This window comes from Colias eurytheme, chromosome 21, assembly GCF_061535395.1.
Source record: "Colias eurytheme isolate Ceu_HAF_F1 chromosome 21, ilColEury1 Martin Lab GWU primary, whole genome shotgun sequence".
Classification (NCBI taxonomy): Eukaryota; Metazoa; Arthropoda; class Insecta; order Lepidoptera; family Pieridae; genus Colias; species Colias eurytheme.
The window spans coordinates 5,135,507-5,251,114 of NC_143000.1; the positions used below are offsets into that span (position 1 = coordinate 5,135,507).

The 115,608-nt window shown below is 33.3% G+C and overlaps 16 protein-coding genes across 19 annotated transcripts; 9 read left to right on the plus strand and 7 right to left on the minus strand.

The window, feature by feature from the left end:
• Positions 1-16,779: 16,779 nt before the first annotated feature.
• On the plus strand, positions 16,780-22,386 carry LOC149899102 (pupal cuticle protein-like). The gene is made up of 2 exons (XM_090114296.1): positions 16,780-16,924; positions 21,353-22,386. The coding sequence occupies exons 1-2, from the start codon at positions 16,913-16,915 to the stop codon at positions 22,085-22,087; spliced, it is 747 nt and encodes a 248-aa protein (XP_089970422.1). The 5' UTR covers positions 16,780-16,912; the 3' UTR covers positions 22,088-22,386.
• A 1,053-nt stretch (positions 22,387-23,439) lies between these two features.
• LOC149899103 (pickpocket protein 28-like) lies at positions 23,440-27,444 on the plus strand. Its single transcript, XM_090114176.1, has 14 exons — positions 23,440-23,496; positions 23,564-23,644; positions 23,767-23,900; positions 24,113-24,319; positions 24,393-24,513; positions 24,588-24,736; positions 24,829-24,941; positions 25,123-25,211; positions 25,333-25,517; positions 25,605-25,690; positions 25,767-25,841; positions 26,054-26,204; positions 26,810-26,901; positions 27,190-27,444. The coding sequence occupies exons 1-14, from the start codon at positions 23,440-23,442 to the stop codon at positions 27,321-27,323; spliced, it is 1,674 nt and encodes a 557-aa protein (XP_089970302.1). The 3' UTR covers positions 27,324-27,444.
• Positions 27,347-29,541, minus strand: MED31 (mediator complex subunit 31). Its single transcript, XM_090114179.1, has 4 exons — positions 29,372-29,541; positions 29,192-29,281; positions 28,507-28,676; positions 27,347-27,782 (listed from the first exon to the last, which is right to left on the minus strand). The coding sequence occupies exons 1-4, from the start codon at positions 29,385-29,387 to the stop codon at positions 27,636-27,638; spliced, it is 423 nt and encodes a 140-aa protein (XP_089970305.1). The 5' UTR covers positions 29,388-29,541; the 3' UTR covers positions 27,347-27,635.
• A 441-nt stretch (positions 29,542-29,982) lies between these two features.
• On the plus strand, positions 29,983-31,423 carry Snap29 (Synaptosomal-associated protein 29kDa). Its single transcript, XM_090114178.1, has one exon. It carries the CDS (start codon positions 30,273-30,275, stop codon positions 31,074-31,076), a length of 804 nt encoding a protein of 267 aa, XP_089970304.1. The 5' UTR covers positions 29,983-30,272; the 3' UTR covers positions 31,077-31,423.
• A 78-nt stretch (positions 31,424-31,501) lies between these two features.
• Positions 31,502-33,040, minus strand: LOC149899106 (uncharacterized). Its single transcript, XM_090114177.1, has 2 exons — positions 32,724-33,040; positions 31,502-32,645 (listed from the first exon to the last, which is right to left on the minus strand). Exons 1-2 carry the CDS (start codon positions 32,892-32,894, stop codon positions 31,614-31,616), a joined length of 1,203 nt encoding a protein of 400 aa, XP_089970303.1. The 5' UTR covers positions 32,895-33,040; the 3' UTR covers positions 31,502-31,613.
• Positions 33,041-33,491: 451 nt separating this feature from the next.
• Positions 33,492-38,580, plus strand: eIF3c (eukaryotic translation initiation factor 3 subunit c). The gene is made up of 7 exons (XM_090114139.1): positions 33,492-33,649; positions 33,816-33,933; positions 34,026-34,443; positions 35,215-35,594; positions 35,801-37,084; positions 37,390-37,683; positions 37,879-38,580. Exons 2-7 carry the CDS (start codon positions 33,841-33,843, stop codon positions 38,050-38,052), a joined length of 2,643 nt encoding a protein of 880 aa, XP_089970265.1. The 5' UTR covers positions 33,492-33,649; positions 33,816-33,840; the 3' UTR covers positions 38,053-38,580.
• Positions 38,581-39,673: 1,093 nt separating this feature from the next.
• Ubc10 (ubiquitin conjugating enzyme 10) lies at positions 39,674-41,611 on the plus strand. Its single transcript, XM_090114587.1, has 4 exons — positions 39,674-39,883; positions 40,087-40,182; positions 40,307-40,493; positions 40,581-41,611. The coding sequence occupies exons 1-4, from the start codon at positions 39,857-39,859 to the stop codon at positions 40,733-40,735; spliced, it is 465 nt and encodes a 154-aa protein (XP_089970713.1). The 5' UTR covers positions 39,674-39,856; the 3' UTR covers positions 40,736-41,611.
• Positions 41,612-42,760: 1,149 nt separating this feature from the next.
• Positions 42,761-45,507, minus strand: LOC149899109 (histone deacetylase 8-like). 2 transcript variants are annotated; one of them, XM_090114374.1, is made up of 8 exons: positions 45,256-45,507; positions 44,823-45,012; positions 44,603-44,744; positions 44,411-44,517; positions 44,058-44,250; positions 43,786-43,958; positions 43,245-43,445; positions 42,761-43,139 (listed from the first exon to the last, which is right to left on the minus strand). In XM_090114374.1, the coding sequence occupies exons 1-8, from the start codon at positions 45,331-45,333 to the stop codon at positions 42,943-42,945; spliced, it is 1,281 nt and encodes a 426-aa protein (XP_089970500.1). In that variant the 5' UTR covers positions 45,334-45,507; the 3' UTR covers positions 42,761-42,942. The 2 variants fall into 2 exon arrangements, with proteins under 2 accessions (XP_089970500.1, XP_089970499.1); XM_090114373.1 differs by having other exon boundaries at positions 42,761-43,151.
• Positions 45,508-47,580: 2,073 nt separating this feature from the next.
• On the plus strand, positions 47,581-54,883 carry Set8 (SET domain containing 8). Its single transcript, XM_090114330.1, has 6 exons — positions 47,581-47,898; positions 48,197-48,299; positions 48,630-49,047; positions 49,949-50,139; positions 51,254-51,466; positions 51,702-54,883. The coding sequence occupies exons 1-5, from the start codon at positions 47,889-47,891 to the stop codon at positions 51,459-51,461; spliced, it is 930 nt and encodes a 309-aa protein (XP_089970456.1). The 5' UTR covers positions 47,581-47,888; the 3' UTR covers positions 51,462-51,466; positions 51,702-54,883.
• Positions 54,884-55,947: 1,064 nt separating this feature from the next.
• Positions 55,948-73,539, minus strand: Ddx1 (ATP-dependent RNA helicase Ddx1). Its single transcript, XM_090114746.1, has 14 exons — positions 73,419-73,539; positions 65,933-66,400; positions 65,119-65,236; positions 64,879-65,045; positions 64,418-64,552; positions 63,996-64,185; positions 61,750-61,937; positions 60,247-60,371; positions 59,849-59,986; positions 59,534-59,748; positions 59,127-59,242; positions 57,816-57,923; positions 57,240-57,374; positions 55,948-56,171 (listed from the first exon to the last, which is right to left on the minus strand). Exons 2-14 carry the CDS (start codon positions 66,380-66,382, stop codon positions 56,067-56,069), a joined length of 2,190 nt encoding a protein of 729 aa, XP_089970872.1. The 5' UTR covers positions 66,383-66,400; positions 73,419-73,539; the 3' UTR covers positions 55,948-56,066.
• On the plus strand, positions 68,531-69,226 carry LOC149899112 (ATP synthase subunit C lysine N-methyltransferase). Its single transcript, XM_090114749.1, has one exon. The coding sequence runs from the start codon at positions 68,583-68,585 to the stop codon at positions 69,174-69,176; it is 594 nt and encodes a 197-aa protein (XP_089970875.1). The 5' UTR covers positions 68,531-68,582; the 3' UTR covers positions 69,177-69,226.
• LOC149899113 (18S rRNA (guanine-N(7))-methyltransferase) lies at positions 69,185-78,587 on the minus strand. Of its 2 annotated transcripts, none has more exons than XM_090114748.1 (6): positions 78,436-78,587; positions 70,726-70,763; positions 70,367-70,545; positions 69,980-70,173; positions 69,569-69,758; positions 69,185-69,429 (listed from the first exon to the last, which is right to left on the minus strand). In XM_090114748.1, the coding sequence occupies exons 1-6, from the start codon at positions 78,457-78,459 to the stop codon at positions 69,236-69,238; spliced, it is 819 nt and encodes a 272-aa protein (XP_089970874.1). In that variant the 5' UTR covers positions 78,460-78,587; the 3' UTR covers positions 69,185-69,235. The 2 variants fall into 2 exon arrangements, with proteins under 2 accessions (XP_089970874.1, XP_089970873.1); XM_090114747.1 differs by lacking the exon at positions 78,436-78,587 and adding an exon at positions 70,860-71,003.
• Dna2 (DNA replication helicase/nuclease 2) lies at positions 74,566-87,469 on the plus strand. The gene is made up of 23 exons (XM_090114745.1): positions 74,566-74,929; positions 75,496-76,039; positions 76,395-76,555; positions 76,855-76,991; positions 77,429-77,639; positions 77,956-78,180; positions 78,274-78,406; positions 79,234-79,393; positions 79,660-79,775; positions 80,045-80,165; positions 80,585-80,773; positions 81,030-81,121; positions 81,266-81,407; positions 81,797-81,931; positions 82,120-82,286; positions 82,503-82,608; positions 82,845-82,980; positions 83,148-83,237; positions 85,010-85,113; positions 85,605-85,788; positions 86,076-86,243; positions 86,418-86,600; positions 86,862-87,469. Exons 1-23 carry the CDS (start codon positions 74,903-74,905, stop codon positions 87,060-87,062), a joined length of 3,732 nt encoding a protein of 1,243 aa, XP_089970871.1. The 5' UTR covers positions 74,566-74,902; the 3' UTR covers positions 87,063-87,469.
• Positions 87,470-87,679: 210 nt separating this feature from the next.
• cin (Molybdenum cofactor synthesis protein cinnamon) lies at positions 87,680-97,827 on the plus strand. The gene is made up of 10 exons (XM_090114190.1): positions 87,680-87,758; positions 88,145-88,906; positions 92,771-92,925; positions 93,593-93,734; positions 93,902-93,981; positions 94,230-94,336; positions 95,590-95,749; positions 96,020-96,131; positions 96,531-96,736; positions 97,101-97,827. The coding sequence occupies exons 1-10, from the start codon at positions 87,722-87,724 to the stop codon at positions 97,239-97,241; spliced, it is 1,902 nt and encodes a 633-aa protein (XP_089970316.1). The 5' UTR covers positions 87,680-87,721; the 3' UTR covers positions 97,242-97,827.
• A 297-nt stretch (positions 97,828-98,124) lies between these two features.
• CHOp24 (transmembrane p24 trafficking protein CHOp24) lies at positions 98,125-99,923 on the minus strand. Its single transcript, XM_090114191.1, has 4 exons — positions 99,668-99,923; positions 99,242-99,423; positions 98,975-99,124; positions 98,125-98,326 (listed from the first exon to the last, which is right to left on the minus strand). The coding sequence occupies exons 1-4, from the start codon at positions 99,804-99,806 to the stop codon at positions 98,177-98,179; spliced, it is 621 nt and encodes a 206-aa protein (XP_089970317.1). The 5' UTR covers positions 99,807-99,923; the 3' UTR covers positions 98,125-98,176.
• A 4,021-nt stretch (positions 99,924-103,944) lies between these two features.
• On the minus strand, positions 103,945-112,678 carry LOC149899117 (alpha-tocopherol transfer protein-like). 2 transcript variants are annotated; one of them, XM_090114334.1, is made up of 5 exons: positions 112,430-112,678; positions 107,304-107,463; positions 105,953-106,133; positions 105,204-105,395; positions 103,945-104,582 (listed from the first exon to the last, which is right to left on the minus strand). In XM_090114334.1, exons 1-5 carry the CDS (start codon positions 112,575-112,577, stop codon positions 104,340-104,342), a joined length of 924 nt encoding a protein of 307 aa, XP_089970460.1. In that variant the 5' UTR covers positions 112,578-112,678; the 3' UTR covers positions 103,945-104,339. The 2 variants fall into 2 exon arrangements, with proteins under 2 accessions (XP_089970460.1, XP_089970461.1); XM_090114335.1 differs by lacking the exon at positions 112,430-112,678 and adding an exon at positions 108,469-108,645.
• Between the last annotated feature and the right edge of the window lie 2,930 nt (positions 112,679-115,608).

Consider the following 115,608-nt stretch of genomic DNA (forward strand, 5'->3'; position numbering starts at 1 on the left):
ATATATTCATACCAAAAACTCAAATCTAAAATACCTTTACGCTATAATAAAATCAAACGTCTATGTCAACGAATCAGAAGATACAGCCGTAAATGCCGAAAAATTTCGCAAATTTCGACATTCGCAAGGGAATCAAAACTCAAAACCTACAGGGTACTTTCCGTAAACTCAGAATCTTGAAATTAGGTACAAAGCAACATCTTATAGTACAGATACAGGAATAATTGCAAAAAATATATATTTTTCAAGTTTGTCTGCCTGTGAAGACCCTTTATCTCAGGAACGCGTGGAGGTATCAATCTGAAATTTATACCGAATACTCAAATCTACGGTTCCTTATAGCTGTGAAAAAATCAAACTTATAAGCCAACGCAATCAAAAGATACAGCCATTTATGCCGTAAATTATCGCAAATTTCGACATTATCGCAAGGGAATCAAAATCTATAGGTATTGTACTACTTCCTGTGAACACATAGTTCTGAAATTTGGTTAAAAGCAATGTCAGCACAGATGGAGGAAAAATTACTAAAACATACATTTCATGCCTAATATCAACATTCGCAAGTGTTGCCACTTGCCAGGAATCAAAACCTACAGGGTACTTCCCGTGAACACAGAATCTTGATATTTAATCTTTATTTAATAGACACTTACGTATAGCACAGATAAAAGAAAAATCGCAAAAAGCATAAAATTAAAATTAAAACTCTTGGTTCGCCAATCCGACTCGCACTTGACCATTTTTTTTAAATCTACGTATCAATTAAATTACCAAAATATAGCTTTTGAAAATTGACCACGTCTAGCTATGTGACCCCCCCCTGGCACTAAAGCTGGATCCGCCCTTGGTAGGTACCCCAGTTAAGACTATTTTAACAGTACCTATTTCGCCACCGAAAACATAATAGTATAATGAATGGATATTAATAACTATGTATATCTGAGAAATATTGTGGGTCTAAAAGTACTCGCAGAACTTACAATGTCAACAAGTGCACTTAAAACATACGTCTGTAGGTTGTTTATATAATCATCCTTTAATAATCGTTTGCTATCAAGAATGTTAATATACCTAGCTACGAAGTGAGTTTTCAAGCAAACGTCCAGAAATATATTAATTAGTTTATCTTAATCTTAATACTATATTAATACCTTAACTAATATTATAAAGGCGAAAGTTTGTATGGATGTATGGATGTATGGATGTTTGTTAATCTTTCACGTAAAAACTACTGAACCGATTACAATGAAATTTAGCACACATATAGAGGGTAACTTGGATTAACACATAGGATAGGTTTTATCCCGGAAATCCCACGAGAACGGGAACTATGCGGGTTTTCCTTTGCAAACGCGGGCGAAGCCGCGGGCGGAAATCTAGTAGATAATACGTATGTACCTATATATAATTCAAAAAATTGTCTAGAGATAATGCTGAATAATAATAAAATTTATAACTAAGTACATATTGTAATTAAATTGATTATTTTAATCATTCAAAAACTTGTATTAACCTTCATTGAAAATGTCAAATAGCCTAAAATTTATGAAGATAATTTTAAATTTTGCTCCCATTCACGATGCCTGGAGCGATGCTCAATAAATAACCAAATCTCATTAATCATTCCAAACGATCAGAATCATAAACAATCCGGACATGATGAGCCTATTTTAATCGCTACTCTGTTACACATATAATTTCAAAGTATATATTTATCTAACTTGATTTATTTGAATATTAGAAGGTCAATGCGCCGCACACACCTTCATGTGCGGAACTACTTTCGAATATTTGTTTGTTAAATTATAGGTTTGACTTCTATAAATGTGTAACGATTATTCGAAAAAAATAAAAAAGGTACATTTGTATCCTTGCTTGTTCAAATTGAGTTCATTATATTTCCCACACACTGGCAACTCACGTGTTATAAGTTCTTTAAATGCATTAATTAATTTAACAAAATATGTACTTAATGTTAACATTTTATTTAGTGAAAATTTTCCACAAAATTAATATTTCAAGTGCAATAACCTTGTTACTTTAATTTATAATTTCAACTTTTCAATTTCAAGCTAGAAGTAGGAAACTTTTTTGAAATTAATACTCACGATTTATTTCATTTAAATCCAATGCTTTACAAAAATAAATCGGAAACAAGTAAAAATATATGTTAAGGTCAATGGTGAAATGGTTGACCTTAAATATCACTGTTACCGTGAAAGTGGTTGGTTTCATTGCTTACCTACCTATCATGTACAATACAGCTGATTGTTCCTGATACGTAGGGTTTTAACTACTCATATCAAGCCTTTACAAAAATATTACAAATGTTATAAAATTATTAATGCACATACATATTATGAAATAGTCACTTACAATAGTTTTTTTTTATAAAATTTTAATAATTTCAACAAAATAGCGTTTTGTAGATAATATTATCTACATTAGATAGATGTGTATAACAAAAGGTTGACGATGTATTTGATTTTATCTTCATAAATTAACAACTGTTAGTGTCCCATCCAGGTATTTCGTAAACGCCATACGAATGGATGATATTAATCGATTCTTGATGAAATATTACCACAGTGTTTATTCTTCCAATTCCTATCTACTAGGGCAAAATCTAAAATATCTAAGCTTTATTAAAACGTTTTAAATATTCAATTATTGATCATAAATCATAATACATATAGGTAAACGACACTCCATCTACTTAGGTAGGTACATTTTTTCTACGCACTACTATATAAATCACAAATGGATAACGGAGGCCTTATCGTTTTTATTGAATAGGTAATTTCAACATATAATTTATAAATCATTATAATTGCCAATATACAATTTTCTTCATACATGTATCGATTATTATTAAACAACAGTATGCGATATATTAGTCAAAATCAATCGAACAAAGTACCTACGTCATTATTCAATATATAGGCAGAGCACGGTTACCAAATCAAGTTTGACCTTACTGAAGCATTTTTATTATACTACAATTGCGTAGATAAGAAGATATATTAATGTTTCGTATTAAGTTGTATATTGAGTTATAGAATGCATGGCCTCTAATGAGCAAATTGCCCTGTCCGATTCAGCGCATTCCGCCACGCGCCACACGATTTTTCCATTCTGAATGTTCTCTAATATTGCTGTTATTAAAATATTTATTTAATAATAGATTATTTATATTTTTTTAAACATATAAAACATAGATGAATATGGTGATGACACACGTCCATCTAAATACCTCATGTACCTGGACTTGGATATAAAGATTCTAACTTAGGCTTTTTATGAGACGTTTCAGGTTTCTTCGCTTTCACACAGAGCGTTTTTAGGGTTCCGTAGCCAAAATGGCAAAAACGGAACCCTTATAGTTTCGTCATGTCCGTCTGTCCGTCTGTCCGTCTGTCCGTCTGTCACAGCCGATTTACTCGGAAACTATAAGTACTACAGTGATGAAATTTGATGGGAATATGTGTTGTATGAACCGCTACAAAAATATGACACTAAATAGTAAAAAAAAGAATTGGGGGTGGGGCCCCCCATACATGTAACTGAGGGATGAAATTTTTTTTTTCGATGTACATACCCGTGTGGGGTATCAATGGAAAGGTCTTTTAAAATGATATAAAGTTTTCTAAAAAACATTTTTCTTAAAGTGAACGGTTTTTGAGATATCAGCTCTCAAAGTCGTAAAAAGTATGTCCCCCCCCCTCTATTTTTATAACTACGGGGTATAAAATTCTAAAAAAAATAGAGGTGATGCATGCTAATTAACTCTTTCAACGATTTTTGGTTTGATCAAAGTATCTCTTATAGTTTTTGAGATAGGTTGATTTAACTGTAATTTATTATATTTGCTGCTACGGAACCCTTTGTGCGCGAGCCCGACTCGCACTTGGCCGGTTTTATTTAAAACCTTTTCTTATTTCTTGAGATTGAAAAGTTTAGTTGGAAATATGTACTGCCATTAATCATTACCATCTAGCCAAGGTTAATAAATAATAAAATAGAATAATTTTATCCAACGAAAACTCTATAGATGACTTTTTAAATTTTAAATTACATAATTGAAAAAAATCCCCTATATACTGCCTGTTCTTCATTGTTATTGTTTACATTTAATTGTAATATATTAATAAGTACCTATAAAATATAAGACTAAAGCTTACTCGAATAAAATATGAACCCTTATTTTACATAAGTACCTATATTGCAGCAACATTAAAGTTAAATACGTAATTAAATTATACAGTTATAGGTATCAATAGTAATTGAGTTTCGCAAACATTTATTAACAACATTTATTGCTCTTTAAGCTTTTAATAAACTTGCTTAAAAATTATTGTTCTCTTTTTTATACAATTTCAATAAAAATGTATTAGGTATGTTGTTTTGGTAAATAAAATAGGTTAATTTATACCTACGTAAACTCGTCCTGCATATAAACCAAGTAGGTACCATCTTTTATGGAAATTATAAAACAAGAGACAGTGTAGGTAGTTTTTTTTATAATTAGCTTAACCTATAGCACTCAGAAATCACATACTAATATCCAACAATGAATTAATTTTTTAAATCAGTCCAGTAGTTCCTGAGATTATCTTGTACGTTCAAATTAACTCTCTTCAGGTTTGCATTCTCATTTATTAGTACTTAGTAGGTATAAATAATAAATACGCTATACGATTCCCCAATGGTCCCTTCACGCAGTAGATATCTACAGTTACGTACATGTTAAAAATGAATAATGATTTAAAAAATTTCTCCAATGCCGAGTGCCGACACTGTCGTGAACAGGAAATATGGTAACTTACTTCCCTTAATTAAAAATAATTTTCACGTAAAAATCTTTATGCAATTTACATTGTACGCTTATAAGAACGTAATAATTTGATTTATTACGAATACGAATTACCGCTCACACTCAATTCTTTAGAAGGCAATTTACATTCCACAGGTCGCAGAGACCAAGTTCAAGTCACAATCACCGACATGCAACTAATTAATTATAAAGTAAAAGTAATATCTCATTGATTGACAATATTACAATAATTAAAGTGAAACTTTTATTACATCGTCTCAAACTTTTTGGTCTGTGTAGCGCATGTCGCGTGACGGTCGGCTGCCGAGTAGGTATAAAGCAGTGTTCGGAAAGTTTCACTTTTACCGTGGTTTCATAAAACCACACAACATTTTTTTGTCGTTTTTGTTTTATTCCAACATTCTCTTCCTGCCTGATTCACCTCACTTACAAAATCGTAATGACATAAGCCGGAAAAGCCGTTTTTCAACATAATTATTCGTGATTTATTTAGGGTTGTCACAAAACTGATTTAATTTTAACTTGCTTGTAAAAAATATATATATTTGTTACAAAGGATATTCTTCTATGACTTGAAAATTGTATCGTCATACAGGACCAATTTTGGTGAAAACCTAAATACAAGCTCAGAGATGGTTTGATCTTATACCTAATTAATGTCTCCATTTAAATACAGTGTGTCGCCAAATTAACAAGTCTAATAACCTACGCTTAACTAAGATTTTACCAGATAACTGTGTGCGATGTGCCGAAATAAACTCCTAATATGGTAGAAGTTTTCTGTATTGCTTATATTTAACTATCTTGTCGTGTTTAATGTGAAAGCTGTCATAAATATTTTGAAACACACATATTACCTATATCAGTAGATAATATTACTTCTACCATAAGAGTTGTCGCTAAATTCATGTATGTGCAAAAAGCTTAGAGCATGCAAAAAGTATAAAAACCGCACTTGATCTATACTTATGAATGAATAGAATAAGTTAAAAGGTCGACATTGATTCGCGCGTGGCTTGATGGCTTCCCGTGTCGCGGTGACGGCTAACTGCTGACCCGACAGCCTTGGACTCTAATTACTAACAACTATACTCACTTTCGACCATTGTTCTATATCGGATTGACCTAATGTATATTTTATCTTTGGATCTAATCACAATTTGTTAAACCAAAACAAATGACAAGAAAATTGCAGTTTACATTCTTACTGATTTACTTTCTTTATAGAAAAATTAGTGAGTCTCGGGGTTTAGCACTCATTCGTAAATCAATGTATGAAGAGTTAAAACAGTTAATTAAGAATATTTGAATTCACTCTTTTAAATAAATATTAGACCTCCTGTAATTAAAATGACGAACGGTCCTTACCTTATCCCTGGAGGATAGCACAGCCCTTGACTGATATCATCCATATATGAATAAAGATTATCCAAACCTTGCTTCTCCGAGAACGGCAATTCTTATAAATAGGAAATACTGTCCGCCTAGAGATATTCATTAATACTTGAATAATAACATTGATATCACCTTTTCATGCATACGATATTCAGTTACAGCATACTTGTAAGTATGCTGATTATACTACATTTTTATACTTACCTACTTAATTGATATGACAATAACTAGTAATATCTGCGTCTAAATATAAATCTTATTAAACTGTATATTAATTATTGGGCCGAAGGTACATGGACCGCTCGATATTGGCTTTTGTCTAAACTAGTTGTTACTTACTTTATAATTATTTTTAATCAAATTGCGTCATCGATTGCTAAAAAGTCGTGGAACCAGCTCGGGTTTGTATCCTAAGGACACGCAGCTTAACCGTGCTTTAATTAACAATTCGACTTTTATTTTATTCCATGTTAAAAATATTAATATGCGTCGAATAAATAGTTTATATAACATGCCTGTACATAAAAGTGTAGACCGGTATTGCCTAATAATGGCGTGAAGAGAACGTATTTCTGCGTATTCGTCCATTTACTGGTTTTGATAAATCATATTGCTGCTGTAGAGCACAAAGCAAACTTGGTTCAATCACATGTCGATAAAAAGTACTTGAATGGTATTAATGATTATTATAGAACGAGTATGAGTAGGTACCTATTGATATCCTGCATGAATGTCGGGATTAATAAGATTGTCTTTTGTTAGATGTTCTTGGAACCTATGACAGAAACTGTGAAGTGTTCTGATATTATTAATAATAAGGCAGAGTATCCTTATTTTATATGGACACAGATTCCATTTAACTTTATGCACACCGTTGGGTAGAAAATTTTCTATTAGACATACGGAACCATAAAGTGCATAACCCTTTTATAACACAGTATTTCACACGTTGTAAGGTAGACATCATTCACGATGCAACGGATACCAAATGACAAGTCTACACGTTAAATTCTTTTTATAGACATATAGCATTAGTTGAGTGAAATATTTTCATCGCTTGAGTGCCTTATTAAGGTTTATTGGAAGACATAAAAATACCTTTCAACGCACTTACTAAAAAATTACTTTATTATCATAAAACTACAATAAAATAAATATAATCAGGGCTGGAATACAACCAGAGGTAGGTATTTAATTAAATAAATAATTGTATTATTTTAAATTGTAAAAATAAGTAAGTACTAACGACGAAAAAAAACAAACTATAGTAAAATATTCATATACCTACCTAGTTACATCTTCTTTTAAGTATATTGTGTATTTGTATATGTATTGTGATTTTTAAAAAGGCAAGCAGTAGCATGGACACATTACAAATAAGAAAATTTAATTGCTCATCCTCATTTTAAGCTCTATCTTAATCAAATAGAAGGCAAAATATCTCTAAATACATATGGTTAATTAAAATTCTACTTTATTATTATTATTAGCAGATTTTTTTTATAAATTTCACACAACCATAACTAAAAGTATACAATACAATAATGTTAACTTATTTGTGTTGCTCTAGATACATAGCTGACCTATGAAGTAATCGTGTTGTTCGCGCGAAGCAATTTTGTTTTATAAATTCTAACACCGTCGCATGCCTTTTTCATGTCTAACATGTTTAGATAACATGTCATACACGAGATACGTCCTTAACATTTATTGCTACTTAACTATAATACACTTGAAAATTAAGTTTATTTTGACCTTTTTTCACAGACAGTAGCTTTTCTTATTATATTTAATAAGAAAAAAGAAGCCTTTTTCTAGACTTCACGGCGCTCAAACTTTCACTTTATAAAAGTTACTTATAACAATGTACACTGATCTAAACATGATTGGGATATGAATAAAAAAAATTGACAAATTAAACCTCTATCTCCTCTCTTGCGTCAAAAGCTGAACTTGATCTTCTGTGAGCGTGTATAGATGCGGAACAGTTACTTTGGGAGCTAGTAAAGAAAGGCCCATTAAGAGTCAATAAATACAAAATAAAAAAATACTAAGTCGTTAATAGACTCAATTTCTTTATGAACCTTAAACAATTTTTTACATTTAGCGAGACTTCCTTTGTGAATCTCATTGAGTACGTCGAAAAAGTAGTTTGTATGGTGAAAGACGGAGAATGCTGGATTTTTTTTTTGTTTAAGCTTAGCAGCATTGGGTCCAGAGTTCGTATCAATAAAAAAAAATTGGTTTGTAACAGCACAGACGCATACAAAAGGCTGATTACCTCACCATATAATATAATATTTGATAAATCCTATAAATAATATCGCTAATAGGTAAGAATATTTAATATTCTTCTATTTTATATAAATTATTCGCTGTACATGTCACATATAATTTTAAATACGCGCTGACAAGTGCCCTTGCTACAGTTTCAGTGATCTAGTTTATTGGAAACGTCACAGATTACCGCATACTTGTGTAATTAAGACCACTGTGTCAGTTTTAAGACGTGCAGTGTGTAATTATAATATGAACATGATTATTATATGTGGTCGGTATGAGTACTCGGGGTCCATAACATTTTTGTACCTATATAAAGTTTAAAAGTTCAGTTTGATCTATTATTAAATAAAGTAAATAATAGTACATAATATATTCTCTTAAGAATTTTGTATGAGACAGTAATATATATACCTACATATTTAGATATTAGATGGTATCTATATAATTAACTAACTTATACATATAATTAATTTTTGACGTCTAACATTTACAAAATCTAGGTTATTTTTTCGAAACATCTTTGTACAAAAAAACTCTATATTTAGCTCTATAGACTATAGTTTATCGATTTCCATCTTTGAGACTCGCATCCGCGTCATCTGAAAGCAAACTATCTGAAAAGACATATAAGATTTGTATATCCTGCAACAATGCCTGAAAAAGATAAAGTATTTAAGTACTTATATTTAAAAAATATGTTTATAAAAGTCTAATGGAGATAATACTCAGGGAGAAAGGAGTTGAAGTCCAAACATAGGCGCGAATTACTAAGGTGTAGTACCTAATGTATAATAGTGATATCTATCATATTATTATATAACACAAGCCTTAATTGAGCTTACTGTGGGACTAGGTTGATTTGTGTAATAATGTCCTATAATATTTATTTATTATTTATTTATATACATTTGTATACAATGTATTGCTATTTGCTAACGACCTTGCATGCATTTTTCACGTGCACTATAATTCTTATTTCCGCCACTAGTTATTTGGACTTATTTTATAAACAAATATGCAATCAAGCAAGTTCTGACTGGAATGTAGGTAAAAAACAACTGAAACAATAAAAACAAACAGCAACACTTTTTATTGTTTCACACAGTTAGTATGTAGAATGCCATATAAGATGAAAACTATAGATGAAATAATTACCTAAAAGCTTTGATTTTGTTTTTTTGTTTGTTATTGTAACTCCAAAAACTATTATGTAGGTAAATCAATTTTGCATATTCATTTGTGATTTTGTGATAAGTAGGTAGAAAATTTATTTTTCTTTATACGGACAGGTTAATTTATACATATAACTACAGAACAACATATATTTATAGTACTTTACAATTTTCCCTACTACCATATGTTTGATATTTGAAATTTGATTGATAAAGCTCGAAACTTCGTTTACTGATTTTGATTTTTGATACTGATATTTTATATTTTGCGCGATAATTGCCTTTGCGTTTGTGAAGAGAGTATACTGGATTACAACACAGATAGTGTTTTTCTGAAATAGCTTGGCTTAAAATCGAATCTAATCACTAATGTAGTTTAATAATGTAGGTTTAAGATTTAAAGATTAAATATATTTTCTCTCAAAGTTAATCTCTTTAAAACGTTGAATAATGGTTATATGTATTCAATGAAAACAGGCTATTATACGAAATGCGTGGACAATAAATCTTCTTATATATAAAAATGATTCGCAAAATGTGTTGGTAAGCGCATAACTCGAGAACGGCTGAACCGATTTCGATAATTCTTTTTTTATTATATTCCTTGAAGTACGAGGATGGTTTTTATGTAGAGAAAACGTAAATAAGTACCACGGGCGAAGCCGGGGCGGACCGCTAGTATGTTATAAATCATCTTACTTACCTTTATCAGTAAGTTTTAAATATATGAGATGACTACAACGCAACAGGGTACTTTTATTTATGAAAAATTTAGCTGCGAACTTAATTTATAACTACGTTTATGATAGGTAATACATATGGGAAAGCTCTTCGAGCCATTATTGTGCACATAATGATTACATTTTTTACATAAAACTCTTCGAACCAGTTCATATAGATATAAAAATATATTTGGTATTTTGTAATCCTTCTTTATGTCAGTTGTAACTTGTAAGTTTCAAGCAAAAATTAATTAGAAGGTAAAAAGTTTAATGAATTTTTATACCTACATATAATTGAGACTGGGTTGCAATTAACAACCGAAATTATATTTATTGTGTATTGTTATATTTTAGTACACGTATTCTGTTAATTTATTGAGGTATATCTACGATTTTTAACAACTACCTACCTATAAAAATGCAAATTTTCATATTATGATATTTTCATTCGTGAAGATCCAACCCACCACTTTCGCCAATACTGAAGTCTGAACGTCACTCGAGTACTTACCGTATACTTAACAACCGGACCATTGCATTGTGAAAATAATTGTCACTAAATAATGATAAATTAATAAAAATAAACCGTGTTAAGTTTACCATAACGTTAACGCGTGAACCATTTATATCGTGTATACCAACAAAGTACATTTTAAATAACACAAGCAACATTGCTTTGACAATATTGATTCGAACATGCTCTTAAAATGCTGCGTCATCGTGTTTCGTTTGAACAATTCCGCCCCTACACGGGCGTCACCATGACACCAATGTCGGTGGGCGCCACTTCTCAAATAATAATTTATACAGATTATAATAAAATATATATTCTTTGAACTCTTTCCTTATTGCTACAATTGGACAGTAATCCGATAATCTTATTTTAATGGGTAGGTATTCGTATTTCGTTGTAGATGGAGTATGTAATATGTTAGTGTTTTTGTTAAGAAAAGAGTCTTGTAGAGTAGAATTGGAAAAGATACATGTCATGATGCCCATTTCAGACTCAACCTCACTATTACAGTTTAATGTATAATTACAAATAGTACGTGTGTAACCCGGTAAATTGCATACTGTATATTTCTTTCATATTTTGTTATTATTTTAGGTATTGAACTAGCTTTGGACTAAATAGAGATGAGCTGGCGATGCGTAAAATTTGTACGACTCGACAGTCGACGACCGATGCCGATGGAAGAACGTAGATGACCGCCGCAAATCCTGTAATTCCGCAGCTCACTCTCCAAATTGTTGCTTTTTACAACCAAAAATACAATTTCTATAAACAACCTATAAAAGTTATAGTACCGATAAAAGCTCTTTAACACAAGATTTATGGTCATGTAATATGCATAGAATGTTTCAACGTGCATACGATGAAGTTAAATCGTACAATTACGCTCTATGAAAAATCCTCAATAATGTGACTATTTTATTAATATTGCTCCCTATATGGCCTCAGATATCTGTTTATGTAAAATATAGCATTGATCGGGTAACATGCGCCGTAAACATTGAAATGATAAATGTTATGCTTTCGGCCGTACGTGCAACAGTTAAGGTGATGAATTAATTTTTCTAACATTTACGGCCCTTTTTAAACCTTCGTAATTTTTATATTATTAAAGTTGTCGTGATGAAAATTCTTGACAAGAAAGTTCAATAGTAACACAATACGTGTACCGTTTTAGAAACATGATTCCATGATATTTTCTCGATAGAAAAAAAATACAAAGTTCTCATTGTTATTTTTTTTTTATCTCTGGCATCTTCAAAATAACAAACGTAAAGTTACGACTTTTTGGATATTAACTATAAAATATACAACCTATACGTCTACCGATTTAGAATTTTGAAATATGCGATGGTTTTGAAATAAACAAGAAATACTTGAAATTAGCGCGCGACCAGCCAATATAGCGAGAGCCGCCCTGTACCTTCCTACCCCGATCGCTGCACGAGTCATTCCCGCTACGGCCGTCACACGGGGAACTTGTGTCGCTCGCGCAATCGTAAAAAAGGGTGACAACACGATAAGACAAAATGAGACAAATGGGGACAATAAAGAAAATAAGAAGAAGAAACATAAAGGTTGGAGGAAAAAGAATGCTTACAATTGGAACAAATTAATGAAGTAAGTTGGTTTTATTTTAAATTTGATGATAATTGTATTATAGACGATGTTTGATATGTACCCCTGTTTTAAGTACATAACGAATGTGTAAGGTTTTTTCATTTATAGCATAGATAATCTTTTCAGAAATCCGGAATCCAGAAGGAAAATAAACCCACTGATTGTTCACAATGTGAACCCACTCCTTCGTTAGTACCTTTATTCAGTCAAAAATGTATGTTATCAACGCTCTACTGGTTTTATCGCATGATTCCATTTTTAGCAAAAAGCAACAAAGTGCAAAGAAATAAAAAATCATGGTGAACTTAGTGGAAGTATGGTGGACATAATATGGAACAGGAGCTTATTGGAGTAGTATTATATTTAAAAAAAAATACGAAAAAATTTCAAGAATTACATTTCTTAGTAGGTGGTAGATAAGTATGTTGTATAAAGAATTTGATGTTGATATTTATTTCATTTATACTTACTACACCTGTGCGGGAAATTGCTTAGTACTAAAACAGGTTTATATTCATATTTACATAGTAATGTGAGTTTTCATTTCGAAAAATTTTGTGTAAGTATATTAAATTGAGTTCCTGGGTGATCACTGATCTGGAAACACAATTGGGCCCGGAAGATGGCACTGCAGTCACTCCTCCTAATCACATGAACCGATTTGGATGAATATTTGTGTGCACATTTCATTGTTGTGGGATGATTGGTTGATTCGTTTTCACATTAGCTAATATTATGTATTTTTGTTGTTAACTTAATTTAATGTTTATAATACATTATTATTGGTATAAATAAGCCAGTGTTCGTCTCACATTGCTGTACCTGCCTACCTACCCTACCAGGGCCTAACTTTGTTCTGGCTATTTTATTTTGATTATTTGTAATGAATAATTACAATTATAATAGAGTGCAAAAAATAAATACATACATGCGTCAATATATTTTGTGTTTTTTTTAAAACAATTTTTTTATTTAAAAAAATATCATTCCGACCGCGGCTTTGCCCGCGTGTAATTAGGTTATATCGTGAATCCTGTTTTATCCCACAGAAGTGTTCAGTTCGGATAAAAAGTATCCTATGTGTAAATCCAGGCAATTAGCTATATTTTATCAAAATTGGTAATGTAGTCTTGACGTGATTAAGTAACAACTAACAAAAAAATATACAAATTAACATCCAAAGTTTCGCATCAGTTTTACTGTATTAGTGACTTAGTATTCTTGACTTTGACTGAGAAGAATTAGGGTTTATAAGTTCTTTCAGAAATAGTACCTTTCATTTCTGGGCATGATGTAATATCTACGTCAGCATCAAATTCTATCTAAATCAATTCAGTAGTCCGCGTTATTGAGTACCATTTCATTTTTTCAGAGTAACAATATTTTTTGTTATTTTAAAGATTATTTATAACCTGTACTATTTTGTAATAAAGTAAACATTACGAAATATGTAATAATAATTATTAATAATGTCTAAGTAGTTGTTAAAAAGAAGATTATTTGTTTATAAGCAAGAAAATAAAACCAATAAATCAACAATTAAATAAATGTATAACAATATTATAACTGTATGACGACTCCATACATGTTTGTCCCGAGTCGGCCAGCGGCAGCGCGGCGAGTTTGCAAGAATGACTTCGCGCACACCCGCGTTCGCGATAGCGCGCTATTAGACTCCGCCCGCCAAGCAGTGGATTTTTTTTTGTGTATCGTCTTAAGAGCTTATGCATTGTGAAATTATTCAAGACCATTGTTTACTTGTGCTCTATATAATACACATTTTATGTCTAACCTTCATTGTATGAAAACAAATTTTAATTAATTTTATTATTTGTAACCGAAGAAAATCTATTTTTATTTTAACGGCATTATTGCAACTACGGACCCGTTTATTAACAGATTGATCAGTATGACGTCTTCATGTTCGGAATTTATCAAACATAAAAATTTCCCCGCAAATCTCACACGCTATGCGTGATAACTCTTCACTTTCATAAGTTGGCAGTTGAGTTGCACATATTTTTTATACCTATGATATATAATAGGTAAAAGCATGAAAGTACAATATTCAACAAGAAAAATATTCCTTAAAATGACGGATAATCTTTTTTATAGAGCGCTTTTTTGTTTGCAATATTAAATACCTACATTGAAATACTATTTATAAATTATAGCATTTATTTTCCACTATAATAGTCACGAGATGTAGACAATCTGGCAGACAAATAAATCGCGTTCTAATTTCTAACGGTTTACTTTATTTATGACTTTTGAATTACTAGCTTTAGTTTAAACTTTAAACTACAAAGTAAACTGTAGCCGCCGTGTCTGTTTTTAAAAAATCCTATTAACATAATTAATTAGTGTTAACTGCGGCATTCAAATATGATCCTTGCATAACGGACCATTCTTAAACAAATAAATTAATTAAACTTACAAATAAATCATATCTCAACTATGTTACGAAACATCAAAAACTAAACAAATCAAACTTGCTCTACAAGATCTAGGTAGTGAGATTAGACTGAGAACAAGAAATGAGAAAAAATATTTCACCTGATAACCGATGTAAGTGTTATCTAGTATTTAAATGCATACTGATAGAAAAATAAGAAATATTGTTTTTCGTTTTATATTATATACACATCAAAATGTATGAAAGGGTAGGTACATTGCTCTATGCGTACTTTAACTTTAAAATAAAAAATCTATTCTTTACTTTTATGATTAATTTTTAGAAGAAATTTAGGTAGATACTAGATAGTTTAATAATAACGCTCATGAGATGTAGGCTCGAGATACATGTTGCAGAAATTGCTTATTCCGATGCATAGATAACAGAACCCTTTTATTGCGTAGGTCAAAACGCACGAGTCGTTAGTCGCATAGTTTTTTCTTTTTCAATAAGTGCAATGAATATAGATATTGATCACTTTATCGACCATGACAAAAATTGGACAGTCATTTCTCTCAGTACGCTAACGTAGAGCTTAAGAAGTTCAAGATGATTATGAATATATTAATAAAAAAATTTCAAACACTTGTTGTATAAATTATATTTTGTGATAAGGTTCATTTTATAATGTTTTATTTCATTTTAGTTAAAATACGCTTAAGTTCGTTTCGTCGTTTCGTCATTAATAAAAAAATGTGTAACACTTCTAATTTAACATGTTTTATTAACAATTTAATTAAGTAAGTAACAGCACTTAGACTGATGTGCCAAGAGCAAAAATCATATGAAGCGTGAATCACCTGATACATGATTATCAATACGTAGCACCTTGGCTGTAGAGGTCGTAACGTGAGTCTTCATTAACGCGACGAAATTTATATTCTCAAGTATCACAATCCACTTCAAGAATTTCATATTAAACCGAAAAGGGCACTAGAACGATTTATCGAAATAAAACCATCTTCGGCAACCTTATGTTTATCTGATCACAATTAATCCGTAATTTTAAAGTTTATCTCCTTTTTGAGTTCACTGAAGTTACAGAATTTTATTCATAACTGATTTACAATATTTATTAGGTATATCAGAACGTTGGTCAAATCTCAAAAACAAAAGGAAGTGGGTACTTTAGCGAAATATGCGTAATGAAGGTTTATTTCGCATAGTAACAAGATATTAGACAGAAAGTAAAACGTAACCACACGTAACCCTATAAAAAGTTGTACACTATTAGTTTCCCCCCTTGATCAATATCATTTTTAACCGACTTCACAAAAAGGACATATTTTTTGATTCGATATTTGTTTTGAACACAAATATCCATTTGATGGTAAATTTTTTTTAAGTTCTTTATAATTGTTATGTAGGTGATTGATATGTTGTGATTGAAAGTTCTTATGTCGGGCCTTATTTAAATTTGACGTAAATCGGACCTATATTAAAAGTTATAATTACCTACACTTTATCAAAATATTCAGAACGTTCCTATTTCGCAGTTTCCGTTAGTGATTTACATGCGAATTTGATTCACTTACGAAAATTGTAATTAATTGAAAAAGCGAACTTCTCAAGATCACAAAATTCATCTTTTTTTGGATAATGATACACATAAGAAAAATATGAATATCAAAATCAGCCCAAACATTGCCATTGAAATGTATACCTATGATATTCGCCTATTATCAATGGCATGTCCCAAGACTTTCACGCGCGAGCGCTACGCCACCCCCTCTGCGCACACGCCGAACTATAAAAGCCAGCTCCCGCCCTCATTTCATACAGACGCAAGTTGCACTTCAACATAGCGATTCCTGGAAGACCCTAGTCTTCCATCAGCGCTATACATACACTAAATAACAATTTAACTTCTTTCCTTTTTTCTTTCACTTCTGTGCTTTACTTCTTTACACAAAAATGAAATCCATGGTAAGTACTTTTCGTAAAAGCTTTCTTTTCCTTTGCTTTTCTGTTTATTAAGTAAAAAGTAAAGTTAGTCCTATTATCTGCTATTGGTACTATAAATTGTAATAAATTTTGGTATAAATGAAATTGATCAAATACGATAACTTAATCGCGATATTAACAATAGTCTAAAACTTCAAATGTATCATTAATCACAATAACAAATGTAATGTTCAATTGATAAATGGCCCAGTAATACAAGGTATTGGCTTACGATAATTTTAATAATAGAGCATTGTATCTGATCTTAAACAAGTTATTGAACTGTTTTCAAACAACCAACCCAATCCTGCACAAAAGCTGGATTTAACCTTCATTCAAGAAACTAATCTAATTTTGTGTCAGTCCGACAAGTTGTTTTCACAAATAAATCTGGTCTTTATCTTCTTGCATTCCATATAATTTAACTTTTTTTTCAGTCGTCTTAATTATAACAAAGTTCATTAAAATATAGAGCATGCGAAAATGTATTTTCACAATCATATAATTGCGCTCGGTCATCCTCTCAAGTAAAAACGCGAGACGGTTTTATTACTTCATTCAATTGTTTAATGATCCGTGAAACGATTAAATAATCTTAAACCTAGACTTTTTCATTATTAAAAGTTTCATTAAAATAATTAGCGAGTTGAACTAGCAGTAAGTAGGCCTGTGTCGAAAATTAAAAAGTTACCGGAGCGTTACAAGCACGCGACTTCATTAGGTCATTGTCATTGCAAACATTTTTTCGATCCATTTTAAGATTTCATCCAATATATTTAACGACTTTATCTACTTATCGCAATGTAACGTTTCATTAAAAAATACATGTGTCAATAATGTGGAATAAAAATATGTATGGACTAATCAATGAGATATTAATAATATCATCATAGGTTCAAAAATGTTATATTATGTAAAAAATCTTTTTTCTGGTAAGAATAAAGTATCCAGGAAAAATGAATATATTTTACTAGTACGTAACTGGTAACTCGATAATTTAATAACAAATAATAAATTTACAAGATCACTTATTGTCGGAAGAACATCAAAAAAAGATTTCCCAATAATAATAAAAAAGAATATAAATAAATGATTATTGAGTCAAAATTGCATTTAACCAAGTATTAAAATTGCATTTATGTGTAGTAATTTAAATATCGTTATCATACGATTTAAATCAATTATTGTCAATAGTCTGAGCGATAATTACACAATCTTAGCGAACATCAACTTCCTTAAAATATGTTAATTTTGTACGGACCTAAACGTTACTTGCAAATCTTAAACCGATTAGGGCTATATAAACGCTTAATCTTATTTCGTTATAACGATAAAATCAAGAAACGATAATTGTTATTGACAGTTTATAAAAATGATATTTCAAGCACAACACCTACGTGCAACTATACTCAGTAAGGCGATCTCGGTCGGCTTCACCCATAAAGTCATCTCACCCGATCATGAGCCATTTACGCACGCAATGTCAACTGGACCAGTGTTAAAGTCAATTAACAATCACCTCATTCGATTATTATTTCTGCCGCACAAAGACAGCCGCCGACACTAGCGCCGGCGTGATTTTATCGAATTGATGTGAATCGAATGCTTAACGAGGCATTGTGTACAATTTGTAGCCGAAAATTTGTCTTCATCATGATTCAATATGGACATTGACGTATATTTGATTGGTCATCTAAAATGAATTTAAGCTCCAAATACGCATTATTGCCTTGTTTATTTATATGATAGTTGGGTAATTCGGGTTGCATGGTATGTCTGCAAATTATATAGGAAGTTTGTAAAATTTGCGACATTTTATAGCCTTATCGGTTCACATGACTTTTAAGGAAGTATATACCATCGCTACGGTTATGATTTTTATCTCCTAGATTTCACTAGACTTATCTTGAGACCTCATAACTTTGCAAAATATCGTGATTAAGACTTTCATGACATGCGATTCCTCATACTACTAGCAAAGTTTAGTGTATTGCTAGTAAGACCCACGTTTAGATACTAAATCCTACATGTCACATCAGAGAGCTTTTCTTACAAATAATTTTCTCTAACGATACCACCTCATGTAGCGATTATAACTGTCTGCAAGATGCGCAAATAGAAACATTCCAAAAAAAATCCATAAGGCAAAGTGGTAAATAAAATTAGGGCAAGACAGGCACCTGTAGCGTAGTGATTCCAGCAACCGTTTCCGCGGCACCTAGAAGTCCAAGCCAGATCACGCTCGCCTCGCCACTCACTAAGGGTTTTTGTCTGCATTCCATCGCAAGCTTGTTTAGAAGGGCATGCCCACGCACACCGCGACACTAATCAATACCACAATTATACCTAATTACGGACCGCCCACCGATATTAAGAGATTAGTGGTTAAAAGTTTATCGGTCTAATGATAAGATAGATTGAAAAACGGCATATCCTGTCCGTGTAGCGCATTAATATTTTCCTTTGTGTGCAAATTAGTTCTTGAAAGATTTCGGAAATCACGACATGCCTAAAAGTTAGATCCTTACGAAGAAGCTACGTTCTTTTTACAAATAAGATCCGTCGAAATGTAGGTATGTGTACCTATAATAAATAGGGCAAATGAAAATAAGAACGCAAATGTCAATTTGATATGCGAGGGTAACCAGTTGCTGAATGTGACGGTGGGCTGGTCCGGAAGGCTGGCTTCCTGCTTCTTGACCTTCAACTAGCCTTCAGACCTTGACGCCATTCACTTAGTGCGTTACTTTTATTTGTCATGAATAACAAATGAAAGCGTAGGTTCTTGTAAATCAAAGCCTTTGTCCGAGGGACAACAATGTAGGATCACATAGGTATTAAAGACCATTTCGAGTTTCTTCATCGTGTTTTTTTTTTTATATTCATCAGTAAATAATTCTACAGACTCCTTAAAATATTAAATGCAAAACTTAAATTATTATATTTTTCCACTAATACAATAATTCTTGCACATTGCAATAATTTCGCCACACGAACATAAAAGTCGCAAATCAAGGGCGAATCATTACTAAATAATTTAAACCACGATTTTATCAAATATTTTGTAACGTCACGTGCTTTTAGAAATAATAAAATTTACCCACAATAAAACATTTTCATAACACGTGAGTAGGTTTGCAATATCATTGTATATTTGGGCAATTTTGAAACGGATTAAGTGGAATGTGAAATAATGTTATCTATTGCTTATTCATTCAATGTTCTATGATAGAACTATAATAAATTGTAAATGCACTTAGTTATTCTAAATTTTTTATCGTATATCGAAATAATTTTTGCAAAACGTAATCAGAGCGCATACAAAATTCAGTAGCGCACCAACAATATATTCACAGGCTTATGAATGTTCAATAGGGCGCACAAATTAGAAACGTCTAAATCAGCACGGTTATTACGTCGTCAATATAAACGGCAGGCGGACAGATCCGATCTGACCACTGCCCTGAGCCCTGACATCATTACGTGATACTGAACTTACGCTCGCCGCAAATTCCATCATAATCTCATCTTATTTCCATCAATTCTATCATGCTCTATTTATTACTAACACGTAAAAGGGTGATAATGACATTGCTCATAAGTACGTGTTTGTACGGTTCATTTACTCTTTTAAATTTTTGAGAATCTCTCTCTCTTCTCTCTTTTATTCTCATTCATGGCACACGTCATTTCATGTGAATTTACATAGAAATTGCAGTTATAATACGTTCGTCTTACTCTAATAGTTGCATATTTCCAAGCCTCCGGTTAACATTGATATACCCGTCGCTAACGTATCAAGGGCTTTCAATTATTATTTATCAATGCAAAAAATATATTAGCACGCTGTTATTCCTGATTCTTTATTCATATTGTTCACGTCATGATATTAAAACATGTTACTGAATAAACCATTACCATATTTAGCGTCTTGATGTGTTATTTATGCAATAATAACACTTTTATTCGCACTCTCCGGATTAAACTGTTGCCGTAACTATTAAATTATTATAAATAACATAAAATTACGCAGCAACTTACATAAACTAGGGCACAAATAAAATTTAAACTAGCACTTAGAATATTTTAACGACCGGATTTATCAATTAAATATTTAACTATCAAGTTTAACAGAAGTAATGCTTGTAATTAAGACTTATTGAGAGATAAATGAAGGAATACCACATATCTTAGTACTCTAGATTCTGAATAATTATTATTACAATCTTTTACGGATTATTATAAATTATAATCCAATAAGCACTGGCACTTGTCAATCTCACTATAGTATTGCACATATTTGTTACAATTATTATTTTTCTATTGAGATATAACTGTCCGTCAATATTGCAATACCCATATAATGTTAGTTTCGCGTCATTTATTGGAAATATTTCTCTTTGTTCTCAGATTGTAGTAGCTTGCTTGGCGTTGGCGTGCGGTGCCCACGCATCCGGCTGGGCCGGCCCACCCGCCAACATCGCCCTGTCACAGGACGGACGCAACATCCTCGACACACCCGAGGTAGCGCAAGCCCGGGCGGCCCACCTCTCAGCGTTACAACAGGCCTCACAGAACAACCCCAACCCCCAGGACGATGGCTCATACGACCCTCGGTGGGACAACGAAGAGTACTGGCAACAGGCTGACCAGAAATGGAACGGTGCCCAGGCCAACCAATGGAACGGTGCCCAGGCCAACCAATGGAACGCTGCCCCCGCCAACCAATGGAACGGTGCTCCCGCTCACCAATGGAACGCCGCCCCCGCTGCCCCATCATGGAACGCCGCTCCTTCCTGGAACGCTGCCGGTGCCGCCCCCGCTCCCGTCGCTGAGACCCCCGAAGTAGCGCAAGCCCGCGCCGCTCACCTCGCCGCCCTCTCCGCCGCCAACGCCGCTCCCGCTCAACCTCAGTGGAACGCCGCAGCCCAAAACCAATGGAATGCCCCCGCCCACAACCAGTGGAACAACAACAACAACGGTGGACACTGGCAAGGACCTCCCGCTCAGATCAGACTGGCCCAGAACGGAGCTGGTATCTTGGAAACACCTGAAGTTGCTGCCGCGCGCGCCGCCCACTTAGCAGCTCACTCGCAAGTGGCGCACAACGCCCCCGCCCACGCGCCCCAGCAACACTGGAACTGAAGCCCTTCCTCCTTCTTTCCTGGGTACCTGGACACCTCTAGCACGTCACCCGCGTTCCCGGTGACCGCGAGCATATGACGTCCTAGAGAGACGTCGAGATGCCATTCCTTTCCCTTCGATCTCCTCTTCGTTTAGGAAATCTTCAAAGTGCAAGTGCGTCAGCCTATCCCTTCTTATGGCTTTTTGTTACTTTTTTTAGAAATTCTCTCTTAAACGGACTATTATTTGTACATAATACCTAAATAATAAATGTATGTATGCGTAATAAACGAAATATATTAAACGGTAAATTATACAACTCTTTTTTTATTTAAAACCTTAACGAACAATATTAAGCTGAATGAGCATCTACAATATTGCGACAAAAAATGTGTACATTCATTTATACAGAAATACGAATAGCGACAAATGCTATATGATGAACCGAACATCAGTGTTTAGGCTGTTGGTAATTAAAAGACAATAAAAACTACAAATTAGAATTTCCTAGAACTATATTCCCTACATACATTAGCAGTGTAAATCAATTCATTAAAAACATGTGTTTTAGATAGAAATGTAATTGTAATCCTTTCCTATAAATAGTACTAGCAACGACGCAACTGCGAATAAATAACTCTACACAAAAAAATACACAGGAAATATGTATTTTAAGCATATATAGGTATCCCTTCGAATGCTTAAAAATTAAAAGTAACAAGTTAGTGGTAGATAATTTACTACCATGCACGTCATAATTATTATGTTCGCGTGTTTTTCCTGATGAAAATGATAAAAAACATAAAATTAGACATTTACGGACATGAAATCTTTATGGACATCTGTCTGTATAATAATTTCTAAATATTTAATGGTAATATACCTATAGAGCATGTTCGATTTTAGTCAATGAATCAAAATAATATAAGAACACGTAAATAAATTAGTTTAAAAAAATAATTACAAACGAATAAGAATTTAAATAAACAAAATTACATTTACACTAAGGTAAATAGCAGTAAGACTGCAAATAATCCTCGAACAATATATCCTTACTCTATCCCTATCATTTTCCACGCACAGAAATTATAGGCTTTAAAGTAACTTGATTTACGATTAGAAGTTGTAAAAGCAATTGCATGATAAGGTTACAGGGACAAGCAGATAATTCGGTGTTAAAATATATAATTTAACCATCAAAGCTAGCATTGGAGGCGTTGCAAGGACGATGTATCATTCGATCGCTGCAATCAACCGATTAAACCGCAAATATTGGCTATGGGAAATTAACTCGGAATGCCGACTAGTTGTTGGCGACCACGCCGGTGCTTTGTGCTCTGTTATCATTTTATGATCAATATTGTACGCCAAACATGGTTTATAAAAGTCGCGGAAAACGGAGTTCCAAACTTTCGAATTCAACGAAAAAGGTAAAACCGAAAAAAGTTGTAGAAGATTCACAATATAATTTAATAACAATACGCATTTTAATTTCAGGAAAATGAGTGGGTCCACCATCCTTATGCCTCTACTTGGTACAGTTGGAACACAAATAAATCTAACACGAGCAATTTAAAAGTAAGCAAAACCGCGTGATGGTATTATCTTAATTAATACCTAAACTAGAAATGTTATGCCACAGTTAAACTATTTAACTGGAGAATGCGACATATCAACTTATTTCCTGAAAATATTTTCAGAATTTGAACAATAATAATATAAAGAAACCAAACAATTACGAAGATCTTACAAATGATCTTCGGGAATATTTAATGACATCTACCTTACACGGCCTACGATATATTGGAGAGAAGAAATTAACGTGGCTTGAAAGGTACGCACGGAATTTAACGAGTGTTTAATTGCACATTTATTTTAAAAACACTGTAAGAAATTAATTAAAATATTCGGCCATTACTTTTAACGTTCTCTTAATTAATATGTTAATGGTGGTGGTAATTTTGGTTAATATTTGTAGAACAATTAATAAAAAATGTTGTACTATAGTATAACCAAATAATAAGTAGCTTATTAACTCTATTTCAGGTTTTTCTGGTTAACCGCTTTCGTATGTTCCCTAATATGCGCAGGATTCTTTATTTTGAATGTATATGCAAAATGGAGCAAATCACCCATGATTGTGAGCATAAACCCTGAGGACATGCCCTTGAATAAATTGCCGTTTCCAGCATTAACTATCTGTAACGTCAACCAAGCTAAAAAATCTGTAGCTGAACGTTACGTGGCTTATGGGTATGCAACCAGGTTTAAATAAAGAATACATTTTAATATATTTCTTAAATAAAATATTGAATGCATATTTTAGCTCTTCGGTTGACCAGAAGCTTTTGGAAAGCCTATGTTCGTCCCAAAAAGACGCCGATCTTTTCGAAGATATCATCGCAGAAAGCGCGGATTGGGATCACACACGATCATTTCTTATTAATGTGAGTAACGTATTATAACCGTTAGAATATATTAATATATAAATATATCTGTTTAAAATAATAATCTCTAACAGGTTACGCAACCGTGTGAAGAAATGTTAGCAATATGCACCTGGGACTCCAAACCCATGAATTGCCAAGACCTCTTCAATGCGCAACTTACTGATGAAGGATTGTGCTGTACTTTTAATGTAGTTCATAGGGAGATGATGTTTCGCAATCCGTAAGATTATGATCTTTATAGTGTAGAACTACTTGATTATTCTTAGTTCGTATATAGGTATAAGAAATTGTCATATGTGAAATATCTTGCAGAAGAGATCTCAATGATTTGAATATAACATTTCCATTACCTGCAGTCGACTGGACGCCTGAAAATGGCTATCCTGATAATGCACCACAAGATGGATTTCCTTGGAAACCAAAAGGTAGAAGAAAGGTAGAACGTAGAACTTAACGTAGAAAAAATCTCACATGAATGGTATCATGCATTTACCTCTATTTTATGGTATAGGACAAGTATTTCTAAGAGAAGAATCTTTTAACGATATCTTTAGTCTGTATGTTTTTGTGAAAGTATTAATTCTATACCAACTTGATTTATTTTAGGAATTGGTACAGACCACGGATTGACTTTAATACTTGATGCAAACGTGCCCGAATATTATTGCGCGTCTACAAAAAGCACTGGATTTAAAGTATGTTTATGTGTTTTGATAATTTTGTATTTATATTTAATATTTTTTATCGATATGTACCTATAGTTATGCCTTATCAAAAAAAAATTCTATGACTTATTTGACAATATCCTTATTGAAGATTCTTCTACACAATCCAACTGAAACTCCGAAAATTGCAAAATTAGGAGAAATATACGGACCTGGAATAGAAGCCAGAGTTGCTATCAAACCAAGAATATTGGATGCCCAAGCTGCTCTCAAAGACATCGATGTAAATAAAAGGTTTTGCTTATTTTCTAGCGAGAAAGATTTAGTTTTCTACAGGTACCTACAATTAAAAAAATCTATTGTTTTAAATACATGCCTCATTTGTTTTTCTTACCTAATATCTTCTTCTTTTCTTCTTTCAAGAACCTATACTTTCAAAAATTGTCAAATGGAATGTGAAGCACGACGAATGCTTGAAATATGCAAATGTGTTCTATATTTTATGCCAAGTAAGATAAATAATTCGTATTTTATGTTAAACATATTTCATTTATTCGCTTATTGGAAAATAAATTCATCTTCTAGAAAATAAAACAACGAGAATATGCGGTAAAGCTGACGCTAAATGCTACAATAATATGAGAAACTACATTCCTGCTGGTAAGCCATTATTTATTGTATCGTTAACTTACTTATACGACAGACTTTACACTTTAGCTAAGATCCATATTAACACTTTTATAATGTAAGTATACCTCAATCAAAACTTAACTTAAAAAAAACTATTGTAACGAAAGGTTCTACTGATAATGATGATTTGAAAACGAGTATATTATTATAATAAATTTTATTTCGTCTATTAAAATTAACAGATCAAACTACATCTTGCGACGAGTGCCTTCCCGCATGCACCGAATTATCTTACTTGGAACGCTTGAGCACCGCACCACTCGACAAGAACCTTATAATGAACTACGCAACCAGCCTGCAGATGTCGCACAATATTACTGCTGAATATTTTACGTACGTAAATAATAATATTGTAGAATCATAATAATTGTGTTATAATAAGATTTGGTTCATCTAACAAATTGCCCATTCCAAATTGTGTTTGACCATCCCCGGTATTCACCGCGCGGCCTTTTTTTTCGCAAATCTGTCACATCGAATATAAAGGACGTATCCGCACTGCGAAAAAAATTCGCGCGTTTCACTCAGTCGTGCAAACGGCGCTATTGAGAAGATCCATGCATTTAACACGTGTTTTTCAGTTGAAAACTGAATTCAACAGCCAAAACTCGCCCGAAATTATTTCTCAGGGCGTAGATACTAGGTTCAATTCTGATTGCGGAATTTAATACGCGAGAAAAAAGCGGAAGGGTGACATATCGCTATGCGGACACAGCCTAAATAGTTAATTTTGGATCTACCTTCATATCAGCAGATTTCTAAATCAAATCATTGTATCAACTTCTGGATGATAAAGGCACATGAGTAGAATTCAATTCTTGCAATGCAATTCTTCAGTGCAATTCTTCTTCTCATAATCGCAACGCAGTTTTCATAATGAATAGACATTTTAATAATGAACTGTAAAATGTAATAAACGTTAAGTATATCAATTTCAGAAAGAATATGCTGGTTATACACTTCTACTTTGAAGATAAGACATTCCTAAGATTTACGAAGGGAGAAATATTTGGACTCACTGAATTTTTATGTGAGTACAAAATATTATATATAATTTCTTCTTCTCATAAATTCTTTATTCATTTTATAGATTGGTAGATCATGTTTTGCTTTTATTTTTACGGACTTCAGTCCGTAAAAATAAAAGCAAAACATGATCTATACATATTTGATCTATACATATACATATATGATCTATACATATTTGATTTCAATAACTAGTCATTACATAGACAGTGCCAAAAATATACCGAAAAGAATTTATATATTACAATTTGATTTTCATGTTGCTTGTTTTAATATATTATTTGTATTTCAGCAAATACAGGAGGACTACTGGGCCTCTGCATGGGATTCAGTATGATGAGTGCAGTAGAACTGCTATATTATGTCACATTACGCGCCCTTTGCGTAGCGAGACAGAGAAACCGAGTTAAACCATTTGTGAAATAAACACAGGATTTCTCATTACCTATTTTATTTAATTAATTTAAGCTTAAACTTATTTTTACAATTATTGGAGTGTATACCAAGTTTTCTTAGAACATAATTTATTTTAGAACCAGATGTAACATAATATCGTCTAACAGTTTTGAAAACAAAAGTGGGAATAGAGCTTACTGCAGATATTATAAACAAAATCTAACTTACCTCATCATAAAAAGTTGATATTAACACATTCACCTCTTTCAAATACACTGTCTTACTCAGATTCTTTTTAAAGTTCTCAACATTGAATATCATTAGTTACAATTTATGGCCACTTCAGGATTGTTGTCTTGGTGGACCGTGCTGGTTGGAATTTGGTGCTGTTGGAGGCGCTGGAGCATCAGGTGGTTGTAATGTCCTGGTTCGTCTCCTTGTATAGTGTTGCCACAACAATATTGCCTGGTCATCCATGAATTTGCACACCTAAATTGAATCAAAATGAATTGATGTACATTATTATCAAATAAATCATTAGTAGTTTAAAAAGTTTGGAGAATCCAAAAGTGCACGCCTCATAATGCTCATTACTTTGCCGAAAAGAATATAATTTTAGTGTTGCGTTGATAACTATTAAACGATGCTAAATAATACAACCATTTTCAATATCAATCTACACATAGTAGATCTACAGCTAATAAAAAACAATATGATTAAATAAAGTAAGTTTAACACAAGCTATCATGTCTCAACTGAAAAAAAGTGTTAATTGATGGGAAATTTATTTTTTCTAATTCTACATTAATTCTTTCTGGTTTAAAATTATTTTTATCAATTTTTACCAGTATTAATCTCCATTAATAATCTATAAAATTATGTGCAGATTTAGGCGAGGATTAAGCATTATGAGTCGTTTAATATCCTTGTCAATTCAGAGATCTTTATTTTCCATTCAAAATCTTTGATATTATTTAGTTTACATTCCAAATTAATTACTTTGTATTTTTTGTGTCAAATGACTTGTAATTACTAATTTGTATTACGCGCAAAGGTCGTAAGTAAAACCACATAACTCCGAATTCGCATTAAACAGGAAGCGTAAGTTGGTGTATTACTGTATAATAAAATTCCTTCTGTACTTTTCCACTGCATGTTTTTAACAAAATTAATAAAGTGTTGAGCTCACATACACACAAAATCGTGTAATTACCTGAGCAGAGACACACTCCCGTCTAAATGCTTCATGCTGTAGGAGTTCTAGGAAATGCAAACACATTGGATATTTGAGATATCTTGCATATTCTGGCTCTCTCCAATACTGTAAGTACTTCAGGTAGTTTACAAATGTTTGCTCCTTCATATATCCTCTTTGAGCTAGAACTAATACACATACTAAATTTAATTTTTATACTTTTAAAAAATAATATAAATAAGCCTTTTCTTACTTATTATTCAGGTAATTAAAATAAAATGGGTCTTTCCATTATAAGCTTTAAAGCAATAACCACAAAGAAATTCACATTCACACCCAAGTGAGACGAATGTAACTTTTTCATTTTCACAGCGGTTTTATTGTTAATTTAATATTTAGTTTACAGTTGTTACAGCTTATTTTAATGTGAAACCGTTTATGAACGGTATAACGGTAAACGGTATATACATAAGCTTAACCATATGAGTTTATGAGAATATAAATGGCTAAAGTCGAAGTTTAAATTTTTTGGTTCACCTTACAAAAATTTTTATACTGTGCAGGATCGTATGTGTGTGTGTAAATAATGTAAACCACAGTAATAAGGCTTTATATATAATACATAAGTATTTCTTCAAACAATTAATTACCTACAAGGCATCTTCATAAAATTAAAGGATAAACTACAAACTTCACTACTTACAATGAATATAATTGGGATTAGCTAAACATTGAACAAACTCCAGCTCCACTTGAAATCTTATCCTATTCTGTTCTTCTGTCTCAGTATTTACTGCAACCGAATTAAATAAATAAGCAAAACTAACACAGCTACATCATACATTGTAAATAAAGTACGTTAAATTATATTCTTAAAATATACCTTTCGCTGCTAACATTTTTTAATAATCTATATCACATACTATTATTTGTAAAGAAATAACTTTTTGTTAATGATAATAAGATGATATTATGTTGTTAAATAAAAGAGTTAAGTTTATATTAAAAATACATCAAATTATCTAATGACATTGGACAATGCACAAAAGTGACAGCTGCCAACTGCTGCCAAACTCCAAAGCCCAAAAGCGAGCCCAAAAGTCAACTCCTTGGAACCTACAGATTAGAAATACGATATCAGCCACCATAGACAAAAAGAAAAGGAAGTCATCAATCTGTGCATCAATCAGTGTAATGAATTACCTGTGGAACAACTGTGGAATTACCGGGAATTACGGATTACCCAAATTACCTGATCAATCCTTTTTGAAGTGAAACTTCTTTAGGCGCGTTGAGAGTAAAATTTCAAGATAACGTAGTAGCAATACCGTCACGTCAAGGATTAAAGGTGACGATTTTGGTATCATTGAATCTTGCCAAAGAAGTTTCACTTCTGACACGTACTTGACTGTGCTTTACGCTCTTTTTTTGTTAAATAACCGTTTTTTCCAATTACCTTCCATTCGACATATGAAAGAAAAAAAGTAGGTGTCAGTAGTGCATACGTCAATAGTAATCAATTTACTTTTTTGCTTTTTACGAATTACACCCCAGATTACACATTCTAAGATCTTCTAGTTATATCGTTTATTTTCCAAAAACAAAATATTATTAATATTAATATAAAACAAACTTTACACGTGTATTTTCCAAAAAGACAGTATCGATTTTAAGAAAGGTACCGATAATTTTTATTGAGTGAGTAAATTAAGTCTTTGTCCTTTAATTGTGTTAGGTATTGCGTTTGATTATTACATATATTTTTAAAGTGAAGAACTTGCGGAATGTCCGGACATAGATACATAAGCAACACTAGTAATCTATTTGAAGATGAAGATGTCGACGATGATACTTTCGTTAATAGCTACGCATCCAGGAGGCCGCCCCCCCAGCCTAAATCCCAAACATCTTCGTATATCTCCGATTTGGAACGACAAAGACAAACGATGCTCCAAAAACAGAAGGAAATTGAGCAAAGGACTCTAGATTCATCTTCGAGAAGCATAGGTTTATTGCGAGAATCTGAACAAATTGGAATTGCTACTGCTGAAGAACTTGCCCGTCAGAGAGAACAACTACAAAACACCAGCAGAAGACTGGACGATATAAACACAAATTTAACATACAGTCAGAAACACCTGAATGGTATTAAATCAGTGTTTTATGGTTTTAAAAACTATCTTTCTGGAAAATCAGATCAGACACCACCAAAAAGCCAGGCATCACCTAGCTCCACTAGCAGTAAGCCCGGTCCAAGTGCAAGATTGGACGAGACCCTGGATGGTTGGAGTGGAACCACTCCAACGGAACGCTTCAGTAGCCACCCTACTACTCGTCTACGTGGCTTGGATCAAGAGCAGGCAACTTTAGAACCAATTTCTGACTCACAGAGAATTAATAAAATGTTGGATGCAAACTTAGATGAAATGGTACATCACATTTCAAGGTTAAAAGGCTTAGGTGTTGCTCTCGGTGAAGAAATTGAAACTCAGAACAATTTGATAGATGAAATTCATGATAAAGTTGATACAGCTGATATTAAAATTGGTCACCAAAGTAAACAAATGAATAAGCTACTTGGCAAATAATAAATAACATTCCTTTGCCATACATTGATAAAATTTGAGATTTATTCCAAGACATAGTATGCAAAATTACTTCCTAAACTTTTAAAAGAAACTGTACCTTTGTTTTATTTTAGATTTATTTTATAATGCATGTATTGTTATTAAAATTAGTTAGTTTAAATGAATAGATGGATAAATGTCAATGGTACAGGGAAGTATTTTTATCTTTTAGTTCATTATGTTCACTATAACATGCACCTTATCAATTATTTCAATGCTAACGCTGTAATTAATGTACATATTGTTTCACCTTTTTTGTATTCTAAAAAAATGTACATTCTACAAATATATTATACTTGTTTATCTTATTGACTTGTTTTATTCTAAATGTTAAAATATAACTCATGATAAAAAAAAAATAAGGGGGTCACATTGAATACTAGCTGTTGAATTTGATATACTTTATTGATTTAAACAATTAGCAGTCATAAGTATTTTTGACACTGAATCAATATTCAAATTTAAAGCCTACATCTACAAAACAAAATACCAAAGTTTTCACTCATTCACTCCATGTACCTTCATATGCTTTTGTAATACTCTCTTATTTGATAATGTCTTATTACAAGTCTCACAAGTTACCTCTTTATTAGCAGTGTGAGAATTTTTATGTATTTTTAAACCTGACATAGTAGCAAAACCCTTCATACAAATATCACATTTATGGGGTCTTTCAGTTCTGTGTGTGTGAGCTATATGGACTAACAGTGAATGCTTGGTTGCAAAACTCCTATTGCAATTACTGTAAGGACATTGAAATTTTCTGGGTCTTTCACTTCCACTATGTATATGTGCATGTGCTCTTAAGTAGGAAGCCCTTGTATATGTTTTAGGACACAATGAACAGGCAAATTCTTTTTGCCCGGTATGAGTCTTTGTATGCATCACTAGTGTTGACTTTGCTGTGAATCTTTTTCCACAAGTAACACAAACAAATAACTTGCGGTTACTTGAGTGTGCTACACGAAAGTGTTCTTTAAGGGACTGTCTCGATTTGTATGTTTTATTGCAGAAGCCACATTTGAACTGGGCTGTCTCCCTATGTGATCGCAGATGTTGACTTAGTCCATTATAAGTAAAGAAAGCTTTCCCACATTTAGGGCACAAATGCTTGCGAAAGTCACTGTGTGTGGCCATATGGTATCTCAGACTATATATGCGAGTAAATGATTTACTACACAAGCTACAAGAATATTTTTTCTCTCCTTCTTTTCGTGGTGGATGTTCAGTAGATGTTATCTCAGTGACTGGAGGCAATGGAGTTAGTTCCTTATTAGAAGGCAGATTAGATTCAAAATCTAGAACAGACTGACTGCTAAATAAGGGGACTTCATATTCATGATCTTGATAAACAACATTTATATCAATATTGTCTATATCAGATTGATGAGAAGTCTGTTGTTGCAGAGTTAATATTTGTGATAGAGTGGCATTAGCTTTCAAACAATTCAGTTTAAAGCTATAAGCCATTAAAGCTGTCGATACACAAGATGCACACATTCCTTGAGGCCAGTTTTCTTCATCATTATGCTGAAAGTAAAATAAATAATTAGTTTACAAAATAAGTTGATGAAAATCACTTTACGTGTAATATTTCATTAAACATACCTCCAAGCAATTTAGGAAAACTAAGATATCTATTAATTTTATTTTATTAATTTCATGTTCAATGAGATCCTGTATATTCATAAACATGGCGGCGTCATTGGAATCAAATTCTACTAAACAAGTTCGACACATATTATTAGTTAAAGGAACTATCAAAGTTGAAAATTCCATTCTCGTTTACTCCTGTAATATATACATTTTTCGTATAACTAGGACATCTTTTTTGTATATTTAATTATAAATGATTCAACATTTTCTCATATTTCGTCATAACCTTTCCAGTTTCCCATTTTGTTCTCGATCTCGAATCTCGACCAAATGTCATTAACTCATGAATAGATATGTCAAAAATCGTACAGATTACATATAATTTGGAATGGAATAATTGAAATAATAGAAAATAAAGTTCATATATATTTACCTCTATTATATAAAAAATCTAAACCAGCCGGCCACCAATCGCGTTAAATTTAAATATTTATTGCAAATGATTTGCTAGCTTCCTTTAAAACGTTTAACACAAATTTTATTGTATCATTTCATGTTATGTTATGTGATCACGGCCTATTATATAACAATTAAGAAACATTTTCAAAAATTTATATCATTATCAGTACCTACCTACCAAATCGTATATAATAGATAAATTAATATACATAAAAAATAATACAATAATAATCATAATATCATAATATAACCGATAAATACCTAGCAGTTAGACATCACTCGACACTCGTCGGTCTTCGACATTATCCGATACCGATAAATGATAACATCACTATCAGGCGGTGTTTCTTTTGACGTGTGGAGTGTTTCGTGGGCGCATAATTTTTCTTGTAGATTAATGATTTTAAAGTCGTTTTCATGAAATTATCAACTTCTGCAAGTGCTTTAAGTGGATCTTGTGTTTTTTGTTATATTCGAAGGTATAATTTACTGTTTTCATTAAGTTATAATTATAACCTCTAGTTTAAATATCTTAACACATTTTGTCGTCTGTAATCGTGTATTAACGTTGAATTTATTGTATATGTGCATATTATAACATAAAATTTTGCAAGGAGTAACTTTAATTGCAATCATTGAAAGCAGGTAATCGTAGTGCCCTGGAGTAATCATGAGTCGATTCTTCGCAACTGGGACCGACTCTGATTCAGAGACTTCTTCTGAAGAGGAGCAGGTAGTACGCGCCCCAGCACCCGTATACACGGTAAGCTAGTAAATTATGATGTATATTTCGTATTAAATAAAATAAATTGTAAATCAGATATGCATTTAAAGCTTTTACCATTTCATTTATAGTTTAGTGATGATGAAGAGGAAACCAAACGCGTTGTGCGTTCTATGAAAGAGAAGAGGTATGAGGAATTGGAAGGAATTATTCACTCAATTAGAAATCATCGTAAGATCAAAGATTTCTCCTCTGCCTTGGCATCATTTGAAGAGCTGCAGAGAGCTTACACTCGAGCTTCCTCTGTTATTCAAAAGGAAGAAAATGGAATTGCTCCTAGGTTTTTCATCCGAGCCCTTACGGAATTGGAAGATTGGGTAACGGGTGCATGGAATGACCGTGACAGCAGGAAGGCTATGTCTAAGGGCAATAGTAAAGCATTAACATCTCTGAGGCAGAAACTTAGGAAGTATGCAAAGGAGTTTGATACTGAAATTGTGAAGTTCCGTGAGAATCCTGACCTGCCTGATGATGATGATGAACGTAAAGGTTTGTTGTCAAGTTTTTTAACTTTGTATTGTATTTTGAGCATGTACTAAGTTGTAATTTATCATGATCCTACTGATCATATTCAGAACAGATAATATTGCAAAATTTCAAGATTTTATAAGTTTTCATTATGAAATATGGTGAAATTAACTTAGAAGTATTTATGATGAAAATAGTGGCAAGAAGATAATTTTTTGTGATGCAACAAAAGCATTATTTATAAACATTTGTACCTATAAGTAAATCACATAAGTGTGATCAAAGGATTTTCAATTAAATTTGTTTTTGAAGTGAAACTTCATTAGGCGCATTGAGTGGAAAATTTCAAGGTCGCGTCATGGTAATACGAGGAAGGGTGACGATTTTGGTATCCTTAAATGGTCTGCCAGTGAAAATATTATCAAAAAGTTTCACTGTTCCGGATATTATCTGTAAAAAGCAGGCAGACAGACAAGACAAAAATTGTTAACAATAAATTAATATTTGAAATATTTATGTTGGATTTACTATTTTATGGGCCCTCAACACAATGGGCAACATTCCAAGGACCTCTATCATGATTGCATCTATTCACCCAAGCTGCCCATTGTATAGAGGGCCCATGAATGTAATCAAGACTGCTGTAATTCTTTGGTTTCTTCAATATTAAAAGTCTATTAAGTAATTAAATGTGCTCATTTGGGTCTCACATAGCATTCTATGTTTCATAAATTAAAATAATTGACAAATTAATTCATTGATGTGACTAATTCCAATTTTTATTTGCTATAGATACTTCCTCATCTGACGATTCTGATGAAGAAGAAAAAGTTAAAGAGAAACCTAAAGCTCGCCGTTCACCTGAGCCACCTCGTAGGCCACCACCTCAAGATGACGAGTCCTCCGATTCAATGGACTGGGGTAGCAGCTCTTCGGAATCCAGTTCCAGCTCTGATGATGAAACTCGAGGTGCAACCACTCTCCGTGAAAGATTCTTGAAGCGTACCACTGAAAGAGATGATGATGAAGAGAGGGACAGGCGTAGGGCCAGGAGGGAGAGACGTGAACGAGCTGGCAAAGTTAGCAAGAAAGATCCAGCTGACGATGGCGGAGAGTGGGAAACTGTACGCAAAGGTGCAGCAACCTCCGATAAACCCAAGATGTTTGCTAAGGTATTTTTTTGAATAGTACTTGATGTATATCATAATTTTATCCGATTATGCAACTCACTTTAACTGGGTTGAACTTACTGTAACTGGGTTGTTTCTTGAGTTCGCTGTCATCGATAATCGCCGTCTTCTGTATATTGTTTACATGTAGCTAAGTTTTTTAAATTGCATTAATATGGTGTATATTAAAGCTTTCATTGTTCTAACAGGATAGTGACATAGATGCTGCTTTAGTTGTGAAGAAACTTGGTGAGATTAGCGCCGCTCGTGGTCGTAAGCGTACCGATCGCCGTGCTCAACTTGAACTTTTGCATGAACTTAGGACTGTTGCTCAACAGCACAATCTTGGGGATGCTCTTCAACTTAAATTACGTGCTGCAACTGTCGCTGCACTCTTCGACTATAACCCTAAAGTGTCTGATGCTATGAAACCAGAATACTGGTCTAGGCTCGTTGAAAACGTCGACCATATGGTTACTATTTTGCTAGCTCATGAAGATATGGTACTGAGTGAAATGATTACTGAAGAAAATGAGCAATTAGTAACTCCTCCATTCCAAGTTCGTGGATGTTTGCTCACTGCACTTGAGCGCTTGGATGATGAATTTACTAAACTTCTTAAAGAATGTGACCCCCATTCTAATGAATATGTTGAGAGATTGAAGGATGAAGTTAGGGTATCAGCATTGATTGATCGCGTATGTCAAGTTGTAGAACGAGATGGTTCTCCCCAAGAAATCTGTCGTGCGTATCTTCGTAAAATCGACCATCTTTACTACAAGTTCGATCCACGTGCCGTTAAGAAGGATCTGCCTCCTGGTGAGGAGACGTCGACTAAGAAGATGGAACGCTTCTGTAAATACATCTATGCAAATGATGAATCGGACCGTCTGCGAACGCGCGCAATCCTGTCTCATATCTACCACCATGCTTTGCACGATAATTGGTTCCAAGCACGCGATCTTCTGCTTATGTCTCATTTGCAAGAAAATGTTCAACATTCTGATCCTAGCACCCAGATTTTGTACAACCGTACAATGGCCAATTTGGGTTTATGCGCATTCCGCCGCGGGAATGTGAAGGAAGCTCACGGCTGTCTCGCCGAACTGATGATGACTGGAAAACCCAAGGAGTTACTGGCTCAAGGTCTGCTGCCCCAACGTCAACACGAGCGCTCTAAAGAACAGGAGAAAATTGAAAAGCAGCGTCAAATGCCCTTCCACATGCATATTAATTTGGAATTGCTGGAATGCGTATATTTGGTGTCCGCTATGTTGATTGAAATACCTTACATGGCAGCTCACGAATTCGATGCCCGCCGTCGTATGATAAGTAAGACATTCTACCAGAACTTACGTGCTAGTGAGCGTCAAGCGCTCGTGGGACCGCCGGAGTCGATGCGAGAGCACGCTGTAGCCGCCGCTCGGGCCATGCGTCGCGGTGACTGGCGCGCATGTCTCAACTTCATCGTCAACGAAAAGATGAACGCTAAGGTATGTTGTTATGTTTTAACTTATTTATTTAACAATTAAATGTACCACACCAAGTTATTTTATTTAAATAATTATACAAGTAAACAAATTAATATTAATACATTTTTATGTATTTAAATAAAACTATACTGGTTTCAGTCTTATTTAAATAAGGTATTGAAAAATCTTTATATAAAAATAGTAATTAATTTGTCATGCATACTATTAAAATTATGTTACATTATTTTCACACACCTGCGTCTGATAAGCACCTGCATATCAATTTGCCAATCAAAGTTCCTTTTCAATACTCATGTTTTTTTCAGGTTTGGGATCTTATGGTAGGTGCTGACAACGTTCGCGCGATGCTTGGTCGTTTGATACGCGAAGAGTCCCTACGCACGTACCTGTTTACGTACGCGCACGTATACGCATCTCTATCTCTCCGCTCATTGGCCGATATGTTTGAACTGCCTCGCCAACGCGTGCACTCTCTCGTCTCCAAGATGATTATTAATGAAGAACTGCTTGCATCATTGGATGATCCTAGCGAATGTGCGATACTTCACCGCTCTGAACCAACTAGGATGCAAGCGCTGGCGCTACAACTTGCTGACAAGGTAATTTATACTTTTTTATAATCATTAAATTTTTAATTGTTTAATAGCTAAACTACATTTATTTAATATATTATGGCTATCTAATTGTAAACATAACCTCCCCGATTTCAATTTTTAGGACATAATTTTTTGCACTATTTTGATTTTCAGTTTCACTTAACATTATAATAAAACTAATCCCTCTATCTTCCTTAGGTTGGCAACTTGGTGGATTCAAACGAGCGTATTTTCGAGAAGCAAGGGTCGTTCTTCCAGCGGGGCGGCGCGCCGAGGGGCGAAGGCCGGCAGCGCGACCGCCCGCGCGAGGGCTGGGGGGGGCGCCGCCAACGCAACCGCCGCCGCGACGACGAGCGCGGACACGAAGATTGAAGCACAACTACATACTGAGCTATACAGTGAACACCAACACATTCTTACCGTTCATCAACTCCGAGGAAAAGTGCTCACTGCAAAGCTCCGCCAATAGCGACTCGAATGATTGTATGAAAGATACGTGTAATAACAACGCACCTGTCACAAATTCTAATGAACAACACGGTAAATATTACCAAGTCGGTAAAATTACGTTTCAGCGGCGATTACGTTTTTACCAGCCTAAATTTTCATGTTGTTGTTATTGTAAAGTAAGTGTCTTTTATGCAAATATTTGGGTCGCTAATTTAAATCGTTTCATGTTCTTGGCTTAAAGCGCCCTTCCACATGACAGCGGCGGATTCCACATGGGTATGTTTATATCCATCGTTTTCGTCGTTTAATGTGGAAGGGCGCAAAATGTTGTAATCCATCGAGCTATTTTCTTTTTTACTCGCCATACGAAACTGTAACTAAAGGGTTTTCGTAAGTAGAAAATAGCTCCTGTTTTGTAAATGAACATTTGAATAAATATATATTCTGTCATGTGTAATTTTTTGTTGTTCCCATTTTTGTGGTACTTAAATCCAAAGTCTTTTCATATTACGTGTGAGAGATTATTATGCTCCTCATGCAGTCAAACGCAGTTAATGCGAGTCGATAAAATTAAAATCAGAAAATATAATTTAATTCAAGATCACACGATACTACAACTTCGTTAAGAATTTTCACAAATTGCAGATAAAAATCATCTCGATCATGGCAATAATCGAACAGAAACAAACTACTCTTCAGGTTCCCATTTTAGGTAACTCGTGATTGAAAACCAACTAAAAACATTATGAATAACTAGCTGTTGCTCGCAGCTTCACCCGCGAGGTCAAAATGAATTTCCATAGTACCAATTTTCATCCTCTATCTAGCGTATAATCTGTGTCTAAGGTGTCCCCGTATGTCCATTGTCCTCTATTTTAGCAACGATGGGGGTAGAAATTTAACAAAACCATTCACAGCGATGACTGATCAGTCATTAGTCACCTTTGCTCAAAGAATACGTCTTAGGCCCTTCGCTCATGGAGCTACTCAAAAAGAACTAGTCACAAACTCAAATTACTAACGAATTGCCTGAGCGTCACAGCCCATACATGTTCTATGGAGATTCGCACACGACGCGACTAGTTACTAACTGGTGAGTAACGCGTTAGCAACCAATCACGCGCGACGCGTCGTGCCGGTCTCCAAGCTACTGGTTTCCCGAGTTTCTTTGTTTTTTATGATAAAAATGAACGAGCAAACATTGACAAGTGACTAAAACCTTATAACTTGAGTAGCGTTGTATGCGAGATACAATTTGTAACTGGTTTGTAATCGTAATTACTGATTAGTTCAGTCATTTTTGAGTAGCTCCATGAGCGAAGGGCCTTATACTCTAAAAAAGAGCCTTTGCTTTTTAAATAATATCTGTATTGAAATATTCTAGAAATACTGATGGTTGTTTGGCAGAGCTTGAATTTAATATATAATATAATTGTGTTATATATAGCTGTTATCAACTTCTTAATTGAAATAATTAATAAAATTGAGATGACTTTCAGCATAAAATTGATACACCGTATAACGGAACTGAACAACAATGGCCGCCTTCAATTCTGCCGATAGACATCTCATTGACATTTCATTCACTACTGAAACTGAACTGACTCATATTTTCGGCAATATTAATTACGAATTATGTTGTTAAAGTGGACAGCTATTTAATAAGATAATAGTACGAGTGTATTCTGAATTTTAAAGTAATTATAATTCTATAAATTAGATTACGATGGCAGCGACTAGAAGACTTCAAAAGGTAAGGTCTACGATCGCAATTTTTTTGTGAAACCTCTCATGACAATATTTCCTAAGAAAATTTAAAATAAAAAAAAATCGATTTAAATGTGAAAGCGGTGTCACATATTATATATGTAATAAGATTAGATATTAAATTTTGTTTTAAATCCTATCGGTATCTATAAAGTACAAAGTTAGAAGAACTACATCTTCATTTTTCAGGAGCTCAATGACATCAGACAGTCTGGGCTGAAATCTTTTAGGGACATTCAGGTTGATGAATCAAATATATTAACTTGGCAAGGATTGATTGTTCCTGTAAGTATGTCCTAGTTTGAAAATTATATTTTACATCTAATATGCCACAATGTAATTTACGTCATATTATATTGTTTTTAAAATAATACATTTTTCTAACATAAAATTTTTTTGACTGGTACAGGACAATCCTCCCTACAACAAAGGTGCATTCCGTATTGAGATTAACTTCCCTGCAGAGTATCCTTTCAAGCCACCAAAAATAAGTTTTAAAACTAAAATCTATCACCCAAACATTGATGAGAAAGGCCAAGTTTGTTTACCAATCATTAGTGCTGAAAATTGGAAACCAGCAACTAAGACTGATCAAGGTATGTATCCTAAATGTATTCCTATGAAACAAATTGACCTAAAGCATTCAGTGGCAATGAAAATTCAACAAAATTTGTAATTTACAGTTATCCAAGCTCTTGTTGCGCTTGTCAATGATCCAGAACCTGAACATCCCTTACGTGCAGAGTTAGCTGAAGAATTCCTTAAAGACAGGAAAAAGTTCACAAAGAATGCAGAGGAATTTACCAAAAAACATAGTGAAAAGAGACCAACAGATTAAACTATGGATTGAGTTATTTTTACAGCAAAGTTAGTCTAATGTGATTAGATCGCTTGTGTGAAGTTATTATGATAGCCTCAGCTAGATAAAAATAGATACTTATTTTATTATTTCTTATGTTACACATAATATAACAGTATAGTCATTCAAATAAGAACTGCATTTACATTGTTGTTTGAGTAATTCATACAAGATTCTAATCATCTTAGACCATACAAAGCTAAAGCTGTTTATGTATTTTTATGCCTAAAGGGATAAAAATAATAATCATATTAAATGTCCACATTGCTTGCAATACTCTATGCACTGTATGTAAAATCAGTTTAGATGTAATAGATAATGATCGGCTTGAATTAATCGCTTCATCTTTTATTTTCGACTAGATGACTTTTAAATTTGATTGGGACGTGGTTTATGGATGCTTTACTTAAATTATTAGTTTCATATGAAGATATGTTTCATATTTTCATGTCTCTTTTTATTTCCTGTTGATGAGAAGTCAAAAAAAATTAATTATTGTAATTTCTTAAATTGTCAATGAACATCAGGTAATGTGTGGCTTTGGCCTAAACTGTATTGATATGTAAATACATAATAATATATAAATGATTACTGAATCAACAGTTTATAAATTAAAGAACAAAAGTTTATTCTATGCGCCTATTGTTAGAATGTGTGAATGTCAACCAATAATATATAATATAAATTGAAATATATTTTATATTATTGGTAGAGATATTTTTGTCACATTTTCAACTTCACTTTACAGATTACTACATTATTTAATTTTCTTATAAGTTTATGCATTAATATTATATATCTTGCTGTGTGTTGAACTGTTCAGTGAAAGAACCTTAAATAAATATTTTTTTTCAAGTTGCTTTTTTATTTTGTAGAATAATTATTAATTAGTTGTTAAATTACTTATATATAATCATCGCTTTGCCATAAGCAAGGACATCCAGTATGTTAAATAATACAAATATAAAACTGGATATTTGATTCACACTTCATGGGCTATCTTGCTCAGAAAAATAAACCGAAAAATTGAATTTTAACTGCTTCCATTGGTTGTTCATTCAAAAAATAGTGAACAGATTTAACTACTTTTCATACCGTCATATCCTCCAACATTGCCCGCTTTTCACAGTGTTTTGATCATATACAAGAAAAAACAAAATATGGACAGAATTGATGCTGTTATTTGAGTAGGGAATTGAATTTAGAATGAATAGATATACTTGAAATAATCATATTCTTAATAGTTTCTCTAAAAATAAGGAAGAAAGAGGTGGGCGAAATAAGGTGGAAAAGTATACAACTTTGCCCACCTTTAATATTTCAGCCATTTTAAGACTTACGTAGCTGTTTTTAAGAGACAAAGTAGAAGACAAAGCAAAGATGCTGAATCTCTTACAAAAAATGATCCAAAATAAGTAGATCTTTATTAAATTGTATGGGCAAAGTTAGGTGTAATTTTCTCACAATCTTCATACAATATATTATAATTTATACCTAAAAAAATTACCTTGCTACCTATTTGAGAAGTCTGTTAAAAAATGTGTCAGCCCTAGCACCTCAAAACGGTTGGGCAATGTTGGGATAGGTCACACTTCGTTTATTAACCTAACATTGCCCAGCTACAAAACTCCTATAATACTACGTATTTTTGCTTGGAAATAACAAATAACCTCCTTTTTTATATTCTAGTTTAAAAAATAATAAGAAATATTCACGTATTTTAATTGATTCCCAGTGATCAGAGACAAGTTTTTTTAGAAAAATTTGGCACCACCAAAACACCTCCTACTTTGTCAACATGTAGCAGCAGACTGATTCACGTTATACATGTGCCATCTAATCAGTGTTGCGAGAAAGACTTTAATTTTCTACCAAAAAACAAAACAAGTCTTAAATGTCATGCTACTCCACATAAACACTCGGGAAAGTTAAAATTTATATTTGGGCAAAGATAGGCTGGAAAGGCAATGTTGGAGGATATGACGGTACTCATGTTAACATATTTTGTTAATTGCCTCATTATTATTCACTACAAGTTTAGTTTTCCTCAATTACCAGATTGATAAAAACAGTTTTGACTACACTGCGAATAAACATTATTATATTATTATGGCAAAAAATCAATCTACAACTGTGTCATTAAAAAAACAAGGAAATAAAATGAATATAAGATTTACATATAACATTTATTCAATAAAATTATATACATCAGTCTTGGAGGTATCACTTTCTGTATTAGTCATATTATTATGGTAAAGTGTCATCTTGTATTTCTTGAATTGATTACTCATAAGTACAATTTCACTATTATCCTCTTCTATTGCATCATGATTGCATTTCTTATGTTTTTGGCGCGTATTTGAGCCCAGATGTTTTAAGTTATCTGTGAAAATATCTTAATATGTTATTATTTACTGTTTAATGTTAATATAAGTTAAATTTTCAACATTCACAGCAAAATTTTTGACTTTTTTTATCTTATATGTACCTGTAATTCTTGCTATACAATGATCTAGATATTTCCTAGAGTTTTCATCTTTGGTCAGCAATGGATGAATATTGAGCATAAAATCAGGTCCATACTGTGGCCAGTAATCATGTTCAGGTATATTTTCATCTAAATCAACTCCAACAACTAATGCTGTGATAGAAGCCCAAAGTCTTGCTGCATTGCTATGATTATATCCTCCTATAAAATAGAAAATTAAAAATAGAAAATTTTCATTTGTATTCTAAAAATTGGTTGTCTGTAAAGTCGGTTTACTGACGATAGTTGAACGTGACAACATCCGATTGTGCTTCTTTGTCTTACATGCCTTACATGGAACGCCTCAGAGCGAGGTTACGCCGCATGAGTCATGTTTTTTCGTGCGTTCGGTTCTATCGAATTATAAGACATTGTCACATCAAAAATTATTATCATAATTATTGTTAAATCAGTTAAGTAAATTTATGTTATAGGAGTTGAGCTTTGCAATTAAGGTGTCAAATACTAAAATTACCCAAAAATTACTAGGCAGAAAACATACCTCCACCTAAAAGAACTGTAGGTTTATTCTTATTCAATACATCCCTAATACATTTACAGTAACTCTTGGTTGTCAACCCAGCACCACCATTTGGATCTCTTGCAAGTGCATCGGCCCCACATTGTACAACTACTGCTTCTGGCTCAAACTTTTCATATACTTTCTCAAATATTCTGAAAACAAAAATTGCTTTCTTAATACTTCACTTATGAACAGGATTCTATCAACTTGAAAGCAGTTTTTTTGCACCTGTCAACTAGAACACTACCCACTTTTCAAACACATATTCAAATGTATCATCACAGTATGCTGCATACAGTGGGACATTGCACATGAACCCTTTGCCAGTTAGATTGCCTATGTCATCTATACAGCCGGTTCCTGGATAAAATCCAGCCTCATATTTGTGCAATGACAGTGTGAACACTGATTTACTTAAGTTGTATGCATCTTGGACACCATTACCTGTGAAAAAATGATTTATTATTTTGGTTGTGTGTTAAAAGATAATCCTATCTTATTTGAATTGTCCTCATTAATAGGACAAAGCAAAATTTCAAAAAATGAATTGAGGAGTTATAAAAAATGATCACCTAGTAACTGAATAAATGTAATATTACCATACCATGATGAACATCTAAGTCAATATAGAGAACTCTTTGAAATTTTTGTTTCAACTTCTCTATACATAGTACTATATCATTAACATAACAAAAACCTTCTGCACCAGACCTAAAATAATTCAAAGACAATGATATTTTTTTTAATATAATGCTGTTTCAATACAAAGCTATTTAGAACAACATATTCTTCAAACCTCTGTGCGTGGTGCCATCCACCACACCAATTGATCGCTACATCAGCAATGCCTAGAAGCAGACATTTTGCGGCAGTTATGGAGCCTCCAGCTATAACAGATACAAGCTTGTACATCTCGCATACCGGCGGACAATCATATCCTGTAAATATTAATAATTTTAATAATAACTAACAACATGTCTAACTATATCTACATTGGGTTTCATTGTTGTTATTACCAATTCCGAACTCTTCATCTTGCGTATGAGACATGTAATCTTCATCAATAACTTCCAGGATTTTTATATGATCAAGGTACCTTTCTGTATGAAATAATTTTAAATCTTCAACTGTTGCTGGAACTGAATTTACAATTTGCATCTTTTCCGTAAGCTTGTATGCTGTAATAAGACTATGTATCATAGAAGCCTGTAAATAACGAATTGTTTAAAGAGAGTTGTCTAGATTTTTTTAATTCATTAATAAAAATATTTTTTTTTTTTTTTTTTTTTTTTTTTTATATTATAGGGAGGCAAACGAGCGGACGCACTGCCTGGTGGTAAGCAGGTTGCGTCGCCCATAGACCATAGCGGAGGTTATGGTTGTTGCCTACCAGAGTAGGATAAAGGGGAAGACGGAATTAAAATGAAAATATTAATTAACTCGACTTACTCTGTTAGTAACAGCAGGCAAACGATCACATTGTTCTAATAAATTTTGATCCCATACATAACAAGTTCTTTTTTCCATATCGTGCCTATTAAATCTAAGAAATAAGAATTGATGAAATAATACCTAATTTAATAAATAATAATACTGTTGTGTTGTTGCTATTTTTTTGTTGATGCAAACAAAATTAAATTCAAATTGCCTCGTATTTTACAAAAATGACACTGACATAATATAATAAACCCAGATTATTAATTGATATTTTTTTATTGTTAATCTGTAAGCCATATTTTCGATAAACTACACGTGGCAGTTTGTCTTGTAAATAACACGTAAATAATATTGAAACCCACAACCACATTGAAACATTGTAATTTTCTTCATAAAATTCCCATTTAATGCTCAATGTATAGAATATGTCTTGTTCTGTCTCGTATAAATTTATTTTGATCCCCAGAAAAACAATATAATTTATATTAATTAAATTATTATTATTATTATGTTTCTCTTCTCCATAATACACGGGTACCACCAGAAGGACGGTACCCGGATCTTTGGAAGGCTTACGTGGGGACACGGATCCAACACGCAGAGGCCCTTTCGAGACTTTTAATGTGTTGTGGGACACCAGCCGCAGCCTGCCCATGACTGCACTATAGAGATACAGCCCTAGGCAGTCCGCGGCCGATGTAGGACTATTGCAGGGTATGGAAATTTAATAATTGGGCTATGGATTGGGATGCTAAATGGACTGGTACTGGGGACTATGGGAAACTATGGCACCTGCCTTTCTACTAAAAGAAAGTAAAAATATGTTGGCAGGTGGTGACTCGCCCTCTCACTGTATGGGCCCCCGAAATAAGTCGCTGCAATAGTGCGACAAGGGGGCAACATATTGTGAGCAGCTAAGGGTGGAGAGGCGTCCCTGGACTTTAAACTACGATCACGCGCTCCCTGAGGGTCCAGCATCACGTGCCCACTCGCCACTTACGCTTCGCATCCACCCTTCGAGCTAAAAGCTCTCGCGACTCCACTCTGGCCGGCCGGTTAAGGCAAGCCAGAGGTGGGGGTCCTGTCCTCGTCAGGCTTCACTCCGACCGGCCGGTGAAGGCAAGCCGGAGATGAAGACAGGGGTCTCCCCTGGGAGCACTCGGTTCCCGCGGGGTCGCTACTCCCCGACACCCCGCCACAAGGTGTCCTGCGGGTTGACTGATTGCACGGGTGGAATATCTGTTGTCACGTAGACAATAGACATTCCAACCGCGGGCGATGGGGTCGTCACATCCCTACGCCCTTATTATTATTATTATTATGTTTCTCTTCTCCATAATACTCGGGTACCACCAGAAGGACGGTACCCGGATCTTTGGAAGGCTTACGTGGGGACACGGATCCAACACGCAGAGGCCCTTTCGAGACTTTTAATGTGTTGTGGGACACCAGCCGCAGCCTGCCCATGACTGCACTATAGAGATACAGTCCTAGGCAGTCCGCGGCCGATGTAGGACTATTGCAGGGTATGGAAATTTAATAATTGGGCTATGGATTGGGATGCTAAATGGACTGGTACTGGGGACTATGTGAAACTATGGCACCTGCCTTTCTACTAAAAGAAAGTAAAAATATTTTGGCAGGTGGTGACTCGCCCTCTCACTGTATGGGCCCCCGAAATAAGTCGCTGCAATAGTGCGACAAGGGGGCAACATATTGTGAGCAGCTAAGGGTGGAGAGGCGTCCCTGGACTTTAAACTACGATCACGCGCTCCCTGAGGGTCCAGCATCACGTGCCCACTCGCCACTTACGCTTCGCATCCACCCTTCGAGCTAAAAGCTCTCGCGACTCCACTCTGGCCGGCCGGTTAAGGCAAGCCAGAGGTGGGGGTCCTGTCCTCGTCAGGCTTCACTCCGACCGGCCGGTGAAGGCAAGCCGGAGATGAAGACAGGGGCCTCCCCCGGGAGCACTCGGTTCCCGCGGGGTCGCTACTCCCCGACACCCCGCCACAAGGTGTCCTGCGGGTTGACTAATTGCACGGGTGGAATATCTATTGTCAAGTAAACAATAGATATTCCAACCGTGGGCGATGGGGTCGTCACATCCCTACGCCCTTTTATTATTATTATTATTATTATTTATATTTATTATTATTATTGTTAAAAATTATTTATTATTTGTAATAGACATACTTATCACGCAAGCAAATTTATTACAATAATAAAATTATTTACCTGTCACGGATCTTCACGAGAATCCCGTTAATTTACTTTCATAAACTATAGAAAGTAAGCGTCCATTTCTAAAAAAAAAAGCGTTTAATCTATTGTCTATTGTCGCTTCTCGTCCAACAGTTGACATTTCAAGTGATGCTTTGGGAATAAATTTTGTCGATTTTATATGTATTTATAACAAAACTAATATAGTTTCATAGTTTTTATATATTTTGCTTAAAATGTGACGTTAGAGTTTTTAATCTTAGAAATATGCACACAAGTTGTTTAATAATTACCAGTTGAATTTGACAAGGTCTATTACAAAACACTTGTAATTTGTGTCTACCTATTTGTTTTTATCCGAAAGGTCTATTTTTTTCGATGCATTTCCGTGGCTTTTATTCAGTGTTAATCAAGTTCAAGTTGAAATGGTTCGAGGTGAGTGAATCTTTTTCGTTTAATTAACGCTATTCCAGTAATTTATTTCAAGTAGCTATTATTCCTTTGTTCCTGGGGGTAGTAGAAAAGTTAGGTTATGTCAAAAAAATCCTTCCTTTGATAATTTATTAAAATATGCAATTGCAATGCGTGTGGGTTCAGATAACGTTTTTATTTTTTTTAACAGTATCTCTTGTGTTCTTTATTTAAAATAATATAGAATTACATATATGTTTTAGCAGTAATAATTTTCTGTAAATTGATGTACCTACAACTTATTTATTAAAAAATATTTCAGTCAATAGTCTGATGGCATCCCAGGAGGGTGTTAAAACTCCTCATCGCATTGAGCTATTTGAAGAAAAGAACGTAAAGCCCAAAAGAAATTATAGAAAGCGCAGGTACTTAAAATATATTTTAACATTAAAATATAACTCCAAAATAGCCATATTCAATTTATTTTATACTAGATTTCCGCCTGCGGCTTCGCCCGCGTTTTCAAAGGAAAATTCGCATAGTTCCCATTCCCGTGAGATTTCCGGGATAAAACCTATCCTATGTGTTAATCCAAGTTACCCTCTATATGTGTCCTAAATTTCATTGTAATCGGTTCAGTAGTTTATGCGTGAAAACCATACATACATACATACATATAAACCTTTCCTCTTTATAATATTAGTATAGATGAAATAGTTGTGAAATTAGATAATAAATCAATAATTTTCCTCCAGATTAGTGGTTGCAACACCAACAAAAACTGAAAATGAAGAAGTAACATCAGAACCACCAATTAAGAAAGAAATTAAATCAAAACCTCTTAAAACCAACAACGGTATCAGCATAATGACGAACGGTATCAATGTGAGATCTCGCGCAACCCGCGCAGCTGCCCGAACAGCTGAAAGTCACAAACTCACTGAATATTTTAAGGAGGAGTTAAAAAGTCCCAAAATAGAGAACCCTCCTTCTCCCCTGCCAATAGAAAAGACTGCTAAAGTTGAATCTAAGGCTGTGAATGGCAGCAATCATAAATTAACTGAATACTTCCCTGTGAGACGCAGTGTAAGGAAGACTTCAAAATGTGTCATGGCTGAAAAGATGAGGGACTTGGAGAGAGCAATCAGGGAACAAAAAGAGGATGGATTACAGGTGATTTTTACATTTTGGCACCTATATAAATCTGCTATGTTTGCTTGCTCTGCTATCAATTATAGGAGTATGCAAAGCTAAGTTAAAGGAGAATGGGCAAATTGGGCCTGAAACTTGGGCTAATACCAATACACACGAAATATTGTTTTTGTGATAGAACATTACACATACCTTACGAAAAAAATAAAATAAAAAAATAAATCAACCGGGTTCTTGTACAGTCAAGGCAAAAAGTTTTATTTATTGGGCTATTATTTTGCGCACAATAACGGTGTTTTTAATTCGAGTGAAGTAAATATAAATCTAAATGTCACTGGAGTGACTGAGTTTAACCACAAAAAACGTCTAACTACGTTGAACAATAAACGCGGTATAGGTACCTGTTACAAAACATAATATTAGTGTATTTCGGTTATTAGAAGGCTTAAGATTAGTACGTATTTGTAAGTGAAAGTGAATTGGAGTAACATTAAGATATTGTCATTGTCTTATAACAGTTATTTATTGCAAAAAATATTATACACAAAGAAATAAAACTTGATGTGACTGTACAAAAACCCGGTTGATTATTTTTTTATATATATTTTTCCCGTTATGTATGTGTTATGATCTATTATAAAAACAATATCTCATGTGTATTGGTCCAACTCAAGGGTTCAGGCCCAACTTCCATAGTAAAATGCCCATTCTCCTTTAATTAACTAAAATTCTTGTTTAAAAACAGAACTTTTTTCCAATAAAAATTAAAAACACAATCAGTGTGTACTTCTATGGAAATTTATGGGAATGTTATGTCTTCTAAATACACTTGCAACTCTTGTGGGTCTAGCTTAACATAAATGCATTATCCAAAAATAAAAGATAATTTATTAGAAGAATAAAAATATCAATTCCTTTGCAGGTTGCTTATTTCGATGGCAAAGGTCGCGGAGTTATAGCCACGCGTCCTTTCCACCGCGGCCAGTATGTAGTGGAGTATGTCGGCGAGCTTGTAGGTGTCGCGGAGGCTCGAGAGCGGGAGCGCAAGTACGCGCAGGACCCCAACGCTGGCTGCTATATGTATTACTTTAGACTGCAAGATCAACAGTATTGGTGAGATGATTTTTATGAGCAAAATGGTAACTCCGTATCTTAAATTTATGTATGTTTTTGTTTTGTTTGTTTTTTATGATATCCATAAGGTATATAATTAAGATGAAAAGCATAAGCTATACTATTTCAAGCAAAAGAATGAAAAAAAGAAAGAGAAACCATGTATTTAAACAGCAACAAGTAGTTACTGTTGACCATTCATTGCATGAAAATTAGATAAAGAAATACGTGTAGTAGCTATAACTTAAACTTCCCTACAAGGCTTTTACTATTTATGCCACATTCAATTTTGTGACAGACAGTTGTATGAAAAAAATTAGGGATGTAACGATATATGATTTTGCCGATACGATACCGATATTTTAGGCAAATAATCGGCGATACCGAATCCGACACCGATTTTGATGGTTTGGTAGATAAATAGATAATGAATTATGCACTTAATATGCATTAAAGTTACATTTAACAAATACTCGACTGTAACCGACCTATTTTTTAAATAAAAATGCCAAATCAATAAACAAAAAGCATTTATTTTAGTATTATCATTTTACAAAGTCAGTTAAAGTATTACATAAAGTCAGTAATCAAAGTTTACTATAGGAAGATTTTTGTTCAGAAAATAAAGTATCCGCGCGTAGGCGGCCTCCCGCCTCGTTCATTCGGCGCGCTTTTTGAATTGTTTGATTTCGATATCGGCTTTTTTATAATCAGCGATACCAATATATCGGCCTGCCGATTATATCTGCCGATATATCGGTATCGTTACATCCTAAAAAAATTATATTACATACTAGCGGTCCGCCCCGGCTTCGCCCGTGGTACATATTTACGTTTTCTCTACATAAGAACCATCCTCGTACTTCAAGGAATATAATAAAAAAATAATTATCGAAATTGGTTCAGCCATTCTCAAGTTAATGCGCTTACCAACACATTTTGGGATTCATTTTTATATTATAGATTTTATTTAATAATGTATGAAAATCAAATATGCTCGTAGGAATATTTCCATTTTCCAATAAGCAGTGAAACACATCCTTAATCTTAAGTAGATGGTTTCAAAGCTATGTTCTATCAGTGAAAAGTGTTAAAATGTATAATCATGTTACAGTATCGACGCGACATCGGAATCGGGTCGGCTCGGTCGCTTAGTGAACCACTCTCGCAATGGGAACTTGTCCACCAAAGCAGTGTGGGTGGACGGGCCCAGGCTGGTGTTGCTGGCCGCACAGGACATATCCCCTGGCGAGGAGCTTACATACGACTATGGGGATCGGTCCAAGGAGTCCCTGCGTCATCACCCCTGGCTTGCGCTTTGACCTGGGTGGGTATTGTGAATTATGAGTTCGAATTTTCTGTTGTGCCTCCTTCTAAGTGAAGTATAACACCTAAAAGACTGATTGTACTGTTTATGTGTGGTTTTACTTATAGTAGACAAATAAAAATTGCAAACAGAGCTTATTAATATTTAAAAAGTTAATCTTATCATTTGTAACATCAATTTTTTTTTAATAATTTTGTTTAGTATCTAATTCTTATATAATTTTCTTTATTTACAGATTGCCTTCAGAAATCTCAATTTGACTACTAAGGATTATTTATTAATTTAAACTTAGCTGTTAAGTTTGATTGTTATAATTATGTAAGGTTTGATATTTAATATAATGTTATGTAGTGACACAAGTGGCCTAGGAATAGTTTTGATACTTGAACAGGGTGGTTCTTGTATTGCCTTATGCCACGAGGATTAAACTTGTGAATAAGGTGAAAAATTAAGCTTGAAATCATACTATCCCATTTTTGTAACTAGCCAAAGAAGTAGTAGAAAATAAAAGATTTTCTAAAAGTTTCACAGAGTAATATAAACTTGTCTCTGTCTAGCTTATGTTACAGTGATGAGAGTGAATGGGATAGCATGCAGTTTCGCTTTAATCCTCTAATGACGAGTATTTGCTATACATTTACGTCATTGCGCTGATATTGAGCAAATGACCTATTTGTATTCCTAGACGAAGGTATACGGAAATGTTTATGATCAGACAAACTTACAAAATAAGTATTTCCATAGTATCAGTATTTACGGATATATCTACTTAAAGAGAAGATTACAATTGATTGTAGGCTAGTGATACGTTACTCGGAGTGTTGAAGAAACAGTACATGTTATGAACATAATAATAGTATGGATGCCTCTGAAAGAGATTTAAATATTCATCTGTAATCTGTAATAATTTATCCAAACGAGAAGCTATTTTTATTGCACTTTTAGCCAATAAAGATTACAAAATAAACAACATTTAGTTGTAGAGAATGCTCGGTTTAACTGCGAATCTGTTTACGTAATATCATACAATAGCGGTTAGACCCAGAGAATTTCCAGTGGAAGCTAGGGTATTGGTACGTTTATTAGAAGGCTGAATGCTTCGATGGTAGATAAGAAAATCATTAAAACCGAAATGAGAATCATCTACCAATGTCCTTATTAGGCTCAGCCTTAACAAAAAACGTGAAGAGTGAATTTTGCGTGAGTTGCAATTTCTATTTTAGTGACAAGTTCTACGACGTGTAGACATAGTTACATAAATAACGTATGAAACATGTCACATGAAGTAATTTAGAAATTTTACACCGGTTCAAAAATTCTGGATACAATCGAATCGCCAAAAAGAGACTCGGATCCCTGATTCGAAGTCTGCCTTATTTAACTAAGAACGCGAATGGACAAAACCAATGAAGTCTAGGATATTTTTTGTACAAAATAAGTATAAACGTACTGAATATAATATATTGTATATTACGGATAATATGCTTCATCATATATTGAAGTATTATGTTTTAAATTAAGTTAACGATTTAATCATTTGTTTCTCAAGTTAAGTTCAACACACAAACTCGAATAGTTTATGTACTTTTCTTAAGATTAAGCGGTTGAGTTTTGCGAGAGCGTTGTACGTATTGCTCATGGAATGTGTTAAGATCCACCGATTTGTGGTTTGGGTTATCATAAGAAAATAATAACTATATCGTAAATCGTTAAAAGATGTACAAAAAATTTGTTACGAGGCTCTATGACGCAGATCTTGTAAACTAATGGTCTGAGTAATGAAAAATATAAAATATTTCCCATTGTCCCTCGTCTGACATCGTACAAATGCATTTGAATTATCATAACAATAGATAATTTGAGAAATTTATATTTGTCCATCACAAGTCAGCTGAAAGATTAAAAACCAACTTATTTTGAGGGAAACTGTTATTGAGTTCAACGGGGACATCTAAAAGAAAGACAGTGTTAAATTGCAATAATCTAGGACTAAAATATTGATGTTTTTCTCTCTAATATAAGTACATTCAACACAAATGATTTTATAAGCGTTTGTGATATAGACTCATTCATAAGAACGAATATGTTATACATCGACGTGTTCCCGATTGCACCATTTTCCTGTATTAAGATTAAAATAGCCGTCCACAAGCAATAATTTCGGTATTCCTTAAATAGATTGTGCACATTTGTTTAAAAATTCGCTAATGACTAATTGGTATAATATGGGACTTATGACGTGTTTTCTATAATAATAATAGTATTTCGATATTATGTAAATTAGGGTCTTGATGGACATATTTTCATATTAAGTTAAGTATGGCATTATCGATTAATTCAGTTAAATCTGAAGTTAAATTGTATGCAAATCGTTGAATTCGTTTATTTAACACAGCAACATTTATCTCTTATATTAATATAATATGTTCTTTATGAATATTTTTAACTTTCATGGATTTTAACGGTTTGCATAGTTTAATACAATCACATGTTGATGAGAATGCCGATTCTCTTAATTTATTGAATTGCATAGAAGTCCTAAATAAGGTCACTTTTCAACTAAAGGAAGACTCGGTATGTTGAATATTATAATATTGCTTTTGTAGTTCCTACTCCCCGAATAATTCTAGACTAACGCCTTATATGGATTCCTAACTACAAGTTATTTAATAACTACCCACAAAGGCTTAGATTTTTTGAGTCTGTAAGTAAAATATCTAGTTTAAATTCTTGTTAGTATTCTCATATTTAACGTAATTCTTTTATATGTTAATTAAATAGTAATATATTTTCGAACACCTTTTATTGCATTTTATTTAATAAAATTAAGTAGGGCGTTTGAGTAGCGATAGAATTAGTTCATGTTTATATTTATATTTGATTGAATAGCTTAGTGCATACATACTCGTAAACGCGACGTGGATTAATTATTATTTTCTTTTGCTGTCATTTGAATCTTCTAATTTTCATCTGATTTGGATTTGCATGCAACTTTATGAAAATCATTGGAATGTTATATTTCTTTTCTTGTTAGCTAATTTTATCTTAGTGAAATAATTCCACGTCGCGTATCTTTTTTTTTAAATTATGGCCATCAATAATATAACTGCAATAAAACACACGTCCTACTCGTGTACACCAAATATACAAATGAAATATTTTTATAGGTAAAATGAAAATTTAATTTTAAGTAACTTTAATACATCATTGTTTTACATGTTATTGTTTGTATGTGAATTATTATACATATAGGAAGTACGAACAATAGTTAATGTAATGTGAAAAGCTATTTTCATAAGTAGCGATTTTGTAAGACTTAATTATTATTAATACGCGGGCCGCCACGCACTGCCCTAATGATAATATATTAATCAATCAGTAGTGATCGAAAATTGAATGAAATAAATAAATTATGAAAAATAAGTTCTTTTATTTTATGAACATCCTTACTCTAATAAGAAAAGATAAACATATAGGTACAACGACAACGAGCAAACGACCGTGCTCAGTGGCGTGTCATGACAGCCCTATGTCCAGCAGTGGACAAGAGTAGGCTGACAATGATAATGATGATGATACATATAGGTTACCAATCCAATATTTCATCATCGAAAATGGCAACGCACACACGATTAAGACTTCAAAGTGTGATGATATGTCATATGATGCAACTATAGTGAGCGAAAAAGAGATAATAAAAGTACCTATTAACGGAGCGCTAATAACCTATCTACACTTTTTTACATAGAATATAGGTAATATTAGCTTAGAGCTCTTTATAGATTCTTATTCTAGTCAAGATGAATCTGTCTGTACTCTCAGGCAAATAATATTAATTTTTATTTTTATCAGGACACATAATTTATTACTCAGTATCTATATATATAAAAGAAAGTCATGTTAGTTACTCCACTTATAACTCAAGAACGGCTGAACCGATTTAGCTGAAAATTGGCAGGGAGGTAGTTTAGAGCCAGGAGAAGGACATAGGATACTAAATATGTACCACGGGCGAAGCCGGGGCGGACCACTAGTATACTCATAAAGCAAAATGCGGATATTTTTTTATTAAAATTAGTCTTTATAATTGGCGGTGAATAGATATGTCCTGCATATTATATGCATTTTAGAGATAATACTGGATGAAACTACACTGCACTCTAAAAGCTGCTGCTGCTGCTGTGAGGCTCATCTACTGTCTGTATATTTGGAATAATCGCATTGTTATCTTTTGTTAGGACTTTGTCAATCTTCTAAAGTATACTTTTCGTTAAATTAATTTTGTCTCGAACAACCATTTGTATCTATTTCTCCCTTGAAACACCAATCATAGAAATAGATGGGAAAACGAGAAAAGTACATTATACAGCGATTGTGATGTTTTAACCATTAAAAATTAAATGTAACTGGGTATGTATTATTATAAAAGATTAATACAAATACAAGGCAGGGGTGAAGGAGATAGAAATGAGTCACATAAGTATGGTATAAATGCATTTTATTAATAAATTAAAACATATTACATCAGTCACTTGCTGTTAGCTGTTATACATTTTTAACGCAATATTGGCAAAACGAGGTTTATCTATACAATAAGTTTTTAAGCAACTGCTACATTATGGTGTAGTTTTAAATAATACATCTGAGCTTGCGACTCCAAATCTTGTAAGGATCTCACAACGGGCGCCATTTGACTAACGTGATCCTGTAAACATAAAAAAATATAGATGCAATTGATATGAAACTTATCCGTAATATTAGTCACAAATTAATCTAATTAATATTATACTGGACAGTGTTCATGAAACGAGTAGCAAATTTACTAGGCTGACTAAGATATTGCGATAAGACGTAAAAATTTGTCAGTCAGTAATTTTCCAAAATAAATTCCGCAGGTAAAGGCTTATTGTTTACATGTTTTCCTTATCACTTTATTTTATGTAATAAAAATGAATCGCTAAATGTGTAGGTAAGCGCAAAACTCGAGAATAGCTGTACCGATTTCGTTAATTATTTTTATTAATATTCCATGAAGTACGAGGATGGTTCTTATGGAGATAAAACGTATAAAAATGATAACATTCTTATTATATTAATTAATTATTCTGCTGCAAATTATCTTATACTAAAGATATTTCGGAGTTAAATTAAAGGTTTATTATTTACTAACTTTGCGCCCGTGACTTCGCCAACAGCGCATGCATTTTACGGGACACTTCATGGAAATATTCATCTCTTATTTCCTCCTACCAATTATACACGTTAAAAACTATCCTAAATACTTTCCAAAGGCCCACTTTATCTGCGTACCAAATTTGATAAATTGGTTTAGTAGTTTAGGCGTGCAAACCTATCATACACATTGTTACTTTTGCATGTACATATAATATTATGAATAAGATCAATATGAATAGTGATTAAGTATCTTAGTATTTTCGTTTCATTTTACGAGAGTACTCATAGTACGGATTTTAAACGATTTATCTATACTAATATTATAAAGCTGAAGTTTGTTTGTTTGTTTGAACGCGCTAATCTCAGGAACTACTGGTCCGATTTGAAAAATTCTTTTGGTGTTAGATAGTCCATTTATCGAGGAAGGCTATAGGCTATATAATATCTGATAGGCTATATATAGAGCTGAGCAATGCGGGTGAAACCACGCGGAACAGCTAGTTAATTATATTATTAGTCCACATGACCATGCAAAGTGAATAAATAAATCGCGTTTAAAATCAGTTTAGTTCTTTAATTTTCTTAGTGATTATCTTACCACGTATCCAGTGCCGACTTGTTGCCTCTTCTGACCGTAGACAACTTTACCGTCAAACTCGTTGCACGGCACCTTCATGTCCGGTTCTATCTGTTGTATCGTGATGGTCAAGTGATCCTCAATATCGGCCAAGTACTGAAATATAATAATGCGAATGCGAATTATTGTAGTATCTTTTAGTAAAAAATATTATGCTTAAGCGCTTAAAAAGAATATAAGTTTAATTCAGAATTTATCTGCGCACCATCCTTAATCTTTGGTAACTTTAACAAAGTTTATAATAAACAGCATTTATATCTGTAGTCAGATAGGTACGAAGAAGTGATCCGAAAATAACAAAAAAAAAAATGTTGTGTGGTTTGGTTTGCTGCTTTGTGTAGCGCATGTCGCGTGTCGGTCGGCTGCCGAGTAGGTATACCTACTCGGCAGCCGCGATATACGCGACATGCGCTACACAGACCAAAAAGTTTGAGACGATGTAATAAAAGTTTCACTTTAAAAACCTTTGAAATTATTTGTTACGATACAACAAGCTATACTATATAAATTTGATATTTATTTAAATGAAATTCTCACCTGCGGTTCATTATACCACATGCAACAGCCCTTAGGACGGTCGTCGATCAGGCTCGTGTTGTAGCAGTTGCGGCCGCGGGACGAACACCACTCGCCGTGATACCAAACCTTGTAATTTTTTTTTATATTATTATAGGACATTATTACACAAATCGACCTATTCCCACAGTAAGCTCAATTAAGGCTTGTATTGTGGGTACTAGGCGACGATAAATATAATATTTAATAAATACATATATGTATAGATAATAACACCCAGACCCAAGAACAAATAATTGAGTTCGTCACACAAATATTTGCCCTGACCGGGAATCGAACCCGGGACCGTTGGCTTAGTAGGCAGTTACTTTACCACTGCGCCAACCGCGTCGTCAAATTCATTATTAGATGAGAAATCCTTCCTACTATATATAATAGAAAGTTTGTGAGGATGGTTGTATCATGTATGTGTAGGTATGTATGTTTGTTACTCTTTCACGCAAATACTACTGAACCGATTACTAGAAATTTAGCACACATATACTTAGAGGGTAACTTGGATTAACAGATAGGATAGGTTTTATCGCGGAAATCCCACGGGAACGGGAACTATGCTGGTTTTTCTTTGAAATCGCAGGCGAAGCCGTGGGCGGAAAACTAGTCAACAATAACAAACTAAGTATAAGAATTTCAATCAAATCTTCTCTTTTAATGTATATGCATTTATGATACGAACACCATCTGCGATACGACTCTCAAAATGAATCCAATAAGGAATTATGTGAGTTAAATGTAAATAGAGGCTCAGAAGTCAGAACCAAAAAATCGAACTTTTGATTCTTCGACATGTCGGTTTCCATGCGATGTTTTCTTTCTCTGTTGAAGCCATGGTGATGTTATCAACATGCGCAGATAAATTGAAAAATCAATTTATTTCCTGAGCCCTCGCGACATATTAGACTAGCTGTGTCCCGCGGTTTTGCTCACATTGCTCCACGACTATTGGTCTTAGCGTGATGATAAATGCCCTATAGCCTTCCTCGATAAATGGGCTATCTAACACGGAAAGAATTTTTCAAATCGGATCAGTAGTTCCTGAGATTAGCGCGCTCAAACAAACTCTTCAGCTTTATAATCTTAATATAATATATAAATCTCGTGTCACAATGTTTGTCCTCAATGGAACCCTAACCCACTTAACCGATTATAATAAAATTCGCACACCATGCACCGTGCAGTTCGATCCAATTTGAGAGATAGGATAGTTTAAACATGTAGGTACCACGGGCGAAGCCGGGGCGGACAGCTAGTATTATTATAGATTTACAATACCTTCTCGGGCACAGTGGACACGAGGCTGATAGCGAGCCCCATTCTCTCCGCACGTCCGACTCGACCGATTCTGTGCACGTAGTTGGACTTCTCGTCCGGTAGTGTTACGTTAATCACTGAAATTAATTTAATTGTAAAAAAAGATATTTTTTTAAAGAAATTAATATTAAAATCCTATTTAAAGATTGGAAATGCAAAAGTTTTTACGTGTTTGTTTGTTGTCTTTCACGCGAAAATCACTAAACGGATTTTGATGATATTTTGCTTAGTGATGTAAGTGTACCAGAATAATACAAAATAAATTAGCTACATTTGAAATGTAGCAAATACATTCATTGTTTTTGAATGGAGATTTTATAGTTACAATAAGTTCAATATTTTTTTTTCATAAAAATTCAAATACTCACTGAACGGCAATCCTGAAATATCAATACCCCTGGCGGCAACATCAGTACAAATAAGGAATTTCACTTGTCCCTTCTTGAATAACTCCAAGTTTGATTTCCTCTCTGCGGGTTTTCGATCTCCGTGCAGACAGACACACAAAAACTCATTACCAAATGATTTGAGATATTTCTCTAAGTTGTCACAATCCAATTTTGTACGACAGAAAAGTAGGGCTCTGTGAATTGAAAAAAAAAATACAGATAAATATGTATTAGCTAGTCGGTAAGCTAGTCGTATATAAATATTAACCATATACAAAATAATATACCATATACCTGTCCATTTTATGTTCCCGGATAGCTCTAACACAGTATTCCCCTTTAAGGATCTTCACAGCTTCCGACAGTGTTTCCGGCGTCGTGTTTCCACTGTGAATGTTGTCTTTCGCGTGAACACCATCCGTCATTATTTGTCTGTAAAATGATAAATGTAAAGGATTATTAGTTCAATGGGAAAAATTTGTAAATATGTAGTTTCAATAACATAAATTAGTTTTAAAACTAAAAACACGCTCTAATAAGTTATACATGAAATTATTGTATAATCAAACTTTATGCACTTATTCAGAATCAATGACAATGTAATAATATCATGTGGTTAAGCGTGTTTATTTTTTATATTTTTTCAAACTATATTAATTTTTATACATGTTCATATAAATATTCAAGCTCACTTTCTAAGATTTTGCCAAGCGCGATCCTTCTGAGGGTCGACATTAACGACCACGTGATGAACTGTCTCCGGCACTGAATCTTCGCCTTTCAAATCGACCCAAGTGGGGAAGTGCATCAATTTTTCCTGTATAAAAGTATATCATTTTAACTTTTGACAGATATGATGTGAACATATTATTATAACAACGAAATTTTGATGGAGTGTATCTAATTATATTATAACTGTAATGTAACATTATGTTCTGCATAATAACTATGTAGAGATAAACTACGATAACATGGCGCGCCCCTCCAAATTACTGTTTCAATGTGTGTAGTGACATCCTTACGAAGGAGTTTGTATGTAGTTGTACGTATTCGTCTTTAGTACTTTACGTCCAGATTTGTTGGTTAACTAATCATAAGTTGCCGAGCGCCCAAGACAACGCACGTGTCGTTTTCATAGAATACGTCAGTGCAGCGCCATTACTAATAATAATGAGCGATTAGAGCGTGACTAGTCGAGCAACAAATCCGTGGATTTGTTTTTGTTTGACGGCCGTCTCATTACGCACACATGCGTTGTGAATCTTGGTGGTGCATTGTAAATACTTTCAGAAATACTTTCAAACGTTTTGAATTTTGGAGGGGCGCGCCATGTTATCGTAGTTTATCTCTACATGTATTTTCTGGATAGTAATAAATATTTTTTAACTATTTTATTAAAATTATTATTTAATTTAAGTTCTGAATATGAAAGAAATAAAATTAAACAATAACAAAAAATCTTCTGACATCACTACATAGTATAAAACAAAGTCGATTTCCCTGTCCCTATGTCCTTATGTCCCTATGTCCCTTTGTACGCTTAAATCTTTGAAACTACGCAACGGATTTTGATGCGGTTTTTTTTAATAGATAGAGTGATTCAAGAGGAAGGTTTATATGTATAATAACATCCATTAAATAGTGGAGAAGTACTGTTATTTTTGAGGTTTCTAAAGTGATGTCGTAAAAAATTACATTTTTTCCGCTTACATTGCAAACGCAGGCTGAACCCTACGAGTTTTATCAAAATAATGTACTAAGTATTATACACATTGAAAAGGTCTATAGAAAAGTCCGCGATGGTATATGTCTATCTCTTATGGATAACCCACAATAACATTTTTTTGTCATTTACTTTTTACGAAAAATAATGGCTAATTTTCGATGCGATTTTAACCAATACAGCATTAATCCTTAACCAATTAAATACCTTGAATACATTGTTCGTTTAATATAGATCTATATGGCCCTTTATACCGTATGATTTAAGTGAATATTTTCGAAGATATTACAGATTTAAAAATTGCGGGACGTAGCGTTTGCGGCGGTACCGGCCGGCCGCCAGGCTATCTATACGAAGTCGGAGCGGGCCGCTATGTTTTTATATACAACGTTCACAGTTTTTCTGTAGTGTATTTAGTATCAGCATTGCACCCGTGCGAAGCCGGGGCGGGTCGCTAGTCTTATATACATACCGCCATTTTCTTAACTTCAAACGCATGCAGAGTAGCCGAACACACAACCATCTGTAACCGTCGACCATCTGACGTGATCTTCGGTATTTGTCTGTGGAGTCTTTCAATGAGTTCCCCACATCCTGCCTTGAGCAAACCATCAGCTTCATCCAGGACGAAGAAACGACAATGAGTAAGCGCTAGATAGCCTAGAAATATGAAGTAAATTATTATTATTCAAATACTATTTAAAATAAATAAGAAAGTCCATCTATTGTAATATGTTCTAAATAATAGTTATTATTTAGGACAAAATGCTTCATAGTGCAAAATTTTCAAGGATTTTTTGTCTATATTGGTTATGGGCAATAAAATATAGTATGAGAAAAGCGGATGTAATGAGAAAAGCTGTTATAACATCTCTATAATGTCTATATAACGTCTTATTCATTTTGATTACAACATGCCCTATCTTCTCTTATATATAAAAATGAATCGCAAAATGTGTTGGTAAGCGCATAACTCGAGAACGGCTGAACCGATTTCGATAATTCTTTTTTTATTATATTCCTTGAAGTACGAGGATGGTTCTTATGTAGAGAAAACGTAAACATGTACCACGGGCGAAGCCGGGGCGGACCGCTAGTAGGCTATAATTATACTATAATCAATGATATTTTATGTATAGATACGTTATATACTCACAATATATCCAAAAAAAATGCTTCATATGCAGTGTCAGGCACACACAAATACAAGTATCATTTTACTTAATTTATTACATTCACAGACTGTATAAGAGAGATGGCTCTAATAAAATGATATAAACAAAAAAGACAAAGATAGTTTGTCACTTCCGCGCAGGTGTAAGCAAAAGTCATAAGAATTCACCAATTAAATATAAATAAACAAATAGTTGCCATGGTAATTGGCATAGACTAACGACACAGAAGGTTCAATGTTCAATGTTATAGATGTTACAGTTCCTGCACAAGTAAACAAATGTGACAATTTCATTTACTATTTAATTATTATTATGATGTTGTATTAAAATGAAAAAACTTTTTTGGAGATATAATTGTATTAAGTATTTATTACTAGCTGTGGTGTTCGTTTTCGGTCATCATCATTTCACCCGATAAACACCCACTGCTGAGCATAGTCCTCCTTATAGAATTCCATAAGGACCGATCTTACGCTATTCGTTTCAAGGCAGTTCCCGAAACCCGTACAAGGTCATCACTCCAACTTGTAGGATATAATAACAGTGGTGCCTAGATGAAATAAAAGAAAGGATGAATATAAGCCTTTTTTATCTAAAACACAAATAAAATTTATGTTCAATAGCTATTTACAGAAAAGCAAATAGCATTTTTCGTCAGTAGCGATAATCTTTTCTTTAATGTATACGTATATTCAACATCATTTACGCAAAAAAAACATTTTTGCCATCACGATTTCTTTGTATATAATAAATAGGTATATTTGTTAATTACATGCACTGTGTGGATTTAAATATAAAAATAATCAAGTATTTACCCAAATCGAAATTAATAAAATAACCGTTCTATTTTCAATAATCGTATCTACATGATAATCTTTGAACACAGTGTACGCTAGCTTTGTCACACTAGTGATTGAAGCAATGTTTTATCCCTTTCATTATTACAATACAAGTGTCAAGCATGTGTCATTCATAAAGAATTGTAAATTGTTATTTTTACTCATAAACTGTAATAATTTAATATATTTTCCTGTGATATGATATTCCTTTATCTTTCTTTACTTTTTTGCACGAATACGTGCACTTTCTGAACACACAGGAAGGCATTTTCGACAACTTTAATGTACCTATCGGCACATACGCTCACTGGGACCGGTGACAATCTGACTGATTGCATTGGTCCCAAATAGGACCAATTCACGGAAGCAATTTTGGTGCGTTGATGACGTATCTACCTCTTGTTTCTATATATAATATCATTGACTATAATGCTACTGCTTGTTGAAATCTTAACATACATATATATATATAGCTGATACTTACAAATATGTAGTTGCTACACCACATTTTCATTCAGTTACAAAAATATCATGCTACTATGATAAAAAAAAATTACCCATTTTTTGTTAATTTAATTTATGGCCCATATTCAATAACATAATTTTGTAACAAAGTTCCTCTCAAGTGAGTCTCTCATATTACCATACCATTTTTCCTAATTATTTTAGTCATTATGTTAACAGTAATTGTAAAATTCACATACCTCCTTGTATAAGATCCTCAAGTCTCCCAGGTGTTCCCACCACAATGTCCACACCAGAATTCAATTGATTTATTTGATCTTTAACATTTATGCCACCAACAACTAGAAGTTCCCTGATTTTAGGATTGTCTAGATGCTTTTTGAATAAAGTAATTTGAGAGCAAGTTTGTTCTGCTAACTCTCTTGAAGGCTGCAAGAATTATGAATTTGTATTAACAAACAGTTATGTGAATAGATCATTAAACATTTCTTTGGTTTGTTTTACGAATGAACAGTTCTTTTTTGTGATAGACGGACAATAGTCTTATAAGCTTAAAGAATGATATACTAAATTATAAAATAACTTAAGCCACTTTAATATAGACCTTGAACAAAACACAAATAAAGTCTAATTTAGTTTTATTAGTTACACTATTAAATACCTCAATAATAATTGCTTGTGGTGCATTATTCACTGGTTTTGTAGCTCCAGTTGCTGCACCAGCAGACACAATATTAACTTTCACAAAATCCTTTGGTGCTTGGCAAATAGCTATGTATTCTTTTGGTGGTGGGTACTGCAAGAAAAATTAATAGTTTTAACTATTATTATTCTATAATAATAAATTAATCCATCAGGCCCCGGAATCACAGACACAATAGAAAATCTATTGTGTCGTGGCCCGATCGGGGCGCTCGGTGGTCAATGGGTTAACAAAAAAAAAGCTATAGACTATAGAGGAAGCTTAATACTATGATAAAAATAATTAAAAACCTTCTTTGTAATTATTTTATTATTTATTTACAATATTTTATTATTTTATTTTATTTATTAATATAGTTGTATGGTATGACAAATAGCAAATTCATTTATACAGAAGATGATGAACCATAGATTGATTACCTTAAATGGTGTTGCACCAAAATTGAAGCTCATCTCAGCATTCTTTAATACAACAGCAGGAAAGTAACAATCTGACCTGCGAGACTGGTCCAGCTTAAACGCTACCCCCAAAGATTCTCCATTTTTAGTGTATTGTATTTCACCATTATTCAAATTTAACATACAACCTATGACAAGAATACATGATATTATTACCATTATAATTCATGTTTCATGAGCATTTAAAAACTTATTTCTTACCAATTACATCGTTTTTTCCAAAGGCACTACCATAATCATCAAATTGTTTTGCATTTGACTTTTTGCCTGTGCCACCAAATCCAAATCCAAGTCTATCAGTACCTAAATCTAGTCTTGCCTGGAAAAAATAATAAATGGATAAATATTAGGACAACATATTAACTCGAATTGTTAAATATTACAGATCTAGATCATTTGCCATGCAGCTTCGTTTCATGGCTGAATATGAATAGGCACAGTTAAATAGAGGCTAAGATATCAATTTAACAGCTGTTTAATATACAGTAAAAGTTCCTTATTCGCGCTTCCTTCATTCGCGGTTTCACTATTCGCGGATGGAAAAAATGCGACCTAAATCCTGTATTCGCGGCCTAAAATTCGTTATTCGCGGATCGAATCGGTACATCGGTACATACATATATGTATTTACCTAAATAAAAACCATTCGTTATCCTTAGTAAACGCTTGAACTACAACTACGAATTTATAATGTCGACTAAAAAAAATGAAAAACGAGTAAAAAGTGACAAGCCATTGCCTAAACCTGAAGATAATACCTAATTAAATGGTAATTAATAAATATGTTTGGTCAAAAACTTAAATTAAACTGGTTTCTTTATGTATTTGCTTTTTTATTTCGTCACCTAAGAACGTATTCCCTATAACCCCATACAAATTACCATTCCTTATTCACGGTTTCTCTATTCGCGGCACATTTACGGAACCTATTACCCGCGAATAAGGAACTTTTACTGTATTTTGTTTTGTTGGAAAGCTGTGACATTTCATGTTATAGGTTACAATTTTAACTCACCGCTTGAGTTGACCAGCCTACGCGACATAGACCTTCATCGGTAACAGTAGTTTCATAATAATAAGCGCCTTTTGTGTGAACACCTTTCGTAGCTCTGCAGCCATGCCAGCCATTTTGATCTCTCGACTGGCACCGCAAGCCATCTGGAGTAACCGCTAAAGCTTCGGTTCGATCAAAAAATGACATTGTCCATTCTGTGGACGTTTGCGTTATAATTTTACTCGTTTTCCCTTCTTGAATATCTTTCAGTGTTTCCCACACTATTTGTATTATAGGCAAACAAAATGCACCAGTTTTTCCGCTACCGGTCTCTGCAGCCATTAAAACATCTCCTCCACCCAATATGAGAGGAATTGCTTCTGCTTGAACATCTGTCGGTAACGTCCAATCCATTTCCTCTATTGCCTTCCCTATTTCAGGGAGGACACCGAACTCCTCGAATGCAGTCATTTTAAAGAATTGTCTTGACTGAAAAATAATATAATCAGCACAATCTGTAATCAATTATTTATTAGATCCACATTAAATCCAGAAGCCGACCCGGAATAATTGACAAATGATTGACAATGACAATTCTCATTTCTCAATGCTCGAAACTCGAATGCCAAATGACATTGGCAAGTAATAGCGTCGCGTTCATAAATAGATAGACTGATTGGATATTCGGAAAATTCTCCGCTTATAAAACTGCTCGCAATACATACGATAAGTTAATATTAAAGATAAATGTATTAGCTAATTAAACTTACATGTTCAAATAGTCTAATTTGAAAAACCTTTTAATGCTAGGCGTCCATTAGAGACGGATCGGGGCGGGTCGCATCGCAACGGTCCGTCTCTAATGGACGCGCTGTTTGCTTCTGCGTCCACCTGTACGGGGCGCGGCGGACCGCCTAGGCGGATTTTATCTAACAGACGCTCGCCGCTCACATCCACTAGACGGGTCGGGGCAAGGGCGTAGCCAGGATTTTGTACAGGGGGGGGCAGGTTGAGAAAATCATAGAGAAACTGAATTTATGTTTTCATACATCTATACTAATATTATAAAGAGGAAAAGTTTGTAAGTATGTATGTATGTATGTATGTATGGTTTTCACGCAAAAACTACTGGACCGATTTCAAAACTTCTTTCACCATTAGAAAGCTGCATCTTTACTGAGCAACATAGGCTATATTGCATTTTCAAAAAAATTAGAGATCCTTACCAAAAATGCAATAATGTAACCCAAGGTGTAAAAAAATCCTCAATAAAAAATCTGTCATCGCGTGCGCTGCGGAATCTATTGAAGATAGAACAAAAAAATGTTCTACGGTATTATAGAATGGATCAATATCTACAAGAAAGTCCGCGATACCATATGTCCATCTTCAGTAGTTATGTTACTACAACAACTTTTTTACGTTTTCAAAGTAAATAGAAGTGCCGACAGTAATCAAACCATGTTATCGATACACATATATTAATCCTTATCCCATTAAATGATGTTTTATTATAGACTGTTTCAATACCAGCAAAATACTTTTTAAATGAAAAGAATTGGATATTCCATTCAAAAGATATAACGAATTTTTAAAAGTGTCAATCTACAGAAAATAGTAGGTATACTGTTCGAGCAAGCCGTAGTGCAGGGGTCATGGAGGAATTCTACCAATATGCGTCTTGACGGAACACAGTGGGGTTTTGGTCGGTAGGAATCCGACATAACCCACGGCCCCTCCCCCGGAGGCCGTGGGTATCTATGAAAGATTTCCCCACTAAAACAAAAAAAAAAGGCCGTAGTGCGGGACGGGGTAAAGGTGATTATCATGTGATTAAAAATTAAACCTATAGTCCGACCTATAGTAGACTTTTCACTGTAACGATATCGCTATTTATGCGGATGAAACCGCAGGGCATTGCTAGTTAGGTATAAAGGTGAAAGTTTGTGAGTGTGTGTGGACGGATGCATGTTTGTTACCTCTTTCAAGCAAAAGCTACTGAACACATTACGATGAAATTTGGTATGTAGGTAGCTGAAGACTCAGAATAACACATACATAGATAGGGGTAGGGTAGGTGTAGGGTAGGTTTAGTTTATTTAGGGTAGGTGTAAGATTGATTACTGGGCAGGAACAAACGTCTGTCTACCGAGCTACTAAACTCAACTAAACTATAGAATAACACTAAACTGTGCTAGCGAGGCGAAAGATAACAATATTACCATAATTATGAGTATGACATAGCTTAGCTCAGTAAATTTCTATAAAGAGGTGAAATAAAATTCGCTCAGTTCGCCAGCCCGCCCGCCTGCTAGGGGGGGGCAGCTGCTCCCCCCTGCCTCCCCCTCGCTACGCCCATGGGTCGGGGCGGGCCGGGCCGCAGCGCACCGCCGGCAGAAATCCGCCTGCGAAGCGATATCCGCCAATGCGTTGCGGCCCGCCCCGACCCGATCCATCGCTAATGGACGATGTTTCATACAAAACATAGGCCGGCGTATTTTTGCGTTGCGATGCGGCCCGGCCCGATCCGCCTAGTGGACGCCTAGCATAACTCATAGTGACAAGGACAACTGACAACTACTAACAGCTGATTAATGTCAAATTTTATACATAACATAACCTCGTAAGTGTACTCTAATTTGATAACAATAATCTTTTTTGAATTAAAGTTATGGATTTATCATTACTAGAGGATTCGGGGACGAAAAATAATGCGAGACTATCTTCTGTAGGAAAGACGCTTATATATGCAACTGGAGGTTTAGCGGTTGGAGTCAGTATTATATGCATACCATTTGTATCTCCAGCTTTTCGAAAAGTGTGTCTACCTTACGTGCCGGCTACTACAGAACAATTACTTGGAGTATCAAAAGCTCTGAAAGGTCGAAAAGGCACCTTGCTAGACGTCGGTTCAGGGGATGGTCGAATTGTTTTTACGGCTGCAAAGCTTGGATTCGCAGCAGATGGTGTAGAACTAAACTCAGTTTTGGTGTATTACTCGAGAATAGCGTCTATTTTTAATAAACAGTATAACAAAACGAGATTTTTCAAAAGAAATTTATGGACTTTTGATTTGAAGCCGTATAACAACATTGTTATTTTTGGAGTTGAACAAATGATGAATGACTTTGAAAAAAAGGTGTTAAAGGAAGTAGAAAACGAAACTGTAATAGTTGTATGTAGGTTTCCCTTACCAAACATGTTGCCTATAGAAACAATAGGGCATGGTGTTGATACTGTTTGGAAGTATATTGTGAAAAGATAACAAAAATGTTCTTCAATAAATTTGTTATATATTCTTATAAACTAGATAAATATAGGTATTTAAAATCTTCCACTTCTTTTTCTTCCAGTATATTTTGTGTCCGGCTTGGTTTCTTTGCCCTGTTTCCGTCTTCTCTCTTTCTTTTCTAAAAGCCAGGCTCTTGTATTCTTTAATGGTTTACCCCGAGCTTTCTTAGATGCTTCTCGCCTTGCATATTTTATTTCAAGATTATTGTCATCCCCTTCATCTGTGCCTATATCAATAAAATAAAAAGGTATCTATAAATCGTCCAAAATCATGCAATGTAAAAAATAAAATATTTTTTTAATAAAAAATCTCAATCATCTGAAAAAAATTATATTGAATGTAATATAATTTATTTATAAAAATACCTAGAGCTTTTGGTAAAGGTGCGGCCCCACCAGTCATAAGTACTAAGAAGAATTTCTTTGCTTTTGCTGAATTGGGGAAATCTATAACAACACCTCCATAGAAACCAGCCTTCATTGCTTGTGATGTCAGTAACTCTAATTGATTCTCATTTTCAGGGTAGAACTGAAATACTGCTCTTGCTGATCTAGACTGAAACACACAAAAAATAATTAAAAAAACACACAAAAAATGTTAATCAGTACAACTATACAAGACAATAGTTTTGATGGCTATGCAAATATACAATCACATAATGATTCTATTTAACTTTACTTCATTTGATTAAGTAAATTGATCATTAAATCAATTATAAAACAAGCTTAAATTATGTTAATTTATCATATAAAAAAATTAATAAATAAAGTAAATACCAGTGATGCATATAAGCTGCTGAAAAATGTGTATAATCTTTTGACTGGTTTATGAGATTTTTTGTCAGCATTAAATAACCACTGGAGGGCCGATACTGAGACAGCTCCATCAAAACTGCCAGGTCTAAATGGAACTCCTTGGCCCATATCAGATAGGACTACATCTCCTTCTATTTCCCTTTCTATTGCTACATCTGAAAATATGATTTGATGTTATATTTAGAGGTAAACAATATTTATACAAAAATACTTCAATAAATCAATTAACTTCAATTTAAAATTATATTATAAGATGATAGAAAACCTTCATTACACTATAATTTGACACACTTATTACTTTTTTCATTGATTTTCATGTTATCGTAAAAAAAAGGATTTAAAACTTACCTAACATAGCTTCAGAGATATCAATACCAATCCACATATGGCCATTTTCTTCGAGCACAGAGCCTGAGAGTCCAGAACCACAGCCAATGTCTAACAGCAAGCAGGGAGATTCTTCCGGTAACAACAGTAACTCAATACATCTTTCTGTCATTTGTGCTTGTATGTCTATAATTCTAGAACTGTAACACAAACATGAAATACACTAACAATACAGATTTAATATTAAAAATTATGAAATTCCTCCATGCTTAAGAGGTTTGTGTCTACAGGTTCTTTTGAAATAGATTTTAGGTAAGTACTCATACTTTCACAAAATATATAGACTAACAAATTTTAGTCATATGTTATTATTTACTTACTTCTGTGTATATTTTCGAGCTTCATCTTCGTTATAAAACTGAAAATTAAGAAGAATGTTTAAAATATAGATAAAGTTAAGTAAAAGTTATGTACGTCTACAATTTAAAAAAATCAAGTCAGGACGTCACTTTACCACTTCCGGGGGAGCTTGGTGTTCGGGTCTCCTAGACATTTCCACAAATGTTTGTTTTATTAAATTCACAAAAATAAATTATATGTTTAACCATTAGAAGTGTGATTACAAAAATAAACACATGTGAACCAGCAGTCAGCAGATCTGTCAATGTCAAGTGTCTGTCACAGATAGAGACGCATGTCAGTCCAGTGTCAGTGTCACAAAAAAAAACACCTAACCCTACGGGCCTACGTAGACAGAGGTTTCTCTGTCTACGTAACCCTACGTTCATACAGAGACACGATTTGCCGAATCTTATTTTCATCGGATCTGGAAAAACCGAAGGTTGTATTCACACAGCTATTCAGCCACCTGACAACACTGTATCTTGAATTTTCGTATCCGACGGCCTCTTATCTAGAGATCCCGTATATAAGCACCATGCGGTTCTTTTATTGCAAGAGCGCGTGTCTGTGAAGCACAGATGTGAAACGGCATAAGGATCGATACGTATTGAATGTTAAACTGTACACTATACAATGCACCCAAATGCACCGCATCTGAAATTTTAATAATAATGGCCGGATCGGTTTGTACTCGCAAAATCAGATCTCAACTTCAGCAAGATTCGATTTTTTGCCAAGTGATGAAACCGAATACATGTGTGAACTCATTCATTTAAATTTGAAATACTAGTGCCACCTGTGAGTGCCACTAAACCGAACCCTGCAAAAACCAATTCGGTAGAGAAAACCGCGACACATAGGCTGTTTTCCAATTACAGAGCATAATGCGACTCAGTGCCACACAATGCCGAATTATGCTGATGCTTAACCCTTATTAAAACGCTGGGAGCTATACTTCCCACGTCTCAGTTTGAAGTAAATCGTGTTTTATTTTTATATGCTTAAACCTAATGCAGTGTAATATTTATCTACGCAATCTTAACATTTTAGAGAACTTTTTTTCATGGAAACACTTTTCAGAAAATTATTACATGTCATGGTAAACACACGTCAAAGTCAGGTGACGTGATTTTGCAGTCGAAAACGACCGTTATTTTTTAGTTTTTGGTGTAGTGCTCAAAAAAAATTAGATATAGTACGACATAAAAGAGATGAAATTAATTATTTTGGAACTAATTCGTTTTTCATTACCTGGCAACCCTGAATTGGCAATGTAGCTGTCAAGTTGAATAAAAATTTGTTGTTTTTTTCGTGAACTGGAGAATTATTGAGATAAAATTGTTATTTAGAACAAAAAATTTAAATAAAAAAGGAGACATCATGAAAAAGGTTAAACGTAGCGGTGTCCGTGATGTGGTGTATAAAGTTTTTATTCGGTGTTTGTCCGAATTTCAAGCTGGAAATTTATTGACTGATTTGGAAAACGTTTACAAACGTACAGCAGAATATACCGGTGAGATTCCATTTATTTTTGCTCAGTACTACGTAAAATAGAATATTCCATTAGTGACGAGTGTTTAATGTATGTATGTATGGCGATTATTACGTTTTCGCAATTTAATTTGAGGTTATTTGTATGTAAACAAAAACTAGTTTTTATAGTGCGACCAGCACAATTTGAGTCAAGAAGTTATATCCAATCCAACCAGCCTCAGATAAAGTACCTAGTTTAGATTTTACTACATAGTATAGTGATAACTGTTTTCATACAGCTATCAATATATTAATCAATCAAACCATAAGAAAAAAAATCATATTTACTGTATCATATTTACAGATACTGAAGATGCCCCGTACCCTCTTGCCAGTACTTCGAAACAGAGTGATGATCAGTCCTTTGAAGGAGTAGAATATTTAGATTTTGATGAATTATATTAATGTACAAAATTTATCTACAAAAAAAATAAAAATATGTGGTTTTCAAATCGCCTTGTTTTTTTCTACCCGACGGACCCAGAAAGAGAGTAATGTGTTTGAGCTGCATGTATGCTTGTTTGTTTGTATGTTTGATTCTATGTGCGCCTCTGCAGTCTAAGCACTTGACCGATTTTTATAAAATAACTAATTCCAAATACATTTAAGTAAAATTTGACCTAGGTAGGTCAATTAAAATACTAATGTATTTTTGTTTAAATTTACACTATTGCTACAATGAAACAATTATAACGGTTTAAATCGCGGTATTTATTTTAGATTATATATATAGATTTTTGGATTTTTATTCTATAGTATCAAGATCGCTTGCGTCGCAGTATCAGTGTTGCTATATGAGCGACGGTGGCGCCCTCATTTATTTTCATCTCTTTTGTGTCGCACTGTAAGTAGATTTGAGTTCTAGCTATGTAAACTAGACTATATTACGGTTGCGTGAAACGTAAAAATATGCCCAGAATCTTTCTTTTATACCTTGGTAGAGTCGATTGAAATTAAGTCTCTACGTGGGAAGATATCATCCCAGTGTTCGTCACTGCACACGACATTCGGAAATTTTATATATAAAATCTGTGTGTTTAAAAATTCTTTTTTAGTTGGTATAAGCAACTTATTTATTGTTATTCGTTATTTCCTGATCAGATAATTAGAAATCTTAACTCAATACATTAGTATTTACCTATTGTTTTTATTTTGTTGTAGAAAAATGCCATTTTTATGTTGAAGTCATTCGTTTTTCAATTCCCGAATTCTTCCCTCAGTAAAAGAAACTTGCATTGATGAGTACTTTCACCTCTTTTATTAAAAAACTTGATCTTTATAATTTTTTACGATAACATTAAATTCACAAGTGGAGTCAGGGCAACTAACTAGTGTTTTAAAATATTGATGTCTGGAGTGGACACTGGGAGCTATAGTTCCCACCTTTACAAACTTTTTACAAGAGAGAACAGATGACGGGATATATACTTCCCACCGAAAAAAGGGTACTTCCCCCCCACTAACCCCTTTTTTGTGTGTATTTTTGAAATCTACGACCCAAAATTACCCAGGAACGTGTCTTACTATTTTGTTAGCTCCTCCACAGGCTCGCGTTTGAATAAGGGTTTGGAACATGAAACGCACCAGCAGGTTGCGCTAAGTTCAGTGTTGAAAAAAAAAATATTCATAGAGTTAGGGCGTATTCAGAAAGAAAGCTTGAAACTTATAAGCGCTTATCGGCGCTTGTCATGTTCATATAAATGTGACAAGCAAGACAATGAACATGACAAGCGCCGATAAGCGTTTATAAGCGCTTATAAGTTTCAAGCTTTCTTTCTGAATACGCCCTTAGCAATAACCTCATTAATGTGTAAATAAAGTGGTATACTTAATAATTGGTCGAAAAATATTTACGGTTATTTTAAGTAATTTGGATTTTGATTATTTCATTAACATTTTTTCCAATGTTTGTACCTTCATCCATACTTATATTTATTTTTTTAACACAACTTGAATTAACTTTGATTATTTCGAAAAAACTACAATGAAACGAAAGCTTTACAATTTTTTCCAACAATTAATAATTACTAACTTATATTACTAACGATAAATCGATTGCACGCATCAATTCACGCGCATTACTTTTTCTAGTGCTCGATTGTGCGAAGCGTTGCTGTAGTTGGAACATTCAACGTTAAGCATTATGCCGCATAATGCGCTCTAGTGCTGTAATTGGAAAACGGGGTGGAAAACGGGGCGTGTGAACGTGAACCATCGTGAATTCGTGACGCGAGCATTGCTATTATCACGCTATTAGTATATTATAATATAATTAATATCATTACCTAATATTATTTTGTGTTTTGCCGTGTTTTCGGGTGGTAAGGTTTAATATGAGTTGTGGTTTGACTTAAGGGGAATGGTATTATTTTTTTCGGCAAATCTGTGGCTCTCTGTGGAATCAAAGTGACACTTTCAAAATGTCAAATGTCAATGGTCAAAATTTGCAAATTTCGCGGGGTTTTATTTGTAAATAATAATCATTGATTGATATTTTACAAGAATAAAGTTTAAATAATCAAGCAAATCATGGGAAATTGATTATTTCTCATATAAGATTATATATTGTTAACATGCTTCACGTCTATTTTTGATAAGGTATATTATTTTTGAAGAGATAAGATGCCTAAAGGTTTGAGTTTGAAGAAGGTAAGTTATTAAAATATAATAATGATACGCCTTACAATGTTCATATAATATAATAATGCAATAAAAACCTATTGCACGCCTCATAAGCGAAGCGTTGAGGTGGGTACTACTGTCGCTTCGCGCAAAACATCTGATTTTTCAAACTTAAAATGTCTTTATGTATCATACATTGCACTTGTAAGATAATACATACACACACATATTAAGAAAAAACACTATTTTTAACGTTCATGATATTTTTGATGTAATTTTTGTTATTTAAACTAGTTAAAAAACAGTTTAAAAAAGTTCTGTCTTGGACGTCCGTGTGTCTGTATGTGCGGATCCTTTTTCTTGTTAACACGATAGCGACCGAAATACTTTACTAATCGAGTCTTTTTTTTTCTCTTACGCTTGAGTATGCTCAGGAATAGAACCCTTTCATTTTTCAGGGTCTGATTCGTTGTGGTTTAATTGTTATTAAATAAACAAAAATAATAATTAATAAATATTTATTAAAAAAAATTATGAGGCGTGCACTTTTGTATTTTCCAAATTATTTTAAAACTAAAATTGTCATATTATAGGTGCAGCCTCAAGCAACTAACGGTCAAAAGTCTATCACACATTTTTTCAAAGTTCCACCTAAAGGAATACAAAAGAAATCTTCAGAGAATATAACGATTGATGAAATAAAACTGGGAAAACGTAAAGCAACATCTCCTCCAAAAGAAGAACGCTGTAACTTAAAAAAATCACCAGTAAAAGAGAATTTAGATATTAATATTTTTAAGAAATGTAAAGTAGATCAAAATACTAAGAATAAAGAATCCATTCAGGAAAAATATAATTGCAATGAAACTAGTATGAAAAGAAATAATTTACAAGATAGCAGTGATGACTGTGGACTCGATTTTAAAAGTATTAATACCAAAAACAGATCACCCCTATCAAATATTGACCATGGAAAACAAAGAAATTCTAAAAGTATGTCACCTAACAAAGTTATTTCAAATGCAAAAGATTATGAAGCAAATAAACTGATTAAAGTTTTAAGGACACCTGAAAAAACATCTAATAGTTTGAATAAATCAAGCAGTCCAAATGCCTCATTAATTAAAAGTCCAAAAAGTAAGTATCTTTGTAGCTATGTTTTAGCTTTAAAACATACAATATGTCTAAAAATAATTTCTTATCACATTTTTCTTAAGTTAGTAATGAAAAATATAATCTGTGTTATTCTTAACCCATTGACCACCGAGCGGCCCGATCGGGCCGAGACACAATAGATTTTCTATTGTGTCTGTGATCCGAGGACTGACGGATTAATATCATTTATTGCAGCAACAAAAGAAAATATTTAGTTTTCACTTGATTTTTTGTTTAACTGACCCTGCAAACTATTAATATTCATATACCTGGTTATAAATAAAACACCTGGGAACAATATAGCATTTATATATTTATACAACTGTCCTTTTCCCAGATAGCGTAGGATCACCAAGCTTAAGAGAATTACCATTGCGATTAAATGAGAGTTCACCATCAAAATGTGGTTCCACTGTGAGAGTATTGGAGTTTGAACAAATTGATGGAAATGTTGATGATCTGTTTGGTGAAGAATGGGCGATTGGTGAAGTTGATGAGGTAAGCAATATTGTATGGTTTATGGCGTTGATTCATTCTACTGGCATGCAATATAAAGCTACAAGTTTCTTTCTTTCAATAATAAACAGATTATATGGCTATGCCATTTAAGTTAATTAGGATTTTAAAATCATATGTTATGCGAAATAAAGAATAAAAATTACTAAGTAAGCATTTTTTAAGAAAGCTCTTCAATGCTTGAATTTATTCTTATTAGAGTGAATAAAATATTTTATTATTTACTCTTTTTTGTTGTTAAATAGTGTGGTGTGGTTGATCTTTATTTTGTATATTTTTAGGATTGTAAAGAAGATTTGGATTTAAGTAGTATGCAGCGCTGTGAAGTTTTATCAATAACTTCCCATCCCATGAAGTTAGAACTAAGATTGAAAAATGATTTAGATAATAGATGTACTTGTTTTGTGGAAGGTGTATGGTATGTATTTTATTAACAAAAACCTAGCCAAATGTTTTAGCTTTGGCAATCAATAGTAGTGCTTATGGGCATTTTATAATTTTGAAAAGCCCTTATCAAGCTTACTCTTTGAAATATTCTTTTACTATATTCAATCAAAACAAGTTCAAAAGTTCAGCTGTGAAAGTATCACAGCTATTTTATCATTCACTTTAATAAATATAGCTATACTAGAGGTCCGCCCCGGCTTCGCCCGTGGTACATATTTCGCAATAAAAGGTAGCCTATGTCCTTTTTCGGGTATCAAAATATCTCCATACCAAATTTCATGCAAATTGGTTCAGTAGTTTAGGCGTGATTGAGTAATAGACAGACAGACAGAGTTACTTTCGCATTTATAATATAAGTATGGATATATGATATAATTATTTGTATTTTGCATTGAATTACTATTTTAGGATCAATACACCTCTAAAACCTGGTGAAATAGTGAGCCTATTAGCCTGTAAGAATGAAATGGGTCAATTTACTATAAACAACACATATGGATTACTGTCCCTAAGACCAGACCATCTGATATCAACAACAAGTGTAGTTGCAGGAGTGTTTTGTAAACGGAAAGCTATACTTCAAGAACGCTGGAAAGGCATTGATTCTGCTAATACTGCTGTTTGTATTTTTATTAATTATTATATTCTTCAATAATTCATTACAAAAAAAATAATAATAATAAAAAAATAATTTGTTTATATTTATTTATATTATATACATATGATTTTTGTTTATTAATTTTTCTTACTTTTTCTGCTGCTCTCTTTTATGGATTTAATGCAATGTAAGTTTTAACACAGTCAAAGTAGAAATTATTTATTGAAAAATTATTCATCTTTGCTCTCAATGTTTTCAAAAATGAAATAGAGTATTTGTACTATTTGATAACAGACAGTAATTTTTTTATGTTTAAAATATCATTTGACCATTTTAGATGACAATAGGAATCCTAATACATGAGTTAGTGCAAAAAGCATTAACAAAACATATTACAAATGTGGCGGAGTTACGAGCTATTTGTGACGAATTAATAAAGGAGTCTATACACAGGCTCTATGATGCGGGTATATGTGAAAAAGAAGCGCGCAATAACATGGACATGTATATTACACCTTTAGCTGATTTCATGCAGTTGTATGTGGGAAAAAATCAATTGCAGGTAAAAATGGTTATCAAATCAAAACGAAGACAGATTTTAGCATCAAATAAAAGAGAGTATAGAGACAGATAAAAATGGTCAAATTTTTTACAGGATAACAAGAAAGCCAAATGGAATGGGCATATAGATGAGGTTCTGGATATAGAAGAAAATGTCTGCTGCCCAAAATTGGGACTAAAAGGAAAAATAGATGCTACTCTCCAAGTGACTATTCACGAGAGAAGTGGTAAATTAATGAAAATTTATTTCTTTTACCGACGAAAATGTCACCTTTACCATGCCCAGCAAAACTTCTCTTTCTTTTTTAAAACATCCACTTAATTGGACCCTATCATTCCAAAAATTCGTCTAGACACAAACAGGCCTGCAAACAGACAGGCGATTATTACACTACTGTGAATCAGGCAGCACAGTCCGGGAATGCGCGATCTTGGATAAAACTGCAGCATCGTGAAGGTTTTTTACGCTTTCATGCGCGTAGTTGCGCTATGATTCATTTCAAATAAAAACTTTCGTTGCGTTTCCTAAATAGGTAACGCACAGCAATGCGGTATTTGGTTTGCTGCATAAAGGCGAAAGTTTGTATGGATGTATGGATGTTTGTTACTCTTTCATGTAAAAACTACTGAACCGATTACAATGAAATTTAGCACACATATAGAGGGTAACTTGGATTAACACATAGGATAGGTTTTATTCCGGAAATCCCACGGGAACGGGAACTATGCGGTTTTTCCTTTGAAAACGCGGGCGAAGCCGCGGGCGGAAATCTAGTATTTGAATATTTCATGACGGTTTTCACACACGGCACAGTCTGATCCGCTGATTTCGCTTGTGTTATGGAAACCGGATGGCTGATAAACATACATATATAATTTTAAATAAATACTTAATAGATAATTAACACCCATCTATGTTCATCACACAAATATTTGCCCTGGGTGGGAATCGAACCCACGACCTCTGGCTTGGAATGCAGGGTTACTACCAACTAAGCCAAACGGTCTGTAAAAATGAATTTCATACATAAACATGCTTCAATAAATATTTTAGGGAAAAAACGTGAAATAATGCCATTAGAATTAAAAAGTGGGAGAGCGTCAGGTTCCGCCGAGCACAGAGGACAACTTGTGTTGTATGGCATGATGTTGAGTTTGCAGCGGAAAGAGGATCCTATTGTCACTTTGCAGCGAGGGCTTTTATTGTATTTAAAGTGAGTAAATTATATATAAAAATCTTTAGTCTGTGGTGTAGCTGATAAATAGCATCAAAATAATATCTGTAGTGTTCTGATTAGTTTTGATTGATATTCGTCTTTTATTAATAACCCAATAGAATTCTTACCTATAGTTTATTGTTTATGTTTATAATTAATGTAGCTCTAAAAGCTAGTTACTAGAGCTACAATGCTGATACCGACTCGATATTTGTACCAAATTTCATATTGAAATAGGGTATGTAAAAATTTTTTATTTATAGAGAACAAGTGGACGTAAGAGAAGTAAGTTGTGGGTATCCAGAGAGACGCGATCTTATAATGTTGCGAAATGAGCTTGTACAGCATCTAGCGGCTGGACCGAACGATATGAAAACAGGTATTAAAAAGGTCATCAATAAAAATGCCATCTGTTAGAGCAATCAAAAAATCGTTTACGAATACAGTTTTAAACATAATTTACGGAAAATTAATCTGAGTATAATAAAAATCTACAATTTTGATTTCTCAAGTCTCTTTCGAGACTACTACAAACTTCAAGTGCGTAAAAACCCAAAAACTGAAAAAAATCTATTGATTAATGTTGTAATTATTTGAATCTATTTAATTTACCTATTCTCATGTAATAAATGAGTTTTTTATTTTTAGAAGAAGTGTTAGATATAGAAGACGCATCCCAGGTTCTGCAACAATCACTGCCGGATCCTGTTCATCACGAAGGTGCATGCACGAAATGCCCTTATTTGACACTCTGTTCCATACATTTGTGGTGTGTTTTTAAATTTATTTATTCTTTGCACCATTCATATCAAAAAATATTAAGTTTCTTCAGCATAATACTATATTGTAACGCTTATAAGAAAACTCTGCCTAATATACGCGAAGGCAGAGTTTTGATTCGGACAATGTGTGAGTGAGATTGGGAATCTAGTTGTTCATTGTTATTTGATTGATTTATTTAATTTGTCTCTGATTTTTCTCTGATTTGTAAATAGAAGACACAGGCTCCTGAAAAACAGTTCTTACTATCTTAGGAGCCTGGGTCGCTCTAATTTGTTAAATGTTTTAAGTGAAATAAATGATTTATTTATTTATTTATTTATTTGACATGACATTATTTTAAAGTATAAATATAAACTAACTGCTGTTAATACATGTATTTTATTTTTATTTATGGAACTGTTTCAGGCATACAAACGACGTGAAAGTCTCAGACTCGCATCCATTAACTAAACTAAGAAATCTTGCTCTTGGGCATTTAGAATCGACACATGTCACTTACTTCCTGCATTGGACCAGTTTGTTAAAGCTTGAAGAAAAGGCACAAATGTCCAATTCTCCTTTACACGCTTTGTGGACGGATAGTGCTGAGAAAAGGTGAATATGATTGGTTATTTATTTAATAAGAATTTTGTATTATATTATAATTTACCGGCAGATATTTGTGCATAGAACTTTATTTGATTTGATATCAACAACTATTTCAAATTGATATGTAGAAAAAAAATCGATCACCACAAGTCGCGGGAGTGATTCTAGTCAGGTATAGTTCTATGGGTTATTCGGTAAACAAGCAAGTCAAACATTAACGATTTTGTTTATTAATGAACAAGATGTTAATAATATTTTTCAGAGCCAAGCGGGGTACTTGCGCAGCGAATTTGACGTTAAAATCAGTAAAATTATTGGAGGACAGATATGCACATGTTTTTGAACGAACGAAAGGTTTGTTATTATACTTTAATTTTTATTAAAAGATACATTATTTAAATATTATGTACCCCTGGATTCTAGATAATGTTACTTATTTATACATTTGTCTTACATTCATATTGATTCAATAATTTTACTTTCTTTAAATATTTATAGGCGACGAATTGCCAAGTACAAAAGCAAGCGATGGACCAAAGGAGGGCGAATTTTCTATAGTTAGTGTTGAGGACAGACCGTGGATTGCCGCTGGAGTCGTCACTGTGGCTAATCAGAATGAAATACATATACATCTAGAGAGGTCTGTACTCGTTACTTGTCTTATCTATACTACTGATATTATAAAGCAGTTTGTTTGTACGCGCTTATCTCAGGAGCTACTGCCGTTTTAAAAAATGTGTTAGATAACCCATTTTCGAAGAAGACTATAATATCATCACGCTAGGACCAACAGGAGCGGAGCTACGCGTGTGAAACCGAGGGGCGCAGCTAGTTTGTTATACATCTGAAATAGATTATGTTAAAAATAAACTAGATCGGTTTTATTTATCTTCTTTATCATTTTAACTTTTTAAGGGATACCCAAGGACTCCCTCATTAGATAATAATGGAAATCTGTTCATCGACTTATAGTATATTGGGATAAAACACACACTTTTGTGACCTTTGTTGATAAATTGTTGTTTTTAGGAACCTCGGTTTGCGCCTCAGTAAAACCACAAAGTTTCATATAGACACGTATGAATCATACGCTACAACAGTACAGAATCTAACTAATTTAGGGGTTCTCATGGAAGATAGCGACAGAGCATTGAGATTAAGGAAGTAAGTATTTTTTGTAAAGTAAATAGTGTATTTAAAAGTATTTAAAAAACCGTGCATTTTGGTAAAACAAAGTTTCTATTTGTGATATTATGATTTACCGACAAACTGAAAGCAACCTAAACAGCTATGTTAATATTAAATATTTAAAACCTTTAAACTTAAATCCCAAAAAATAATTATATTTCCAGGCTTATAATCGACAAAGAGTCACCAGTTTTTACACAGAAATTACCAAGAGAAGTTGGTAGACTTGGGTCCAAATTAATGCGTAGTTTGAACATTGAACAACAGCGCGCTGTGTTGAAGGCCCTCGCTGCTAACGACTATGCTTTGCTTCAGGGTTTGCCTGGCACTGGTAAGAATATTTTACGAGCTTTAAGCTAAGTTACTAATCTACAAATGAATCTATCTTATACTTCTATAAACTGTGTATAGGATAGATGACTGACTTTTTGCGAATCGTTGTTGTTTGGTAAATTTAATTCCATGTCTCGTTCACCAGAACTTTGACAATACTGAATATTTCTGAAAAAATATGATAAAATGCCAAGTTAAGTGTAACTTTTTACAGGTAAAACTCAAACAATCAGTGTCCTCATACAAATGTTGGTGGCGCTCAAACAACGTGTGTTGGTCACTGCGCACACTCATTCCGCTGTTGATACGGTTTTAGCAAGGTAGGTATTTATTTTAGTTCAACCATTTCTCTATACTTTAGTATTCATTCCTTCTTTATCAATCGCTACAAAAATATTTTTTTTTCAATAACATGTATTCGATTTCGATGTATATTTTTTAAATAATCAAAATAACCAAAAAATTAATTCCATGAATTCAGCTAGATTTTTTTTTAATTAATATTTTTCTTTTGTCACTAAGGTAACATCTTTAATAGTAACTAATTATTTGATAGGTTACCAGATTCTCTACGCGTGATGCGGTTAGGTTCCACATCACGTGTCACACACAAACTTTTAGAAAAAACCGAAGCAAAACTGACGAAAACCTGCACGACTGCCGAGGAACTAGCAAACATTTATGATTCCATGGTAATCATGACTTTTTATTTTTTTTTAATGCGACTAATTAAACTTTACTATTTGAAAGTTATAGCAAAAAAGGTCTTGGTGGTAGTCATTTTAAAATGACTGTTTATTTGTTTCATTATAAAAACATTTGTGTCATTAATATGTAAATATATACTTAATTTCCATAGGAAGTGGTTGGAGTGACATGTTTAGGCGCGAACCACGCACTACTGTCCAAAACCACGTTCGATGTTTGTATCGTTGATGAAGCTACTCAGGTGGGCAATTGAATTTGTATAATCAGTACTATTATAGTAAGCAGAACTATACTCGGATTTTTAATTAGATAAAGTAAACTGACAGCAGCTAATGTCACTTTGTAAAATAATGTTGCCACATTTAAAGTAATAGTGAGGAATTCAGTTCTCATTCAATCAGATGAATGAACAATGACTGTGAATAGTTCATCATTTCAAACTATAAAATAACATTATTTCTAATTATAATATATAAAGCTACATAAGATATAAGTTACTAGTAGAGTGTAATTATAATCATTTTTTTTATTTTTATTGTTACGCTGTTTACGTTATTGTTTTTGTAATTTTTTCGTTAATTGTAACTAATTACGTTGTGTTTGTTGTCATTGTTGTGTTTATTTGATGTTATATTGTTACAAACTAAATATTCACTAGACGATCGATTCAATTTCATTCATTCCCGATTTTCAATCATTCACTTTGTGACAACGCTATTTTTATTTCATCAAAAACTGACAACACAGAAAACGTCAGTTTACTTTATCTAATTAAAAATCCGAGTATAATCTATACTTATAATAAATCTGTAGAGAGGCCAATTCTGTACATGAAATATATTAAAAAAAAAACTATGAAGGGGTGATAAGGGATCGCTACTGATGCCAAAAATGCAATCAGTAAAATTTTTGTCTGTCTGTCTGTCTGTATATTCGTTATAGAAACAAAAACTACACGACGGATTTTAACCAAATTTGGCACAATTTTTCTTCATACTCCTGGGCAGGTTACAGTAAAAGAATCATGTAAATCGGTGTAGAAACACCAAAGTTATACATGAAATACGCCATCGCGCGAGAATATAGTAGAATCATGCCATAAGGATTATTTTTGTGTATCAGTTGCCGCGTTCGACGCGCTTCGCGGCGGGAGCTATAAAAAGGCGGCGGGTCTGCACCCGTTTCGCGTTGTCACGGCATCACGTGTGAACGGCTGAACCGATTTCGATAATTCTTTTCTATTATATTCATTGAAGTACGAGGATGGTTCTTATGTTGAGAAAACGTAAATATGTACCACGGGCGAAGCCGGGGCGGACCGCTAGTTTAAACTAATATTATAAAGCTGAAGAGTTTCTTTGTTTGTTTGAACGCGCTAAACTCGGGAACTACGGGTCCGATTTGAAAAATTCTTTCGGTGTTAGATAGCCCATTTATCGAGGAAGGTTATAGGCATCACGCTACGACCAACAGGGGTGGAGCCACGGGGGTGAAACCGCGCGGAGCAGCTAGTTATAGTATAAAGAGAACAAGTAGGCCGTCTCCGTGTCCCGGTGTTTATCTGTACTCGCGAGGGGCAGTGTGCGTCAAGCTTTCGTACGTATATGAACGGGCGGCCGCATACATACAATTTTGTTCGAAGATAACTTACTTATTCCCTTAACCCTTTGTACTATGGTAGGCACTAGTCATTAGTGCAGCTGATGCTGGTGTTATGAGAAAATTGAGTAATAAATAATATACATATAATCTAAATCTGTTAATTAGTCTGATATTCTGAAAACCGTTCATCGGTGGAAATTGTTTATTTACATATGTCTATTTAAATAGACAAGAACAAAACTAACAAGAATAAGAATAAAATGTGTATGAGCGACGTCTACCGCACATTAATACATCACGCGCATAAAACCTGGAATAAGAAGTTACTAGTTAATTACTGTAAAAAGAACCAAGTCTACTATCAATTTTTCTCTTAAACAATACAATTATTCTCTTAAACCATTATTTTAGGTGCTACAATGCACAGTTTTGCGGCCACTGTTTGCCGCTAAGCGTTTTGTGCTGGTCGGCGATCCGGAACAATTGCCACCCGTTGTTAAAAGTAAAGCTGCCAGGTATATTTCATATTGTAATTATTAAATAACATTGTTTATTTATTAATGTGTAAATGCGTGATCCTTTTTAATAAATAACTTATAAGTTTTATTTGATACGCGCTGCCGACTTGTTTATCAACATCCAATGTTTATTTATTTATGCTGTACACCATAATTTTATACAATAATAACACACAGGCACATATGTACGAAAGGGCGGCATTTATTGCTCAAAAGCAATGTTGTAGAAATAACGAATTTGCGCACCTTTCTTTATCCTTTAAGATTCCCATAGAAGAGCGATCATGATTGCAATCAATAATCAACTCTTCCGTGCTACATTGATGAATATCGAATTTTTGTGTGGCTAGAGGGGAGGAGGATAAAAAAAAAATGTAAAATTGCAAACAATTGTGATGTAATTGTAAAACTTATATATGATTGGTCCCTAGATCTCTATGCTTAACATACATTTGTGTGGACAGTATTTATCAAATAAACGTTTTTAGGCGCCTAGGCATGGAAGAGAGTCTGTTCCATAGACTGATGAGCGAAGACTCAACAAGTACACTACGGTTACAATACCGTATGAATCAAGCCCTCGTCGACATTGCTAATAAAGTGGCGTATAACCAGAGACTTAAGTGTGCTAACCAGAATGTTGCTGAATCTAAAATGAGTATTGATGTGAAGGTAAGAATTTATTATTGTAATTAATAAGTATTTAAATGTCTTCTTGTGGGATTTATATACTATCGTGCCATAGACAAAAATATTGTAATTGCAAGTTGTATACATTGCAACTATAGGAATTTTACAAAGTGAAAGGAGAAATATAATATTTGTGCTTTAATACTCTTTACCTAGTTTGGTTTTTGTTATTTTCGAACATTTGCCTTTGAGTAAACCTAGAATATATATAAGCGATCCTTCATTTAAGTTCTACTAATTTGAATTCTATATTGTGTTTTTGTTTACAGAAAATATCAAGTAGTATGCCCTGGATTCAGACTGCTTGTAGTAAAGAAAATGATGACGCAGCAATATTTTTCAACATGGAAGCGGCAAAATTAAAACAGGTTCATAAAGCGCTTACAAATATAGACGAGGCTTGTGTTGTCTATGCGCTAGTTGAAGCTCTTATTGAGGTAAAAATCTATTTTTACAAGGTACTTGAAATTTCAGATTAAAATTTTGAGAATTATATCCATTTCAAACAGAGTACTAAGTTTGTTTATAAATATTTAATATATGATAACTAGAAAATTGTTGGATTCTTGTGGTAAATTCATAAGTATTAACATTTTTTTTATGATTACCAGGGTGGTGTACAAAACTCTGATATAGGTATAATAGCTCCGTATAGAGACCAAGTATCCCTATTACATAGAAGCCTAGATTCACACAAAATAGAAGTCAGTACCGTCGACCAGTTTCAAGGGAGAGATAAGTCTGTTATAATATATTCGTGCACAAGACGGGAGTTGCGAGATGACAAAGTAAAGGTGAGGAAAATATGTGCAATATTTATCAAAGATACTTATTGTATTATGCGATGGTATTATGAATATGAATTATGATAACTGTTTGTTTTTATATAGTAATTTTTCGCTATAAGGCAAAACACAGCATGCATTGCATTATTGAATGTTTTCTAAATTTATATCTATATAATAAATAGGCATCAGGTTGATTAAAATTTCCTATGCCTCATTTTTTGCACAAAATATACCTATATTATATAAAAAACCCTTTTTCATTAACAGGATGGGGAGGTTCTGAACGACCAACGTCGTTTAGCCGTAAGTGTGACTCGAGCGAAACACAAATTTATAGCAATCGGCAATGAGCGAGTTCTAAGAAGATATAAACCCCTTTCACAATTAATAGATACGTGTAAAGTTATTCAATTGGAACCTTCTGTTGTTGATCATTTGTTAAGTAAATATAAAGACTGTGTGAAGTAAATATAAAATAATCATGTTATATTTTTAATGATACTTAAGTTTAAATGAATAGACTATGGAGTGTATTGTGATTATGTTGTAAGACTATGTCATTCTGATTTATTAGTTTTCGTTTAATCAGTGTTATCTATTAATTTATGTAGAGGTCAAGTCTAAATAAAAATGTTCCTGCCATACTTGACTGCTGACTTGAAATTGTGTTATGTGTTAATATTGTTAAAAATTATGTGTGATTATATTGTGAAAAATTATGCAAAAGTATTAAAGTATTTTTCAAGTTCCTACATATGTTTTTTTTTATGTATAACCTAAGTATAAGCTATTGCAACATTATGATTGTTTTGCACATTTGTTGTAATAAAAGAAGTAATTTCTATGATACTTAATTTCGTCACAAGCACAACCATAATATTATGTATTGTTTACATTGGATTCATATTTTCATTTTAAGAAGAGCGGCAATTTTGAATTTCGATTGTATTGTTGGATTGACGTTTGTCACCTGTCAATATGTCTGATGTCAACTCTCGTTGAGAGAATGCTATATTGCTATTGTGATTGGCGATTGCTATTGTTAATTGAATTCATCTATTGAGTTATTGACTTCGCAGTTCGCAGTTCGCACAAAGTTTTCAGTAGTTTATTTGCGGTTTGCACCTATGAACGGTTGCGTATCAAAGTGCAAATTTAGTTTAGGTATTATATAGAATTGCGTAAAGTTATATTGCTGCTGTGCCAAAACAAAAATAGAGGGTATATTTTTAGAAACGCATAAATTGTATGTTTGTTTTGATTAATAAGTAATTAAAACCAGTTAATACTTATATTTTAAAGTAAAATATTTAAAAATTGAAAATTATATATTTCATCATATTTTGAATTAACCTTGATAAGTTTCTGGTAATCTTCAAAAAATATTTTGTTCTATTTATTATACAATATTTATGATAAAATTAATATTGACCCAAATCTTTGTTTATTTAATAGATAAAAATTATGTTCGAAGCACCCTTATCAGATAAAGATGACACTCAAAATAATTTTGGGAATAAGACTTGACTATTAGGAGTTCTTCATTTCAGATACATGCATAATGGTGAAGAGTGTTGTGATTATCACAGTAAGTGATACTTGCTTCAAAGACCATTCTAAAGATGAGTCGGGCCCAGCATTGGTTCAGCTGGTAAAGGAAAAGTTTCCCGATGCCTACATACACACCATCATTATACCAGACGAGAAGGAAATTATAGAGCGAGAGCTCAAGTACTTTTGCGACTCAAACGTTGATTTAATTTTAACAACAGGCGGTACAGGGTTAAGCAGTAGAGATGTAACTCCAGAGGCTACCAAAGCTGTGATCCAACGGGAAGTACCAGCAATACCTATAGCAATGACCCTAGAAAGTTTAAAAAAGACACCAATGGCAATGCTCTCCCGGGCAACAGCAGGAATAAGGGATAGAACATTAATTGTAAATTTTCCTGGTAGTAAAAAAGCTGTTATTGAATGTATTGAGGTTGTGAAGCCTGTATTGTCTCATGCTGTTTCTCTGCTAGCTAATGATCTAGCGGAAGTCAGATTAGTCCATGATAAAATGCAAGCAGAAGATGGTTGTCCGCACAAAATGAGTAAAGTTGATATCAGTAAGGTGGCTTTGAGAGATCGGGAATCCCCATACCCCATGTTGGAAATGTCAGTAGCATTCAATACTGTTGATGCCGTGATGATGCAATGGATAGAAGGTGTGGAAATGGTAGCTATAGAAGACAGCATTGGACGTGTAGCAGCCCAAGCAATTTTGGCGAAAGAACCAATGCCGCCTTTTCCAGCTTCTGTCAAAGATGGTGAGACCATTTATGCATTACTTTAAATTTTTAAATAACTTAAGACTTCTTATTTAATTAATGTGCTATCAAGTTTTAATAATTTATAATTATATGTATGAAGTTAACCAACATTGTTATCTAAATTGGTCCCATAATAATACTGTTTCGCCTTCAGTGATAAACATTACTTTTGTAAATATTTGGGTACTTAGTTTAATTAAACAGGTAGAGCAGTATATTTTAAAGACATCATTTTAAGTAGTGTTAAATGATATTAAGGGCTTGGTCTAGTAGTGCAAACAAATGCATCCTGTCATCCTATATGTAAATAATACAAATGTACTAAGGGAAAATTGCTCCACTTAATTTTTAAAAATTAAATCATCCGTATGCATAATTTAATATTCGTAATAAGTACCAAAAATGACAATTTGAAACAATTTTCGTGAAAATTACACCGGGTGATTTTTTTTTATCAGTACACAAAATTTGCGAATACTTTCTATTGATATCTTCAACTTCATGTTTATATAACTGATCAACTTTTACAAAGAAATTTGGACGAAATATAAAAAAAAATAAGCTTTCCATACAAAATGCATAACTCTATACATTTTTTTCGACCTAAGTTTCTTAGTGAAAGTTGTTCAGTTTAACTAATAAAACGGATAAACAAATTTTGTATATAATAAAAAAATGTAATGTTTGTGTTAAAAAATTATAAAATAGAAAAATACGCAAATGAAAACAAAAGATAATATTTATTTCTGACTAGCTTCCGCCCGCGACTCCGTCCGCGCGGATGTCGGTCTTCGCGTCTGCTACAGATTTATTATATTATGTATAATATATAGATTTATATTGATAAACCTAATTAATCTTTTGCTAGCATTCTGATGCTTTATCGGTTGCACTGGATTTATTTCTTTTTTTTTTCAATCGCTTGAATGATATAGGATGGGTCCTTGATGGGCATCGAATGCTGAAGTCTCGAATCAATCAATTCTGACAGTAGGCAATTTATGTAAAATCTTGATACTGGTCCATCATTTTATTTTGCCTAAACGTTACATAATTTTTTATATATTCTATATTTAACGAATGATTCACTCCAGTCTAAACAGCAAATAAGCAGACTTCTGCTTCTGCAACGTTTAGTTGCACAAGCAGAAGTCTGCTTATTTGTATTTCAAAAGTGTTATTTTTTGCATTGTATTTCAAATATTATTTTTTTTTTATTTTTAACCGCATCTTCCGCATTCATGTCTTTTGCCGGAATTAGACATTTAACTTCTACTAGTCCCATTTTCCCTTTTTGATATGGGAGTGTATAAAGTAAATTTTTTAGATATTTCTCGTTATACTTTTAAAAAGTTATTATTGTCATTTTGCTCATTAGGTAAAGTAATTTCGATATCAGTTTTAAGTTTTTTGATACCTGCAATAATAACGTCATAATCGCCTGCACATACTTATCGATTACACCCTGTAAACAATCCACCATCCACATTCATAATGTTTTCCTGTCCTCCTCTCCTTTACACTGTTCACCGATACATTTGAAATGAGTAAATCTGCTACCACTGAAGGATGTTTCATTGTGATCAGCAAATTTTCACCACTGTTGTCGATTATTTGTTTTTCATTTTTAATCAGCAATTGGGAATCATCAGTTTTGTTTTTTGCAGATTGGTGATGTACCCTAACAATACGTCGAAAAGGGAAAGCATCAACGAATTATCGTTTTCGTCCTCTTTTTTTATTCTTCGCGTCTCTGTTACTTCTGTTTGTTTAGTTCTCAACACCCACTGAATTTTCTATGTTATTGTGATCTTCCATTACATCTGAGTTTTGATGATGTGATGATAATCCATTCGTTTTAATATTGGTACTTAGAGTTGGTAGACTAAACTAGAAATGGCGGACTAAATTTGTCAGCGCGTCTGTAAGATCAGAATATAAAACCAACATCCTGTATTTAAGTTACAAAATTAATAATCAAACAACATGCCGCTACGTTGAAAATGACTAGAAGAAAAAATTAAAACACCTCGGATCAATTTTGGAGTAAACAAATTATTTTCCCCGTATGGGGATTTCCCCGGATGAACTTGGGAAGTTCAAGTTCTCAATACAAGTTTATATTATATTTCGTATTTCTCAAACGAAAAATAAACATTTTTGGAACTTCAAAAAAATTATATTATAAGAAAATTTATGAGCTTACTTTAGTTTTAAAGAAATATACATCCCTTTACTGACACCCCGTAAAATAAAGAAATTGTTGCCAATCACCTTTGCAATCTATTTGGTTTCATTAACTTTATGTTCGAAGATAATTTTTTTTCTAGTAGTTACACGCGTATTTTTTTCGTTTATTTTCCATATCGAAATCAAATGTTTAAAAATACGAATATTTGCACAAAACTAAGATAAAAATAATCAATTAACAAAAATATTAAATTTAATGAAGTAGAGCAACTTTCACTTCGGTATGAAGGAAAATCGAGCGTAGAGCACACGTCAGAACGCTCCGGCCCAAGGAGCGCGACTAAAGAAATTCGCTAGGATTTTTCATAATTATTTTAAATATTTTTTTAATATTTAAAGAATTATCAAAATTAAAAAAAAAAATTTAAAGGATTAATGGTCTTCAACCAACTCGAATAAATTAATGGAAAAAATAACTTTTAGCAGTATTTATCAATAGATTTTGTAAGGCAAAAAATGGGAAATTTAATGAATTTATAACGTTCTAATTAAGAAAATCATAAGTTTTTCGGCAATTGTATTCAGCAGTTTTTAATAACGACTATATAAGGATAATAATGCGCTGATCAGATTGTGTAAATTGTAATCGGTTGCAACGTAGTGAGTGCACAAACTTAGCTCGAAATGATTTTGGGGGAAAGAGACTTATCTTGAAGGCCTGATTAAGGTAACATAAAGTAACTTTATAAATGTGAAAAAATTCACGCGCATTGCGTATGTAACACTAATTGATATACAAGAAAAAAAAATTCAGTTTATCATTTCATTAGCCGGGAAAAAATTGTCAAATAACTTGTTGAAAACGCAATTTTGCTAGACTGCAGCCTTAAACTGAAAAACTGATGTGTGGGTGAAAATATGTAGAAAAACATTCCATGTTATTTAGCTTATTATATTATTTTCCTTAATTTCAATAGAAAATGTCTGCATATATCAATAATAATTAGAGCAGAACAGTATCAATGCTCACATACCATGACCAAACTTAATGATTGGCATGGTATACTTTGTACCTACTGGATAAACATTTTAATAAAAAAATAGGGGATGAAAGTTATTCTCAATATTTTTTTGGAACAGCAGACCACGCCCACTAACTAAATCTATAAATTAGTACTTAAAAACTATTTACTTTTCACAATGATTTCAAAACCGTTCAAGCGTGATGTTGACGCAATTGGTTAGCATTCAATTACCTAGAGGTATTAATATTTACTTTGTACGAAATTATTTTTTAAAGGACAACAATTGTTGTGTAATTTTGAGTAATTGTTAATAGTGTAGGCAGTAGGCACATATTCATCCCATACTGGGTACCTAGGTAAATTTTAAGGTAAATTGCAAATGTAGGGTAGTAATTAATTTCCAAAATTTTAGCTGTGTGTAGCTGTTGCCCGCGTTTTTACCCGCAGGTCTCCGCCATTTTTCATCATTGGAATAAGCCTTTTTTAACGTTAGGAAATGCATTTACGCATCCCCCTCGGCAGTTTTAATGTCCAAGGGGGAATCTCAAGGCGAATAGCGAATGTACTGTTTATATACCATCAAGAATGTAAACAGTGCATTCGCTTTAATTTCCAGAAATTAAAAAATAAAACAAATAATATTTAGGATACGCGTGTCTAAGCTACGACGGGGCGGGTATACGTCACGTCCGCTCGGTAGTGACGGCAGGCGACACGCCGCCCGCGCCTCTCGTGTCGGGCGAGTGCGCGCGCGTCAACACCGGCGCGCCTATACCGGCGGGCGCTGATTGTGTTGTGCAGGTATGTTCCTTCGCACTTTGCGAAAGGAGGCTGAAAGCGAAAATGGCGAAAAAATAGACTACAAGTTGTAACGACTAACGACACTTTGCTATAGTTGTGCAGCGTGCGCGTGTTTCTCTGTCTCTCTCTCTCTCTGTCATAGAGAAATTAAATTCCTTCCGTCCCTTGACACTTCTCAAGATTTAATAATTTTTTTACTGGTTGACCTGTTAATTTTCGTGTCATTTATTTATGATTCTCACCGTTTTAATATTGCTAGGAGTACGATAAACTCTCACCTTACAAACCTTCCTTGGACTAGGACAAAACATTTCAAAAGGCAAATCAACTAAAGAAGCTCAAAGTTCTCGAGTTTTATCAACGATCAGCAAGAAAAAAACTAGATATCAAAAAATTTATTGTAAATTCTCCCATGACTTATTTAAGTACTTACTTAGTTAATACATAAATAATGTAGAATTTTTTTTTTAGCATAACAGTATTTCACTGATTCATTAAGCCGTAATTAGCTGCTAAATCAAAACATTGATTGTTTTTTTTTTAACGATTTGATTAGATAATGTGAATAATTCAAATTGCATCATTTTTGAATGATTCGATAAGATAATTCAAATTGTAAACATATTATTATTATATTTATGTGTTCATTCTAAACATTTTATTATAGGTGGAAGATACAGCGCTAGTAAAGGCTTCTGACAATCATGAATCAGAGCTGGAGGTAGAAATATTAGTGGCTCCGAAACCTCACCAAGACGTACGCCCTATTGGTTTCGACATACCATTGGGTGCTATACTTCTAGAAAAAGGTATATAATCAAGCTACAATCTATTTAATCTATATCTTATCTAGATAATAACACAGACTAATAATAATATACTACGTATACAATATAATAATAATAATAATATTTAGTGGCTTAAAATTAGTCATAGGTATGAAAATTATTTAAACTTAAATTTAATCTCGTTCCAGGAGATGTCATAGATGCTGCAAAAATCGGTATCTTGGCAGGAGCTGGGTATCTGAAAGTGCCTGTTAGAACTCATCCTAAGGTTTGTTTAATTTATTAAAAGAAATGTACAAGAACTATTGGATTAAAAAGTTACTTTTTCTTACTTCAATAACTGACTGACCGGTTGGCTTGGTTGGTAGTGGTCCCCCTTCCAAGCCAGAGGTCGTGGGTTCGATTCCCACCCGGGGCAAATATTTCGTGATGAACATAGATGTTTGCTCTGTGTCTGGGTGTAATAAATACTTTTGTCCTGAAATATTTATTTATTAATTAATTTTTAACTTATAGGTATCGATATTGTCTACGGGTAATGAATTGCAAGAACCTTCGGATGAAGTTTTGCGTCCATCACACATTAGAGATTCGAATAGAATAATGTTAAAGATGTTGCTCAAGTAAGTTTTAAATTTGAATGAATTTAAAAAATCGGCATGGTGTTTAATTTTTAGTTTCATAGCATTTAAACTATTATTTAATGCGAAATTTTTATAGAAGAAAATTCCATCATGAGACTTAGATAAAGAGTATAACTCAAACGTTTATTTAATCAATTAGACTTCGTTTAAAAGCACGATTCAAAAGTGCTTTTAAACGCTTTACCATTTACCATCGAGTAATCTATAACTTCTCTTTATTATCTACTAGCTTACCGCCCGCTTTGTCTAAAACCTTATAAATTATATACTAAAACCTTCCTCTTGAATCACTCTTATCTATTAACAAAACCGCATCAAAATCCGATGCGTAGTTTTAAAGATTTAGGCATACAAAGGGCCATAGGGGCAGAGAAAGCGACTTTGTTTTTACCCGACTACGGCAAAGCAAAAGGAGGGTTATGATTTTGACAGGCTATGTATGTATGTATGTATGTATGTATGTATGTATGTATGTATGTATGTATGTATGTTCATCTGTTCCCTCGTAACTTCTAAACTTCTTATCAGAATTCGACAAATGACATATCATTAGAAGCGTCTTAATTGTCCGCTGGTTATAGGCTATATGGGGTTTCACAAAATCTAATGTGGCGCCCTCTAGCGGACAAAACATACAGAGTAAAAAAATAAAGTTAAGATAAATATGCCGTGTTTGGTATCGTTTGAAAGCTTTTTACTTGCACATTTTGAATATATATATATTACTAGCATTTGCTTGTGACTTTACCTGTATTCATGGGCTGATTGCATATAATTCACATCTTTTCGTTCCTAGCTTCTTTATTAGTTCATCAATTTAACTTTTGTCAATATTATGCGCCAAAAATACACTTTAACACCAAAATAGTACAAATAATAAAAAGTAAAACAACTAAAACCCAACTACGACAAAAAACGACGCTGAAAAAGTATAAAACAAGATTTTCAGAATTCCACTATGTAGAGATAAATTTTCATGTTTGGAAAGGCGTAGTCACACGTTACATACCTATATCTACCGTAGCACTTTGACAACGTGTGACTACGCCTTTCCAAACATGAAAATTTATCTCTACATAGTGGAATTCTGAAAATCTTGTTTTATACTTTTTCAGCGTCGTTTTTTGTCGTAGTTGGGTTTTAGTTGTTTTACTTTTTATTATATACTATGTAGTGATAGTTACAACTTTATTATGTAATAATAATGAAATATATTTAATCTTGTGTAACAGAGAGCACGGCTACGAAAGTACAGACTGTGGTATCGCACGCGACGAGCCAGGAGCTTTAGCGGCAGCCATTGCGCGCGCTTTACCCAATACGGATATCCTAGTCTGTACGGGCGGCGTATCTATGGGCGAGCGGGATCTGCTCAAACCGGTGCTCGTTAATGTGAGTATTTATTCACTTTTAAATGTATTCACTTGCAATTTTATATATTCTTTTTTAACTGGATAATAGTGACCTTAGAATATGGACTCTGAAACTTATTATAAGGTCGTTTTTAACATTATACCGAGGAAAGAGTGTTTCCTGGCCTGGCGTCTATGATTGAACGACTTATTCATGAACCTATCATACTTAATATAATTATATATTTAATTATTCATTACCAACTATTTATTTTTGTTTGTTTGCTATAATGTAATGAATTTTTTACAGGATTTCAATGCAACGATCCATTTCGGCCGGGTGCGCATGAAGCCCGGCAAGCCAAGCACATTCGCGACCTGCGTGTACCAAGGAAAAACTAAATTCATATTCGCATTACCAGGTGAATTATTAGGGAGGGAGAGTCCCTTAGTCTTCCCTTAAAATCTTTAATTTCTAAATGTACTCGCATAAAATAAACACTACAAAATATTACCATGACCGTGATTACCATGACGACGCGGTTGGCGCAGTGGTAACTGTAACAGTAGTAACTGCCTACTGAGCCGACGGTCCCGGGTTCGATCCCCGGTCAGGGCAAATATTTGTGTGATGAACTCAATTATTTGTTCTTGGGTCTGGGTGTTATTATCTATATATGTATTTATTAAATATTATATTTATCGTCGCCTAGTACCCACAACACAAGCCTTAATTGAGCTTACTGTGGGACTAGGTCGATTTGTGTAATAATGTCCTATAATATTTATTTATTTATTATTTATCTATTCTATTTGAACAGGCAACCCGGTATCAGCGTACGTGTGTTGCCTGCTGTTCGTGGTCCGCGCGCTGCGCCAGTGCACGCGGTACAGCAGCGAGTTCGCGCGCATGCGTGTGCGGCTCGCGCGTGACGTCACGCTCGACCCGCGCCCCGAGTACGCGCGCGCGGTGTTGGAGTTCCCGCCGGGGGATCAGCTGCCGGTCGCCACGGTGTTGGGCAATCAGGTTAGAACTCTTTAGTAACTATAGTGATTTTAATTTTTGTATTATTCATTATAAATTAGTAATTTTGAAATGAAAGGAGAAATTCAAACTCGCGACTAAATCGGTTGCGTTCCAAGTTAATAATAAATTATGCCGATGAATTTTATCACAATGCATATGAAACATTTTCTTAAATAACTTTTTCTTTTTTGAGAATCTATACTTAATAAGATGGACGGTAAAAATTAACGAAATCAATGAATTAATTATTGTACATGTTGCCTTTACATTATTACCGCCAGACTATGAATGAATTTACATCAATTATTATTAAATTACAAATCACGTAATAAATAAGTAATTACACATTCTATATCGTTTATAGTGCAGCAGTCGCTTACTCAGCGCAAGTGGGGCCAGTGTGCTGCTCGAACTACCAGGAGCTACAGAGAAGGTTAAACATCTACCCGCTGACACTATTGTCCCCGCTCTTATCACAGGAAGGATTGACTTAACTCGACCTTAGATATGTATACTTAGCATCTTTATACAAGAAAAATATAGTTATCACAAATTATTTGCGTTCCTTACAGTGATTAAATCACCAATTTTTGCAATGTAGTTTTTTAATTTCACTTTTGCGTTCCTTATAGTGATAAAATCACTAGTTTTTGCGATGTAGTTTTTTAATTTCACTATGCCAGTGTCTCATCACATACTAGATTTTTAACCAGTTTTATAATAAGCTCAATTAGTTTTAAAAAAGGAATAAATATCATTTGGTGTATTGTTGAAGATTTATGATATACTAGCTTCCGCCCACGACTTTGTACGTGCATCCCCGTTTTTCCCCGTTCCTGCAAGAATTTCGGGAAATCCTTTCTTAGCGGATGCCTACGTCCTAACATCTACCTGCATGCCAAATTTCAGCCCGATACGTCCAGTGGTTTGGGCTGTGCGCTGATAGATCACTATATCAGTCACCTTTGAGTTTTATATATATAGATTATTGTAGTATATCTTTAGATCTGATCAATATGCTCCGTGCTATAAGCACTGCTATTGTAATAAAATATATTTTATATTGTTTAATAAAACTATTTTGATAAATATTTATTTGTATTATTTATTACCAAATCAATTGTTTCAATTATGAAAAGTTTTTAAACAATTTAATCGAGTACCTTAAAAAAATCAACATTCTGTATATACAATTAAATATGTGCATATGTATTTATAAGCAATTTCATATTACAACAGTGCAATATGAAGACAAAAAATTACTTTTATATAAATTATAAACTGCCCAAAAAGAACTGAAAATCAACACTTCCACACATTTACATTTAAAAAACAGGCATCATTCACAAGATTCAATAAAAGATCTAGATTGTAGTCAAATAAATAGATTGTAGAAAAAAATCTATAATTTATTATTATAAAAACTATATATACTAGTATTTACACAACACGTTGGACTTCAAAGAACCTCTTGAGATAATAAACTTGTCCGACTGTCATAATAATGAGAACACAAGCTTCAAATGTTGACCACATCACTACACGCGAGTTTGTGCTTTCGTTGATGTCGCGATGGATTCGATCTCGCACCTGCAAAACAATTGAAATTACAACACATTCTTTGCATTTACTCAGCTGTACATAGCTATGCGTGAAACAAATTCACAGCCCATTAATAGACAAAGTAAATGTCTGATCTACTTAATTTGTAAAAAAAAAATTTATTCATCCACCAAAAAAAATTCAGATCTATCCTATACATTTAATAGGGCTATTGAATAATATTTCACTTCATTCATCTGATAAGATTATGGATAATCTAATAAGTACATAAGACAAAAAGTTATATATTACTAGCAAACCCAGCGAACTCCGTTTCGCCACCAGAGACACATATTCTTTGCTATAAATATATAACGGAGCCCGAGACCTTTCCAACGAATGCAAAACTGTGGAAATTGGTTTGTGTGTTCTGGAGTTATAGCATCAGAAAGGAATACCCGACTTATCTTTATATAGTAGATGACAAGATCTGTGAATAACAGACAATTTGAAAAAACAATCTATTTTAGACTATCTGAATGCAAAGATAGTAGTATGGAAATACAAGTGCATTCTATTTTTACTTTCTTAATAAGGCAAAGGAATATTTGGCTCAATGAAGATAATATAGCACCTACTCAACTTTAAATTAGTAAGCCATTTTTCTGAATGGGTTTTAGAGATGTTTCAACAAACCTGCATATACTCCTGTTCATGTTTAACAGTTTTGAGAGTAGTTCCCAATTCTTTTATCATGTCTTCAAGTTTGTTGTGATTGGCTTCATCTTCCTTCTCACCAGATTTTTTGCCAGGTGCATCTCCAATTTCGAAATTGAACATAACAACCTAAAAAAAAAGGTAAATTCAAATAATCATGAAATATTTCATTGTACAAATATTTTGATTTAAGGTTAAATAAGGTAATTCAACATATAATATATTTTTAATTGGATGCATTTGTACCTTGGGTGTCATTGTTGACATTTGATTGCTAAAGCAGTAAGTATAGCGGCCTGCTGTTGGAGCAGAGAATGTGTACATTCCAGAGGATTCTCTTTCTCCTTTATAAATGACTGCACCATCTGGTCCAGTAATTTTTACATCAATGTCTAAAAAGCCTCCTTCCGCTATTTCGAAAGTCAAACCTGTAAGAAAACAATGGTGTAAATGGAGTTTAACACGGTTATTATTTCTAAAGCAAACATTTACTGTAATTATATATAGAATAGAGCATGAGAAAGCTTAAGATAATGCGATGCTGTTAAAGATTTTTAAATTTGTATCTATGTCGCATGATATTAAAGAGCAAGTGTAGAAATTTATGTTTAAATTAACAAAAACGTGTCGTTTATACCTTCATTTTATCAAACTTTTAGCAATTGAACTTACCCATTTTTGTATCGGCTTCTACATTCTCAAAAAAACATTCTTCGGCATGAGCATCTACTGTGATCATATAACTGTTTCCTAAATTGATTAAAGCAAATACAGTCAATAGGAAAACTATACATCTTTTGCAGTTCTTCATTTTATTAAATTATAGTACTAATTTACACTAAAAACAGATTGTTTTCGTATTATTTTTCTTTCGCTTTCCAAGACTCCAACATCGGGCCACGTAATGACATAAGCTGTTGAACATGTCAAATAACTGTCATAGTCATACGTCACGAACAATTTTTGAAACGTTGACGTATTACAAAACGTTCAAAAGATATATTTTAATTGCCATCCTTCGAAAAAATTGAATTAAAATATAATGAATTGAATTCATTGGCATGCGTTCTATAGACGACCCCTTCAAAGGTTAACAATCAAACAATAAAAATATTAAAATAAGGTTCAGCCTCTCAAAGTCCATTAATGCATTGTAATCTGTGGTTGTGATGTACACCGTCGTTTTTTTTCTTTTTTTTTTACCTAATTCGAGACCTACCTTGCCTACTTCGATCAACACACAGATCATCAATACCTTGACGCGATCCATAATCTTGTCACACGTCCCGTGTATCTTTTTTTAACCTTACAAAACCACGTAACCTTTATTAACATTACAAAATGGGCTATTTATAAGAGTTCGTTTATAAGAGGACTTATATAAATCATATAGATTGCGATCGAATACTTCCTAAATTATTACACTTCACTGAATTAACTATGGAGAATCCACCCTGAACCCTCTTGCACTATGGAAGAATCCACCCTCAGTGGCATGATGCGTTGCTATTATAGAGAGCTATTATAGAGTAATTATAATATAATTTAATTATTATTTTCGTATGAATATGGACCATCGTTACTCCTACACTCTCCTACAAAACAAATTTGAATATAACTGACATCGCCACTTCCCTGGAACACTGGAACGGAAAAAAAATGTTTAGGTATATACCAATTCCTTTTTTTTAATTGTGTGAATAATTAATAATAGTTAACTATCAAATTCCTCCTGTATAATATATCTACCTGAGGGCCTAGTCAAGTGGCATATATACGCTTCATCTATACTTATAATTAGACATCGGATTATATGCACTAACAAAATGCCAAAATATGCATGCAAATATGCACTAAAAAAGGCCGAAATATGCACTAAAAACGACTGATATGCCTAAAATATGCACAATACAAAATCAAAAAACCTTTATTATTTTATATATTTAAATCAAAGATTGTACAAATACAGTGAAATTTTCATGAAATTTAGTATAGTTTTTGTGCCAATATACAATTAGGCATTTTTACCTAATTTTCGAGCGCAAATTTGTGACGTTTGTCACCCGCGAGCCCAGTGTTGCCACCTTAGACCTTTCCGGGCTAAATCTAGCCCTTTTTTGGAATTCAACCCATGTTTTAAGTTTTAGGGTAATCTAGCCCTATTTTGAATAGCTCAAAATTTACTTAAAATGGAGCCCATTTTGTAATTTTTCGCCATTTTACTATGCCAAAATAGGGTTTGTTTACTCGCTGAGCGTTCTGATTGGCTAATAAAGGTTAGTCGACCAATCAAAACTCCCGTTACTTAACGAAATATGCACTATTGGGGAAAAAGGCAAAAATATGCACTAACGCCGTAATTAGCGAGTTTTATGCATTTGCATATGCAAATATGCAAATGCATATAATCCGATGTCTACTTATAATATTATTATAAAGCTGAAGAGTTTGTTTGTTTGAACGCGCTACACTCTCGGGAACTACTGGTCCGATTTGAAAAATTCTTTCGGTGTTAGATAGCTCATTTATCGAGGAAGGCTATAGGCTATATACCATCACGCTACGACCAACAGGAGAGGAGCCACGGGGGTGAAACCGCGCGGAGCGGCTTGTTTCTGATAAGGTTGAGCATAGAGTTCATGTAAATTAATAATATTTTACGTCAATCAATTATTTCATCCTTGAAGTAAGTACCATGTAAGTACTATCTGTTGGCCAAAATATTTCAGTCTCGTATTTTTAATTTTCATGGTCTTCTATTGCATTAAATTGTGTAAGCTCATATAGATGAGCACTTAGATTACAAAATAAAAGGGATGACCAAACAGTTTTCATGGTATTTACTTTTAACTTTTAAGCTATTTCTATTTGTCCATGCTATTACTTAGTTTGTGCTATTACATAGCTTCTATCGCGGGCCTTGAGCGCGGGGACCGAATGCAGAAATTCCGTAACGAAAATACCTCACGCTTCCCCCCCTCCACGGGGACGGGCACGGAGGTGTGGCTTAAAGACATCTATCTCAATGGTAAAAATACGTTAACTGAAAACGGAATTAATGCTTATTGACTACTTAAGTATTGAATACAATATACATAATATATTATATGTATCAAGTTTCTTTAATATGTAAATCTCTTGTGAATCTATTGTTCAATCAAACATGATTTTTGTCGGAACATAGCTCTCCGACAAACTTAAAACCTGAAAGCGCGGATGATGGAATCGTGGTATTTGGACCTTATTCTGAAGATATTTTAAAATAATTTGGAAAATCCAAAAGTGCACGCCTCATAATTTTTTTTTAATAAATATTTATTAATTATTATTTTTGTTTATTTAATAACAATTAAACCACATCGAATCAGACCCTGAAAAATGAAAGGGTTCTATTCCTGAGCATACTCAAGCGTAAGAGAAAAAAAAAGACTCGATTAGTAAAGTATTTCGGTCGCTATCGTGTTAACAAGAAAAAGGATCCGCACATACAGACACACGGACGTCCAAGACAGAACTTTTTTAAACTGTTTTTTAACTAGTTTAAATAACAAAAATGACATCAAAAATATCATGAACGTTAAAAATAGTGTTTTTTCTTAATATGTGTGTGTATGTATTATCTTACAAGTGCAATGTATGATACATAAAGACATTTAAAGTTTGAAAAATCAGATGTTTTGCGCGAAGTGACAGTAGTACCCACCTCAACGCTTCGCTTATGAGGCGTGCAATATAGGGGAATAATAAATCGAGCGACTGAAAATAAAGTGAGCGACTGATTATGAGATACTGATTTAATAACTTGAGCGGTATGAATTTGAGTAATCGACAAATAAACTAAACAAGCAACGAATATTACTTCATAATAAAATATAGATTGAGTGTACTAAAGGTCGAGGATTGTGATTATTGATATATTAGAATTCTAACTGCGTGATTACATTACTATATGAGCGACTAAATTACTAGTTGAGCGAATAGATTTAACTAAGTGAGCGCCTAAATTATGTTCATCTAGAGCGACTAAAAACACTGGAATAAATTGTTCAAATAGTTATTTGATAAAACTTTCAAAAACAAATTGAACTGATAGTACCTACCATGTACCTACTCTGTCCATTATAGTATTTTTCAAAGTGATTTTTCTATTCGAAATGCCTCAATTAAGATAAAATGCCACTCAGTATAAATAAATCCATATAAATCATATGCCAAATAATGAATATAATACAAGACGTAATTTTGTCACTCAAACAATTATTACTTAGGTCGCTCAAATATTATGAAGCTGCTCATTTTGTATTTTATGTAACGCAAATTAATGTTTGTTAGTTGCTGATCTATTAATTTTTCATGGCTCGCAGTAATCGATCATTAATTAATGATCTAAGCTCGCAGTCAGTCGCTCACTTAGTAATTCTGTTACCCCAATTAATTATTTTTGATAACAAAAACTTTAATTTACAGTCACTCGTTTAAATACTACCCTTTTAAATATATTAGAGATGACTTAATATTGATACATAAAATGCTAATTGGAAATAGTTAGGTAAATAGCGGTAGACTAATGGAATCCCATTCACGCGGTAGGTAATCAAAATGTTACCTACTTCCAGCTCTCCTCGAGACGAAATCTGTCTCACATTTGCTTGGTTTTCCCAAGTATTTTGAATACGTAATTTTTGTTTTGAAATAAATTATTTTGTTTTTATAGCCATAAAGATCACAGGCCGTTATACCCATTTTATTGAATCGTTCATAAATTATAACATGACTCGCTTGAATATAACAAACGTTAACAGTTTGATTTACCGACGCTACGCCTTGGTTTTAGAGCCCAGCTGCGGCCCAGAAACAAGTTTCATATTTTAATTTTAGTAATTTGCATGTTTTATCCGAAACTTTTTGGTACCAGGGTAGTTATATGTTAGAGACACAATGAAACAAAATTGAATAATAAACAGTTTAATACTTATATTACATAGCTAAATTATCTAATTAAATCTAAGTCTACGGATCCATTCGTCCGTCCTTACAATTAATACCATCTTAATCACTACTTAATACCAATTACATAATTTCTTTTTATAACATGGTTTTATTATGTTGCTGGTCAAACATTTCATGAAACAATAGGTTATGGTCATTTATCACCTTTATTTTGAGCACGGATAGGCCCTATAAATTAAAGGTAATTGTTTTATAATTTTTCTAACTGGATGTCATGTAAAATGAACTGGCTGAATCAATATTTCAGCCCATTTATACAATAATGTGTTTCTATTAACGATTGGATCATAACATTGTCTGGAGCTCGTTTTATTGTTTAACCGTTACGGCGACATTAGTCAATTTCTAACTTTCTGAATGCTCCAACAGTTCCATAAATATCGATATCAAATTGTGGTTCCGGGGCAGTTTGACAGATTTCATTGAAATCTCTAAGATATTCTCGGAGGTCATCGACTCTCTGCCGCCATTTCTTTGTGAGAACTTCGAATGATTCTTCTTCACCACCCCACTCCGCAGGTATTATACTTGCCGGGAAATGTTCTAGCAATTCATCTACTTTAGAGTGCAAGTAATACTGAAATGAATAATTGATATTTATTAGCGTATCCAAAAAGCTTCAAGTTTTAGATTTAAGTTTAATCAGATCTAAATCTGGACTCCTTTTTATAGTCTACGAAAAATGAGTAATATCAAATAACTGCTTTCCTACTTTTTATAAAAGGTGAATTGATCAATGATAATCAGGGATCCGATCAATCTTACAATATTTTGTCCGTTGGGCTTGAAATTTAAGTTAAGTTAGGTGATGAGAAATGCGGTGAACTATCAAAATGTGAAAAATTAAAATGCCTAGTAACTACCTATTTAAAAAATTAAATTTAAAGGAATCTAAATATGCACAGCTACTAGCTAGTTAAGTAGTTATTTTGGATTGATTTCCGGTCTGAAAAATGATTTACGAGCAAGTACATAATATATACATTAGTACTACTATGTGTTTAAATTATTAAGCTGCTTGACCTTTACACAAGTGAGGATTTCTGAAAGTTTATTGTTATGCGTTGTAACCACGTAACAATAAAGGTTCAGAAATCCTTTTATGTGTTAAATACACAAAATTTTCAATCAACCGTGAAATTAACATAAACGTTGAAATAACCATTTTGAAATATGAATTATGACGTAATTTGCATACCCGTTTCCTGACTTTTTCGTTGACGCACGATCTCATGAGGTTAAGAGAGGAGGCGACGAGGCCCGCAGCGCCGACCACGTGGATACGTTTCATGCGTTGGGGGTACGCTGCTTGCGCGAGGTAGATGCTGCGTCGAACGGAGTTGGCGGCGGCTGCTACATATGCGGCCATGGACGCGCGCACGTGGGTCGCCTGTAGTTGATGATTACATTTGTATGTGCAACTGTCGTTACAATTTAGGAGTTGGTGTTGCATTCGTGAACTAAGTCATACCTCATGGTGATTGATGGCTTTGACAAGTAGTGAGGTGTGCTATACAGAAACTAAGTACTTTTCGTTTTTTAATAATATAATATTATAGGTGGTAACTATGTAAATTAACTCTGGCCAATTTGGTCTAAGTACCTTTAATTGTGAATGTGGTAATCATAAAACCTATGTTCGATTATGGCAATTTATTTACAGTCGATATTGGAATAATTGGATAGGTAGCATTTACCAATACGTCTACATTTAACAAATAGATGTAATATGATAAGTGGTAACCTAGCAGGAAATCCAAATATATATTATACTAATTAAATTATATAGGTAGCTGAAGAGTTTGTTTGAACACGCTGAACCCAGGAACTACTGGATCGATTTTAATTTTTTTTTCACCGTTGAATATATGTATATAATCCCTGATTCCCTGAGTGCTATAGCCGGACCAGAGTTAAATAAATAAATTAATTATAGGACAGTATTACCTCCCAAACGAAGACGTCGCCCAATATAAGTGTTTCGTCTCGTAAGCGTGCATCACTGATTGTCAATATAGCCTTCACTGCTGCATTTATATCAACACAATTTTCTGGATAGTTGGGTCTCACTCTGAAGATTGTGACACGAAGACCTTCGTCTGTTAACTTTGGAAGAGGTACTATATCCCTGAAAGATGCAAATTAATATTTATTCTATTAGAAGGATAATTTAGACATCTTTGTCTTAATATTATTATCCTTCTAATAAAAAAGCTATTGATAGTGTGCTTGTGATATTTGGTGAATACAAAAGGTCAAGGCTAAACTTATGACGTTATTTACTTTATCAGACCTCTATGAATCAAAGTATTTTAATGTACCTAAACGAATAATAAACTTAAATTTAGGCAGGCATAATATAATTCCGTCATAGCTGTTTTCACGCGATGCAAGTGCAATCACACAGACTAACATAGGTACCTTAGGTAGGTATAAAAAATGTGATTTTTGTTGCTTTATTTTTTTTCATTTTCTGTAATGTCATGAACCTATTCAAATTTATAATTTCTACGACCTTGTAAGCATTTTCGACTTCGTCCGCACAGGTCCGCATATATTGAATTAAAATAAACAGAATAAGTTTTATAATAATTAATGTGGTCGATAAAATTGACATGATTTACCATACCTAATCGGCGGACAGAGATTCTTATAATTTTTTGTTTTATTGATTAATACGGCAATCATATTTTTGAACACCAATGTTTTTTTTTTTAATTGATAAAGATTCGATTCATTTTTTTAAATGCAGGTAGGTATAGATATATGAATACAAACATATTTCGCTAAATACTTCCGTGGTCGTGATCATAATATTTTATTGTATGTATATTGGAATATAGATTCATTTTGACGATTTACATAATATACAAGATTGCACTTAAACAAGAATCAACAAATGTACAACATCTCAAAGGTCAGATAATTTACAGCTGATATTATATGCAACCAGAAATCATTGTTTTTATTATTTTTTTAAATGGGCGAATCGATAATATTATTTAATTTATTGTAAACAATATACATTTAATTTAATATTTCGTTTTATATAGATAGCATTTAAGTGCTTGATAATAATTAATATCTAATATAGGTTTTAATTAATATCTAATTTTGTACCAAATCCCAAACCGCCTTAAAATTATCAGATCTGGATAATCTGGACAAAATGTAAATATGCAGGGACCAATTGGAAGGCACTAGCTTTCAAATAAAAACTTTTATTTTTGTATTATCAAGAAATGAACGAAAATGAAAACATGTGTTATAGGTAACGCATTAAATTTTATAAACTTACAGAAATTTGAAAACATTATTTAGCGGTGATTCGTTGAGGGACCGATGAATGAAGAGGTCTCGATACCGCGAGTGTGCGTAGCAATACGCCTCCAACTTGTTTCGGGCTCTCTCGAAGTCCATTCGACATCCTCGGAGGAATACTTCCATTAAGGCGTTATCTGTGGATAACAATACAACGATTTACGAAGCTTATTTATTACTAGCTGTGCCCCAAGGCTTTACCCGCAGTGCTCCTGTTGGTCTTAGCGTGATGATATAATATAGACTATAGGTAAGCTTCCTCGATATCGATCCTTCCTTGGCTATCTAACACAAAAAACATTTTTCATTCCCGAGATTAGCGCGTTCAAACAACCAACCAACTAGTTTTCCGACCAACGTTTTGTACCTAATGCAGAAAAGAGATGTAAGTTAGGGGCATTTTTATTTCCATATAATTTTTATTTATTTGACTATACCTATAACGAAATATGCGACAGTATTATTTCATCCGCCTGGGTCATCAGATCAGGTTTGGTAGATGTCATCGAACTTTGTTATTCTTGGACATGCTGGTTTCCATACTCTTTTCTTAATTTTACCTATTAGAGCTTTTTACTGAATTTTCACCAATATGCAAGAAAAAGCTCTTACGAAAACTTTGATTCAATAATTCTATTTTTTTTTTATCAGACTCAGTGTTTTATTTGTTTATTACATGAGTAGCGTAAATAGACACTTAATCATTGAATACATTACGTGCGTTTAGCTATAAGTAGCCTATATATTCCGCATTTCATTCTACTTATCTTGTATATAAACTGCTCATCTTTGTAATTATAATATTATACGCATCCTCTGTTGCGTGTCTTGAATAGAAGTTCATATCTATTCTATAGTGTAGGAGAGAAATATTGCGATGGTGGAAAACCGAAAAACTCTACCATGGGAATTTTAAAGATAAGTATTACAAGCTGAACCGTGTGTGAGAGTCCTTATGTTTCTTTGGGGTTTGCATGTTCAGATTGTATATCATGTTGCTAGAGATGGGTACATGTGCTGGGCCTTGAGCCTTCAACACAGGGAGCATTTAATAGAATTGCATACTATACGTATACGTTAATGTGGGACAGTAGTCAAATGCACTATAATTATTGTATTACGCACTTTATGCAATAATGTACCTAATTATTGGATTGACTATTTATTTTTAAGTCTTTGTGAGTTCTTCGCTTCGATATAAATTTTGGTGGCGCCTGCTGGTGCAACATGATTATTGAAACAATGAATGAGTAGAATCCACAAATGCCGATTATTCTTAAAAGTGAAAGTAAAGTATTAAAAAAATAACTGGACCCTAAATAGTTACGATTCCGTAGAATAAGTAATTAATGTATCTCTACCCCGAAACACCTTATCAATCTGATATCCGTTAATTACTATGGGCTCCTATAGGCTGTCGTTTATATAATATTATGTAAAACGTTAAACAGGTTATACCTACGCCAGCTACTTTAAAAATAGAGATAACTTGTCTAACAAGCTAAGTTTCATCGGCGCGAGGACTACACGACAATAACCTCTAATAAAGTGCAATTGCATTTCAATTAAGTCACAAAGCTCAAGGCTTATAATCTATGTAACCTTCCCGTTGCATCCTTCCTGTTCTTTGTTTTGAATTGACTAGTCTTGATGCATATATGCAATGACCAACATGGCATTAGGTATACTCATTACTATAGTGTGTTACTAGATAGGCTTGAAATAGGATAATACTGCAACTTTAGAGACATGAATCTCTTCTTGGAGCTATAGATACCCCCTTCACAGGCTTAAAGATTCTATCTGCTATAGTCTCTATTTCGGTAGTTTATATTTTATCAGGCCTTTATTGAAACAAGAAACGGAGTAATGGCATGGAGGTTGTTTACTAGATCTTGACTTCCGTTTCCCTATAAAGGTGATACGAAGTAATCATTAAAATATTAAATAAGAGTATTTTACTTGTATTGTATCTATGCATAACTAAGTTCGAATTGTTTCATAATCTTCTATATATATAAAACTCAAAGGTGACTGATATAGCGATCTATCATTAACAACGCACAGCCCGAACCACTGGACGTATCGGGCTGAAATTTGGCATGCAGACCGTAGATGTTAGCATTGTTAGGACGTAGGCATCCGCTAAGAAAGGAGTTTCCGAAATTCTTGCGGGAAGGGGGAAAAACGAGGATGCACGTACAAAGTCGTGGGCGGAAGCTAGTAGATAATAATTCAGAAAGTAATGAGATAGCTCATTGTTGTGTTTATTTGGTCCAAGACTTCTATAAAATAACAATTAAAGTCCGCTTTACAATTATTTGCGAAAGCGTATTATGTTCGAATACTAAAAAGGTTGCATTACCTTCTTTATATTGTAACGTGGTAACATTACGTGTGCACGTGTATGGAATAATTTAAAATGTAGGTATTTTCTCGGGTGCATTTTAATTTTTTATTCACATTACATTTTAATTTGTTGCATTTTCATTAAGTTCCTACTTACGTCATATACTTATCCTTCCTTTAATTTAAACATGATGATTTTATTATGAATATCAAGTATTTACAAGCAGACTTTTAAATTTCAAGCATCTATTGATTGTTCCTTAAAGTTGGTAAAAAGCCGAATTCCCAAAGACGTGAGGAGATGTTTCTTCTATTATGTCATAACAATAAAAATTATATAAATAAAATAACGTAAGCTGCGGCTCAAAGTTTCTAGCTCAAGTAATTAAGTATATATGTATATATAGGTATACTACTTACTACAAAAACGTCATTTTCATATATCTACATAAAGATGAGTTCTTCTATGCGCCTAACTGAATATGTATAATAGATAAAGCCAATAAGGCTGTATAGATCACTGAAGTACCCACATTATATTTTAATGGACACAAAATAGTACGATATAACGTAGCCGTAGTAAATATTTTGTAATATGTGGTTATACGTATAAGTAGGAATATTATACAAAACGTAAATAAACAATTATTTTTAATTATTAGTTATTACCTTATAAGTTATAACTACCAATGAATGAAAATACTGGAATGGTTTATGTTTATGTTGTTTATTGTTATATAACATGAACAAAGCGAAACGATTCAAGACCTTTTGTTGATTTATTTAAAGAATAGAAAAGCGAGGGCCCCGTTAGATGGATGAGGCGATTTACCTTTATCGTAATTTCTATATTGTGTTTCTATCGAAATGGTTGTGGTATACGTACAAAGAATGGAACATTTTAATAAATTCATGACGTAGGTACATTGAACGAGCAAGTCATTGCACCATTTCTTCAGTCTTTCTAGGTATGAACATGGACGTATCCAGAGCATTGTCCAGAGAGTAAGAATTATTGAAATTGCTCCAGGAGCTCCTGAGATAAATCGTAGGTATCATACAATCAAGGTCCAACTTTTCTTAATCAAGAATTTACATTAAAATTGTCTAAATTAAAAGGTAAAAATAATTATATCACGCTGTACATTTAGCACGATATTAAAATAAATATGTAGTTAGTTACTTTTTTTGCAAATAATAAAGATTATTACTTAAATATTGGCAGTTAAGTTATAAAACACCATGAATAAGGTATTAAATTTTAAGTGTCTGATTATGAATAACGTGACAATATACCTACCTATCTAGGTCTACAAATCTGATATATATTTTAAAACCTTGTAAAATCGAGAGTCACTATGTCTATGAAGGCATGAATTGTTCATATACCAAAATGGTAGTTTTTACAATTTTATCTTATCATACTTAATATTACTTTTGACCGAAATTGTAGATCATAAAATTAACTATAAAAAGGGTTCAAAACTCTTTTTCGTAGGAGTCACGGTTTCTGAGATAAAATGATTCAAAACTTTTTAATTTCTGTTTACGATTGATTTCGGAGCTTTTGAGAAAATGAAAATAACCTAAGTACTCGAAACTAGTTTTGAATGAACAATATTTATACGGTAAAGCCACAGATAAGCAAATAGTTACTAAGTAGGTAGGTATGTACTTTTTTACGTGATCGTATCATCGTACTAATTAAAGCACATATACACATAGGTACGTAGGGTCGATCTTCCAAACTCGAACTATTTATATTATTTACGCATTACGCATATTGTTTAAAATATGTATATTCATCCGCATAGTTAAGCTAATAAAAAAAACAAAACAATGCTAATTTCACAAAAATGTTAATTTTTCAATATCTTAGTACACCAATTTAAGTTACAAGTTATATAATAAACACACATTTTTATTACTACTTCGAAAACGGACTAAACTCTTGACCTTTTAAAACACATTTCGAAAAAAAACTACGCATATAGCACCTCTGAACTTTTTTGGGAACGTCTGTTATATAGGTAACACATACCTACGGCATACCTATTCAAATTAGCGGTAGATGTATTTTAGGAATTTATATCCTGCTAGAACTACGAACACTAAAGAGTCTAATTTATATACCCTAATATAAAAAAGATATTATACTATTGATGAAAAACCTGTCTTCATTTTGAGGAACGTCGAATAATTAAGATAGTGGTCTTATATCTTTTGCAGAAAATAAAAGCCGGCTGAACAAAGTATTATAGGACATAGGTGCATGAACACTCTAAAATTCCAGTAAAAAAAATCATAATTATACCCTATCTATCAAAATAAAAAATAATACATATTACTTGCTGTCCCAGCAAACGTTCTGCCTTACTCCTAGAACTACTTATAAAGAGGTATGAAAAATAGATGTTGGCTGATTCTCAGATTTACCCTATAGATATAAGATAATAAAGTATATATATAATAGTTCTCAATATTATAATCTTTTTTTGGCTCATGAGTTTCACCTTTAATTACCTATAAGTATAATAAACGTAAATTAATAAAATAATTGATTAGAAAAAAATAGTCGACAGGTATCATAGGTAATTTGCTGATATAAGCACGTAAAAATGTAACAGTCAACAATTTTGAATTTCGGGTCATAGTCATACACTTTGGATTTATAATTTGTTGGAAATCGCATTAACAACTAAGTTTGTTTTAATAACACAGGCATGCCTTTAAAAACAAATGATTAAAAATTACCAAATTGTTCAGGTCGTGGCAAATATGGATTTGCGGCACACATGCTTTGGAGATCAATCACACCCCTTTCTATGTCACCGGGATGCTCGCCAAGTTCTTGCTTAATCATCTCCGCCTGTTTTGGTGAAGGTCCTTGAAGAAAAGCCATCGCTTTCACTGCACAAATTAAAATTAAAAAAAAATCGTTGTTCTAATTTTAAAACTGTTACGTTCCGCGCTCTAGCTGAGTAAGGATAAAACTGCTAGCAAAACGAAATTCACGACTTTTATAAACAATCGATACTTGACGATGACCGCTAACGCGACGGAATTATCATTTCAATATGATTACTCCTAGACGGTGAATTTTTGCGATATTTTTTTTTTATAATAAGGTAAGTAAATTAATATTAGCTTAGAAATATTTTAAATTGTAGATCTGCATTTGAATTTGAATAAAGTACCAACCTGAAAATATATTGTTCACCCTAGGGGCAAACATTTTAGGATTATTAGTTGACGCAATGTTGACGCATTACTATTTATTTTTTTTTTTCATCAGGTAGATATTACTTTTTTTAAGCTTTTTTTTTTATAATTGTCTACGGAAGATATTGTTGTTTTAAATAGTCAGTTATGCACCTACCTAATATGATGTCTATGTGAACATCCTACGAACGGCGGACCATAATTATTATATTCATGGTTTATTACACGAGTTATTAAGCTTTATGATGTATTATTGCGGAAACTTGAAGTTCTAGTTCGGTAGTAAAAAAGGCAAAGATTCGTGAATCATTTAATTGTATTCGTCGCTATCTCGTTTTTCCTAATACTGGTTTTGAGGTACAAAAGGTTATGACTTATGAACCCAAGTCAAAAAGCACACACACAGATGTAGCTTTATTCCTAAAATAAATTTATTGTTTATCTTGTTAGAAGATATAAATTGACAACTCCAAATAATAATAAAAACGATTTACCAATAAGTATTTTTTCGTAACATTCTTTTAAGCTATTGTAAATTATACATACAATTTAATTAAATTATTGTCTAATCATTCAAATAGGTAACTACTTACACACAAGTTGACCTAGACGAATAATTTTTGCGATGTTAAAATTAAGTGCTAATGACGAGCCATAAATGGATTTCGAATCAATGTGTACTTATTCTATTTAGCTGATATGTGACAATTGCTTAATTCTACAATAATTCCTATGATATCCATGCTAACTATACAATATGGAATACGTCATTAACTTTTATTATGGAGGCACTTACTTAAAATATACTAGTTACTTACTACAACTTTTAAATAAAGCAAAACGTCATGAATTGTAGTAAAATAGCATATATATATTATAATCCATTGATGACGTAAAATAATAACTGTATTTACATCAGCAGGTAACTAAATGAAAGGTAAATTAAGAGCAAAAAAAGGTCGCCCGGTTAAGGCGTAAGGACAAATTAAAAATAACAAATAGGTAATCCTTATACAATTATAAATACGACATAGGTAGGTATGTGTCTTCCTTATGTTTCATTAAAAGAACATTTTATTATAACTCGTAATAAAAAGGCAGGAAACATGGAGTTCAAACCCAAAAAATTATATATATCTACCTACCTACTTACATAATTCGCAAATAATTAATTATTATTTGTGATTAATATAAGGAAAAAGTTATGAAGTAGGTACATATTGTTTCCGTTAAGTTACAGTTACGTTAGTTAAGTACACTTAACACATTATAGATTTTTTAAATAACCGATTTTAAATACATAATAGTTTATGAGGCATATTATGGCTAACTGCATCAAAATTGATGTGAAATATAATACGATTTGTTGTAGCCAATTCCTTTTTTAATAGAGTTCAGATTACAGAAGAATCATCAAAATTGGTTCACCAAATCGACAGTTATGAGACGAACGTCCTGCTTTTTTAAGTTCGGTTGAACGGTGGAATACTTACAACAATACTATGTTCGACTCTTGCTTTCATTCAAAGTTACATATCAAGTTTTTGGGATTTTTCCACTTTGGAGAAAGATAGTAAAGCTGAAAAAATTAACAAAAAAATATAAACGAGACTTTGGGAGTAAAACTGACTAGTTGGTTCCAAGCCAGCTCCTGCAATCTTGCGGTTTTACCACGTTTTGCGTAGCATCATTCCTAGTGCATTTTACACATTCATGTTATTCACCTCGTGTCTCGACTATAATATAATTTGACGAAACATTCGTATAGGAGTGACAAATTCAACTTTGATTATCACCAAATTATCACTAATCGATCGACGGTCATCGAGATATATGTACTACTATATCTCGATGTCGACGGTCGAAATTCCTGTCTACAAATCGGTTACAGTCGTTACACGTATTCGCGAATCACACGTAACTATAATACGTACATGCATGTTCGTTATTCGCCTCTCTATTCGTGCTTCAAAAAAAGGTGGATTAATTCAATAGTTATATTTATTTATTTGTAAATAAAAATTAGAACATCAGGTAAACGCTATAATTCATAACAACGCCCCTCGGACACTATCATCCAACGGCCAAAAAATCCCCTTCTGTAAATAGGGTAACATTATGTTGACAAAACAAAAAAAAAATTCGACGCTCTCACAGATATTATATTGATGTCTGTGGACGCCTTGGACGACGACATCAATAGAAATGACCTTGGAAATGACACAATAAATAAAACTTATATAAAAAAATGAATCGCAAAATGTGTTGGTAGGCGCATAACTCGAGAACGGCTGAACCGATTTCGATAATTCTTTTTTTATTATATTCCTTGAAGTACAAGGATAGTTCTTATGTACAGAAAACGTAAACATGTACAACGGGCGAAGCCGGGGCGGACCGCTAGTAATAAAAAAAAATAATGAACTAAATAAAAATAAATAAATAATGAAAAAAATGTTGTGTGGTTTTATGAAACCACGGTAAAAGTGAAACTGTTCGAACGGTTCCGAACACTGCTTTGTGTAGCGCATGTCGCGTGACGGTCGGCTGCCGAGTAGGTATACCTACTTGGCAGCTGCGATACACGCGACATGCGCTACACAGACCAAAAAGTTTGAGACGATGTAATAAAAGTTTCACTTTAAAAATGAAATAAATAAATGAAATCATGACTTTTCACGTTTTACAGAATGATGTACTTTCCGAAATTG

Bases quoted from the DNA above. Each gene is read 5' to 3' on its own strand.
- CHOp24 (XM_090114191.1), bottom strand. From the start codon at position 99,806: ATGAAGAACTGCAAAAGATGTATAGTTTTCCTATTGACTGTATTTGCT. The intron at 99,424-99,667 runs GTAAGTTCAATT...GTTTTCTTACAG, and splicing joins AGAAGCCGATACAAAAATGG to GTTTGACTTTCGAAATAGCG. The intron at 99,125-99,241 runs GTACAAATGCAT...CTTTTTTTTTAG, and splicing joins TGTCAACAATGACACCCAAG to GTTGTTATGTTCAATTTCGA.
- LOC149899113 (XM_090114747.1), bottom strand. From the start codon at position 70,898: ATGTCTAGGAGACCCGAACACCAAGCTCCCCCGGAAGTG. The intron at 70,764-70,859 runs GTAAAGTGACGT...CTTAATTTTCAG, and splicing joins ACCAAGCTCCCCCGGAAGTG to TTTTATAACGAAGATGAAGC. The intron at 70,174-70,366 runs GTAAGTTTTAAA...TCATATTTTCAG, and splicing joins TATCTCTGAAGCTATGTTAG to ATGTAGCAATAGAAAGGGAA.
- MED31 (XM_090114179.1), bottom strand. The intron at 28,677-29,191 runs GTAAGTAGTGAA...TATGTGTATTAG, and splicing joins TAATCCCAATTATATTCATT to TTCTAGCTCAAAGAGGATAT. The intron at 27,783-28,506 runs GTAATTACACGA...GATTCAATTTAG, and splicing joins GGGAGTGTGTCTCTGCTCAG to GTGTGCAAATTCATGGATGA.
- Ddx1 (XM_090114746.1), bottom strand. From the start codon at position 66,382: ATGACTGCATTCGAGGAGTTCGGTGTCCTCCCTGAAATAGGGAAGGCA. The intron at 59,749-59,848 runs GTATATGGTATA...TTCAATTCACAG, and splicing joins CGGGAACATAAAATGGACAG to AGCCCTACTTTTCTGTCGTA. The intron at 57,375-57,815 runs GTGAGAATTTCA...ATTATATTTCAG, and splicing joins TGTGGTATAATGAACCGCAG to TACTTGGCCGATATTGAGGA.
- LOC149899103 (XM_090114176.1), top strand. From the start codon at position 23,440: ATGGTTTATAAAAGTCGCGGAAAACGGAGTTCCAAACTTTCGAATTCA. The intron at 23,497-23,563 runs GTAAAACCGAAA...TTTTAATTTCAG, and splicing joins TTTCGAATTCAACGAAAAAG to GAAAATGAGTGGGTCCACCA. The intron at 25,518-25,604 runs GTACCTACAATT...TCTTCTTTCAAG, and splicing joins AAAGATTTAGTTTTCTACAG to AACCTATACTTTCAAAAATT.
- LOC149899117 (XM_090114334.1), bottom strand. From the start codon at position 112,577: ATGGCTTTTCTTCAAGGACCTTCACCAAAACAGGCGGAGATGATTAAG. The intron at 107,464-112,429 runs GTAATTTTTAAT...TGTTATCCACAG, and splicing joins GCCACGACCTGAACAATTTG to ATAACGCCTTAATGGAAGTA. The intron at 105,396-105,952 runs GTAATACTGTCC...CATCAACTACAG, and splicing joins GCGACGTCTTCGTTTGGGAG to GCGACCCACGTGCGCGCGTC.
- LOC149899109 (XM_090114373.1), bottom strand. From the start codon at position 45,333: ATGGAAAAAAGAACTTGTTATGTATGGGATCAAAATTTATTAGAACAA. The intron at 44,518-44,602 runs GTTTGAAGAATA...GAATTATTTTAG, and splicing joins GGATGGCACCACGCACAGAG to GTCTGGTGCAGAAGGTTTTT. The intron at 43,959-44,057 runs GTGGGTAGTGTT...TTTTGTTTTCAG, and splicing joins TTTGAATATGTGTTTGAAAA to AATATTTGAGAAAGTATATG.
- eIF3c (XM_090114139.1), top strand. From the start codon at position 33,841: ATGAGTCGATTCTTCGCAACTGGGACCGACTCTGATTCAGAGACTTCT. The intron at 33,934-34,025 runs GTAAGCTAGTAA...TTTCATTTATAG, and splicing joins CCCCAGCACCCGTATACACG to TTTAGTGATGATGAAGAGGA. The intron at 35,595-35,800 runs GTATTTTTTTGA...TTGTTCTAACAG, and splicing joins AACCCAAGATGTTTGCTAAG to GATAGTGACATAGATGCTGC.
- cin (XM_090114190.1), top strand. From the start codon at position 87,722: ATGAACGGTTGCGTATCAAAGTGCAAATTTAGTTTAG. The intron at 94,337-95,589 runs GTAAGTTTTAAA...CTTGTGTAACAG, and splicing joins ATGTTAAAGATGTTGCTCAA to AGAGCACGGCTACGAAAGTA. The intron at 95,750-96,019 runs GTGAGTATTTAT...AATTTTTTACAG, and splicing joins TCAAACCGGTGCTCGTTAAT to GATTTCAATGCAACGATCCA.
- Snap29 (XM_090114178.1), top strand. From the start codon at position 30,273: ATGTCCGGACATAGATACATAAGCAACACTAGTAATCTATTTGAAGAT.
- LOC149899112 (XM_090114749.1), top strand. From the start codon at position 68,583: ATGGATTTATCATTACTAGAGGATTCGGGGACGAAAAATAATGCGAGA.
- Ubc10 (XM_090114587.1), top strand. From the start codon at position 39,857: ATGGCAGCGACTAGAAGACTTCAAAAG. The intron at 39,884-40,086 runs GTAAGGTCTACG...TTCATTTTTCAG, and splicing joins CGACTAGAAGACTTCAAAAG to GAGCTCAATGACATCAGACA. The intron at 40,183-40,306 runs GTAAGTATGTCC...TGACTGGTACAG, and splicing joins GGCAAGGATTGATTGTTCCT to GACAATCCTCCCTACAACAA.
- Set8 (XM_090114330.1), top strand. The intron at 48,300-48,629 runs GTACTTAAAATA...ATTTTCCTCCAG, and splicing joins AGAAATTATAGAAAGCGCAG to ATTAGTGGTTGCAACACCAA. The intron at 50,140-51,253 runs GTGAGATGATTT...ATCATGTTACAG, and splicing joins CTGCAAGATCAACAGTATTG to TATCGACGCGACATCGGAAT.
- LOC149899106 (XM_090114177.1), bottom strand. From the start codon at position 32,894: ATGGAATTTTCAACTTTGATAGTTCCTTTAACTAATAATATGTGTCGA. The intron at 32,646-32,723 runs GTATGTTTAATG...TTTTACTTTCAG, and splicing joins TTTTCCTAAATTGCTTGGAG to CATAATGATGAAGAAAACTG.
- Dna2 (XM_090114745.1), top strand. From the start codon at position 74,903: ATGCCTAAAGGTTTGAGTTTGAAGAAG. The intron at 76,556-76,854 runs GTAAGCAATATT...GTATATTTTTAG, and splicing joins CGATTGGTGAAGTTGATGAG to GATTGTAAAGAAGATTTGGA. The intron at 82,287-82,502 runs GTAAGAATATTT...AACTTTTTACAG, and splicing joins TCAGGGTTTGCCTGGCACTG to GTAAAACTCAAACAATCAGT.